This window comes from Loxodonta africana, chromosome 12, assembly GCF_030014295.1.
Source record: "Loxodonta africana isolate mLoxAfr1 chromosome 12, mLoxAfr1.hap2, whole genome shotgun sequence".
NCBI lineage: Eukaryota > Metazoa > Chordata > Mammalia > Proboscidea > Elephantidae > Loxodonta > Loxodonta africana.
In genome coordinates this window covers 22,887,182-23,031,360 of record NC_087353.1, presented here as the reverse complement: position 1 = coordinate 23,031,360, position 144,179 = coordinate 22,887,182, and the positions used below count along the sequence as shown (strand labels likewise).

General features: G+C 40.1%; 1 long non-coding RNA gene across 2 annotated transcripts; it reads right to left on the bottom strand.

Moving 5' to 3' along the window:
* Positions 1 to 58,031: 58,031 nt before the first annotated feature.
* LOC111751181 (uncharacterized) lies at positions 58,032 to 108,357 on the bottom strand. Of its 2 annotated transcripts, XR_002786279.2 has the most exons (3): positions 108,170 to 108,357; positions 72,609 to 72,790; positions 58,032 to 59,656 (listed from the first exon to the last, which is right to left on the bottom strand). It is a non-coding gene; the product is annotated as an uncharacterized LOC111751181 (long non-coding RNA). The 2 variants fall into 2 exon arrangements; XR_010323553.1 differs by lacking the exon at positions 58,032 to 59,656 and having other exon boundaries at positions 70,707 to 72,790.
* Positions 108,358 to 144,179: the final 35,822 nt, after the last annotated feature.

The window sequence follows — 144,179 nt, the reverse complement described above, 5'->3', positions numbered from 1 at the left end:
TCCACTGGACACTCCCCATCCCCTGGGCTACAGATGAAATCCAACAGGTGTGCTTCCTCCTTTCAGTTATTCCTCACATGTGTATAACCCCACCTCGTTACTTAGAGTGTGGCTTAGAAACCGGCAACACGGATCATCTGGGAAACTTTTAAGAAATGCCAACTCTCAGGCCTCACCCCCAAACCTACTGAATTAGAATCTGTATTTAAAAGACTCCTGGATAATTCAAAGGAAGGGTCAAGTTTGAAAACCCTTGGCCCAAAGCACCGGTTCATATATTTGGCTGCACAGTGGTATCCTCTGGAGAGTTCTAAAAGGTAAAGGTGCCTGCGGCTCTCACCTCCAAGAGTCTGATGGAATTAGTGTGGGTGAAGCCAGGATATCAGAAGTTTTAAAGCTTCCCAGATGATTCTACTATGTAGCTACACTTGAGAACTCTCTTGGACACAGGGTTCAGCTATCTCTTTAGCCCAAAAGCCGCCAGCAAGGTTGAGAGATGCCTGACATTGTTCCAGCATAGACAAAGGTAGGAGGAAGAAAGAGATAGCAGGAGCAGAGCAACTGAGAAGGAAGCTGTCATCTGGACACAGAGACAAGGGACTCCAGACAGTCTCTACTGTAATGCCCTCACTTTACAATACACTGAGGTCCAGAATGGGTTAGTGACTTACCCATAATCATAAAACAGGTGAAAATCGAAATAGAAAGTGGTCCATGCAGTAGTATGTGGCACTGCAACCAGCAAGCACTTCGGGCCTCCTAAACTGTTGACCTCTATGCTGCTGTCCAGGAGCCCTGGTGGCGCAGTGGTTAAGAGATCAGCTGCTAACCAAAGGATTGGCAGTTTAAATCCACCAGCTGCTTCTTGGAAACTCTATAGGGCAGATCTACTCTGTCCTAAAGGGTCACTATGAGTCAGAATCAACTCGAAGGCAACTGATTTAGGTTTTTTCTTTTCTTTTCTTTTAATGCTGTCGTCCACAATTTCTCACTCATATTTGCGTTATACTTGGCCCAAATGTGTTGCAGAGGCTTTAGCTTGAGGCAGGAACATTTTAAGAGATTTTGTTTGTTTGTTCATTTGTTTTTATTAAGCTTGCTTTATTTGAGACAGGGATCCATTTTGAATCTTTTAAATATAATTTCAACCATCATGAAGATAGCAAAGAACCAAGCAACATTTTGTTCTGAGCTGACTAGACGACGACTAACAGCACAAATGTTGTTCTCCTCCCCATCCTCTCTCTTTGGTCCTGGTCAACATCCACAGGTGCCTCTAATCTGTTAGGTGCACTCATTCCACATGCCATCTCCTTTGTGCAAGTCATAAAGGCCTTCACAGTTCCTCCAGCTCAGCTGTATATTCGGCTTTGAGCTTCCTAATGGTCGGTCCAAAAAGGAAGATAAAAAAAAAAATTTTTTTTTTTTCTTAGAGTCAGTCTTATTGCCAAAAAGGGAAAATTGTCCCAACTCCTCAGAGGTCACAAAAATTTTCCTGACCCTAATTTTCACAGAAAAGTTTTTTGTCCCAGGCTTCCAATAGAAGGAACTGGATGACCTAATACATAGTACCTCAAAGACATCCTTACAGTAATAGTTTTCATAAAGCCATTACTTATAATATCCCTGGATGCAAGCCAAGGAAATAACATTAAAATGCATGAAAATCCTGCTGGGGACTAAGAACATATGGTCCAAGTGCACAGCTTGATGCAGGAATAAAAATTAGCACAACTAGAGGAATGGATAAATAGCATGCCCTTCAAGCAAGGCTTCATAAATATCACTTCCTTTAGCCAGGCTTTTGATAAGGCAGTACAGGAGTAAGGTTTAATTCACTGGCATACTTCTGAGGTCCATTACTCTGTGTCATGGATTGAAAGAACAGCCCAAAAGGGCAAGTTGTAAGGTTACTATCCATTTATGAAAACGCATAAATCTATCCAAGACTTTTGGGAGAATAGAGGGTCACACATTTTTGTGCAAATTTGAGCCATGAGTATATCCAAAGGCCAATTCAGGAGTTTTCTCAAGAAAGAGTTTATGTCCCTTAGGGTACGTGAATATATGAATGATTGATCAAGCCCTGAAATTCTGAACAACATACCTGTCCATGGTCCCTACTCTGAAATGCCAGGGCAGTCCTAGAGCAATACCCTGTCAGAGGGCTTAGGGTGGAGAGACTCAGCTCATAGAAAGCTCATCACTCAAGGGCTCAAGCTAGAAACCTTCATCTTGACTTTCTTCTCTTTTCCCTTCACATTTTATTGGGCATCATATCAATTCCACCTTTGGAATTCTTGTGGAGTTAATGGAATTTGGAATAAACTTTGAAAGGTGAGAAAGAGATCAATAAGTCAAATTGGGGGAGAACAATTTAGAATGAAGAAAATAGCTGAAGAACAACTTTGGCTTCAGAGATGAGCACGGCTGGACTGTTAGAGGGGCAGCAAGAGCTGGCCTGGCACCATGTCTGGCTCATGAACATGCCTACCAGTTTAGGGGAGTCTCGCAAAGTGCAGGTCAGTTCCCTTCACTCACATAACCATTCCTCTCACGTTTAAGAACTCAGCTTATAGAAGGATTATCACTCGGTGGCTCAAGCTAGAAACCTGGGCTTCATCTTGACTTCCTTCTCTTTACCCTTCACATTTTAATGGGCACCATGTCAACTCTACCTTGGGAATATCTTTTGAATCTGTTCCTTCCAACCACTCCTCCTGTCATTTTCTCAGTTCAGACCTTATCATCTCTCACCTGGTCCATTTAAAAAGCCACCTAACTCATTTCCTGTCTGTACCTCTTTCTGCTCTAGGCTGTCCTTCCCACTGTGGTCTTCCTAAATATCTCAGACGTCTTTTGCTTTAAGAAACATTCCAGCTGGCTGGAATAAAAAGAGGTCTTTTAAAAGATATATTAAGCAACGTCAGGGACGCAGGAGCAAAAGGATAACAGGCCATTCAGGAACAGAAGCAGGGAAAAGCCAGAATCTGGTACTGTTTCTGACATTAGGAGTCTTTATTTAAAACAAACAAACAAACAGTTGCTGTCAAGTTGATTCTGATTCATGGTGACACCATATGTTTCAGAGTAGAACTGCAATTCTTAGGGTTTTCAGTGGCTAAGATATTTCAGAAACAGATTGCCAGGACTTTCTTCTGAGGCATCTCTGAATGGATTCAAACCATCAAACTTTTCATTAGTAGCCAAGCACTTAAATGTTTATGCCAACCAGGGACTCGATAGTCTCTACCATGTCTGTTTTTTTCTTCCTTCTCTCTCCTCTGTCTTGACTAACTTCCTGTGCTTGCAATGGCCCCAAATGACTCCCACTCAAGGCTGTAGGACATTACAGATCCAGCACTCATCATCAACTAACTGGAGTCTCTGTATCTCTTAGGTTAAATTCATGAGAGAGAGAATCTGATTAGTGAATAATCAGCCAATGAATTGGCTAGGCTTGGTCCAGGTGACCATTCCTAATTCAGAGGCCAAAGTCACATGCTGTAAACCATACCATCAAAGTTTGGTTATCGGCAAGGTGTCTGAGCAAGACATCCATTCCATAAATATTTATTAAAGCACCTACTGAGTATCAAGCGGAAACCCTGGTGGTGTAGTGGCTAAGAGCTGCTAACCAAAAGATCGGCAGTTAAAATCTACCAAACGCTCCTTGGAAACTTTGTGGAGCAGTTCTACTTTGTCCGATAGGTTTGCTATGAGTGGGAATCAACTGGATGGCAACAGGTTTGTTTTGGGTTAGAATAGCAAGCATTATACTGGGAATTGGGAATAAACTGTTGAAAAAAATAAAAACACTTGTGCATGTTGTGACAAGTGCTATCAAGGAAAGAAGGAGACACTGCAAAACAGATTGGTAGGACAGGGAAGTAGAGTTAGGAGGGCCTTTATAAGGAGATGACATATGTGTTGAAGTCTGACAGGTAAAAAGAGTGAGTCATCAAGGCAAGACCATGGGAAGAGCATGCCTGTCAGAGAGGAGAGCACACATGAATGTCCTAAGGTGGGGAAGGACTTGTCAGATTCAAGAACTGAGAGGAGGACAAATACAGGCAATGGGAGGAGGCTGGGATGGGAGGCAATAAGCCTGGAGCAGTCAGGGTGATGACCACTTCTAGATCATGTAAGACCCTATAGGCCACAGGAAGGTACTTAAAAGCTACTTAACAAGAAGCTACAAAAGTGTTTTTGGCAACAAGATCAGACTTACATTTTTAGAGATATCTCTGACTGATATGTGAAAAGAGAAAGCTGAGAGGGAAGAGGAAAACCCATTGAGAGGCTGTTGTGGTGGAAATTTAGGCAAGAGATATGGGTGTCTCCAATGAGGAAGTGGCAGTGGTGATTGAAAGAATAGATGGATGTGGGTATATTAGGAGATAGAAGGGACAGGACTTTGGGATGAGTTGGGTGAAAGAGAGTGGGGAAGACAGAATTCAAATGATCTCCAGCTTTCTGGTTGGGCATTTGGGAGATGGTGCCCAGAGAGTAGGGCTATGGAAGGAGGAAAGGAAACAGGCCCACTCCAGTAAAACAGGTAAACAGGTATGAGTATTCTTTGCCGAAACATCATCATTACCTCGTTCTTATTTCATGACAATGCCCAAAGCTCAATGCTTGAGTTCCTTCACCATCTAGTACCAGGTGACCTCCTAGAACCTCCTACTACTGTCTCATCACTAGTGACTATAAACTCCAGGTGTATGTTGGGTGCCATCACCCTCCTGTGCCCTTGTGCAAGCCTTTCCTGTTGCCTGAACTGTCCCTTTCTTTTCCTCCGCACCTGGTAAATCCCTACTCGTCCTTCTAGGCCTAGATCGAATGTCATTTCCACTGAGATGTCTTCCAGACTACACCTGAGAAAACCAGTGCTCCTTCCTCTGTCTCCACGGCACTTCATACATAACTCCATTATAAGATGCATCACTTTGTACTATGATTATTTGATGATCTGTGAACACCTCAAGGCAGATAGTGCACAGTGTCTCCTGATAGATTTTTGGCACCAAAAAAAAAAGAGGTTGCTGAAGTGAATTGAATATGGAAAGAGCGTAGAAACATTTCAGTGTAGTCTCTTCCCAACCACTTTCTTTCCCCCTAAGCTCTAGGCCTGATGCACGTGGTTAAGCAATCAGCTGAAAACTGAAAGGTTGGTGGTTTGAATCCACCCAGAAGTGCTTCAGAAGACAGGCCTGGTGATCTACTTGCGAAAGGTCACAGCCACTGAAAACCATATGGGGCACAGTTCTACTCTAACACAGGTGGGACCCAACATACTCCTGGAGTTTATAGGCCTTTGTTGAATCTAATCCTTCCCCTTTCTCATTATGCCCTGTCCCTTCATGTCTTTTGGATTCAGATCCAACACCTCTTCCTTAGAAGGTGACTGAGTAAGAAGGCCGATTCCTTTTTCTCTCTTATCTATGCAGTATATTTTTAGCAATTTAGAATGCAATTAGATGTTTCCAAGGTAGCTACAACTTTACTGACCCTACATATAACAGTAGGTGGTTAGCTCCTCCACGGAGAAGTCTGGTTTTAATGTGTGTTGTGTGTTTCTAAAAGTCAGTGCCCTTTATAACTATAGTTGATGAGTTGTGTGACCTCGGTATCCCCATGTATAAATAAGGAGATCATGGTTGGTGATCCCCATGGGCTTTCCAACTATAACTTTTCCGATTCTTCGATGGCTAATGGAATTGAAGAAGATGAGGTGACATATCTGCATGCTCTCCAGAGTGAAAACTGGGCATTGGTCATGGTAGCCACAGGAAATTCATCATATCACGAGCAGAATTTATGCATATTTTAAATCCTTAGAGAATGCATGCAAGGAGGAAAAAATAATAATAGATAATATTTGTTAACTGTATATACACACCAGGGTCTGTCTCAAACATTTAAAAGAGGAACTTGGGGGGCAATTGCCAAAAAGCACAATGATCTTTGTTGCCTTGGGTGATCTAGAAAATGCAGTAAAAGAGCTGATGTGATGTGTGTAACTTGTGGGGGTGTCCTATCCCAATGGGAGGCCTGGGGAGGCTGATTCCTGCATTTCAGGTTTATTTATGCAATTTTGCTGATTTTACAGCTCAAATAACTCAGACTCAAATAGCACTAGGACTTGGTGATTTTTTTTTTTTTTAATTAGAGGAAGAAGCTTCCAAAATAGAATCATAACTGAAGATGGTAAAGGTAATTATCATTTCTTAAGTCATCTGTGAATCCAGAGAAGAGGAACAATCTTTTTTTTAACTTTCTGAAAGTCTATTTATTAGAAAAATAACAAGCAGACACAAATGGAGAGACTGAGCTAGGCTCTAAGGGGTCAGATGAAGAAGCCAGGTCCATAACTGGGAAAAGGCATTTCTGAAGTAGCATCAGCAAGACCAGGTAAGCAATTAGATGTGGCTTAGTGAGAGACAAAAAAGGGTTTGCAATGACATTCATGTTTCTGCCTCATTTCCTGAATAGGGAATGAGGAGAAAGAATTTACGGAGAAGATAATGAGTTTGGTTTTGACATCTGAGAGTCCCGTAGAAAATGCAAGCGAAAAATCCAGTGGGCAAAAACTAGACTAGAATTTTGAAAGCAGGAGACATGGATGTGTAGGTGGAAATGGAAGCCACGGGAGTGAAGAGAAGTTAACTAGACTCATTAATGTCTTGGATTCCAGGGTGCTGCCCAATGTCTGGGCACAGTGCTTCCCACTGTCCAGTAGATGTGTGGTGGTCAGGAGCTTCAGTGTACAAGGACACTTTGACTAAGAGAAAGAAAACCAGACCGAGAACTAGTAAAACTTCCACCATTCCTCTTTCCAATATCATCAATGTGTCCTTGAAGAACCATAACTTCTCACTGAAGCTCAGTTTCCTCATCTGTGAAAGCAGGCAAAGAGCCCTCCTGGCCAAGACATTCCAGGACTACACAGAGCATAGTATATGTGATTGGAGTTTGAGAAAATATATTACAAAAAAATGATCAATCTCAGACCCCCATTGTAAGCTAGAACTATGTTGTTTGCATTCACTCATTTGATGTACAGTTATTAAGAGCCTACTTGATGACTAGGCCAGGGAGCTGTTGTGACTGAGAATGTTGCATCCAGTAGTGTACAGTCTACCAGGGGAGTACAGAGTCAACATTAACTAAGTGCTCCAACAAAGGTGTAAACCAATTGCTGAGAACATTCAGAGGGGCATTGACTCCTGGCTGAGGTTGTTATGAAGGCTTCCAGGAGCAGGGCATCTTTGATATAGGCCCTTAAGCGTGAACACCAGAAGTCTTAGTAGTGGCCATAGTGTAGATGTAAGAAAATGCAGGCCCTGTTTGGGGTGCATTGAAAAGTTCTACATAATCGAATCTTAAAATATAGGAGGTGATCCATGGGGCCAGTAGTGCAGGTGATGACTGGACTGTGGAGGTTTTGAATGTCACAATAAGAGCTTGGGTTTTATCCAGTTGGAAGCAAGCAAAGCATCATGACCTTATTTGATTCCCTAATTCCCTCCAAGGGATGGGAGGGTATTATTTTCTTTTTATGAAGAGTATCTCCTCCAGGGCACCCCTTTGCCTTGTGTGTGGTTTATTCTTATCATGCCCTAGGGCATAGTTTTCAATCCTGGCTGCTCATTATTTATAATACCTGGGGAGCTTGAGGGGAAAAAAAAATGATGGCTGGGTCACACTCCAGACCAATTATATACAAATATTTTGAGGAGGGCCCAGTCCCCAGTGTTTTTCTTTAAAATTCTCCAGGTAATTATAAGATGCAACCAGGGCATAGAAGCAGTAAGATTCAAATCTTACGTCAACAGTGCAAATGGCCATCAGTTAGATCCGTCCTTCTATCAGGTCATCTCCATAAGATTCTTAAAGGTCAAAGAGCCAAAACAATTTTATTGTGCAAGAAACATATTTGAGAAACATTAGGGTGAACCTAAAGTACTTGATTTTTATGTGTCTCTCCGCCTCAGTGACTCCCACAGCTTGATTTATACTCACAATCCCCTTAGCTTTTATTCAAACAAAGCAAATACAAGCAGTAATCCACATAGCTGAACCTCCTTGACCTCCCTGGCTGAATAAATGCCCTGGATCACCCACCTGTATCCCTGTGCCCATCCCAGAAAATTCAGATGCACCAGCCCCTCCTGACACGTGACCAACTGAGACCTTGGCCTCCAACTTGTGATCGACAAATGAAATGTTTTAGAGGATAGAATTGTTTGGACACTTTTGCTTATGATACTTATAAAAATTGCAATTAGATGTGCCCATACCTTGTGAAAAGCTTCAATATGGGTTGAGGCTTTTACTTTTCCTGTCCCAGAAGTAACTTGTAGCACTTTTGAGACATACTCATTAAATACAATAAACAATTCATTGTTATTAAAATAGGATATGCATATCCATGGAATGTATTAGTAAATATGACTTTTTGGTTTGGATAATGTCTTAGTTATCTAGTGCTGCTATAATACAAACACCACAAGTGGATGGCTTTAATAACGAGAATTTTATTCTCTCACAATCCAGTAGGTTAGAAGTCCGAATTCAGGGCATCAGCTACAGGGGAAAGCTTTCTCTCTGTTTTCTCTGGAGGAAGGTCCTTGCATCCATCTTCTCTGGTTGAGGAGCTTCTCGGCACAGGGAGCCAGGGTCCAAAGGACACACTATTCTCCTGGCTCTTGTTGCTTGGTGATATGAGGTCCCTCCATCTCTCTGCTGACTTCCTTTTTTTATATCTCAAAAGAGATTGATTTAAGACAAAGCCTAACCTTGTAGATTGAGTCCTGCATCATTAACATAACTGCCTCTAATCCTGCCTCATTAACGCCATAGAGGTAGGATTTACAACACATAGGAAAATCACATCAGATAGCAAAATGGTGGACAATCACGCAATACCGGGAATTACAGACTAGCCAAGTTGACACATATTTTGGGCGGACACAACTCAATCTGTGACTGATTAAGTTCTTCAACAAAAGCCCAGAAGAACAGGTGACTCAAAGCACTGAGGCAGAGCAGGGGCACTTCTCTTGGGTGGGAACCCTAGGAAAGGAGTCGTGAGACCTAGATTCTAGCACCTGCCCTAAGCTGACATACTGAGTGACCTTGCACAAGTCACTTCCTTTTTCCAGGCACTCAGTTTCCTTATTGGTATAATGGGGAGTTGGATTAGATATTGTCAAAAATCCTTTCCAATTCTAAATTACATTTTTACCAATGAGCAACTTTTGATTATGATGAAAAATATTTTACTTGGTTCAAATCACAGATGTTACTTATTATTTGTGTGATGTTAAGTAAGTCACAACCTCTTGTGCCCCAGTTTCCTTTTCTGTAAAAATAGAGACATAAACATTTACTGAGCAGAGCTCACCTGTAAAGCAGAATATCTAAAACTTCTAGGAGCTGAATAAAGCTAAAAATGAAAAAAATCATTTATTGAGTGCTACTATGTACCAATGGAACCAATGGAAACTCTTAGTCACCTGACTGCTAACTGCAAGATTGGTGGTTCAAATCTACCCGGAGGTGTTTCAGAAGAAAAGGCTGGCTATCTGCTTCCAAAATGTCACAATCTTGAAAACCCTATGGAGCAATTCTACTCTTCACATATGGGGTCATCGTGAGTTGAAATTGACTCAACCCCAATTGTTTGTTTTTTTTGTTTTTTTCTTATGTACCAACAACTTACACTTCTCTGGAACAAGCTGGGGTTACAAATAATTCAGCCTATTTTTGTTCATTCTCACAAAACTGCCATTTTGCAGAGAAGAAAAAGAGATTGGGGAGGATTTATGAATTTCCGACAATAAACCAGGTAGGCAGAGGTCGACCCAGACCTTGAACAAGAGTCTCCCTGAGCCCCAAGCCCAGTTTGTCATCAGGCCTTTCCAAGTCTGGTTGGCACCTCCCTTCATCACTTTAAGATAGTCACTGAGTCCTCATGAGCCTCCCCAACACCCTTCCATCTGGGACATAATGGTTCTGTCACTGCTTTCTCACAGAGCTTTGGTGAAGAATAAATTAGTTGACAACTGGGAAAGCACCTTTTAAACTGTGCAGCACACACACAAAAAAATGAACAGTTACTGATATTATAATGACTTCTCACATGTTGGAAAATAAATTATCATAAAGACTCTCATTTAACCTTCAATACATAAGAATCCCTTCTAATCCAGAATTGAATCCAACTTCCTTTTAGACCCACTTGAAAGAGTGGAAGAAGGAGGGGGAACGAGAAGGGTTATAGCTGCTGAGACCCCACCATGACCCACAACCTGTGCTGGGCACTTTATCTTACTGAGTCCTCACCACCGCGTTATGGAGAAGGCATTCTTATTCATCTTACAGATTACAAAGCAAAGACATAAAATAGTTAAGAAAATTGTCTCAAACTGCACAAGTACTATGTGGCAGAATTGGGTCCTAAACCAAGTTCTGTTTGACACTTGTCGTTATGTAATGGAGTCTCTAAACCTTCCTAAAATAGCCACTGGATTTAGTCAATACAAGATGTTCCAAAATATTCTCTTCTCTTGACTTTTTTTTTTTTTTTTTTTTTTTGAGAGGACAAAATCTTAACATATCGAAATGTCTGGCCAATAGATCAATTAGGATGTGATCTTAGTGCTTACTTTCAGCAAAAACCAGGAAGTTGTTATGCTATCCCCTCCAAGATAGAGTCCTCCTCTCTGATATCCAGCCTCCCGTGGTCCTGTTCCTGCATCTTGGATCCTGGAAGCCCTTCCCAAGAGGTTAGTGAGTGACACGGCTATTGTGGGTATTGCTTAGGGACTCTGGGTTCTCAGCACCATGACTGCAGTGAATGGCTGTGGTAATTTTTCCCCATTAGGAAAAAGACCAAGCTCTACTAAACGGCCTCAGTCTACTAAATGGCCTTGGGTCCATTAAGAAGAATCTAGGTCATCTTTGATTTCAACAGAAGGTGTGATCCTTGGTGGTGAAAGAGCAAAAATGACCACTTCAGAGAAATGTAGTCCCAGCCTCACCATACCAAAACTAAATGACCGGCTGAGACTGATCTTTGCTCCTTCTAAGCTTCAGTGTGAAAACTTTTGACGCCTATTCTGTTAGTTGCTATTCTAGGCACTGTGAGGGGAGCAAAGGTGCATAAACTTACTCCCTACCCTGGATGAGCTCCCTGCTTCAAGGAATGAGTGGATATAGGACACAATGTAGTACTTCCTTGTGGATGTAGCATGAAGGGCAGGGTGGGAGCAGGAGTGGGGGGGACCGATAACTAGGAGCCGACCATGAGAAACTTTCTGGTTGATAACAAGGGCCCCACCTTTATCCTGAAGGCATATTATGGAGCTACTGAAAGTTTTTATGTAGAGACATCAAATGGGAATATCTGTTATATCCTCAAATATGTATAAATTATATATCTGAGTCCTGTGTGTTTCTATCTGGGTTCATGATTTATCAAATCCTTAATGAATTCCACGTATTTTTTTATAGGGTCACAAGGGAGCCCTGGTGGCCAGAGGTTAAGAGCTCAGCTGCTAACCAAAAGGTTGGCAGTTCGAATCCACCAGCCCTCCCTGGATATCCTTTGGGGCAGTTCCACTCTGTCTTACAGGGTCACTATGAGTCAGAATTGATTCAACAGCAATGGATTTGTGGGTGCACCTGACACATAAAGTGAAGGCTCTCGTAGGCAACTGTGACTAGCAAATCCCTTAGGAGGGACATAGGTCCCTGCCCATCTGTCACCCAACTGTATCTTCGGAACTTCAAAGAGTTTCTTTCTTGCCTAAACCAAGGCTCAGCTTGGGCTTGGTTGGACTTGAAAGTGAATCTTTTCTAGAGACAATTGGTCAGATGAAAAATCCTAGAATCTGAGAATCTAGACTTTAAGAAGTCTGGTGGCCACCTAGTCTTTCAGTCTCCTTTTATAGGGTGCTGCTTGGTTCCACCTGTAATTTCTTCCATAAGGTCCAGCTATACCATTAACAAACATACAGCTTGTGCTTGCTTCCATCTTGTGGGAAGGGAACCTGAAATAGGGGTGGAAAACCTCAACTGTTGGAAAGTTGTTGTTAATACTGAGCTGAAGTTCATCTGCTGGTAACTTGCCTCCATTGGTCTTAGTTTTAACCTTTAGGGTCATATAGAGGTTGCCAATTTCCTCTGCAATGTGGAATATTTATTTATTTAATTCTCCCTGAAACTGTAAGGTCCTTAAGAGTGGGGATGATGTCTCATTCATCTTGAAATCTCCGGAAACTAGCACAATGCCTGATACAAAACAAGTGCTCAGTAGATGTCAGCTGGATTAATGGATGTACAAATAATCCATAAGAATGACAAATGCATAACTAATAAAGATGACAAATGAATGCATAAACGATATGCGTAAGCAGCGTTCATGTCTTAAAGTTTCTCATATTGCTCTCCTCTCTAGAGTAGTAATTGGCTATAGGTCCTTAAATTCTTGAAAATATATATATTTTTAAAGTCTTTGAACCAAGGTCTTCAATTCAGAGCAAAATATTCCATTTGAGAAGGAAAACCATGTTACTCTCTGAGCCCATTTTCATTTCTAACGTGGGCCAGTGTCTCACATCAGCCCTCTCTCACCTGGGGAGAAAACTAGACTCTGAGAAAGTGGAATAGAGGGCAAATTCATTTGGCTAATGTAGATGGAGGTGAGGGAAGTCCACAGAACGTGACACTCAGTCATTACCTCCTTTGTCAAGCCTTCTCTGTGCTCCCAGGGAGTGACATACTCCCTCATCTGTATCTCTCATCTACTTCCTCCCAACGCTGCACCTCTTATGCTGCATGGTAATAATCTGCTTATAAGTCTGTCTTCCGCAGCAGAGGACTAAGCCCTTTAAACACAGATACTCTGTGTGTCTGATTTATCTTTATGTTCTTAGCCCAGCACAGGGCTGGGCATACTAAATAGCAAACTGAATTCTCCCAGTGCATGAACTTAGAATTAATTCATGCCCTGCCAAATACAAACAACCACCGATGTGTTCCTGCCCTTGAGAAGTGGGGCTATGTCACCAGGTGCCTCTGAGGGAAGATTTCTCTTCTCTTGGTAATTATTTCCACAAATGAAGAATATTCTTATAATAATGCATCCCAATATCCTGTCAGACTTTGTTTCGTTCTTTGTCTTTTCGAAATTGTACATCTACTGCTTGCCTTGCAACGTCTGGAAGATATTAATTAGCCCAGCCACTTGTGCATACAAAGCAAAGCAGTTCACATCACATTGTATCACTTTGCTGGCTCGACCCTGGCACTGGCAATAGCATGCAAACTCCTTTATGGGGTCTATAAGATCCAGTGTGATCTGGCCTCTATATCCTCCTTGGTGTCAACTCCTACCAGCCCTTCCTCCTGCCACTATGCTCAAAGCACATTGGTCCTCTGTTCAATCCTAGAACATTGTGTCAAGTTTTGTCCTGCTGCAAAGCCTTTATGCTTACTGGTCCCTCAGCCAGGAATCTCTTCCCTTGGCATTTCCAATGGTTAACTCCTTTTCACCTGTCAAATGATAGTTTAAATGTCACCTTTCCAGAGAGGTCTTCCCTGGCCATTCTTTCTAACGTAGAATCTATCCTGTTATTCTCTCTCATAGCATTGTGCTTATTTGTTTTGTAGTGCTAAGTTCAATAGTAATTATTTTGTTTAGTCACTTCCTTCTTAGTTGTTGCTCCTTGATGGTGCAGACCATGTCTGCCTTGTAGTCTGTTGTGTCTCCAGCACTGCACATCCTAGCAAATATACAGAAATATAAGATAACGTTTCCTGAGCACTAACCCTGGGTTGGAATCCTGGTGGCTCAGTGTTTAAGAGCTTGGCTGCTACCAAGTCAGCAGTTCAATTCCACCAGCCACTCCCTGGGAACCCTATGGAGCAGTTCTACTCTGTCCTATGGGTCAGAATCAACTTGACAACGATGGGCTAATCATGGGTCAGGCACTGTTCTGTGTACTCTATAGGCATTGCTTCTTTTAGGTTTCACTACAGCACTAGTGATAATCACTATCCCTCTTTTACAAATGAAAAAAATGGGGTTTAAACAACTTGCCGAAGATCATACAGTGAGCGACATAAACATGATTTGAACCCATACTGTCTGACTTTAGAATTCATGGCCATATGATTCTAACCATAGAGCTATACAGCATTAAATATGTTGTGAATAAATAAATATTAAAAGCAACAACCACAGGCCTCATAATCTCCATGATTGTACATTTCTAGAAGATTGGAACTATGGTATGTAGCCTTTTGGTGTTTCTCAACACCCATCACAATGCTGGGGATAGAGTAACTGAACTGATGTTTGCAGAAATCTTAAAATATAGACAGACTCTCAGAATATAGAACAAATGAAGCATTTAGAGTTTATTTGCACAACTTCTCTCTTCTGTCTCGGAAGAAGTACAGCCAAAATTCTCCTTAAAAGCAAGGATGGCGAGGGGGGCGGAGCCAAGATGGCGGACTAGGCAGATGTTACCTCGGATCCCTCTTACAACAAAGACACGGAAAAACAAGTGAATCGATCACATACATAACAATCTACGAACCCTGAACAACAAACACGGATTTAGAGACGGAGAACGAACTAATACGGGGAAGCAGCGATAGTTTCCAGAGCCTGGAGCCAGCGTACCAGTCAGGTACGGCACAAGCACAGAGACCTGCTCCACCCCCCTGAACTAACCCCGGGAGGGGGACCAGCCGGTTCCACGGGCGGCGTGGGACGCAGCCGGTAGGAGAAGTCCCCGGGAGGCAGCGACTGGTATTGGAGTGGGGAGAATAGCGTTCCAGCCGGGACACTTGGTCGCGGCACAAGCACGGGGAGCTACTCCACCCATCTGAACTAACCCCGGGAGGGGGCCCACCTGGTTCACGGAGGCGGCACGGCCACGCGGCTGGAGGGACGAGAAGTCCCCGGGAGGCAGCGACTGATTTTGGAGTTGAGAGTGCACCGTCCCAGTAGGGGAGCCTTGACGCTGGGCGTGGGGCTGGAAGCGGAGGATCTGACCGTGACTCCAGCGGGCCAGACCCCCTGGGGGCAATCTCCACACAGCCAGCACACATAGGCGACGCGCCCGCGGGAATCTCAGATATAACAGTCATTCCAAGCAAGACAAGCAACTCTGGCTATATTCTGAGGTGCTACTCTCCTATCTCTCTGTTCCCTCCCCCACCCTCCCCAGGCGGCTTCATTAACATCTGAATAGCCTGAGCCAGAGGGAGAACTCTGATAGGGATCTGACTGCAGTTTTTTTTTAGCGGATTTTCTGGAAAAACTAGTTTCCCAGTGATGGCTCGGAGACAACAATCCATATCAAACCACTTAAAGAAGCAGACCGTGACAGCTTCTCCAACCCCCCAAACAAAAGAATCAAAATCTTTCCCAAATGAAGATACAATTTTGGAATTATCAGATACAGAATATAAAAAACTAATTTACAGAATGCTTAATGATATCACAAATGAAATTAGGATATCTGCAGAAAAAGCCAAGGAACACACTGATAAAACTGTTGAAGAACTCAAAAAGATTATTCAAGAACATACTGGAAAAATTAATAAGTTGCAAGAATCCATAGAGAGACAACATGTAGAAATCCAAAAGATTAACAATAAAATAACAGAATTAGACAACACACTAGGAAGTCAGAGGAGCAGACTCGAGCAATTAGAATGCAGACTGGGACATCTGGAGGACCAGGGAATCAACACCAACATAGCTGAAAAAAAATCAGATAAAAGAATTTAAAAAAATGAAGAAACCCTAAGAATTATGTGGGACTCTATCAAGAAGGATAACCTGCGGGTGATTGGAGTCCCAGAACAGGGAGGGGGGACAGAAAACACAGAGAAAATAGTTGAAGAACTTCTGACAGAAAACTTCCCTGACATCATGAAAGACGAAAGGATAGCTATCCAAGATGCTCATCGAACCCCATTTAAGATTGATCCAAAAAGAAAAACACCAAGACATATTATCATCAAACTCACCAAAACCAAAGATAAACAGAAAATTTTAAAAGCAGCCAGGGAGAAAAGAAAGGTTTCCTTCAAGGGAGAATCAATAAGAATATATTCTGACTACTCAGCAGAAACCATGCAGGCAAGAAGGGAATGGGACGACATATACAGAACACTGAAGGAGAAAAACTGCCAACCAAGGATCATATATCCAGCAAAACTCTCTCTGAAATATGAAGGCGAAATTAAGATATTTACAGACAAACACAAGTTTAGAGAATTTGCAAAAACCAAACCAAAGCTACAAGAAATACTAAAGGATATTGTTTGGTCACAGAACCAATAATATCAGATATCAGCACAACACAAGGTCACAAAACAGAACGTCCTGATATCAACTCAAATAGGGAAATCACAAAAACAAACAAATTAAGATGAATTAAAAAAAAAAAACACATAACAGGGAATTATGGAAGTCAATAGGTAAAAGATCACAATAATCAAAAAGAGGGACTAAATACAGGAGGCATTGAACTGCCATATGGAGAGTGATACAAGGCGATATAGAACAATACAAGTTAGGTTTTTACTTAGAAAAATAGGGGTATATAATGAGGTAACCACAAAAAGGCATAACAACTCTATAACTCAAGACAAAAACCAAGAAAAACGTAACGACTCAACTAACATAAAGTCAAACACTATGAAAATGAGGATCTCACAATTAACTAAGAAAAACGCCTCAGCACAAAAAAGTGTGTGGAAAAATGAAATTGTCAACAACACACATAAAAAGGCATCAAAATGACAGCACTAAAAACTTATTTATCTATAATTACCCTGAATGTAAATGGACTAAATGCACCAATAAAGAGACAGAGAGTCACAGACTGGATAAAGAAACACGATCCATCTATATGCTGCCTACAAGAGACACACCTTAGACTTAGAGACACAAACAAACTAAAACTCAAAGGATGGAAAAAAGTATATCAAGCAAACAATAAGCAAAAAAGAAGAGGAGTAGCAATATTAATTTCTGACAAAATAGACTTTAGACTTAAATCCACCACAAAGGATAAAGAAGGACACTATATAATGATAAAAGGGACAATTGATCAGGAAGACATAACCATATTAAATATTTACGCACCCAATGACAGGGCTGCAAGATACATAAATCAAATTTTAACAGAACTGAAAAGCGAGATAGATACCTCCACAATTATAGTGGGAGACTTCAACACACCACTTTCGGAGAAGGACAGGACATCCAGTAAGAAGCTAAACAGAGACACGGAAGATCTAATTACAACAATCAACCAACTTGACCTCATTGACTTATACAGAACTCTCCACCCAACTGCTGCAAAATATACTTTTTTTTCCAGCGCACATGGGACATTCTCTAGAATAGACCACATATTAGGTCATAAAACAAACCTTTGCAGAGTCCAAAACATCGAAATATTACAAAGCATCTTCTCAGACCACAAGGCAATAAAACTAGAGATCAATAACAGAAAAACGAGGGAAAAGAAATCAAATACTTGGAAAATGAACAATACCCTCCTGAAAAAAGACTGGGTTATAGAAGACATCAAGGAGGGAATAAGGAAATTCACAGAAAGCAACGAGAATGAAAATACTTCCTATCAAAACCTCTGGGACACAGCAAAAGCAGTGCTCAGAGGCCAATTTATATCAATAAATGCACACATACAAAAAGAAGAAAGAGCCAAAATCAGAGAACTGTCCCTACAACTTGAACAAATAGAAAGTGAGCAACAAAAGAATCCATCAGGCTCCAGAAGAAAACAAATAATAAAAATTAGAGCTGAACTAAATGAATTAGAGAACAGAAAAACAATCGAAAGAATTAACAAAGCCAAAAGCTGGTTCTTTGAAAAAATTAACAAAATTGATAAACCATTGGCTAGACTGACTAAAGAAAAACAGGAAAGGAAACAAATAACCCGAATAAGAAATGAGAAGGACCACATCACAACAGAACCAAATGAAATTAAAAGAATCATTTCAGATTATTATGAAAAATTGTACTCTAACAAATTTGAAAACCTAGAAGAAATGGATGAATTCCTGGAAAAACACTACCTACCTAAACTAACACATTCAGAAGTAGAACAACTAAATAGACCCATAACAAAAAAAGAGATTGAAACGGTAATCAAAAAACTCCCAACAAAAAAAAGTCCTGGCCCGGACGGCTTCACTGCAGAGTTCTACCAAATTTTCAGAGAAGAGTTAACACCACTACTACTAAAGGTATTCCAAAGCATAGAAAATGACGGAATACTACCCAACTCATTCTATGAAGCCACCATCTCCCTGATACCAAAACCAGGTAAAGACATTACAAAAAAAGAAAATTATAGACCTATATCCCTCATGAACATTGATGCAAAAATCCTCAACAAAATTCTAGCCAATAGAATCCAACGACACATCAAAAAAATAATTCACCCTGATCAAGTGGGATTTATACCAGGTATGCAAGGCTGGTTTAAGATCAGAAAAACCATTAATGTAATCCATCACATAAATAAAACAAAAGACAAAAACCACATGATCTTATCAATTGATGCAGAAAAGGCATTTGACAAAGTCCAACACCCATTCATGATAAAAACTCTTACCAAAATAGGAATTGAAGGAAAATTCCTCAACATAATAAAGGGCATCTATGCAAAGCCAACAGCCAATATCACTCTAAATGGAGAGAACCTGAAAGCATTTCCCTTGAGAACGGGAACCAGACAAGGATGCCCTTTATCACCACTCTTATTCAACATCGTGTTGGAAGTCTTAGCCAGGGCAATCAGGCTAGACAAAGAAATAAAAGGTATCCGGATTGGCAAGGAAGAAGTAAAGTTATCACTATTTGCAGATGACATGATTATATACACAGAAAACCCTAAGGAATCCTCCAGAAAACTACTGAAACTAATAGAAGAGTTTGGCAGAGTCTCAGGTTATAAAATAAACATACAAAAATCACTTGGATTCCTCTACATCAACAAAAAGAACACCGAAGAGGAAATCACCAAATCAATACCATTCACAGTAGCCCCCAAGAAGATAAGATACTTAGGAATAAATCTTACCAAGGATGTAAAAGACCTATACAAAGAAAACTACAAAGCTCTACTACAAGAAATTCAAAAGGACATACTTAAGTGGAAAAACATACCTTGCTCATGGATAGGAAGACTTAACATAGTAAAAATGTCTATTCTACCAAAAGCCATCTATACATTTAATGCACTTCCGATCCAAATTCCAATGTCATATTTTAAGGGGATAGAGAAACAAATCACCAATTTCATATGGAAGGGAAAGAAGCCCCGGATAAGCAAAGCACTACTGAAAAAGAAGAAGAAAGTGGGAGGCCTCACCTTACCTGACTTCAGAACCTATTATACAGCCACAGTAGTCAAAACAGCCTGGTATTGGTACAACAACAGACACATAGACCAATGGAACAGAATTGAGAACCCAGACATAGATCCATCCACGTATGAGCAGCTGATATTTGACAAAGGACCAGTGTCAATTAACTGGGGAAAAGACAGCCTTTTTAACAAATGGTGCTGGCATAACTGGATATCCATTTGCAAAAAAATGAAACAGGACCCATACCTCACACCATGCACAAAAACTAACTCCAAGTGGATCAAAGACCTAAACATAAAGACTAAAACGATAAAGATCATGGAAGAAAAAATTGGGACAACCCTAGGAGCCCTAATACAAGGTATAAACAGAATACAAAACATTACCAAAAATGATGAAGAGAAACCCGATAACTGGGAGCTCCTAAAAATCAAACACCTATGCTCATCTAAAGACTTCACCAAAAGAGTAAAAAGACCACCTACAGATTGGGAAAGAATTTTCAGCTATGACATCTCCGACCAGCGCCTGATCTCTAAAATCTACATGATTCTGTCAAAACTCAACCACAAAAAGACAAACAACCCAATCAAGAAGTGGGCAAAGGATATGAACACACATTTCTCTAAAGAAGATATTCAGGCAGCCAACAGATACATGAGAAAATGCTCTCGATCATTAGCCATTAGAGAAATGCAAATTAAAACTACGATGAGATTCCATCTCACACCAGCAAGGCTGGCATTAATCCAAAAAACACAAAATAATAAATGGTGGAGAGGCTGCGGAGAGATTGGAACTCTCATACACTGCTGGTGGGAATGTAAAATGGTACAACCACTTTGGAAATCTATCTGGCGTTATCTTAAACAGTTAGAAATAGAACTACCATACAACCCAGAAATCCCACTCCTAGGAATATACCCTAGAGATACAAGAGCCTTCATACAAACAGATATATGCACACCCATGTTTATTGCAGCTCTGTTTACAATAGCAAAAAGTTGGAAGCAACCAAGGTGTCCATCAACAGATGAATGGGTAAATAAATTGTGGTATATTCACACAATGGAATACTATGCATCGATAAAGAACAGTGACGAATCTCTGAAACATTTCATAACATGGAGGAACCTGGAAGGCATTATGCTGAGCGAAATTAGTCAGAGGCAAAAGGACAAATATTGTATAAGACCACTATTATAAGATCTTGAGAAACAGTAAACCTGAGAAGAACACATACTTTTGTGGTTACGAGGGGGGGAGGGAGGGAGGGTGGGAGAGGGTTTTTTATTGATTAATCAGTAGATAAGAACTGCTTTAGGTGAAGGGAAAGACAACACTCAATACATGGAAGGTCAGCTCAATTGGACTGGACCAAAAGCAAAGAAGTTTCCGGGATAAAATGAATGCTTCAAAGGTCAGCGGAGCAAGCGCGGGGGTCTGGGGAGCATGGTTTGCGGGGACTTCTAAGTCAATTGGCAAAATAATTCTATTATGAAATCATTCTGCATCCCACTTTGAAATGTGGCGTCTGGGGTCTTAAATGCTAACAAGCAGCCATCTAAGATGCAGCAATTGGTCTCAACCCACCTGGAGCAAAGAAAAATGAAGAACACCAAGCCCACATGACAACTAAGAGCCCAAGAGACAGAAAGGGCCGCATGAACCAGAGACCTACATCATCCTGAGACCAGAAGAACTAGTTGGTGCCCGGCCACAATTGATGACTGCCCTGACAGGGAGCTCAGCAGAGGACCCCTGAGGGAGCAGGAGATCAGTGGGATGCAGACCCCAAATTCTCATAAGAAGACCAAACTTAATGGTCTGACTGAGACTGGAGGAATCCCGGCGGCCATGCTCCCCAGACCTTCAGTTGACACAGGACAGGAACCACCCCCGAAGACAACTCATCAGAAATGAAAGGGACTGGTCAGCGGGTGGGAGAGAGATGCTGATGAAGAGTGAGCTAATTATATCAGGTGGACACTTGAGATTGTGTTGGCAACTCTTGTCTGGAGGGGGGATGGGAGGATAGAGAGAGAGGGAAGCCGGCAAAATTGTCAAGAAAGGAGAGACTGAAAGGGCTGACTCAAGACGGGGAGAGTAAGTGGGAGTAGGGAGTGTGATGTATGTAAACTTATATGTGACAGACTGATTGGATTTGTAAACGTTCACTTGAAGCTTAATAAAAGTTATTATAAAAAAAAAAAAAAAAGCAAGGATGGCAAGACTTCCTCACACACAATTTGGTCATGTTATCAGGAGGGACCAGTCCCTGCAGAAGGACATCATGCTTGGTAAAGTAGAGGATCAGTGAAAAAAAGGAAGACCCAAAAGGAGATGGATTGACACAGTGGCTGCAACAATGGGCTTAAGCATAATAATGATTGTGAGGATGGTGCAGAACCAGGCAGTGTTTTGTTCTGTTGTACATAGGGTCACTATGAGTCAGAACTGACTCAACTGCACCTAACGACAACTCTCTGTACAGACTATCATTGGCTCCCAAGCCCATGATCTTTAGCCTGACACTCATCGCTCTCCATGACCTGCCCTTGCTTCATCTCTAACCTCATCCTTCTCCCCTTATTTCCCCCCACATCTTCCTCGTCAACCTCCTGGCAAGATCTTGTAGTGCCTGGCCTGTCAAGATGATTGAGTTTTACCTTGAAAATGGGGGAACCACTGAAGAGTTTTATTCAAGGAAGTGACATGGCTAAATGGATGAATTGAGGTAGAACACCAGCAGACAATACTGAAACTTGTGGCATGAACCCCACTTGGGAGTGCACAGTGCTTACACCCAATGGGTACTCAATAAATAACTGTGAAAAGAAGAGAGAGAAGGAGGAAGGAAATTTACCTTCAAATAATTAAGCTGAGTGATGATGAGGGATAAGTTAAAGAACACAGTCCTTATATTTTGTTTACAAATATAAGAACATACTAAACATAAAAAAAAAATTTTTTTTTTTTTTTTTGTGGTTGAAAATAGTATTTTGGAGGGAGTCCTTCAGGTTTTGCAATCCTTCCATCATTTTTCAGGAAGTTAACAGACAAAAACAGAGATGAGTAAGACAGTTTCCAATATCAAGGAATTCATAAGACAGAGCTGACCGTCTTAGTTATCTAATGCTGCTATAACAGAAATACCACAAGTGGATGGTTTTAACAAACAGAAGTTTGTTCTCTCACAGTCTAGTAGGCTAGAAGTCTGAATTCAGGGTGCCAGCTCCAGGGGAAGGCTTTCTTTCTCTGTCAGCTCTGGAGGAAGGTCCTTGTCGCCAAAATTCCCATGGTCTAGGAGTGTCTCTGCACAGGAATCCCAGGTCCAAAGGACGTCCTCTGCTTCCAGTGCTGCATTCTTGGTGGTATGAGGTCCCCCTGTTTTTCTGCTCACTTCTCTTTTTTATATCTCAAAAGAGACTGGCTTAAGACACAGCCTAATCTTATAAATTGAATCCTGTCTCATTAACATAACTGCCACTAACCGCACCTCATTAACATCATAGAGGTAGGATTTACACTTAGAAAAATCACATCAGATGGCAAAATGCTGGAAAATCACACAATACTGGAAATCATGGACTAGCCAAGGTGCCACACATTTTGGGGGGACACAATTCAATCCATAACACTGACCTAAAAAAATCTGTGGTCCTACTGGAAGGAAATGAGATGGTGAAATGCACATTACCCTAGATTGGTGCCACAGGGACCTGAGTTCTAGTCCTACTTCTGAGTAGGTTAGTAGCCTACCGAGGGTCAGCTAGCTAGCGAGTAACAAGGCCAAGTGAGCCCGAATCTTGGGCAATAAACCTTGTGCTCCTTAGTCATAGGAATGAATCAGCTTATCACAGGGCTGTTGTGAGAAAAAAAGTCAGGCAAAATCACGCACTAAAGAGTAGCACATGTGAAGCAGTTATTGTTAATAATTATTATAGTGCATGACCTCAAGGCTTGGAAACAAATAGCCTGCAGCTCCTGAAATAGAACCCTTAGGCAGCTTCACATTTTCTTTCTCATGAGCTATCATTATTAAATCAAGCCATGTGGACGCTTGTATAGCAAATGTGTTGTTATTCTGTATGCTCAGAGACTACAGTGTGGAAACCTCCACCATCCTCTCTCCCTCCCTGTCTTTCTCCCTTACCCTTTCCTTTTCCTCCTCTTTCTATTTGTGCAAACCACCTATGATGATTTCTGCTCTTAATATAAATATCATGTTAGAAAATATTTATTTATTGAGATTCACTTACTGCATAGAAAGTGATGGAAAAATCCCCTCTTTCACTATCTCTTTTCCCCTTGGGTCTGTGGTTCACAAACTGTAGAACATAAATCGTAGAGCTAACCATGCTGGAATATCAATAAACCCACATCGACCCAAGGCAGGAACTCAGTTTGCAGTACAGGCTTTTGTTTTTTTTTTAGACTTTGGTTGGCAGCCAGGTTGATGAAAAGAGAAACCAAAGAGAGTAACAGCCTTGCTGCAGCAACAAAAAAAAAAAGGAGTTAGGATTCAGGAAATTTTATCCATGAGTCTTTCCGTAAATTCATGGGGAATGAAGTAATGAAGTATGTGTTGGAGGAGGAAGGACAGGGTATTATAAATAATGAAAGTTCCAATATCATTCCAGAGGTCACCCAATCCCAGTTCTGTTTGTCTCCTAAATGCCAGAAAAGGGAAGAGATATCTGATATCTTCTTTTGAAGGGGTCCATATTTTCAAATCTCAAATGGATTCTTTACTGAAAGCCACCTACTCCACCCCACCCCACCACTCTATGCCACTTTTCAAATAATTTTGTCTACCTGGAAAAGTATATGTATAAAATAATAATTAATTTGTATTATCTTTCTATATTAATCAAAGACCAAAATAAAATAACTGCCATCAGAACATCTGCTTAGAAGAAGAGCAAGTGTGACTACCTTGAAATCATACTGTTCCACCTAAAGACAGACACGTGAGACTGACTTAGTTTAGGTAGATTCCCATGAATAAGAGCACCATTTATTTCCACCATGCTTTTAGAAATTTGGGAAATAATTCATGAAATGCCCACCCCACCTCCATATGAGCTTTATGGACACCAAAGATGGAATTAAGAATCTAGGTCTGGCAGGAGAGGCAAGATGGTGACATTAGCAGCTGCACAATCTTGTCTTCCCATAACAAAGCTAAAAAAAAAAAAAAAATCAGAAACTGATGTAATCAATGACCTCACAACACTAGGAACCAGTCAGAGTTACAGCACCTAAGCGAACACTGAATCAAGTAAAAGACAACTTTCAAATGGTAGGAAAACTTTTCTTTCTACTGTGGATGTATTTTCTCCTCCCCACCTTTGTGGTAATGGGACTGTGGCAGTGGTGGTGGTGGTGGTGGACCTCAAACTATGCTCCCAGAGAGGGGCCTACTTTTCATCTCTGAAGTATGAGGAACACACCAGGTTGCTTTTGCTGGTGGACTGGTATGTATGTCTTTTCATATCTGTCTGGGGCTACCTGCAGGATTGAGGAGGTGCAATCCTCCCAGTTTGGCCAGCCTCCACAGCTCCCCATGGTAGTAAAGGAGGGAAGCAATGAGCAGCGTCCACACACAATGCAGTCTTCAATCACCTGAGATTAATTTCTGTGATTGAAAAATACAATAGGCTTCTAAGGGCTGAAAGAGAAAGGGTATTGTGATAGTTTCTGGCAGAAATAGAATTAATCAAGAAGATGCAACATCAGAGTCTCTAAATACTTGCAGCAAATGCTGATAGAAATGAAAGGAGAATTAGATAGTTCTACAGTAATCATTGGAGACTCTCGATATACCAATTTCAATGATGGACAGAAAATCCAGGAAAAGATTAATATGAAAATAGAGGATCTGAACAATATTGTAAGCCAACAGCACCAAATACCTTCTTCTACAATGTACATGAATCATTCTTCAGGATAGAACATATGCAAGAGTCAACAAATTAAAAACATTAAAATGATATAAAGTACTTCTTTGACCACAATGGAATAAAACTAGAAATTAATAATAGAAGGAAAACTGGAGAATACACAAACATGTGGAAATTAAACAATCAATAGGTCAAGGAAGAAACCAAGAGAGAAATCAGAAAAGGATTAGGATCTAATGAAAATAAAAACACAACTTACCAAAACTAATGGGAAGCAGGAAAGGCAGTGCCCAGAGATGAAGTAAATTAATAGCAGTAAACATCTACACTAAAAAAGAAGAAAAACCCCAAATAAATAACCTAACTTTACAACTTGAGGAACTACAAACAGAAGAGCAAACTAAGCTCAAAGCTAACAGAAGGGAGAAAAAAACAAATACCAGAACCAAGATAAATAAAATAAACAATAGAAAAACAATACAGAAAATCAACAAAACCAGAAGTTGGTTCTTTGATAAGATCAATATAACCTTTAGTCAAATTGGCAAAGAAAAAAATGAGAGAAGTAAATATCTAAAATCTGAAATGAAAGCGGGGCATTACAATGGACTTTACAGAAGTAAAAAGAATCATAAGAGAATACTATGAACAATTGCCAACAAATTAGATAACTTCAATGAAATGGACAAATTCCTGGAAACAATAGCTACCTAAATTGACTCAAGAGGAAATAGAAAATCTCAATAGATCCATAACAAGTGAAGAGATTGAATTAAAAACTTCCCAACAAAGAGGGTCTTGGAACAAATGGCTTCACTGGGGAATTCTACCAAACATTTTAAGAAGAATTGACACCAATCCTTGTTAAAATCTTCCAAAATTAGAAAGACAAAGGAATACTGCCTAACTTGCTCTTTGAGGCCAGCATTACTCTGATGCCAGAGCTTTACAGAGACATCACAAAGTTACAGATCAGTATCTTTTATGAATATAGATGTAAGAATCCTCCACAAAACACTCGCAAACGGACTCCAATGCCATATTAAAGGGATTATTAACTATGCCCAAGTGCGATTTATTTGAAGAATCCAAGGGTGGTTCAACATTAGAAAAACAATCAACATAGCACACCACATTAATAGAACAAAAGAAAAAAAACACATGATCTACTCAATTATGAAGAAAAGGCATATGACAAAATCCAACACCATTTGTTGATTAAAGAACTCAACAAAATAGGAATAAATGAGAAATTCATCAACACAATAAAGGGAATTTATGAAAAACCCACAACTAACATCATATACAATGGGAAAGATTGAGAGCTTCTCCTTAAAATCAGGAACAAAACAAGAATGTGCACTCTCACCACTGCTATTCAATATAGTACTGAAAGTCCTAGCCAGAGCAACAAGGCAAGAAAAAGATATAAAAGGCATCCAAATTGGGAAAAATGAAGTAAAATTACTCCTACTAAGAAATGACATGATCTTATATGTATAGAAAATTCCAAAGAATTCATAAGAAAGCTACTAGAGCTAATAAATGAATTTACAAAGTTGCAGGGTACAAGGTCAACACACAAAAGTCAGTTGACTTTTTATATACCAGTAATCAGTAATCTCAAAAGTAAATTAAGAAAACAATTCCATTTACAATAACATTTCAAAGAAGAAAACACCTAGGAGTAAATTTAACCAGGAAAGTGAAAGACTTGTACAATGAAAACTATAAAACATTACTGAAAGAAATTAAAGAGATCTAAGTAAATGGAAAAGACATTTAGTGTTCTTGGATTGGAAGACTTAATATCGTTAACATGTCAGTATTACCTAAAGTGTTCTATAGATGCACTGCCGTCCTTATCAGAATTCCAATAGCCTTCTTTGTAGAAATGGAAAAGCCAATCCTCAATTTTATTTGGAATTGCAAGAGGCCTAGAACAGCCAAAGCAGCCTTGAAAAAGAACAAAGTCGGAAGACTCACACTCAATTTTAAAACATACAATAAAGCTACAGTAATCTAAACAGTCTAATACTGGTATAATAATAGACACAGACCAATGGCATAGAATTGAGAATCCAGAAAGGAACCCATTCATCTGTGGCCAACTGATTTTTTAAAATAATGCTAAGTCCAATGAATGGAAAAAGGATAGTCTTTTAATAAATGGTGTTGGAAAAAGTTTGTCTCCAACATGCAAAAGAATGAAGTTGGACCCCTACCTCACACCACATATGAAAATTAAATCAAATTGGGTTAAAGACTTAAAAACTCTAAGAACAGAATATAGAAGCAATCCTTTGCAACTTAGTTTCAACAATGGAGTTTTAGAAAGGACACCAAAAGTATGAGCAACAAAAGGCAAATTAGATAGAGACTTCTTCAAAATTAAAAATGATTGTGTATCAAAGGACCTTATCAGCCAAGTTAGGGGACAAGCTACAGAATAGGAGAAAATATTTGGGAGCCATATATCTCCTAACGGTTTCATATCCAGAATATATAAAGAACTCCTGCAACTGAACAACAAAAAGACAAACAACCTAATTTTAAAAATAGGTAAAGGACTTGAATTGACATTTTACCAGAAAGAGAAATACGAGTGCCCAAAAAGCACATGAAAAGATGCATAATGTTATTAGTCATTACAAAAATCAAAACCACAATACCATAGCACCTCACCCTCCCACACACACAAAAAAATTGTTGTCAAGGATGTGGAGAGATTGGAGCCCTCATCCATTGTAGAAGGATTATAAAATAGTGCAACTGCTTTAGAAAACAGAATGGTGGTTTCTTAAAAAGGAAAACATAGAACTACCATATGATCCAGCAATTCCACTCCTACATATACACCCAAAAGAATTTAAAATAGGGAGTTATATAGATCCTTGTATGTCAGTGTTCCTTGCAGCATTATTCACAATATCCAAAAGGTGGAAAGGACCCAAGTGCCCATCAGTGGATAAATACAATGTGGTATATACATACACTGGAATATTATTGAGCCATAAAAAGGAATGAAGTTCTGTTACATGCTATGACATGAATGAACCTTGAAAACATTCCAAACCAAACCCACTGCCATCGAGTCGATTCCAACTCATAGCAACCCTATATGAGTTGAAAACATTACCCTGAGTGAAATAAGTCAGACACGAAAGGAAAAATTTTATATGAGCCCACTTCTATGAAATATCCAGAATAGGCAATGCACAGAGACTAAAGTTTATTAGTGATTACCAGGTACAGGTAGGAGCGGGAAATGGGGAGGTATTGCTTAACGGATACTGTGTTTCCCTTAAGGGGGATGATAAAATTTGGGAAAAGATAGTGGTGACGTTTGTACCACATGGTAGATTTATTGTCCCTGTATTGTACATGTAATAACGGTTGAAATTACAAATATTTTTGAAATATATATTTCACCACAATAGAAAGTAAAAAAAAATATCTAGGTCTGGGTTCGTCAAGGGCTGATGGCAGACATGTGTAGAATTAAATGTCGGGTGTTTTCATGAGCCACTGGCACCATTCCCACACTCTGCCCAAGAACACCAATTCCTTCCCCTTTTTTTTGATAGATGAGAAAACTAAGGTTCTTCCATTCAGCCAAAGTTTCAACAAACATTTATGAAATTTATACTGTGTGCTCAGGATGTACCAGACACCAGATGCTTGGGTAAGATACAATGTTTTCCCTAAGAAGTCCCCGGCGTTGCGAAAGACTCGGGCATTAAAACAGGTCGTTAGTATGCTATGTTGTGTGGTAAGTGAATACCAAGAAAGGGCTTCTAATCAGAGTCAGCAAGCCCTTCTGAGATGTGACTTCTAAGCAAAGTCTTAACAGGAGTTAGCCAGGCAAAGGAGAGGCAGAGAGAACAGCATGAGCAAAGGCGCAATGTCTGGGAAGGCACGGTGTGCGTGTGTGTGTGCGCGCGCGCGAGCACTAATGTGAGCACCAAGAAGGGGTGTGAGTAGATGCAGGCCAGAGACAATGATGATAGACTACAAACAGTTTAAGTTACAGGTGAAGGAAGTGTGATGTAGAGACCATCAAGAGCTGAAACTAGACCTGAGGCAGAGTCCAGAGTATGGAGGACATTTAGGTCCAGGCTATATGGCTGCTTAGTAGCCCAGATGAGACTTAGGTCTTCTTTCCCTCAATTCAGTGCTAATTCCAATAAGTGATAGTAATGGGTAACATGCATTAAGTAGCTATAAGATATTCTGTACATTGATTCATTTAGTCTTTACAACATTCCAATAAAATACTAATTATTATTAACCCCACATTTCAGATGAAAACACATAGGAATGGGTAGTTTAAGTGTTGCTCAAAGTCACACAGGTAGTGAGCTAGCAAGTGATTGACAGCTTTCTTAACTATTATTTCATAGTTCCTGCATATTGTCTTCTGTGGCATGAGTATGCACAGAAAAAAGGCCAGCTTATAAGGTGTATTGGAGACAGGGGAAAAAGATATGCAAGCAATTTTATAAGATGTGAGGCTATTTTTACTAAGGAGAAGAGTATCATTTCATCCTTTTAATTCCTCTTGTCATGAGAACTTACACCAATTTCAGGGAGGCTTAACATTTGTCTTCAGTGGAAAGAGCTAAACAGAACCCCAAATTATCTCTCTCTTGTTTTAGCTTTCCAAGTCCCACAGGTATGGTGAACATTGCAGCCAGATGTGGTTTATATGCTGGATCAGATATATCTGTTGTGAGACCATATGTAAAAGAACTCTTTTAAGAAGGAAAAGCAACCTTCAAATCCTTTCTAGATTGATAAGCATTACTTGTCAGAAAAGTTAGTGTTGGGCAAGAAGATTAAAATTAATGCTACCATAGCTCTAACTCCCTGTGGTGCTCTATTAATATTTAGTGGGGTGTATGAATACAAAAAAATAAATAAAAATACAATCCATCTACCATCATTTTTAACACATGCTGAATGTGTATGTGTTTCACACTTGATGCCTTTAGACAAAGACACAGGACAGTACACTACCTTATTAATGCAGGGTCATGTCAAGGAAGGTAAAAATTGGAAGGATGAGTGTGATGGTTAATATTGCATGTCAGCTGGGCTAGGCCATGATTCTCAGTGTTTATATGTGATCACTCCCACGATGGAATCTGCTGTGAGTAGCCAATCAGTTGAAAGGAAGTTTCTTTGGGGGTGTGGCCTGTATCCAAATATAAGCAGACGTTCTGGCTTTTTGCTCACTCTGGATCCTACAGCTGCTTCCTATTCATTTGACCTTCAGCTCTTAGGACTTGAGCTATCAGCTTATCTGCAGATCTTGGGATTCATTGACCTTCACAGCAGATGATACTTGGAGAACAACAACCTCCATCTTACATAGTTGGTTATAATTCCTACATTCTTTTTAGAGGCAGACTTAAGGGAGGTCACTACTGATTTGGGAGGGCATTGGTGGGTAGAATTCTTCCACAAGGGAGAACCACCCAATCTTGGGTTCGCCAACCCATCTGTGGTTACATGACCCAAGAGAAGCCTCTATCCTGACCCACAGACTTGGGACATTCCAGCCTCTACAAATGAGTGAGCCATTTCCTTAATATAAATCTCTCTAAACATATATTTATATGCTTTACTGCTTTTGCTTCTCTAGAAAACCCAGCCTAAGACAATGAGTAAAATATTGAACAGGCAAAGACAAGGCAGAGATTGAGCAGAGGAATCTAGGAGTAAAAGCTGGGATCTAAAGACAAGGGAGCCCAAAATGCAAAGGAATGACAGAGCAGAGAATTGTTTCTGGAAGAATAATCTGGCATTGGTACTTAAGGTGCTTTTTTGAGTGAGTTCTACTAGGCAGAGCTTGGAACATGGGGAAGAATTAAGAGGCAAGAGTAGTCACCTAGGGGTGAGAGATAGAGTCAACCAGGGCAGGTGCTGGAGGTTAATAAAGGCAAGGACTAGCTCAGTCTGGAGAGAGCCTGGAACGTCTCAGAAGGAGCCAGTGTATCCTCAGAGCTGAAGCAGAGGCTGCAGTCAAGCTGCCTGTGTTCAGATCCATGAACCACCACTTAATGTTGGGACTTGTGCAATTATGTCACCTCTGTTGGCTTTAGCTTCCTTATCTGTACATTTATGATAAATAATAGTCCTGATCTGATAGACATTTGTGAGCAGTAAATGAGATAATTTCTGTAAACCACTTAGCACCACCCCTGGCACAAAGTTAATACTCAGTAATAGCTATTATCTATGATTATTACTATTTGAAGAGTTGACATTTGAGTAGGGCTGGGAAAGATGGAGAGTATTTTGCTGGGTGGAAAGGGTGGAGGAGGATATTCCAAGGAGAAAGATTAACATAGAAAGTGATTTTCCAGGCCAAGAAGAAAAATACCTCTTTTGTGAAAAGTTCCCTTTTAGCTTGACGGTTGGAAAAAGCCAGCCAAGAATATCACATGGGAAATGGGATCTGAAACTCCACCTTTCATTCTGAAATTCAGGAGATAAAAAGTTTGCATTTTATCATTCCCAGTAGGTTAGTCTTTTCTTTTTCTTAACCTCCACTGCCCTTCCCCACCCCTTCCAAAAGTGCTTTACTAAAGTATTTTGATCTGAGGCCAAGAAATGAATAAATTATTTGAGAGCGTAAAGAGTTGATACAGGGATACTCGTAAGTGAAAACATAGAAGCTGTTCAGGTTGATAAGCCCTTTATTCTTTTGTTTGTCAGACATGTATTGGGTTTCCACTCTGCACCAGCATTACAGTGGTGCAGAGGACGTATGGTACCTCCATCACCTGTACTCCTTCAGGGGCTCTGACTAGCGAGACCAAGGGCAGGTATCCAGACAATTACAATTTTTGGTGCTAAGTCAAAGGACAAAGGGAAGAAGCCAGTTGCCTGACAACAATGAGAAGGGTCACTTAGTCCAGCCTGGAGGGCCAAGGGAAAAGTCACATGACATCTAAAATCAATACTGTTATTGTTAGCTGCCTGCCGTAGAGTCAGCCTCTGACTCATGGGGTCCCCGTGCACAACAGAACAAAACACTGCCCAGCCATCCCTGTGGTCAGTTCACATCAGAACACTGTGATCCGTAGGGTTTTCCCTGGTTGATTTTTTGGAAATAGATTGTCAGGCCTTTCTTCCTACCCCATCTTAGTCTCCCACTGACAGACAGGTAGTGGCTGGGTATGAGGTACATTGGCTGGGAATTGAACCTGGCTCTCCCTAGTGGAAGAATTCTACCACCAATGCCCTCCCAAATCAATATTAACCTCCCTTAAGTCTGCCTCTAAAAAGAATGTTGGAATTATAACCAACTGTGTAAGATGGGGAAACCCCAGTGGCATAGTGCTTAAGTGCTACAGCTGCTAACCAAAGGGTTGGTAGTTCAAATTCGCCAGGCACTCCTTGGAAACTCTATGGGGCAGTTCTACTCTGGCCTATAGGGTCGCTAGGAGTCGGAATTGACTCGACTGCACTGGGTTTGGTTTGGTTTTTATGTAAGATGGAGGTTGTTGTTCTCCAAGTATCATCTGGTGTGTATCATGAAATACAAAATACTCTCCCCTACATATAAGCTGCAGAAAGCTTCCTTCCAACTGATAACCACATTTGTGAGGGAACCTTTCCCTCCCACCTCTGCTTCACACATTCAATTTCCTCCTTCTGAAAGAAAAAGTTTAATCAGGGCTGAATTAAATTAGAAATGTTAATGCTGGGATAATTACCATGGCTTTCCAAAGAATTATCTTTAATAACACATTTCATTTATCAGCCCTAAATGCAGTCTTGAACCTGTGTCTCCAGAGGTGGCAGAAGCAGTCCAGAGCTAGATTTCCATACTGAATTGAAGCTTTCAGGCATTCATCACACACTGAGGGTTAGCATCAGGCATGGAAGGCAGTATCCAGTAACTGCTCATCTGAGTGTTCGAATTCAATGTACAGTCACACAGATGTTCAGGGGTTCTTTGAATTTAATGAAGATGACTTACAGTCCTGGGGAATAGGAAGCACAGACCCAGAGGCTGCTGGTAGTTGAAAGAATCAGGGGAAGCAAGTTTAATCTGGCCTCTCAGGCTGCCCCCATGGAGGCAAGTCATATGAGATGATATTTTCCTGCTCCAGTTCTACTGACTCTTTTTCACCAGTGAAGTTGGGATGTGGTAAGCACAAGCGCAGGATTCAGAATCAGACACCCCCACCCAGCCACCCACCGGTTTTGACATTTTCTAGATGTATATTGCTTAAATTCTCTAAAGCCATGGTCTTCTTCCCTGTAAAACTGGATTAAGAAAACCTACACTATAGGGTTGTCAAGTCATCAGGAAAGACCAATTGCTAGAAAAAGACATCGTGTTTGGTAAAGCAGATGGTCAACAAAAGCAAAGGAAGCTCTCAATATGATGGATTGACACAATAGATGCAGCAGTGGACTCAGCATACCAGCGACCGTGAAGATGGTGCAGGACCAGGCAGAGCTCTGTTTTCTTATGCGTAAGGTTGCCATAAGTCGGTGCTAACCAACGATAACTAACAACAACAGGGTTGTCATATGATAATATAGAGAAAGAAATACCTCCCTGATTGTAAAGTAAAAACTTAAAAGATAAACAGAGGCCTTGCAAATGTAGTTACTATTTATTATTCCCATGATAAATTGAGGGCAGGATCCATACCTCACATTTTGGTACAGTCCATGTTCTAATACAGCAGGAGCTTGGTGAATATCTGTTGAATTGTTGTATTGTGGGGATATCTACTCAGGAGGCCTGAGTATACAAATCTATGGCCTCAGTACAACTTTTTTGACTACCAGCACCATAGAATTCACTTTCTAAACTCTTTAAGGAAACTGACATCTGAGAAAGGCGAGGAATGCAACTGGAAGTTTACAGACCTGGAGCCAGGCGCTCCAAATCTGCGAGTCATTTCACCTAATTGGGCTTGACTTCCCTTTATACAGTGGGAGGTTTGAACTTATGGATATAGTAGATAGCTCTCAGCTTGACCTTCATAAGGAAGAAACGAAACCAATATTGATTGAATACCTACTATGTGCCAAAGCCTGCAGTAAGCATTTATACATGTTACTTCATTTAGTATGTTTCAAAAGTACTTTGTTTTGGAAATTGTTATAATATTTTTTATAGGTGAAAGAAGACAATGGCTAAGAGTATACTTGAGTCAGAGATTGTTTTCATTGCAAGAGAAAGAAACCTATTCACACTAATTTAAGCAAAATTCTGGGTTTATTATCAGGGTCACAGAGAGATCTCACAAAATCCAGGAGGAAAGCAAGGCCATCTAAAGACATCACAGCTGGAGTCAATGGGCCTATATCCCAGGGCTCTGCTGCTGGAATGACTCAACCACACACTCATTTGCTTCTTTATCCTGAGAAATCTGGTGACTTCCCTCTGAGTCCTCCATTTCAAGTTCCCACCAAAGAGAGAAACTGATAGATTCAGCTTAGATTCTTGACCAGCTCTTCATGAGTAGGAACCCTGGTAGCACAGTGGTTAAGAGCTCACCTGCTAACCAAAAGGTTGGCAGTTTGAATCCACTCTTTGGAAACCCTATGGGGAAGTTTTACTCTGTCCTGTAGGGTTGCTATGAGTTGGAACCTACTCAACAGCAAGGGGTTTGGTCTTCATGGGTATGGTGGGGCACCCTGATCTAATCAGCTATTGTCAGGGAGGCCAGGCTCCTGGTACATCATATTGCCCATGCAGGGGGTATGAGTGATCAGAATGAACCGTCTAGTGGGGTACAGCCTCATGGAAGGGGAATAGAAGCCTAAATGGGGGTAAGGAGGAGCCTATCATGTTGGAGAGGGGTCGGCGACAGGTAGCATGGTATATCATAGCCCAAACAGGGTTATGGAAGTGGAGTGAGAATGAGATATTTAGGTTGCTTCAAAAGGCTTCGCCAATAAAAATTTCTTGATTACAAAAGCAAAAAGAAGAAATTTTCAGTAGAGAAGCTGGGCAGATACTACCTTAACCAAGCGCTCATTAGTAACAGTACAAATTGAAATTATGTGACACCCAGAGCTTCACCCAGCCTTACCCTCTAGATCCCTAACCAGTGGCCACTGGGTATCCGCCCATTACAGGGTCCTGAGTGCAGGTGCAAGGAGGGTCAGGGTTGGGTACACACCCTGTGGTATCATGGAAAGGGGCATGCAGGCAACTCAGTGAGGGCAAGCATCTTATCTACCCCTCATCCAGGTACCTGGCACATCTCATTGTGGTCACCCTTGGAGTTGGCCCATCCACTGTGGATTGGGGTATCGGGCTGGTGGGAAGGGGAGATGCCTGGTTCAGCCTCCCTTCCCCCAGCACAGATATCTGGTGGCTGGTAGGAGGTGTGCAAGAGCCCTAATCTGCTGGGTGAGGCCACCAGAGGCCAGTGCATGTTTGTACTTTCTCAAGTATCCCTAGCCTGAGAGAGTGTAACATTAAATCACAAGTAAAAAGCACCATAATATTTGGTAACAAATAGTGGAGAAAGGAACAAGATTTGTATTTTAGTACCTTTCATGACATTATTTTTTTCCTCATTTTTGAACAACTGCCCTCCCATAAGCATTTTGCAGCAGACCCTGCAAATTACATAGCCATTTCTGCCTGCCAAAGTCACATAACCTGATTCTAATCATGACGAAACATCAATGAACCCAAATTGAGAGTCAGTCAATCAAATAATTTTCCTGTAATCTTTAAAGTGTCAAGGTTTCAGAAATCCGGGAAAATCTTAAGAATTGCTTCAGATTGAAGAAAACCAACTGCCGTCAAGTCGATTCTGACTCATAGCAACTCTATAGGACAGAGTAGAACTGCCCCATAGGGTTTCCAAGGCTATAAATCTTTATGGAACCAAACGGCCACAGCTTTCTCCCTCGGAGTGGCTGGTGGGTTTGAACAATCAAACTTTTGGTTAGCAGCCAAGCACTTTAACCACTGAGCCACCAGAATTCCTAGATTAAAGAATACATGACAACTAAGCACAACATGTAATTCTCAACTGGATTTTTTTGCTATAAAAGACATTTTTAAGATAATTGGCAAAACTTGAATGGTGTCAAAAGACTAGATAGTAGTAATGCATCACTGCTATTTTTTTTTTTTTATGTTGTATTTTGCTTATATAGAAGATTGTTCTTGTTTGCAAGAAATACTAGAATAGTCAAGAGGTATTGGGGCAGCATGTAGGCAATTCATTTTCAAATATTTTAGGAAAAAAATCTAAAAAAATAAAGCAACATTTGGTATCATACCTGAAATTTTTCTGTACCTTTGAGATTGTTCCACCCTAAAAAAGAAAGACAGAGGAGGAGAGAAAGAGGGAGGGAGGGAGGGAGGGAGAAATAAAGAAAAGAAGGAAAGGAAGAAGCGAGGAAGAAAGAAAAGAAGAAAGGAAGGGAGGGAGGGAGGAAGGAGAGGAAGAAGGGAGGAAGAAAGAAAAGAAGAAGGAAGGAAGAGAGAGAGAAAATGGAGTCATTAAAATGCAGTGTTAGAGTGACAGGCAAACTGAAACATTGAAAGGTGTCCAGTTCAGAAAGGCTAAGTGCTCTGCCTGGGATCATGTTAGTCCAATGTGGAGCTAGGATTTCAGCGCAGGCATCTGTATTTGAAGCCATAGTTTTTCCATTCCTCATGCCCTCATTCACAGGATGCACCCCATGCACTCTCCAAACTCCTGGACTTGGCAGGTGAATTAGAAGTTGTTTTTGTATTTACAGACCTTGTGTGACTCTCCAGGCAGCATTTTCAATTTCCTTTTCATTTTGGAAATCAGGTTTAAATGTATCAGGGCCTTGGGAATCAAATTTTGATCAGTTAACCGCATGATCCAATATAGTCCTTATCATTCATTTTGGAGAAGAAATGAAGAAATGGTAACAGAGAATCCAATACACTTGGCCAAGGGTAATATGCTCAAAAGCAAAATAAGACAAATAAAATAAAAATTTTAAAGATTCCTGAATTATGGTGTTGACGGAAAATATTAAATATACCTTGAACTTTCAGAAGAACCAACAAGTCTGTCTTGGAAGTACAGCCCTAGTTCTCCTTGGAAGCAAGGATGATAAGACTTTGTCACCCATACTTTGGACATGTTATCAGGAGGGACCTATCCCTGGAGAAGAACATCATGCTTGCTAAGGTAGAGGGCCATCAGAAAAAAAAGAAGACTCTCAATGAGGTGGATTGACGCAGTGGCTGTTACAATGTGCTTAAATGTAGAAATAATTGTGAAGGTGGTATAGGACTGGGCAGTGTTTTATTCTGTTTTGTATAGGGTTGCTACGAGTCAGAACCAACTTGACAGCACCTAACAACACCAACATAAAATTAATTGATAAAATGGATATGAACTGCAATTAATTAGTAAATACCCAACAGACTTTAACAATTCTTGCTAACATTATCATTGATAACAATTTGTCCACAAACTAAATTCATTAAAATGAAAAGCAATATTGGCTCATTGGCAAAATCTTATACACTGTCTTCCATTGTCAGAATAGCTTACATGAAGGATCGATGTTCGGTCTTTTAAACCCTAAGGAACACCTTTTTTTCATCCTTATGATACTGAGCAGGAATATAGACATGATAAAAGTAAATCAGACCAATGGGTTGAGCATAGAGGCATAGTAGACATACATAAGAATACTTGTTTTATTAAAGTGAATCCTTCATGTCATAGCAAGTGGCACATAATCTATCCTATCCACTGCAAGTGCTCTACAAATTCTTGCCAAATGAATAAGTGAAAAAAGTAAACAAAGAAGTAAGTGCATGAATGAGGAAATAAATGAGTAACTCTTTTCTTTTTGGTCAGGTTCTCAAACCAAACAAATCATTCAGTATGAAACCTACATCCATCTTCAATTTCAAATTCACCAGCACATACTAAATCCTGTCATGTGCCCAGGACTGGACTTCCATGTACATTTTCTTTGTTCACTGTCTTAGTTATCTAGTGCTGCTATAACAGAAATATCACAACTGGATGGCTTTAACAAAGAGAAGTTTATTCTCTCACTGTTTAGGAGGCTAGATGTCTGAATTCAGGGTGACAGCTCCAGGGGAAGGCTTTCTCTCTCTGTTGGTTCTGAGGGAAGGTCTTGGTCATCAATACTCCTTGTCTGGGAGTTTCTCAGCACAGGGACACTGGGTCCAAAGGACAGACTCTGCTACTGATTCTGTTTTCTTGGTGGTAGGAGGTCCCCCTGTCTCTCTGCTCGCTTCTGTCTTTTATATCTCAAAAGAGATTGACTCAAGACACAACCTAATCTTATACACTGAGTCCTGACTCATTAACATAACTGCCTGTAATCCTGCCTCAATGACATCATATAGGTCAGATTTACAATACATAGGAAAATCACATCAGATGACAAAATGGTGGACTATCACACAATACTGAGAAACGTGGCTATCCAAACTGATACATACTTTTGGGGAACACAATTCAATCCGTAACACTCACCTTTTCAACAACACTGGTTAAGGATGGTGTTGCTCCATTTTATGAGTTTGAAAACAGAAGTCCTGAAAGGTGAAGCATCTTATCCAAGAATTGCACCATTGTTTGGACAGAATTTGAAGCTAGTTACTGCATTCTCTGTTTAGTGATGCAGCTCTTCTGAGAGCTGTGAACTCAAAGCCTTTTCACCAAAATGTGCCCATCTTTCTATGTTCCTTTTCTCAGCTACGGCTCCACTATCTATCCATTATCTATTCTAGAAACCAGGGAGTCAACTGAAACTCCACATCTTTCCCACTGCCTTTATTTTCAGTGAATTACCAAGATCTTAAGACACCTCCCTCCTAAAAATCTCAAATTTTATGCTCCTCCATTTCCATCCTCAATGCCACTCTCCTAGTTCAGTCCACAGTCTTTTTTCTCTTTGTCTAATTTAGTAGTCTTCTAACTGTTGTTGAGTCCTCTAGCCTCTGCCACCTCAAATCCATCCTCCATATGGCAGTGACAGTGGTCTTTATGGAACACAGAATAATCAGCTTACTTTCCTGCTTCCCAATTTTCAATCATTCATTTCTCATAAAGTACGCCTGACATATGAAGCCCATCATCATGGCCTGATCCCTCCCAATTTTTCCATCCTCATCTCCTGCTAGTTCCCTGCCCCCTCTGCCACAAAGTGCTACTATGTGTCACTACTGTGTGTCAAGCACTATTATAAGTGCTTTACATCAGTTAACACCTCATAACAAAATTATGAGGTAAGTATTATATTAGACTATGAAATATGTGAGAGAAGAAACCGTGTAAATTTTTTTCATTCAACTATTTATCCCCAATGTCTAGCATGAGACCTGGCTCATTGTATACTTAGTAAACATTTGTTAAATATATGAATGGATGGTTGGATGGATGGACGGACGGACGGACGGGCTGGCGGGTGGAAGGGTGGATGGATGGGTGGATAGATAGAAGTATATAATATGGAATAAAAGTGTCTAATCTTAATACCCACTGTCTGTCAGTTTGTTTTACTGTTGTGGCTTGAGTGGTCCTGTGATGCTGGAAGCTATTATCAGTATTTCAGATACCAGCAGGAATATCTATTTCAGTGAAGCTTTCAGACTAAGACAGACTAGAAAGATCTACTTATGAAGTAATAGACAATCTGCTTCTGAGAATTAGCCAATGAAAACCTCATGGATCAAAGCAAAGCACTATCCTACTCACTTGCTTTGGACACATCATCAGAAAGGATCAATCACTGGAGGAGGACATCATGTTTGGTGAAAGAGGGACAGTGAAGGCAAGGGGGAACCTCAGTGAGATGGATTAGCACAGTAGCCAAAAATGGACTCAAACATGTTGGCAATTGCGAGGATGATGCAGGACTGGGCAACATTTTGTTCTGTTGTACATAATGTCACCATGAGTCAGAGTCAACTCAATGGCAGCTATCTATCTATCTATCTATCTGTCTGTCTGTCTGTCTGTCTGTCTATCATCTATCATCTATCTATCTATCTATCTAATCCTGATGCTGAAAATAATCTAAAATTAGATGCTGCAGCAACACAGGGCCCAGCTAATCAGATCCATTCTCTTCTCTCAGTTTGAAAGCTCCAAAGTCAATCTTATTTTCAGCATGCATACTACAGGTACATGAAAACTCCAGAAGAGAAAAATGATAAATTAGTGCTAAGTGCATGAGGGATATTACTTGTGTTCCCTTTTCCCCAAAACCTTGTGAAGCCCTGCCAGCAACCCAACGAGAAGACCACAGTCACTCACAAAGTCTGTGTAGCCAACCATTTGCATTAGGCCAAAGCTGCAAAAAGTTGACTTGCCATAAAGAATTGCTGTTTCTGGAATCTTTCAGCCATTGAGCTGATTTGCGTTTTCCCTTCAACATGAACTGATTTTAAGTAGGAGAGAAATCATCTTCTGTTTTGCACTCTAATGGAAGGGTAAAAGTTATACAACCATGAATTCTACTGATTAGAGATTCCTGCTCATTTTCTGCTGCCTGTTAGCCATTTGGTAGCATTTTAATTTAACTTTCCACTTACATATTCTCCATTAATATTTATGAAATGATTACTAGCTGCGGCTCAGTCTTTAAAAGCTGGGTTTGAAGAATTCGGCAAAATACATTTGCTAGTAGTTGTGAACAAATAATGCTATAACAAGCTGTTAGGAGGCTTTCATTTTTTAATGCTTTTTTTTTTTTTTTTCCTGAAGCTAAGATAATTAAAAAGCAGTGTGGGCCTGATTAGCAGGTAGAAATTTCAATAATTACACTAAACATTGTATATTACAAAAACCCTTAAACCTAGTCCAATTCCTGACTTTGATCAGAATTTGTGGAGACTCAAATGCCCATTAGATAAAGACAAAGCTTTATTCCCGGGGCCTGTACTAACAACATAATAGTAACTAGGATATGCAACGTCTTAAGAGTTGAAGTTCTTTTTCACATATGTTTTTATTTTATTCTCATAACAACTCCATGAGATGAGTGTTATACCTGTTTTACAAATTAGAGTTTTTAGGCTAAGAAAAGTTAAGTAATATTCATTTTTAAGAGCTCAACCACTGACCAAAAGGTAGGGAGTTCAAATCCACCAGCCGCTCCTTAGAAACCTTATGGGGCAGTTCTACTGTGTACTATAAGGTTGCTATGAGTCAGAATCGACTCAATGGCAACGGCTTTGGGTTTTTTATCATTCATTTAATAAACCCTTCCCGAATGATAGCCCCATAGCAGACTTTGTGTCCAGTTCTTGAGATCTGAAGGGTATACACTACAATTTGCAGGTCCAAGAGCACACGTTTTCCTCAGAAAGGCACTCATGTAAACAATAATTGCAATACAGTGAGGGGGTAGACTGACAACAGTGGAGGTCTGGGCAAGGTACAGTGTAAAACCTGTGAGGAACTGATCAAAATGGTGATGGGGACCAAAAAGGGGGTACTGAAAAGCTAGGGTTCAGTGGTAGAATTCTTGCCCTCCATGTGGAAGACCTGGGTACAATTTCCAGCCAATGTACCTCATGCGTAGCCGCCATCCATCTGTCTTTGGAGGCTTGTGTGTTTCTATGATGCTGAACAGGTTTCAGCGAAGCTTCCAGACTAAGATGAACTAGTAAGAAAGACCCAGTGATCAAACTTCTGAAAATCAACCAATGAAAACTATGGATCACAATGATCTCACCTGCAATGGATCATGGGGATGATGCAGGACCAAGCAGCATTTCATTCTGTTGTGCATGAGGTTGCCATGAATCAGGGGTCACCTTGATGGCAGCTAACAACAACTGGAAAGTCCAGAAAATGTTCAGACACATAAAGGAAATATTGGAGCTGAATCTTAAGGATGAACAAGCAACTAAAGCATAAATCATCATAACTTAGAGAGTTGCATAAGGCCTGATATGCTACAGCAAAGAGCTGGAAGAAAGAACTGCTTTGAAAAGAGACATGGACTATATCACAAAGAGTCTTCTGCCAGATTCAAGTTTTACTCTTTAGATGAGGGGGAAACTTTTAAAAAAAAATTAAGCAGGGCAGGGAAATAATAAGTTACGTGGATTAGATAGGCTTTTAAGCAACAATGGACTGCCTAAATACGAGGGTAAGTGACATAGCAAGGAGACCAGGTAGAAGTCCAGGAGAAGAGTGAAAATAGCATGAACTTGGCCACAGGGCAGTGGCCATGCAAATGAAGATCTCACAGCCAGAAAGCAATAGCACCACTTATTGAACTAGATCCTGTGGCTCCAAACCCCATACTCTGTATATCACGCCACACTGTCTTTATGAGACAGGCTACAGAAACCTTCTCTTACAGGCACAAAGACACCAAGAAGACAGTGGTAATGGATAATGAGGCCATCACTCAGTATAAAAGCTGAACCTACATCTTACTACAGTATAAGGTAGACTTACATGATCAGGCATGGTCTCAGTAGTCTTCTATGTGCAGAGAAGTGTGAGCACTTTGGCCTTCTTCTTGCCCCCTTTCTTCTTGTCTGAATGATAAAAATTTTCACTATAGCATCTTAAAATGTAATCTCACTCAAGGATACTGTCATGAAGAGCACTTGAGGACTCGTCCAGGAGAATTCATCTTTGATGGTGGAAATTCAGAAGGTATGAGAGATATTGGGGAGATTTTTGGCAAAACTAGGAGACTTGATGGTGCACCGTTTCTTCCCGTTTGTGTTAATCTCCACTTTTATGGGACAAAATGAGAGCTGCCAGACAGGCTCCCCTTTCTCCCATTAGTAGGGTCCTTCATCCTGGTGGCCAGGGCCCATCAGACAATAGTATCTTTGTGTTTCAGCTTCTAGAAGTTTGCAGGTAAAATATGATTCTCCTTGAAGGGCAAATTGAAGTAGTCACTATTCACTATTTTTAGACAGTAATGATTAAATTGAAGGATCCCTGGTGGAGCAGTGGTTAAAGTGGTTGGCTACTAACCAAAAAGTCAGTGGTTCAAACCCACCAGCTGCTCCAAGGGAAAAAGATGTTGCTGTCTGCTTCGGTAAAGATTTATAGCCTCAGAAGCCCTATAGCGTCGCTATAAGCTGGAATCCACTCAATGGATTAATGATTAAACTGCTTTGTAAGAGGATAGTTGGCTGAAAGGAAATAGAACACTGGACCAGTCAGCTTTATTGATGGTGAAGGGACAAGAACTTATGGAAAGAAGGAGTTTACTGGGAAAGTTTTCAAGCATTGTTAAAGCGACACTGTCTGAGAAAGGGTATAATGTTTAACACCCACGTGTGCACACACACACACACCTCATCGCGAGTAGAAAGGAACTGAATGACTCACTCATCTTCCTATCACAAAGATATAGTTCCCCTCTGGTGACCACATTTTTCAAACCAAAATCAAACTCAAAATCAAAACTCATGTTCTAAAAAAAATGACTTTTCACTTCTATTTTTCTTTAGCAAAAAGAAGTATGTTTAATAAAGTTAAAGAGATCATCTTGGTCTAGTTCACCTGATGTCCAGGTGAGCAGTAATTTTTGTCATTCCGAGTCCCATGCTTCTTACCTTAACGGGACTTGCCACCCATTCAACTGAGATGATTATAGTTCTTTGGTGCAAACTTCTAGCCTCTACTCCTCTTCGAAGTAGTTGTTTTTAGTCTGTCTTGTCTTTAATAGAAAAAACTGCCTGGGCTCAGGAGTCTGACAGAATAAGATTAACTCCCAGTCCTGACAATTACAAAATCTGTGACCTGGGATCGGTTCTTTCACGCTTTTGAGCCTTGGTTTTGTCATCTGTGAAATGTGGATATCACTGTTTCCATGATCATGAAGCTTATTAAGTGCTTAGCAAATATCTGATTCCATTCCCTCCCTTTCTCCTTCAATTTTACAAGACAAACAACCTCTATTTCCAATTTCAGCATCATCCCTATACCTGCTGTAGCCTTTTCTGCTGCTTTTTCATCAATGACATTTACTGAACACACTTCAAGATCCAATTCCAACAGTTCTGTGCAAGATGTCACGTACTTTTCTCTTTTTCATATGAGCAAACATAATGTTGGTATTCTATGTACTATTTCAAATTAAAATCTACCATTTCACAGGAGGCAAGAGTTTATTTTGTTTGGTTGGTGTTCTTAGATATCTTACTGTTCCTGTATTTTTTCAGTTTCTCTGAAATCAATAAAGCAAAACCTATTATTTTCAATGCATATTTTGGAGCTTATTAAAGAGAATCAAGCATATTCCTGCTGGAACTTAAAATATTCACAGTATAGAAATACACAACAAGTATTTTTCATTTATGCATTTTGAACCAGTGGGTCTGAGTGGTAATATATTTATGAGCTGCTTTGAGAATGAACACAATTATTAACTGGGCAGCATGAAAGAGAATTGATTAACTGAAGAGCTCTTTTTTGTACCTGAGATGTCACACACCACCGTGCAAACACTTACAAAAATACATTTTGCCTTAAAGGCAGCTAGATTCAGTTCCACTGATGTTGAGATAAACTAGCACAAGAGGCTTTGTTACTGGAATAAGGTTCTTGCCTCTCACTGGTCAAGAATGAGCAGAGGAGGCACGTAGTTTTTCACACGAGCAAAGCTTTATTGAAGTGGCTTGCAAGCGGAGACAAGGAGGGGCTAGAGCAACGCTTACCCTCATCTCACAGAACAAAAGACAGGCCTGAGTTTTTAAAAGTTCTTGGATGGGAAACGACTCAGGTTTAGTCATAAGCACAGGAAGGGATATGTTAACTAAGGTGCGTGCAGTAGCTTTCCAAGATGGCTCCTGTCCCGGAGGCCTCTGGGATTCATAGCAGGACTTATTATGGGGTGTTGCGTCTGTGCAGTCTCTCGCTCCCTAGGTTTGATTCCCCAGCTGGGGCTGTAGCCCCTCACTGCCCCTGGTGGAAGGTCACACAGCGGTCACAGGTGGATGTTCTGTCCATGTCCCTCGGGCTGATTTTCTCCAACTGCTTCTGAAAGGCAACTTTAAAGAAGTTTGAGGCCTATTTTTAGAGACCCCACCCCATTGTTCCGGGGAATGGCTTTGTTTCTGTGCCCTGGCCCATTTCTTGTTACTTTGCAGATTTGGGGGCCCCTCTGTTCTCTGTCTTACTAAGTCTCTAGGTTCCTCATTCAACCCCCTATTACCTTCCTGATACCAAAAACCCAGTGCCGTTGAGTCGATTCCGACTTAAAGTGACCCTATAGGACAGAGTAGAACTGCCCCACAGAGTTTCCAAGCAGTGCCTGGTGGATTTGAACTGCCGACCCTTTGGTTAGCAGCCATAGCTCTTAACCACTACACCACCAGGGTTTCCAACCTCCCTGATAGTATAGTCTATTTCTCTTTTACTTGCTTCTCCTTTAACCACACCAGTCTTTTCGCTATTTCTCAAATAGGCACCCTCCGATCTCAGGGCCTTTGCTTCCTGTCTTAACTTTGCATGCTGTTAATTAGAAAAAACTATGTGTTCCTTTCTTCTTCCCTCCTTCCCTGAGCAAACTCTTGTTTATTATTACTCAAGACCTAGTTCAGATGTCTCGCTGTCTTCTCCTCCAAGAATCGTCAGCTGATCTTTGAAGCTGTGTTAGATGCTGCTTCTCTCTGATCCAGGGTCTTCTAAAGTGGCCATCATCGCAGCACTCACAACACTGTATTGTAGTCCTCTATTTTGTCATTCATCACCCCCAGTAATTGTGAATTCCTTGAGGATATTATTGATGTTGTTGGTGCATGCTGATGAGTTGATTTCACCTTGACTTATAGTGGTCCTATAAAACAGAGTAGAGCTTCCCCATAGGGTTTCCAAGGCTGTAATCTTTCCAGGAGCAGACTTCCACATCGTTCTCTCCAGAGTCGGCTGATAGGTTCAAACCACCAACATTTTGGATAGCAGCCGAACGCTTAACCATTGGGCCACCATGGCTTCCTTGAGAATAGGGACCATTTATTTTATCCCTGAATTCACAGCACCTAGCACAGTATCTAGCCCACACAGGCATTCATTAAGTGTCAAACAAATAGGTAATTGGTTGAGTCAATAAATGCATCAAAGAATGAGTGGAAGTGTCAAATTAATCAAGTATTTTATTTGAAGGCATTTATTTGACCAGTGGCAGTGAACAGACAAGTGGCTAGGAAATAATACTGAACTACAGAGAGTTTAGAAACCTTACTAAGATTGTTTTCGGTACTATATGCCAGTCTCCATGTTTCCATTAGCACCTACTACACTGTGCTTGTTGAAGTTTTTAAAAAATCGTATTTTTAAAGAAAAGATTGAAGTATCTTTTGGTAATTATAGTAATGATAATAATAATAATACCATACTGTAATAATCCTTACATTTGTCCAAAGCTGTATGTGAACAAGTCACTTTCAAATATGTCATTGCCTGTAATGGTCTCTGTTTTACAGAGCTCTGAGAGGTTATGGAATCTTCACTGAGAACTATTCCTGTAGCCATACTTCCCAGGCCTTGTTAAGACTCTGATGTCTGCAGTGGTCTAGCAGCCCTTTGGAGGTTGACCATGCTGGGGGTCAGTATTATGAACTAAATTCTATGATAAGACAGACATGTTTTTCTCAAAGCTGATGATAATTAAAGAGTAGATTTGTCAAAAATAAATTGACCAAAATGACAAATATTTTTGTACACAATGGACCAGTATTCAAACTTTCTATGAATCTTCCAGTCACTCGAATCTATTTCTCCAAAATATTTTGCTTTTTCAGTAGTCTTTTGTATCTTTTCTATTCTTATAGCATTTATTCTCAGTTTTTACACTTTCGATATTTTACTTCAAATTTACCTTCAGTCGATTTTGCTAATTTCTCCTTCTCTAAAAATTTTATGTCTTTTCTAATGGTCATCGAAAAGAAAAATTTTCCAAAAGTAAATGCTGAGAAACACAACTTCAAATGTGAATAATTTCTCGGCACTCCACATTAATTTTTTTTTTTTTTACCTATTTTAATTTGTCGGTTTTCTGAGTTCTGTTACTATTTATTTGAATTTTAAATCTATTTCAGATTTATTTCAGATAGCTCTTCCTATTTTACTCCATTTGATTTTGTTTCCCCACCTTAGACTGTAGATTTATTTTAGTTTAAGCTATTTTTACGTAACATAAAAATGCCTAATGTAGCATGATTTTTGCTACTTCGTGACTTTATGTTGCAACCATTTGATAGAGCTTCCGAGGTCAGAACTAAAGCTGTAGTGAAATAGTGGGTGATGTGGAATTTAGCACAAAAGTTTCACCTTAAACTTAGAAAAATAAACCAAAATCAATGCTCTCCAAAGATACACAAATGATTAAAAAGAATATGTGCAATTTACCAAATACTTGAGAACAGGCAAACTTGACAAAATTACTCCATGATGCACCGAACTACCAGTACATAAAAACATTTATGTTTGCTTAATTTGCCCTTTCAAATTCATATAGCAGGCTTGTTTCTGGAACACCTGAATTCATAACAGAATGAATGAGCCCAAGACACTGTGATTTCAGTGACAGACTATTAGTCAATTCTTACTCTGACAGGTTGCTTTTATTTGTTCATTTTTGACAAGGTAGGGTTTCCTCCCCAAAAGATGTATCAGTAATCCTGGGCCAGGAAGTGGGACAGGCTTTAGAGTTAAAGAGCAAAGGACTTCCTCATTCTCCGCCTAGACAAAGAGGTTATGGGGAGGGTTGTGTGTAAAAAGGCTGGAACTCCTCCTTATTCAGCCACATTTGCATTGTGTGTGTGCCCTCAGCACCATGATCATGTGTCAGTGTGTGAATTGGAAGAGCTGTGTAGCTAAAGAGCTGAGACTCTGAGAATCCAGGTCCAGACAGGAGCAGCTGTGGCTCAGCATGTCATCAGGAAGCAGTGATGTTGTCTTCTTCCCCTGAACCCTCTGCTAAACCACTGAGGGTGACCTGTGCCTCCACCATTAAAGTACTCGGTGTTTACGCAGGGGACCAGGCTAATGGTCTACTGGATTTGTGTGAAGGCGCGTGTCTAAAAGTCAACAATATCCTGGCAGTGGACAAGGACTGCGTTGGACTATCAGACCACAGCAACAATTAAAGACAATGAGGATGCTTGAAGGACTGAAGGGGTTTTTCTATCTTCTCTCTTGGAGGCAAAATGAGCCAAGACAGAGTCTGTAGATTGCACAAGTATGTCTGGGATGTGTGGGATGGAATTATCATGAAGAGGAGAAAGGGATAGTGGTACACGGGGCCAGGAGAAAGATATTCAAGATAGGCAGGATGGAAGCTCAGAGTTATTTAATTTTTATATTAAAATAAATGTGCCCTCATTTTGCAACCTGTGCTAGTGAAACAAGATACATTTTTACATTTATTCACCTTTATCTACTTTTTTTTGTGTGTGCTGTATGCTAGAGACACAAGAATGAGCAACACAACTTCCCCAATTTGCTTATCCATGAACTAGTTATAATAAAATTAATTTTGTCCCAGGTGATTAAAAGAGAATAGTTATGAAAGAGCTTTTAAACCTTTTGTCATTGTTAGATAATGGATATTCTTAATAAATTTATTTCAGCAAACACTTATTCAATATAAAGAACTGTGGGTAACACAGGACAGTATGATGCATAGAGACATGAATAAAATGTATTTTATATCTAAATAGTAATAATAACGGTAGATGCTATAATTATCTCCATTTCACAGATGGTGACTTCAGTCCAATGATTGACATACAGGTCATGATAACATAAAACAGAATAAAATAAGTACTAAAAAGAGATACAAATAACTAGAAAAGAAGAAAGAACAATTCTTGCAGAAAAGGACAAATCCAAGGTTACATAATAGAAAAAGTGATATTACAGCTGGGACTCAAAGAATGAGAAAAAAAATTACCAGATATAAATAGCTAAATATAAAACCATATTGCAATAATAGTGCCAATATTAATTGAATTCTAGTATCAGATAATCAACAAAGACTTGTTAACTTGAACTGAGCAAGCTTCTCCTGTGGGCTGGGTGTACTCCAGCAGGGACAACACATAATAAGACAATTTCTCATTCAGCACGTGGTTTTTGTCTAACCGGTACTCGCACTTTATGTTTCCATTTCTGCTAGATTCTGTGCATATGAGTGCACAGAGAACAGAAGACAGAGAGCAGGTTCTTTTGAGCTCCATTGCTAGTATTACCCTTGGAGGAAGTGTCAAGGTATGGGATCCTGGAAGCTCAGCTGAACTGGGAAGGTGGCTTCCCAAAAGAGCTGAGGAAAACCAAGTCATAGTTAATAAGAATGGTGAATAAGGGACAGATGTTCTAGCAGTGTCAGTGCCAAACATCAGCCCTGAAGGTAAGACCTAATAAGAGAAAATGTATCACGAGAACAAAGCCGAAGGAAGTCAAGACATGGGGAAAAAAGATATGGATACAAAAACTATGAAAAACACAAAGACGGAGGCTCTTGTTTATGTGGGGGATTTATGAGTGTTGGGTCTTACCTTTCCACTGATCTGACTGAGATGAAGGGGGGCAGGGAGGCAATGGCAGGATATAGCTTCTTCATAGCTGTGGACAAGGCATGGGGGCATAAGCTGAGGGACTTTCAGAATTAGAGCCTCGTCTAAACACAGAACAAATTAAAAACTGATTGATTTAGTCTGGAATCTAGGTCACCTAGTTCATATAAGGTAAATCCAAAAATAGATTCAAGTTCAGACAAATAAAAACATAAGGGAGACAAGGACGGTAGAGCTCAGGTCCAGAGTATTGATCAGGCTGAGCGCTGACGTGTTGCATCTGGGTAATTAGACCCTGTAGCTTTGGGAGTTTGAGGAGTTTGGAAATGGCTACATTCCAGATGCTTGTGGTACCATGGGGTACAGGTACCAACTCTTCAAGAAGCCATACACCAGGCCCAGTGGTTTTCTTGAAGGGCTAACGATTTAGTGCCAGTATTTTTTATCACATGCGCACATCTGCTCTCGGTATACAGCCATTTATAATCTCCCACACATAATCGTTGCTGGCATCTCCTTTGATTTGAAACACACTTGGGAGACAGAGTCAGTATGTTTAGTCCCATGTACCAGATATGATCATGCCAGGCTTTTTGAAATACTCCAATCAGTAACCTTCTTTGCATTTTTTTTCTTTTCTTTCTCAATGCAAAAGCCTTCCATTGCAAACAAGAGCAGATATTTCAGTCAGCTATGTGTTCTCCCCCACACTAGGTAATATCGAATTTTCAAAATAGAATTATTGATTCATTTTCTGCTTCTTACCCACCGGAAGAATGATTCTGTCTGTGTCACCTGAACAGGCAGCAAGGTATTGGAACACTCTTTCAGAATGCTAGTATTCTTTCTCTACTTGCTCCTCCAATCCTATTTTTTCCCTTTCTGAAAGCTCCTGGCTTTGTGAACTCACAGCAGCAAACCATGAATGATAGATGAGAAGAATAATTTTATCCTTTCCAACTATTAAACTGTGAGAGTCCAGACAATGCTTCCAATCTCTTACACAGCCAAATAATTTGCAGGAGTTGCAATAATACAAAGAACAAAAATGCTACTCAGAAAAAAAAAATTGTTTTAACCTGGGTGAAGGAAGGATATAAAGAGGAAAAAGAAATAGAAAGAGGGGTAAATCATTTATACTGTGAAAGGATAATTCTTTTTTTTTTTTTTCCGTGTTTCAACCTTTTTGTTTATAACAAGGCAATCTGAGAATAAAAATTATTGAGATACACACATACACGCACACCACTTGCCCTGTTCCAATTTACCATCCTTACCTGCTGGATGGTTTTTGAAAAACTGATCTATTTTATTTTCCCTTGTGGTCGTTTCAAGTCAAGGCAATATCATGATTGGATGGTGACTATTTCCTAGTTGAAGAAACAACACAATTATCTGGGCCCACAGTGCTGACCTCCTGAGACTGCTGCCAACTCGTGCAGCATTCAACTTCTTGGGTCACTTTCGTCCTTAGCTTGCTATTAGGTGTGAAAGTGGTAGGACTGTGGAAACCCTGGTGGTGCAGTGGTTAAGAGCTCAGCTGCTAACCAAAAGGCAGGCAGCTCAAATCCACCAGCCATTCTTTGGAAACCCTATGGGACAATTGTAATCTGTTCTATAGGTTCACTACGTGTCAGAATCGACTCTAAGGCGACATGTCTGTTTTTTTGTGGTTTTTTTTTTTTGTGAGGCAAGGGGGCTATAAGGAAGCTAGGCTGATGGACAGCTTCTCCCCTCCAAAAGAAATACTTCAGAGTTTTATTTTAACTCCTGTTTTGTCATTTGCCAGCTTTATGATCAGAGGCAAATTGCTTAAATTCTATGAAACTTTTTTTTTAACCAAAACATTGCAAGAAATAATGACAGCGTAAAGTTTCATATTAAGGGTTAGCTACAATATATGCCAAACTTATAGTATCTGAAAGATATTAGGTATGAAATAAATATTAGATATTAAATCAGGGCTTTTTAATATTAAAAATTAGAGATTTAATAAACTTGATTAAGAATATTAGTTACTGTTTCAGTCATTCCTGTAAGTACATTTTCTTAGTTATTATACTTTTTTTCTTATGGAATGAATGCTATAATTTCAGTATCTGAAAATGAAGTAATAAGTCAGCCGTTGGTAAATATATGTGTAGAGAGAGAGAGAGAGAATATCTCTTATTTCATTTCTGATTAATATTACCAATAAAATTATACATTTACTGGAAAATAAATTTATAAAAATCAGCTGGTATCTTATGAAAGGGTTCTAGCACAAAGGAAAGAGTACAGAACTTGGAACCAGCCCGGACCTGACTTTGAAATTCCTCAAGGAGGCGGAAATTCTTTGACTGTTCTCTACAAGAATTTTTATTTTTTGTTTTGTTTTGTTTTTTTCTACTTCTTCGTGATTACTGGTTTACTCGTTATCTCCCTACATCAGTTACCTGCTGATCCTCCCACCTGAATTCCTGTACCTCCCCTTACCCCTCCAGGTCATTGCCATTGTCCTGGTTCAGACCTTCATCATCTCTCACCTGGACAATTGCAACAGCTTGCTAACATCCCCTTCCATCAGCCTGGTCACCTATCCATCCCAAATCCCCACTCCCCCATCTATGCTCCTACCACTGTTATCCTTCTACAAGATGTCTCTCTCTTATCACTCTTATGTTTAAAATTTCCAAGACAATAAAATTCAAACCCTGGAGCACAAGACTTTTTATAATCTAGCTCCTGACTTTATCTCCTGTCCACTATTTCGAGCCACAAATTATATTCTGCAGCCTGACAAAATTGCTCAGCCTTCCCCAAACACATCATATTCTTCTTTTTCCTTAAGTTTTATGCCTCCCTATCTTTTTTTTTTTTTTTATCTCCACTTGATAAGTGCCTATGCATCCTCAAAACCCTGGGACTTCTATGGCACTAACCCTCTACCACCTATGGGAAGTTAGAGGTACTTTCATTTTTAACGCCATCTTCCTCTTATAGCTCTAATTATATCTCATGTGGTTATCAACCCCCTTTTTCTGTTTCCTCTAAGTATGTGGAGTTCAGGTGGAGCTGTCAATCATGGTTCAAGACCTCTCAGCTCAGGGTCGGGCACATGACCCAGGTGAACCAATGAAAATGCTCCATCCTCTGACAATCAAGAATTCCATGGGCATGAGTAGTCCATGATAGGGACATGTTGGAAGGAAAGCCAATCAGTTCCTTCCCTGGGATTGGTATACAAATGTTGGGAGAGAGATTTTTTTTTTTTATTTTTTGGCTAGTATATTAAGAAGCCCTGGTGGCCCAGTGGTTAAAAGCTAGGCTACTACGCAAAAGGTCGGCAGTTCGAATCCACCAGCTGCTCTTTGGAAACCCTGTGGCTCAGTTCCACTCTGTCCTGTAGGGTCACTATGAGTTAGAACCCACTTGAAGGTAACGAGTTTATATTAAGATGACAGATATGAGTCTAAAGACCCTGATGGTCATCTGACCTGCCTGTTTATAGAATGAAGCCAGAGACATGCTGAGCTGAGAGATGGAGGGACACAAAGCCCTGAGAACACCTGGCACAGAAATCCACACTCAGAAGATCCTTCGAAAGTGTTTATTCAATAGTAAATAGTTGGATGTGTAGATTCATGGACAAATAGAATAGTGAATGGATGGACAGACAGAACTGATGAGGAGGTATACACCTGTGCTGTGCATAGGTTAATTAGGGCCAGATGAAGACAGTGGAAGAATTTTGCAATGCATGGAGTTCCCCTTTCTTCTTTGTGCGTGTTATACAATATTCTGAACAGCTAGGCATCTTCCTGTTTGTTTTGTGAAATCACATTGTATACCACGTCTTCTCTGGCTGAATGCTGCTGGGATTCTTTGTGATTTTCCTACTGCTGCCATTGTTTAATCAGATGAAAGATTTTCAAAGCTTCTTGTCTCTGCATGTCTCTATGAGCATTCTATGATTCATCATTGACCATCTCAAACTCACTCTGCATCACTCTAATTGACATAATATTCAGATTTATCTCCATGGCTGATTTTACACTTTTAATTGTATTATCATCTGAAGTGGAAAATATTAGAGCTTGAGCAGAATTACATTAAGTTAAAAAATCTGCAGCAAAAGATTTCAAAGACTGATAATACTCAGTATCATTACGATGGTATAGAGAAAGGAAATCACACACTGTGCTGGTGGAAGTCATACATTGGTATAACTTTCCTGGAGGACAATTGGGAATGTGTATCAAAATCTGCAATGCTCCAGCAATTTCATTTAGGGGAAATTTTGCCTAAGGGAGTAACTGAACAAATGCTCAAATATGTAGGTAAAGAATATTTGCTACATCATTATTTTTAAGAGTGAAAAACTAGGAACATTCAAAATGTATTTCAATAAGGGATTAGTTAAATGCCATGTAATAGGCAATGTAATATTATATATACATTATAAAGATAAAATATAGACATAGGCACACACATATAAAGGAGTGGATATGAATATGAAGGTGGAGGTATAACTATAGAAGCACACAGGTACCAGCCAGTTAATTCCGACTCACAGTGACTCCATGTGACCTAGGCTGAAATCTATACAGGAGCAGATCACCCGGTCTTTCTCCTGTGGAGCTGCTGGGTGAGTTAAAACCACCAAGCTTTCAGTTACCAGCCAAACGCTTAACAGTTCTGCCACCAGGATTCCTTATATGGATATATAGACAGATACATTAACAGACATGGGACCATCTTCCTGATAGGTTGTTAAATTTAAAAATTAGGTCACAGACTAATGTGCATAACCTCATTTCTATTGGAAATAATACATATATTTACATATATGTGTATATACAGTTATCAAAAAGTCTAAAAGCTGTAAATATTTGCCAAACAGTTAACAGCAGATTTCTCAGGGGAAATAAATCATCAAAGAGAGCTTTCATTTTATTTTTTATACATTTCTGTATCATTTAACTTTTAATCATTAATAGGTGTACTTTAATAATAAGATAAATAGTAAAGATATTTCTATTTGGGAAATAAACAGATTCCATGTGTTATTCCTTATTCTTTGGGGTATATACCAATTATAATTCTGTCTATATTTTGCAAAATGTATTCACGTCAATGTGAGGATATTTGAGTGCATGTTAGCAATCCATCAGGTTGTTTAGGATCATGTAAGTATTTCATATATTAGGATTTGTTCTGATGTTTGGTTTGGAACTGATACAAATATAAACCGTTGTTGTGAGATGCTGTCAAGTCGATTCTGATGCATAGCAACCCTATATGTACAACACAACGAAACACTGCCTGGTCCTGCACCATTCTCAAAATTGTTGTTATGCTTGAGCCCATTGTTACAGCCACTATGTTAATCCACTTTGTTGATGGTCTTCCTCTTTTTCACTGACCCTCTACTTTAGCAAGCATGATGTCCTTCTCCAGGGACTGGTCCCTCCTGATAACATGTCCAAAGTATGTGAGACAAATCTCTCCATCCTTACTCCTAAGAAGAATTCTGGCTGTACTTCTTCTAAAATAGATTTGTTCATTCTTCTGGTACTCCATGGTATATTCGGTACTCTTCTCCAACACCACACTACAAAGGCATCAATTCTTCTTCAGTCTTCCTTATTCATTGTCCAGCTTTCACATGCATGTGAGGTGATTGAAAACACCATGGCTTGGGTCAGGCACACCTTAGTCCTTAAAGTAACATCTTTGCTTTTGAACACTTAAGGAAGTCTTTTTCAATAGGTTTGCTCAATGCAATGCATAGTTTGATTTCTTGATGGCTGCTTCCATGGGCAGTGATTGTGGAACCAAGTAAAATGAAATCCTTGACAATTTCCATCTTTTCTCCACTTATCATGATGTCGCTTATTGGTCCAGTTGTGAGGATTTTTGTTTTCTTTATGTTGAGGTGTAATCCATACTGAAGGCTGTGGTCTTTGATCTTCATCAGTAAGTGCTTCAAGTCTTCTTCACTTTCAGTAAGCAAAGTTGTGTGATCTGCATATTGCAGGTTGTTAATGAGTTCTCCTCCAATCTTGATGCCCCGTTCTTCTTCATATAGTCTAACTTCTCAGATTATTTGCTCAGCATACAGATAGAATAAGTATGGTGAAAGGATGCAACCCTGTTGCACACTTTTCTTGACTTTAAACCACACGGTATCCCTTTGTTTTGTTCCAACAGCTGCATCTTGATTTTTGTACAGGTTCCTCATGAGCACAATTACATGTTCTGAAATTTCCATTCTTCACAATGTTATTCATAATTTGTTATGACCCACACAGTCAAATGCCTTTGCATAGTAAATACATAAACTGTTAGAAAGCCTAACTAAATTCATTTCCAAATACATTCATCCCATGACTTTGTAAAGATAAAACCAACTGGATTCTAAAATCAATATGAAAATGTATGTTAAGCTTAAACCCAGGAATCAGAAGTGTGTATGTCTGGCACTGTGAGAGAGAAATCGCTGGGGGCAGGCTAGAGAAAGCTGAGGGGGGCCGGCCAGAGTGTATAAGTTTCTAACACTACAGCTCATTTAGACAATTGCATTTTTTGTTTCTGTTTAGCTTCTTCTTCTTTTTTTTTTTTATTGATTAAAATAGATCATTTAATTTTTGTCATCATTTCCCTCAAAATCTCCAGACAGGCCACCCTGGTCTCTAGGTCTCAGGGATAAAATAATCTCATTATTCAAGTCCAAGTACAAAGGGTAAAGGACTTAGAGAGAGACCTCGGTTCCCATCTTACCTCCACACCTTACTCGCTGAATGTGCACAGGCAAGTAAGTATAGTTTATATCCTCATCTGGAAAGTGAGAATCTAATCCCAAGTCACAACATAGTTATACAGCTCAAATAAGACGACAGATAGAAAAGAGTTTGATAAACTTTAAAATATACAAATGTTAGCTGTCATTACTAGAATTGTTACAGATTGAATAATGTCCCTTGCAAATATGTGTTAGAATCCTAAGCCTTATATCTGTGGATGAAATGTAATGTAATCAGTTTTCATAATGTTATGTTACTAAGACAATACCAGTGTAGGCTATGTCTTAAATGTAGTCACTTCTGAGTTAAAAAAAAAGAGCAGATTAACACAGAGACAAGAACATACTCGGGAAGATAGATGCAACATGAAGACCATGAAGAACAAACAAAGGAGTCAACGTGGCCAAGACCCTGATTTAGACTTTTAGCCTCCAGAACTGTGAGAAAATAAATGTCTATTTAAAGCCACCCATTGTGGTATTTGTGTTACAGCAGTACTAGTAAACTAAGACAAGCATTGGTATTGACAATATATAAAAGTTAATGATTATTTTAATATTATGCACTGGGTAATATAAATTGGAGCCCTGGTGGCATAGAGGTTAAGAGCTCAGCTGCTAACCAAAAGGTTGGCAGTTCCAATCCATCAACTGCTCCTTGGAAGCCCTATGGGGCAGTTCTACTTTTTCCTATAGGGTCGCTTTGAGTCAGAACCGACCCAACAACAACAACAATATAAGTTAATACTGTTCATAAGTGACGTTATATACAACGATAATGGAACTTAGAATCATAGCACCCACAACCTTCAAAGCTTCAGATTCAAGGTTCTCAGAAAATATGTTTTGATTTTTTCAAAACATTTATTGTTATTTGAACCTTTACTAGGTGTCTTTGATGGTTCAAGTTTTACTAGGAAATGCAATGCTTTAGAAGGCTGTATATACCAACCCAAACCCAGTGCCATCGAGTGGATTTCAACTCATAACAATCCTATAGGACAGGGTAGAACTGCCTCATAGTTTTGCAAAGCCATAAATCTTTACAGAAGCAAATTACCACATCTTTCTACCATGGAACTGCTGACCTTTCTGTTAGCAGCAGAGCTCTTAATCACTGTGCCAACAGGATTCCTTAGACCACGTATACAGGAAAGATAAGTGCTCTCTTGGTTGGAGTGTTTTGACAGGCATAGAAAAGACCACTCAGCCTGACATTTCTTTCTCCCTACTGGAATCCCCCACTACTAGGACCTCTGACAGAAAACCAAAGCAGGGCCTCCCACTTTGGACCAAAAGGCACCAGCTTAGAATAGGCAGAGGCAGGAGGCTAGTCTCCAACGTATCTGAGGTCAAAAGTTCTGTTCACCTTTTTATGTCTTATTCCTTTTTCTTATTTTTGAAGAAACAAGGAGTCTAATAAAATAAAATTATGTACATGGAAGGGCTTTGTAATTCATAAAAAGATCATAATGATGTTGCTTTTTCTTCACCATTATTGATTTCCTCACTTATGTAAAAAAATTATATTGGGGATAGACTGACGCTACAATCGGAAAGAACATGGAGTATATGACTCACATTGATCATTTGAGTTCCGGGTCATTTCTCATGCTATACTGGGAAGAATTTTTTAACTGGGGCATTAGCAGCAACAAAGCAAGCAACTGGGTCCCTTATCATCGTTATGTGACCTTGGCATCATCCTTTTGCCCAAAACCCACCACCATCGAGTTGATTCCGATTCACAGCGACCCTGTAGGGCAGCGTAGAACTGCCCCAGAGGGTTTCCAAGGCTGTAAATCTTTACAGAAGCAGACTATCACATCTTTCTCCTTTGGAGCAGCTGGTAGGTTCAAAAAGCCGAACTTCCAGTTAGCAGACAAGCGCTTTAACCACTGTGCCACCAGGGTTCTTTTTGCCCAAAATGCCTGCCTAAAAGAATGTGGCAGGAATCAATGGTGAAAAGTAGGGCTATAGCTTAGCCTGTCACTCACTTTGCTCAAATTAAGTCTATTTGCATTTCTAAAATGTATTAGTTCTATTCAAAGCCTGCCATAGAAATGGAAATGGTCTTAGGGGAACAGCCCGTTCCTAATCAGTGATCCTGGAGAATGAAACAGTCACTGACTTTGAAACCTAACCCAGAATTCTCTGCAGAGACCCCAGAAGCAAGTTTCCAAAGTCAATGGTATGTAAATGCCACTTGCCTTCTCAGTCTGACTCATCCCCAGGGCCCTGGCACACAGAGCTGTCAGGGCTGGTTAGACAGCCAAAGGAGAGAACTTCCTTCAAAGGATACAAAACAAAAGTTACAAAACGGTAACTGTAAACCAAAAAGCCATTCTTAAATCTTCACTCAACTCATTTTGAGTAGGACGGGCAGAAGAAAAGCCCTGATCAAGAGCAGAAAGTGTTCTAAAACTCTAGTGCCATAAAGGAAAAGAACAATGAATATTTAAACCCAGGAAAATCACCAGTAGGGAAAAAGTAAAAGTATTTAAAAAGCGAACCACTAAAAATTGTTACTGGGAAGTATCTCTGCACCCTTGATTTCTCGCAAACCAGCAATGATCCATGAACATGCTCATCCATCCCGGTATACCAGCCTATGGACAGTGCTAAACCGGCCACTACCCCAAACATCATCATCACCCTAGGATCAGCCAAGGGCCCCACTTGATGTGCTGATGCTTGGAGGAGCCCCAAAGTTTGACCCACGCTTCTCAAAGCCAAGTTATTCCGGAGCAAAAACTAGACTCAGGAAGATAATTACAGACATGGGTTCATGATTTAACGTTCAAGATTTCCGCTATTCCCAAAAAAGTCCAAAGATCCATAATCATATTCATTTGCACTCCGCTGAGATATCATCTGGACTTGTGAACTCACCGAGGTGTTTGTATAGGTTGGAATCACCAGTGTCATGAGTGGGCCACATGTCACCTGTCAGTGGAGCTTTGTGGTTCTCCATCCATCACTGTAAATAGCATCCTTCTGTGTGAAAAAAATGTAGCATTAGTATAGTTTTAAAGGTTTGTGGTACAAACATATGCACAGCAAATACGTGTCACTTTTTCACTGAAATGTGACTTAGGATAAAGTCAGTAATCTATTCTATCAATTTCTTTTTCATGAATTTAGAGATTTAAGAAAGTGGGTTTGACCCACTAGAATGTTAAGGACATGCTATATTTTCTGGCTCAGTTTCCACCTGCTGTATTAGAAGTTTCAAGTCCTTTTCAAAGTTTCTCTTAAGTATTTCCAGAAGTCCACAGAAGATCCAACATATGTCTATTCAACAACTAATTATTGTGCACCTACTATACAGGGTCAGCGGAAAAGAGGAAGACCCTCAACAAAGTGGATTGACACAGTGGCTGCAACAATGAGCTCAAGCATAACAATGATTGTGAGGATGGCGCAGGACCGGGCAATGTTTCATTCTGTTGTGCATGGGGTCGCTGTGAGTCGGAACCGACTCGACGGCACCTAACAACAACAACAACACCACTAAGTGCTAGATACGCTCTGAGAGGAAATGAGAATACAACGGTAAACAAAACAGAAGTGGTCTCGGCTTTCATGGGATGCTCACGTGGCATCTGCTGTCTTACCAGTGTCTTCATTTTTCTCTCCTCCTCCAGCTGCCACTGGGGCTGGGCATCTGATTCCTTGGAAAGTGGAGATGTTGCAGACGCCTATCAAAAATGCCACCATTGCTGCCTTTGCTAAGGCTGCTGACAAATGCTACTGTGATCTCTAGCATATGGGATAAAAGTACCATTTTCTGTCAATGGAAAAAATGTTTCCACAATCAGTTCATTTACTGTTCCTGCAAATATTTTTAAGCACATATTAGGTGTTATCAAACAATGTCATTAATGGCACACGCAAGTAATATTTTGCTGAAGATCATTCAAAAGCGGCTGCAGCAGTATATTGACAGGGAACTGTCAGAAATTCATGCCGGATTCAGAACAGGATGCAGAACCAGGGATATCGTTGCTGATGTCAGATGGATCTTGGCTGAAAGCCGGGACTACCAGAAAGATGTTTGCCCATGTTTTATTGACTATGCAAAGGCGTTCAACTGTGTGGGTCATAACAAATTATGGATATCATTGTGAAGAATGGGAATTCCAGAACACTTTATTGTGCTCATGAGGAGCCTGTACATGGATCAAGATGCAGTCGCTCCAACAGAACAAGTGGATTCTGAGTGGTTTAAAGTCAGGAAAGGTGTGTGTCAGGGTTGCATCCTTTCACCATACTTATTCAATTTGTATGCTGAGCAAATAATCCAAGAAGCTGAACTATATGAAGAACAACAGGACATCAGGATTGGAGGAAGACTCATTAACAACCTGCATTATGCAGATGACACAACATTGCTAACTGAAAGTGAAGAGGACTTGAAGCACTTACTGATGAAGATCAAAGACCACAGCCTTCAGTATGGACTACACCTCAATAAGCAGCATCAGGATAAATGGAGAAGGCTGAAGATGTCAAGGATTTCATTGTACTTGGATCCACAATCAACAGCCATGGAAGCAGCAGTCAAGAAATCAAAAGACTCATTGCATTGGGCAAATCTTCTGCAAAAGACCTCTTTAAAGAGTTGAAAAGTAAAGATGTCACCTTGAAGATTAGGGTTGGCCTGACCCAAGCCATAGTGTTTTCAATTGCTTCCCATGCATGTGAAAGCTGGATGATGAATAAAGAAGATCAGAGAAGAATTGATACCTTTGTAGGGTGGTGTTGGAGAAGAATATTGAATATACCATGGGCTGCCAAAAGACCAAATAAATCTGTCTTGAAAGAGGTGAAACCAGAATGCTCCTTAGAAGCAAGGATGGCGAGACATACTTTGAACATGTTGTCAATAGGGATCAGTTCCTGGAGAAGGACATCCTACTTGGTAAAGTAGAAGGTCAGTGAAAAAGATGAAGACCTCCAATGAGATGGATTGACACAGTGGCTGCAACAATGGGATCAAGCATAACAACGATTGTGAGGATGACGCAGGACCAGGCAGTGTTTCGTTCTGTTGTGCGTAGGGTCACTATGAGTCAGAACCAACTCAGTAGCACCTAACAGCAATGTAACATGTGCCAGCATTATCCTTGGAGCTGGGCTTAGTGGTGAACAAGCAAGATAATGTTCCTGCCCTCAAGAGTCTGTATTTCTCATTTGAGTAGACTGGCAGTAATCAAACAAAAATTGAACAATGTAATTTAAATATTGACAAAGCAAAATGATGTTATAGAGTATGACTGGGGAGATAGTGGCCATGGAAGCCCTCTCTGAGGAGATGGTGTTGAAGTTGAGACCTAGATGATGTGAGAAATTATAGACATGGAGGGAGCCAGGGAAAAAGCACTCCAGGCAGAGGGAAAAACTAACACAAAGACCCGGGGGTAGGAATGAACTTCCCACGTTCAGGAAGATCAGGAGGTTAGAGGACAAGAAGGTTAAGGGAAGAGTGGAGCAAAGTGAAGGTTAGCAATGCAGGTTGGGAACAGATCACATAAAGCCTCTGTAGGCTGTGGTATAGAAATTTGTTTCTGTCCTAATGGCAATGAGATGCCGAAAAAGAGTTAAAAGAGAAGGGGGACCCAATCTAACTTGATAAAAGAACTCTCTGGCTGCTGTGTGGAGAATAAACTGTTTGAGTGCAAAAGTGGAAGCATGCATCTGAGTTTCAATATAAATCCAATCGTAAATGCAAGAGATAATGAGAGTTTGATATTTGGCATGAAAATGGAAGCTATGGGTGGATCTAGGATATGTTTTGGAAGTAGATTTAATAAATCCTACTGGTGAATGAAGATGTAAAAAAAGACTCAAGGATGCTACTTGGTTTTTGCCTCGAGCAAGTGAATGGTTGGTGGTGCCATTCAGTGAGTGAGAATGGAAAGACAGAAAGAGAAAGAGATTGCAAAGATTGAGAGAGGGGGCAGTGGACATCCAGTTTCATTTCCAATAAATTTGATGCCTGTTAGACTTCTAAGAGGAGACTCAAATCAACATTTGAGTCTGGAGCATAGAGGAACAATTAGGGAGAGGAATATAAACAGAGAGGCATCAGAGTTACAGAAACATGTGCAGTGTGAATACCCTGCTGGCACCACCAATGTGGAAAGTTCTTTCAGGCCTGCATGCTGCAAAGACAGATTGACTTTGAGAAAGAAGAGAAAAACATTTGAGCATTGTGAGGCTTCCATGGCCTAAAAACCATTGAACCGAACTCAGCCTGAATGAGATGTCTCTGGCCCATCCAAAGGTACTAATGTAATGGGGACTGATTGCCAGAAAAGGAACCAACAGAAAATAGTTTAAAAGTTTACCCAGCAACCAAGTTGTGTTTGACCCAGACCATTGTTCAAAATATTTTATTTGCCAACATTTTAAATTTTTGGATTTTTTTTTTCTACTTTAAAATTCCAAAATGCATGGCATCGCATAGCCCACGTTCCCACTTGGCAACCGTCAGCTGCAGCTGAGACATCCATTCTCAAGTCACCACAGGGCTCTCTCAGAGCAGCGCAATAACCCCTGTATCTTAAAGAAACAAAAACCAAGACTGTGCAGAGTGAGAAAGTATCATTTCTCTTTCCATCAGGCCAATAGAATCACTCACCAAGGGTCACCACTCTAATGCCTTGTTTTATTCCACTAAGCAAAAGAATAAGACTCACTTGCTATGAAAGACCAGACCTCCACGAGGGAGTTTGCTCACCCACTCACTGAGATTTAGTGGCATAGGCTTGAAATAGAAGAAAAGTCATCTGTCATTTCCACAATTTTCCAGTTCAAAAAAAAAATTATATATATATATATATATATTTTCAGAAACGTTGCTGGGTTGCAGTTGCTGGTGCACCGTCTCCCAATTCCCAAAAACAAACAAAAAATCACCTGCAAAGACGGAAAAAAAAAAAAGGTGAAAACTCAGAGCACACTGAAAAATAAGCTGAACAGACAGCTGAATGCCACAATCTGTTTGGAATTTCCTCTTTGTTGGAGTTAATTTTAAGAGAAAAAATTAGCCGAGCTTCAGCAACGGTAAACCCCATTTCTCTAAATGAAAATGTAGTGGTCTCAAAGCTATGAAGCCATTTATAAATCTCCAGTATCACCTACTGGCCCAGAGAGCACAGACCTATACTAACCATGTATAGTTATCTAGTATCTTAATCCCCCAGGTACTGACCTCTTCCTTCAGTCAAGGTTGTCACCATCTTTATTCTCCCATATCAAAAATAGAAAGTGAAAAAAAATCTGAATAAGGAGGTTATATCTAGTAGCACTGGTACATGTTGTCTTAGAGGCATAGTTCCATCAAAGATAACCCAGACATCAGTTGTAAGTCCCTTGGATTTTGGATGCCTGATTAAAATTGATTCAATCTCATATTCCATTGCCTGAGAATACCAAAGGCCTTCCCACTATTTCTGTGCACTCATGTGGTGCCAGCATTCTTTAGATCATTCTTTTTCCCCTGACTCAGCACACACTGCTCAACAGTGCATCGACCCATATCCAAAATGCACCGCCTTTCTTGATTCATTAATAAAAATTACTCAAAGAAAGCATTTGTTGAGAAGAACAAAATTGGTTAGAGAATTGTCAGATCACAGGCTTTGGAAACAAAGGAGAGTTTATATAATAGATTAAGCTGTATCAATCAGGTGAGGCTAAATTATCAAATGACCCTAAACTCTTAGTGACTTCCAGTAATGAAGTTTTGCTATCTATTCACACTACATGTCCATCACGGATTAGATATGGCTCTGTTCCCCTCTCTATCTTCATGGACCCAGGCTGACAAAGCATTCTCTATCTGGAACACAGCCAGTCTTCATAGAAGAGGGAATCATGCATTGGTTTTTAAAACTTTTGCCTGGAAAAGCAAGTCATATGGCCAAGTCTGAGTTCTAATGAGGTGGTGGTGTGTAATCCTCCCACATGGAGTGACACAGAATATACGTGAAGAGCAATACAATCTATCAAAGCAGCATTTTAAAATGCAGTAGTGGGCATCACCATTTTTAAATGCTTTGCCCACACACAAACAGTTCAGTTGCCCTCAACCTCCCTATTGCCCCTTCTCACCACTCTCCAGAGCAGTGTAACAATTCCTCTCCTTGCCTCACGCAGTGCTAATTAAACCGTAATTCTAGTTAATGCACAAATTCTCTACACCAAGCACTTGCCAACATATTTCTTTCAAACAATGGAGTACTGGTGTCAACTGATAAAATAGTAACATTTTCTCTTCCTGATTATATAAGAAATCCGTATAAGTAAGAGTGGAGAAGATCAGAACCCAAATGCTGAAAATGACAATTTTGCATCATAATTTGCAAGAGTTCCAAGTACCAGAGAACCACATATAGGTTTAAAAAGAAGTTACCATCCCAGCAGAGCAGAGAAGTGTCAGGTGGAAATCTTCTAGAAGCTGGAAATTGGGTTGGGACCTATGCATCCTACCTACTCTTCAGCTGTATCTCTGGCTCAAGAAGAGTTTCAATTATAATGCTCGTGTACAGAAAGCAAGCCCTAGCGCTGTTTGTTGGAAAATCCTATTCAGGACATAACATCATCTCATTACCTTCACATCGTCTTTGTTTTATTTTTTGAGGTTGATTAAAGGAAAAAGCGTCTTTTCATGTGTTTATTGACTACTTGCATACTTTCTTTTGGGAAGCTTTCAAATGATTTGCTCCATTTTTATTGGGTTGTTCATCTTATTATTAAGCTATAAGAGTTTCTTACATATTCTGGATGCAAGGCCTTTGTCTGATATATGTTTTACAAATATTTTCTCCACTCTGTGGCTTGTTTTTTCACTTTCTTCGTGGTATCTTCCAAAAGGCAAAGGATTTCAATTTTGATAAAAATCAAACTTATCAATGTTTTCACTTACAATTTGTGCTATTTGTAATGTATCTCAGGAATCTTTGCTCTTCTCAAAGCTGCAAATGTTTTCTCCTGTGTTTTCTTCTACAAGATTTTTACTATTCACTTTCACCTTAGGCCTGTAGTCCATTTGGAGTTAAGTTTTTAATGCGGTGGGAGGTAAGAGTTGATTTTTTTTATTTCTTCTGGCTATCCAGTTGCCCCAGCATCACTTGTTTAAAGAATTTCCTTTTTTCTCGAATTACCTTGCTCCTTCAAAAATCAATGAATTAGATGTGTGGATCTATTTGTGTACTCTCTATTCTGCACCACGGTTTATTATATCTATCATTTTGCCAATACAACTCTGTCTTGGTTACCCTGGCTTGCTTTATAGTAACTCTTAAAAACGGGTAGTTTAAATCCACCAACTTCCTTCTTCTTTGAATGAAGAACATCAGAATGGGCAGTAGTAGTAGATAATCTTTCACAACATAACCAATGGGATTTCTTGTTAGTAAACTCAATAGATGCATTTCAGTTCTCATGCTTGACCCCTAAGATTGTTAAGTACCACTATCAAATCTCTAAGGCTTGTGTACTTTACATTTACATTGCTTCCTTCTCTCTCAATCTCATTTGTAGGGCTTATTCCTGGGTCAGCATCTCAGCTATTACTGTTCTTTGGCCTTATGTTTAGAACCTCTCCCTCACCCCCACTTTAAATCCCTACGTGATCTCATTTACTACCTAGGCTCCAGTTGCCACATTTTAGACTGCTTACTCCCAAATCTATTATTTCCAGTCCGGGTCTCTCTTCTGAGCTCCAGATCTATTTATCCAATCGCATATTTTCAATATCTACAGTAGACATTCTACATGACTTAGTCCCTAGGTTAACTGATACTATCCATTCCGTATAACTTGTCTATTGATGCCACAGCATGTTGAACAGTCCCAGCCATGGCTAACTAGCTATTTTCCAATAATCCTCTGTACTTTTGCTCCAACCAGCTGAGTTGTGTGTGTGCCAAGAGTCAGTTGCGTTTGTTCCAGAACGTTAGATGTCAATTTTACTTAATATGATAAATATAGAATTTGGTTAAATGATCTCTAGGCCAATGAAATAAGTTGAATTGTCAATTAAGTGCTGGTGAGAAGAGTAAATCCTGAACTTAAGACTAAGTAAATGCAAACTGTACTTGATCACATGTAAGGAAAAGAATTGAGGTGGAGGGGGACAATGTAGAAATGTTCTTCAGAATCGTGCCTTGGATCTGGACCAGTTGCAAAAGTAAAGAAACCTATTCATGAATCTGATAGATGGCACACAGCAGCAATAACAACATACTTAACTAAAATATTAGCTCTTATCAACATACAACCCATTCTACAACAACCACTTGTCAAAGTACTTCTTTCAAACTAAGGAATGCTGGTGTCAGCTGTTAAAATAATAACATTTTCTCTGACTGATTACACAAGAAATCTCAGTGAAGATCACACCTGATCATTTAATGTGCACAAATGAAAAGGGAGGTTGAGGGAAAATGGAATCCACCTGTTTGTAAATGTAGACAACATAGACCAGCACTACTGTAACTGATTAACTCTTCTGTTACACCACAAAAAATATATTATTGTTTTTATATAAGTGGAAACTTCGCATATTCATGTTTAAATCTCAGCTTTATACTCAGCACAGGGATTTGTTTTATTATTGCTTGGTTGTCTCTGCTAAGGTCAGTATTGCCTTCCAATGGTGATTTGGAATATGTGGGGGCATATGCAATTAAAATGATTGGGAAATGCTATTGGCATTTAATTTTTTGGAGCCAGATGCTAACAGTCCTGCAGTGTGAGGGACAGTCCCACTCTATGGAGTCTGCATTGAGAGACATTGGTTGAATTGGCTTGGTAGTTTTGGTGAGCTCTCAAATATTCTATCTACTTCAAGTCTCCGTGAACACAAGTATCGCTGGGGGAACTTATTAAAATGTAGATCCCAGAGCCCCATGACCAGCAAATATGATTCAGCAGGCTTGGGGTGGAGTTAAGGAATCAATATTTTTCATAACGAATGTTTTGGGTAATTCTCATGATTAATGAGGTTGGAAGGTACTATTGTTAACCAGATAAGAAGTGAAGCAGAGAAAGGTTCCACATTTTAAATTAAGTACCAGTTTTCCTCCATTAATTATGGTAAATATGTACATTATTTGGTTTAATCTTAAAATCTAAGCTTATGAATTAAGTTCATAAACTCAATTTTGCAAATCAGGAAACTGAAATTGAAAGATGTTAAGTGACTTACCCAAAGTTATAAATTAGTTAGCTGTAGACCTGGGTTTCAAACCAAGATTTATCTGACTACAGACAAATTTTACTACATTGTATGATCTGTCAACTATTCTATCTCAAAGGATTAGCTATTTTTCTCATTATAGTAAAGCAGTAACTATCTCAAAGTTTGCCTGCCTGGTTCATTATGACTTAGGATCATAATAAATGTGATTAGACCATAGGATCTATACTACTAACTGATAATACAACATGAAGGCTTAGATGTTTCCCCACCTCTTCAAACAAACCAAGAGCCCAAAAGAAAGGGAACAAATCTTTGTTATTTTGGTCTACCAGTGCCAGGGCCAGATAGAGACATGTAGGCTCCTGGTAAAGCAAGAATTTGACATACTTCAAACTGATACTTATTTAAATAAATATTGTATTGAAAAATGTACCTTACACGCAAAAAAAAAAAAATGCCACTTGAAGAAAAGTGCTAAAGAAACCTCTGGGTAGTAATGGGGTAGACTGAATATTAAGAAGTGGAGGCTGTTTCCCCATCCCTTGAATCTAGACTGGCCTTTTCCCATTTTTGTCATATGGGGTATGTGGAGCCCTGGTGGTGCAGTGGTTAAGAGCTTGGCTGCTAACCAAAAGGTTGGCAATTCAAATACACCAGCTGCCCCTTGGAAACCCTATGGGACAGTTCTCCTCTATCCTATAGGGTCACTGTGAGTCGGAATCGACTTGACAGCAAAGAGTGTGGTTTCATTTTGGTTTGGTGGGTATGTAGTGATACCTCATTGTGGTTTCCCTAATTACTAACAAGGGTAGGCATCTTTTCATATGTTTGTGAATTATTTATGTTTCTACTTTTGTGGAATAGTTATTTTTGGTATTTTGACTATTTTTCTATTCTTTGTCTTTTTCTTAGTGATTATATGATTTCTCTATATATTCTAACACTAATCTTTTCATATGCATTGCATATTTTCTTCTATTGCATGTTTTTTCTTCACTTTCCTTATGGTTTCTTTTGATAAATATAAAATTCTTAATTTTAATGTGGCAGGATTTATCATTTTTAATAGGTAGTGTTTCAGTCATATTTTAAAAATTATTTTCTAGTCAATGTCCTAAGACAGAGCACTAGTGGTGCAGTGGTTAAGAGCTATGGCTGCTAACCAAAAGGTCGGCAGTTTGAATCCACCAGTTGTTCCTTGGAAACACCATGGGGCAGTTCTTCTCTGTCCTGTAGGGTGGCTGAGTCAGAATAGACTAGATGGCAACGGGTTTGGTTTTTTTGCTCATAAAGACAGTCTATTTTCTTTTAAAATGTTTATGGTTTTAAATCTAATATTCAAAAGTTTAATCCAAATAGAACTAAAGTTTTTGTAGGGCATGAGGTAGGAATTCATTGTCATTTCATCCACGTGAAGAACCAAATATCCAGCACTACTTTTGAGTAGTCCACTCTTTATCCAATAATTTGTAATTCCAGCTGTTTCATAAATAAAGTGTCATTAATTCATGCATATTAGTCAGTTTTTACTGGACTATGAAAGAGAAACTACTCCAAAATCTCATTGGCTTTCAACAACAGCAATGCATTTCTTTTTACTTATCACATGAGGGTCAGCTGAGGCACTGTTCCATGTCTTCTTCATTTTGGGACCCAGTCGAAGGGTCATCTTGTATGTGGGGTATGCAGGCTTTGTCACAAAGGAAAAAGAACAATCGAGAAACAAAGTTACGGAACTTCGACTTTCGCTTCTACTCACATTCGGTGGTCAAATCAAGTCACATGTCCAAACCAGATGTCAGTGAGGTAAAAAAGTACAATGTTCCCATGGGTAGGGTAAATAATTGAGATCAATAACACAATCTACTCACATCACCTTAATTAATGTCATTTTAAAGTTTTAATTTCCAGCAAAACATGCCCTCTGCCCCACCCCCCTTTTTTAAGGAGTTTCTTAACTACTTTTGGCCTTTTGCTCTTCAGTGAACACTTTAGAAAGAGCTTGTGAATTTCCATTAGAACACTTACAATAGTAGTTGGAATTGCAATAAATCCATAGATCACTTTGGGGTTAATTTACATCATAATCATGCCCAGTCTTTCTATACGAAGATATAGTATATTAAAAAAAAAAAAATTTTTTTTTTTTTAGCTCCAGTTATTTAAGTCTTCTTTAATATATTGCAATGGAATTTTTAAAATTTTCTCTCTAAAGGCCTCAAAAGCTATTTTTAAAACTATTCTTAGTTACCTTTTATATTTGTTACTATTGGTAAACAGTACCGTGGTACATCTTTTTCCGTCTTTGACTATCAATCTTATTGTGACACTTTGTTTTTGTTTTAGGTGCATCTCTTTTAAAAACCAAAGAATTGGACTTTGCTTTTTCCTTAATCCAGTGTCAAGATCTTTGTCTATTAACTAAATATTAACTAAAGAGTCTATTGTATTTACATTGATTGTGATTAATGATATATTTGGATGTATTTCTTCTATTTTCTATTTATTTCCTCTTTTCATACCTTTTTTTAATTGATTAAATTTTTTTTGTTTTGTTTTTTCTCTTTTTGTCATGCCTTTATTTTGCCTCTGCTTATTTGGAGACTGTGTTCATTTTTTAATGAATACGCCAGCCATTTTAACTAGTAATCAAAATAATAACTAAAGTTAGTCTAATGCAAGTATGAAATTATTTTAAATGAAAAGGTAAAACTAAAAACTCAAGTTAATTTATTATTTAACATCTATCTAAACAGTGAAAGAAAGTTAAAAGATTTTAACACTGATTGTTCTGTTCCCAATTTAAGTGCTTATCTGGCAATTTCGTTTTACTTATTACCCTCTTTTTTTTTTTTTTTATAATATATATATATTATTGTTACTGGAAAAAAAGGCAAAATACTGATATGAAGAGGATATTTCTACTTTTGATTGTATTTACTTTTGTTCTAAGCTTACAGCAAAAACTAATATTTTCTTTAATTTTAGAGCAAAAAAGCAGTAAAATCAAAAATAGAAGTAAAGAAAATCAACAAAGACAAAAGGTGAATCTTTGAAAAGATCAATAGAATGTATAAATCCCTAGCAACACTGATCAGAAAAAAGAGAAAACACAAAATACTAAAATCAAGAAAGAAAATTGAATATCATCACACACCTACAGAACCTATGAATTAATAAAAAGATAAGATATTAAGGTGACTTTATGCCAATAAAATTGAAAAAAAAAAATTTTAAAAATGGATAAAGTCTCTCAAAAATTCCATTTACCAAAACTGACTTAAGAATAAGAAGAAGTAGAAAATATGAATGACACTATATACAGAAGCTTTATCTACAATTAAAATTCTTGGCCCAAAGAAAATTCCGGCCTAAATGACTTCAACGGTGAATTCGTCTAGATATTTAAGAAAAAAAAAATGAGTATTAATCTTACACAATATATTTAATACGACAGAGAAACAGGCAGTTCTTGCTCACTCATAGGCCAACAAAACACTGATATAAAAACTTGAAAGTAATGTTACATGAGAAGAAAATCACAGAACAAATCTCTTGTGAACATACACATAAAAATTATAAATAAGAAATAAAACACAATTCAGCAATACATACAAAAAATAATGAACTATAACAGAAGAATTTATTCCAGAAATTCAAGGTTGGCTTAACAGAATAGAATAAAGGAGAAAAAAACATATGATTATCTTAGTGGATAATTCAAGAACATTTGGTAGCATTTAGTAATAATTTGGGATTATAAAAACTATGAAAAAATGCAACCTCTTTAATCTGATTATGTTTCTAAAGTACCCTATAGCTATCTAACTATTTGGAGCCCTGGTGGCATACTGGTTAAGCATTCAGCTGCTAACCAAAAGGTTGGCAGTGTGAATCCACCAGCCACTCCTTGGAAACTCTATGGGGCAGTTCTACTCTGTCCTATAGGGTTGCTATCAGTCAGAATCCACTCAATGGCCATGGGTTTATAACAAACTACTTAATGATTAAGTATTGAATACATTTCTACTGATGTGAGAAAAAGGTAACAATGTCTACTATCCCCTTTTCTACTCTTCATTGTACAGGAAATCATAGATCCATGCAATGAGATATGGAAAAGAAAAGGTACAAAGACTGGAAAGAATGAAATAAAAGTGGCTTTATATACAGATGCTGTATTAAACACAAGAATTATTTTTTAAAAAAACTACTAACAAACTATTAAAATTACTAAATGGATTTAGCAAGTTTGCTGGAATCAGTATATAAGTTTATTATATATGTCACAAACATTTGAAAAATAAAATTAAAAAAATACCATCAACAATAGCATAAATATCAAATACCTAATAAGTTTAATAAAAATATGAAAGCTCTCTACACTGAAAAATTTAAAAACAAAAACAATGCGTACCTGAATAAAACTTAAAATATTAATATACATGGGTAAATATACCATGTTCATGGGATGTTGTTGTTGCTTTTAGGTGGACTGAAGCTGGCTCCGACTCATAACAACCCTATGTATAACAGAATGAAATGTTGCCTGGCCCTGCGCCATTCTCACAATTGTTGCTATGTTTGAGCCCATTGTTGCAGCCAAGGTGTCAATCCATCTCACTGAAGGTCTTCCTTTTTTTGCTGACCCTCTACTTTACCAAGCATGATGTCCTTCTCCAGGAATTGGTCCCTCCTGACAATGTGTCTTAAGTATCTGAAATGAAGTCTCACCATCCTCACTTCTAAGGAGCATTCTGGCTGTACTTCCTTCCACAAGGATTTGTTTCACTCTTCTGGCAATCCATTGTATATTTAATGCTGTTCACCAAGACCATAATTCAAATGTATCAATACTTCTTCAGTCTTCCTTTTACATCGAGAGATGGAATACACAGGAATCAAATTGACTACACCTGTGGAAAGACAATGGAAAAGCTCAATATCATCAGTCAGGACAAGACTAAGGGCCAACTGTGAAAAGACCATCAATTGCTCACTTCAAAGTTCAAGCTGAAGCTGAAGAAAAAATAAGTCCATGAGAGCCAAAGTACAAACTTGAATATATCCTACCTGAATTTAGAGACCATCTCAAGAACATATTTGACACACTAAACACTAATAACTGAAGACCAGAAAAGATGCTCATGGATTAGAAGATTCAATATTTTCACATGTAAATTTTCCTTAAATTGATTTTGGTCTGCAATCCCAATCAAAATTCTAAAAGGTTTTTTTTTTTTTTAATTTATTGTGCATTAAGCAAAAGATTACAAATCAAGTCAGTCTTTCCTGCAAAAACTTATACATACCTTGTTATGTACTCCTAGCTGCTCTCCCCCTAATGAGACAGCTCACTCCTCCTCTCTACTCTGCATTCCCGTGTCTATTCAATCAGCTCCTGTCCCCCTCTGCCTTCTCGTCTTGCCTCCAGACAGGAGCTGCCCACATTGTCTCATGTGTCTACTAGAACCAAGAAGCTCACGCCTCACCAGTGTCATTTTCTATCTTAAAGTCCAGTCCAATCCCTGCCTGAAGAGTTGACTTTGGGAATGGTTCCAATCTTGGGCTAAGAGAGGGTCCAGGGACCATAACCTCCGGGGTCCCTCTAGTCTCAGTCAGACCTTTAAGTCTGATCATTTTATGAGAATTTGAGGTCTGCATCCCACTGTTCTCTGCTCCATCAATCTAAGACGGCTTTTGAGAAAATTAGCTTGTTAATCCTAAAACTTACATGGAAATGCAAAGGACTTAGAATAGCCAAGACAATCTTGATAAAGAACAAATTTGAATAACTTTCAGTACCAGAATTCAAAAGTTACTATAAGTTACTGTGGTTAAAACAGTTTGATACTCGTTTGACAAATTAAGAAACAGAATACAGAGTCTTAAAAGAGTTTCACACACCTAAAGTGGCTTTACATGGCATCATTACAATCCCTTGGGGAATAGATTGCAGTTTCAATGAACAGTATTCTGACAACTGAATACACATATGAACAAATTTGAACTTTAATCTATTTCCTCTGACATCATACACAAATTTATTTGCTTTGGATTATAGACCTACATGAAAGACGTAAACCTTAAAGTTCCTAGAAGAAAAAAATAATATCTCCATGACTTATGGTAAGTAAAAATTATTTAAATAGCAAGTAAAAAGCAAAATTCATAAAATATTTTTTAAAATGATAAATGAGACTGTTAAAATTAAGAACATCTGTTCATCAAAAGATACCATTATGAAATTAAAAACACAAATCACAGGCTGAGAAAAGATATAACCAACAAAGAATATATCCAGAATTTTAGAATATATGAAGAACATCTACAAATCAATAAGAAAGAGTTAAGGGGGAAAAAAAACTCTCTTAACAAAAGACTTGAAAAGACACTTCACAAAAATGGATGCCCTATGGCTTATTCACAAATGTAAAGATATCAGCGTTCATCTAAGAAAATAACTTAAAAAAAAAACACTTGGGGTGAGGATGTGAAGCAACTGGAAATCTCAAATATTACTGGCGTGAGTTTCTATTGATGTAACCTCATTGGAAAACTATTTAGTGGTAACTGCTAATCCTAAGCATACACCTACTCTATGATCCACCAGTGCCGCTTATAGCTTTCTACCCAAGAGAAATGGATTCATCTTTCTACTGAGAAATATGGACAAAATTGTTTCTAGCAGATTTATTCACAGTCACAAAATCTGGAAACAACTCAAATGACCATCCACAGAAGAATTGATACATAACTTGTGACATAGTCAAGTAATGGAGTACTACATAGCGATAAAAAATAACCAACCACTGATACACACTTAACAGGAATGACTCTAAAAGGTATTAATGTGACCAAAAGACGATAGATATGAAAAATTGCATACTGTATGGTTACATTTATTAATGGCAATAAAAATCAGAAGTGCAATTACATCTAGGGAGGAGAATTGATGATGACGGAGAGAAAATAACCTTCAGAGGTCCTGGAAATACTGTCTTAATATGGTGGTTACATAGATGTATATAAAATTTTCTCAAGTAGTTAAGATTACCATACTTTGCTGCATGTGTACTATACATCATTTTTTTTTAATTAAAGTGTTTTCTTATTATTTCCCCCAAGAGAATGGAAACACTGCCAACTTCCATAAGAAAATTAATGTCTCTTCTCAAAAATAATCTTAAAGTTGGAAAGATTAAAAAAATAAAGATTTGGGGTCCGTCTTGAAAGACTGATAAGAATTGGCCAGATGAACAAGGAAAGCAAATTTCAAAGACAGAGGAGCAAGAGTGAATAAGAAGCATAAAAAGAGTTACAAGAAGTGTGGATGCAGCACAAGGTATGTGTGAAAAAAACCTCGACGATAAACATCTTTGGAAACATGCTCTAGGGTTTGCAGAAAATGGGAATCATTAAGAAAATGAGAAGTTATCTAACAGACCTGTTTAATGATTCATTTACTTGAATTAGTATTTTACTCTGGAAAGATAAACAAAGGCACTGGTGCTCTGTTATTTCCAAATATGTAATCCAGCAGTTTCCAAAGGGAACCGGAGCAATCTGGCTTGAATTTCAGCATCTGTGCCCTCGTCCCAGATGCACAGGCAGCGGATTAATAAAAACACACTTCGGATTGTTTTCTCTGTAACCATTAGCAGCATTCTTTGGCTTTCATTATTATCATTCTTCTTGACCTCCTCAATTGTCCCTGGGCAGAATACCTCTGGGATATAGACCAGTGATTAAAAATGTCCTATTCATTACCATGAATGTCAGCCTTTCAGTTGAGACCGAGAAACCCTGAAATATGCAGGGGACAGGCAGAGCACAGGCATTCCTCAGCTAATAGCAAGTTATTGTTTCGAGTGGTTCCAGCAGCACCTTGACTTCCTGAGCAGTGATTGACAGAGGCAGGGTTGGGAATGTTTATCTCATGAGAACAGACTAGATGCTATCAGGTCCTGCTTGATAGCATCTCTGTGTGCCATCTCTCTTCTTTGGGTGGCCAGAGAAACTAGGGCAGTGGGGAGGGCCTGGGAGACCACAGAGGCAGAACTGGAGCAGTGCTTCGCATGCACCATTGAATCATCTTGAGGACACCAATATTTTCCCCTCTCTCTGGTGGGCCCCTTTCCCATCACTGATTATAATGTGGAGAGCTACTTTGTGGTTTTAATCTAAATTAGGAAGGAAAGATTCATCACTTCAACTGCCTGCTTGATTTAAAGATATCACGGGTCTTCACCTCCCAGCTGCAAAAAACCTGCTAAGAATGCAGAGGTGATGTGTGAATTTGTAGCTGATTTTAGGAATTTGTGAACTAAACAAATATATATAATATATATGTAATAGAGAGAGACAAAAATTATTAATCTCACTGCTATTGTTTATCTCTTTGGCTTTTGCTGAGAAAAATCTCATTACGCCACCATTTTCAAATGAGGTAAAGGAATTTGCACAGGGTCACATAGCTGTTAATTGTCAGATTAATGGAAACTGAGTCTAAACCTGTGTTATATTTCTGCATTTTTCATGGGATTTTCTTATCATAATATTTGGATGATTATGCAAGACAGACTAGTCCTCCTGAGTTCAATTCCTGGCTTTGCCTCTTCCTAGCTTTGGGAAAATCACTTAACTTCTCTGTGCATCGGTTTCCTTATCTGTAAAACTGAGATAATAATGGGGCTCTCCACAAAGGGTTGTGATGAGAATGAACTGAGTTAATATTAGTAAAGACCTTAGGTAAGATTCTGGAATCAGTAAGCTCCCTGTTACTGTTAGGTATTACCATGACTATAATCATGATTATGATATAATCCACTTTCTTCAGAAGTGGAGATCAAGACCCGGAAATCAGTAGTCCACTATCAACTAAGCCAAATTCTTATTTCCTTATTTATTTGCACCCATATTTACTACAAAAAATATTTCAAGGTCTTACAAAAAACAATGTACAACATGTTTAAAAGGAAGGAAATCAAGGATAGAAAATAAAAGTAAGACTTGAAATGGCCTTCGTCCAGTAAAATCATTGAATTACAAACTTTCCAGCAGGCAGTGCAAAGAGGGTAATGTGATCAAACACAAAATCTAAAAGATAAAAAAGGAAATGCTCAAAAGAGACTTAACTATCTTTATAATAAGTTCAGAGAAGACTTTTTCCCATTGCTTGTAATTTATTGAACAATGAACAATGTGCTCACAACATCTTTATGATAATTCCTGAAGGGCCCCCAATGTAGAACCCAGCCTGATGAACAGGTGTCAATCTCTTTAAAGGCCACTGACTCAACAGATTCCATAATAAGTAGCCGTGAATAGTTCATGATAGATCAACAGCATTGTGGTAAGAATGTTTCTATTTCTACCAGAGATCTAGGTCCTCTTTGCCCCAAAAGAAGGTGCTTCTTTCACTTCTGAATTCCTTTAGTTTAGGGGTTTGGCTGTAAAAAATAACTATGTCAACCATGGTACCAGGCTTCAGGCACCAGCTGTGTAGGATCAGATGTCCTCAGGGCTTCTCTAAGGCCATCAGTATGTTTCCTTCGCTGTCCTTGAGAGGCCTAAGGGATGGAAGAATGAGCAGATTTTTACTGGAACTAATAGAAGAGTTTGGCAAAGTGTCAGGGTACAAGATCAACACACAAAACTCAGTTGGGTTCCTCTACACTAACAAGAACTCTGAAAAGGAAATCAAGAAAATAATACCATTTACAATAGCTGCCCAAATGATAAAATACCTAGGAACAAACCCAATCAGAGATATAAAAGTCTGACACAAGGAAAACTATAAAACACTATTGCAAAAGACTAAAATAGAACTATATAAATGGAAAAATGTTCCATGCTCATGGATTGGAAGATTTAACATTATCAAAATGTCAATACTACCCAAAGCAATCTATAGATATAATGCAATCCCAATCCAAATCCCACCAACATTCTTTAATAAAATGGAAAAACTAATCTCCAACTTCATATGGAAAGAAAAGAGGCCCCAAACAGATAAAGCAATATTGAAGAAAAAGAACAAAGTAGGAGGCTTCACACTTACAAATCTCAAAACTTACTATATAGCCACAGTAATCAAAACGACCTGGTACTGGTTCAATGATGGACTCACAGGTAGGTGGAACAGAATCGAGAGCCCAGAAGTAAACCTCTTCATCCATGGGTAACTGACCTTTAACAAAGCGTCAGAGTCGAAAGAGTCTCTTTAACAAATGGCACTGGCAAAATTGAATCCATTTGCAGAAAAATGAAACAGGTTCCATGCTATCATGCCATATACAAAAACTAACTAAAATGGATCAAAGCCCTAATTTTTAAAGCTAAAACTATAAAGTTCCTGGAAGATAACATAGAAACAAAACTAGGGGGCCTGATTTTTGGCATAAATAATCTATCAAACACAACATCTAAAAATCCACGAACAACAGAAGATAAATTAGATAACTGGAGCCTCCTAAAAATTAAATACTTATGCTCATCAAAAGACCTTACCAAAAGAGCAAGAAGAGAACTTATAGACTGGGAAAAAAATCTTTGGCAATGACATATCTGGTAAGGTTCTGATCTCTAAAACATAGAAAATTTCACAACTCAACAACCAAAAGACAAACGATCCATTAAAAAAAAAAATGAGCAGAGGATTTGAATAGATGCTTCACCAAAGAGGACATTCAGCTGGCTAACAAACACATGAAAAGATGCAATGATTAGCCGTTAGAGAGATGCAAATCAAAAGGAAAATGAAATATTATCTCACCTCTGCAAAAATGGCACCGATCAAAAAAAAAAAATGCTGATGAGGTTGGGGAGAAATTGGAACTCTTATACACTGCTGTTGGGATTGTAAAATGGTACAGCCACTATGGAAATGGTATGGAACTGCCTCAAAAAGCTAGAAATAGAAATACCTTATGATCCCGCAATTCCACTCATAGGTATATATCATAGAGATATAAGAGCAGTGACAGGAGTAGACATATGTTCATTGCACCATTATTCACAATAGCAAAAAGATGGGTTCAACCTAAGTGCCCATTAGTGGATGAATGAAAAAAAAAATTTGTAGTATATACATATAATGGAATACTACACAACTCTAAAGAGCAATGAAGAATCCATAAAATGTAACATGAATGGATCTGGATGACATTATGCTGAGTGAAATACATCAATCACAAAAGGACAAATATTGTATCATCTCACTTGAGAGTTAAGAACAGTTATTCATACAGAAAGCAACTTTCCTTGATGGTTACTAGGGATGTGAGGAAGAAGAAGGAGGGATTGCTTTCTAAATAGTAGACATTCATCATTTTTGGTGATGGGAAAGGCAATACCCAGCATGAGTGAAGTCTGAACAGCTTGACCAAGGCAAATGAAGACACTAAGAAGTATACAAGAATAAGGGACATTTTGGTAAATGTGCACAATTTCGTAACTAGAGTAATAATAACCAAAAAAAAAAACAAGTGGGGTTACATAGGTATATATGTATGCATACAGGTGTATAGGAAGGCATATGAGAGTACACGCATACGCATGTATAGGTGTATCTGTAGGCATATGTATGTATATGTTTGTGCTGCATATATATTCATATATATAAGTGTAGGTGGCAGTTATGGAGCCTTCCTAGACATATTCAAATACCTCAAGGGATTGGTTTACCAGTTTGAAGGGCTTAGGACCAGAGTCTCTTGGGACAACTCAGTTAATTGGCATTTGAAAATATGAAGTAGGATATAATTTTGTTAGTAATTACATAATTCTACATCCTACTTTAGTGAGTAGCATCTGGAGTCTTAAAAGTTTACAAGGAGCCATCTAAGATACAACTATTGGTCTCTACTCATCTGGAGCAAAAGAGATTGAAGCTAATCAAAGACTCAGGGAAGAAACTAGTCCCCAGGATTAACAGCCCACATGAACCAGTCTGAGACCAGAAGAACTAGATGGTACCCAGCTACCACTACCAACTGTTCTGACCAGGGACACAATAGAAGGTCCCACATTGAATGGGAGAACAATGGGGAACAAAATTCAAATTCCTAAAAACAGTCAGACTTACTAGACCAAAAGAGACTGGAAGAACCCTGAGACTGTCACCCTAACATCTTTGAATTTGGAACTGAAGCCACTCTCAGAGATCACTTTTCAGTCAAATAATAGATTGGCTTATAAAATAAACAATATCACCCATGAGTAAAGTGGCCTCTTAGACAATCAACTATATGAGGTCAAACGGTCAACATTTACCCAAAAGCAAAGATAAAAGGGCAAGGAAGCTAGGTCAATGGAAACAGAACAAACAGAAAAGAAATAATGAGAATGCTGATACATTGTGAAAACTATAACAAACATCGTGGAACAATTTGTATAAAAATTGTTAAATGGGAACTAATTTGCTGTGTCATCTTCCACTTAAAACACAATAAAATAATAAAAAAAAAAGAAAAATCACCTATAGGAAACCAAATGATCAAAAATTACTCTAAAGCAAAGATGAGAAGGTAAGGGGGGCAGGGAAACAAGAGCCCTGGAAATGGTACATCCAGAATGGAATGAATGAAAATGATGACACACTGTAAAAAATGTAACCAATACTACTGAATACTTTATGTAGAAATTGTTAAATAAGAACCTAATTTCTGTGTAAACTTTCACCTTAAACATAGTAAAATATTAATTAGAAAGAAAAAAAAAGCTTACTTGGCAGTGAGACAGACGCCATCAGTCTGGACCTCCAGCATGTGTCAGGACCCCGGAGGGCAGATAGTTCTCACACTCACTGGGATGCCCCAGGGTCACTAAGCCCTCCCTACATAAACTTTTGAAATTTCTGAAAATGTTGGATCCATCAGATGAGTCACCTCAGATGGCTAGGACATCCTTCATTTCTCTCAAAGTCATGGTCCTCTTTGTGCCCAAATCTAGTTGGTGTTTCTTGAGACATCAACCCTTCCTTTTTTCCCAGGGTCATCCCTCTTGGGGCTCTATCTCCTCAGCTCTACCTTTACCAAAAGGCAGTCTTCCCCAAATAACCCACACGCTTCTTTCCCACCTCCCATACTGGTAACAGCAGTTTATACAACTCTGTCTAATCCCTGAAAGGATTTAAGTAGCTGATGATGAAGACACTGGTTTTTAAAAGATCATAAAACCTTTAAAACAAAACCTTTCATATTTCTACAATAAACACAATCTCTCCCATCTCTGAGCTCCTCAAGTATCTTAACTCTTTCATGTTACGTATCACATTTTGCCTGGCTTAGTAGTTATTCAGATTCATAGCTTATCTTCTCCTTTTAGACTACGACCTTCTTGATGCAAAAATCATATAAGATCTATGCAAATGCTCCCTAAATATCTGAAGAATAAATAACTAAATATATAGAAGAGATATTTGGGGGGAATTGACTCGAAGGAACTGGGTGTGTGGTGTGTGAGGACACTGGGAGGGGGACAATGTTCTGAAGTACGTCCTCATATAATGGATACTATAGATACATAAGCATAATTGTAATTCAAATTTTAAACACAATAATAGACCAAGCTAAGTTCCTAGAAGTGATGCCTAAGACAACTCAGACAAATGAATTAATTAAAGCAAGTATACTACTAAAGGAACATGGGCAAGCAATGAAAGGAGACTAATGGGAGGCACTGATGATTAGCATAACATGTGGTATTGATCATCCCAGCAGCCAAGTTAAAAAAGAAAATAGAGTGGCTTCTATAGCCCTGAATGTCTAATAAAATCAAACACATGGTTTACAGGGAACACAAACTTTTCTCCTTATTTTATCTGACTTCTGAAAATACTTTATCTAAGAGGGCGCTGAGCTACATAATCAGGACCATAACTAAAATGATAAGTTGTAGAAATGATAAATCCAACAGTATATCGTTGATCCCTCTGAGGAAGGCTTATCTCCATGAGAAATAGAAGAAATAAAAAGCTGGTGAGGACACAGAGAAACTGTATATTCATACATTGCTGGTGGGAACATAAACTGGTACAGCTACTCTTGAAAACAGTTTGATAGTTTCTTAAAAAAAAAAAAAATCAAGCATGCAACTACCATACGGCCCAGCAATTGCGGTCCTGGGCATTTATCCCAGAGAAATGAAGACTTATGTTCACACAAAAACCTGTACATGAACATTTACAGCAGCTTTATTTATAATAGCCAAAAACCAGAAACAAGCTCGATGCCCTTCCTGGGTGAGTGCTTAAACAAACTGTGGTACCTCCACACCATGGAATACCAAACTGTGGTACCTACACACCATGGAATACCACTCATTAATAAAAGGGAGCAAACTACTGATACACATGACAGCTTGGACGAATCTCCAGATAACTGTGTGAGAGGAAAAAAGACAATCCCAATAGGTTACATACAGTATGATTTCATTTATATAACATTCCTGAAATAACAAAACAAAGAAATGAAGGGCCTCAGGAGGTGGAGGGAGGTAGGTCGGGCTATAAAAGGGCAGCATGAGAGATCCTTGTGGGGATGGAACAGTTCTGCGCCTTGACTGTGACATCAGTATCCTGGTCATGGTACTATACTACAGTTTTGTGAGATGTTACCATCAGGGGAAATTGAATAAAGGTGATCTGGGTGTCTCTCTCTCTCTCTTTTTTTTTTTAATTGTGCCTTAGGTGAAAGTTTATAGCTCAAGTTAATTTGTCATACAAAAGTTTATACACACACTGTTTTGTGACATTAGTTGCAATCGCCACAATGCAACAGCACACCCCCCTTGCCACTCAAGGTTCCCTGTGTCCATTCAGCCAATTCCTGTCCCTTCTTGCCTTTTCATCCTGCCCATGACAGGTGCTGCTATTCGGTCTTGTGTGTCTGGTTGAACTAAGAAGCATATCCTCACGTGTATTATTTTTTGTTTTATTCCATTGCTGCCGAGTTGATTCCAATTCATAAAAAAAAAAAAAACGATTCATAGCGACCCTATGAACAGAGTAGAAGTGCCCCATAGGGTTTCCAAGGAGCAGCTAGTGGATTTGAACTGCCAACATTTTGGTTAGCTGAGCTCTTAACCACTTCACCAGCAGGGCTCCTCTTTTTTTTTTTTTTTTTTTAATAGTCCTGTCTAATCTTTGTCTGAAGAGTGGGCTTCAGGAATGGTTTCATTCCTGGCTTAACAGAGAGCCCGGGGGGCTCCAGTTCTCTTTGTATTATTTCTTACAACTGCATGTAAATTTAGGAGCCCTGGTGGCACAGTGGTTAAAGGCTCTGCTGCTAACCAAAAAGTCGGCAGTTCAAATCCACCACCCGCTCCTTGGGAACCCTATGGGACAGTATTAGTCTATCCGATAGGGTTGCTGTGAGTCAGAATCAACTCAATGGCAACAGGTGTGGTTTGGTTTAGGGGCACATAAATTTATGCTTTTCTCAAAATAAAAGTTTAATCTTTAAAAAGAAGTGAATCTTGAAAATGGTACAGCCATTTTGAAAAATAGTTTGGCAGTCTCATAAAATTAAGTATACACTTTAAGCGTACACTTACCATGAGTCCCAGCAATTTGATTCCGAGGTATTTACCCAAGAGAAACAAAAACGTTGTTGTTGCTGTTCATTGCCACAGAGTAGGGTCCTGCTCTTGACAACCTTATGTTGTTGTTGCTGTAAGGTGCCGTCGAGTCTGTTCCAACTCATAGAGGCCCTAAGCACCACAGAATGAAACATTGCCCGGTCCTGAGCCAACCTTACAATCATTGTTATGCTTGAGCTCATTGTTGCAGCCACTGTGTCAATCCACCTTGTTGAGGGTCTTCCTCTTTTCCGCTGACCCTGTACTCTGCCAAGCATCATGTCCTTCTCCAGGGACTCATCCCTCCTGACAGTATGTACAAAGTATGTAAGATGCAGTCTCGCCATCTTTGCTTCTAAGGAGCATTCTGGTTGTACTTCTTCTAAGGCAGACTTGTTCGTTCATTTGGCAGTCCATGGTATATTCAGTATTCTTCGCCAACACCACAATTCAAAGGCATCAATTCTTCTTTGGTTTCCTTATTCCTTGTCCAGCTTTCACATGCATATGATGTGATTGAAAATACTATGGCTTGGGTCAGGCTCACCTTAGTCTTCAAGGTGACATCTTTGCTCTTCAACACTTTAAATTAGAGGTCCTTTGCAGCAGATTTACCCAATGCAAAGCGTCTTTTGATTTCTTGACTGCTGCTTCCATGGCTGTTGATTGTGGATCCAAGTAAAATGAAATTCTGGACAACTTCAATCTTTTCTCCATTTATCATGATGTTGCTCATTGGTCCAGTTGTGAGGATTTTTGTTTTCTTTATGTTGAGGTGCAATCCATACTGAAGGCTGTGGTCTTTGATCTTCCTTAGTAAGTGCTTCAAGTCCTCTTCACTTTCAGCAAGCAAGGTTGTGTCATCTGCATAACGCAGGTTGTTAATGAGCCTTCCTCCAATCCTGATGCCTCATTCTTCATCATATAGTCCAGCTTCTCAGATTATTTGCTCAGCATACAGATTGAACAGGTATGATGAAAGAATACAACGCTGACACACACCATTCCTGACTTTAAACTAATCAGTATCCCCTCGTTCTATCTGAACAACTGCCTCTTGATCTATGTAAAGGTTCCTCATGAGCACAATTAAGTGTTCTGGAATTCCCATTCTTCGCAGTGTTATCCATAGTTTGTTATGATCCACACAGTCGAATGCCTTTGCATAGTCAATAAAACACAGGTAAACATCCTTCTGGTATTCTCTGCTTTCAGCCAGGATCCATCTGACATCAGCAATGATATCCCTGGTTCCATGTCCTCTTCTGAGACTGGCCTGAATTTCTGGCAGTTCTTTTTGATATACTGCTGCAGCCGTTTTTGAATGATCTTCAGCAGAATTTTGTTTGCATGTGATATTTATGATATTGCTCTATAATTTTCACATTCGGTTGGATCACTTTTCTTGGGAATAGGCATAAATATGGATCTCTTCCAGTCAGTTGGCCCAGAAGCTGTCTTCCATATTTCTTGGCATAGACAGGTGAGCACCTCCAGCGCCGCATCTGTTTGTTGAAACATCTCAATTGATATTCCATCAATTCCTGGAGACTTATTTTTTGCCAATGCCTTAAGAGTGGCTTGGACTTCTTCTTTCAATACCATCGGTTCCTGATCATACACCACCTCTTGAACTGGTTGAACATCGACTAATTCTTTTTGGTATAATGACTCTGTGTAGTCCTTCCATATTCTTTTGATGCTTCCTGCATCATTTATTATTTTCCCCATAGAATCTCTCACTATTGCAACTCTAGGCTTGAATTTTTTCTTCAGTTCTTTCAGCTTGAGAAACGCTGAGAGTGTTCTTCCCTTTTGGTTTTCCACCTCCAGCTCTTTGCATGTGTCATAATAATACTTTATTTAGTCTTCTCAAGACACCCTTTGAAATCTTCTGTTCAGTTCTTTTCCTTCATCAATTCTTCCTTTTGCTTTAGTTGCTCGACATTTGAGAGCAAGTTTCAGAGTCTCCTCTGACATCCACCTTGGTCTTTTCTTTCTTTCCTGTCTTTTCAATGACCTCTTGCTTTCTTCATGGTTAATGTCCTTGATGTCATTTCACAACTCGTCTGGTCTTTGGTCACTAGTGTTCAATGCGTCAAATCTATTCATCAGATGGTCTCTAAATTCAGGTGGAATATACTCAAGGTCATATTTTGGCCCTCATGGACTTGCTCTGATTTTCTTCCGTTTCAGCTTGAACTTGCATATAAGCAGTTGATGGTCTGTTCCACAGTTGGCCCCTGGCCTTGTTCTGACTGATGATATTGAGCTTTTCCATTGTCTCTTTCCACAGATGCAGTCAATTCGATTTCTGTGTGTTCCATCTGGTGAGGTCCATGAGTATAGTTGCCGTTTATGTTGGTGAAAGAAGGTATTTGCAATGAAGTTGTTGGTCTTGCAAAATTCTATCATTCGATCTCTGACATTGTTTCTATCACCAAGGCCATAGTTTCCAACTACTGATCCTTCTTCTTTGTTTCCAACTTTTGTATTCCAATTGCCAGTAATTATCAACGCATCTTGATTGCATGTTTGATCAATTTCAGACTGCAGCAGCTGGTAAAAATCTTCTGTTTCTTCATCTTCGGCCCTAGTGGTTGGTGCATAAATTTGAATAATAGTTGTATTAACTGGTCTTCCTTGTAGGTGTATGGATATTATCCTATCACTGACAGCATTGTACTTCAGGATAAATCTTGAAACGTTCTTTTTGATGATGAATGCAACACCATTCCTCTTCCAGTTGTCTTTCCTAGCATGGTAGACTATATGATTGTCCGATTCAAAATGGCCAATACCAGTCCATTTCAGTTCACTAATGTCTAGGATATCGATGTTTATGTGTTCCATTTTATCTTTGATGATTTCCAATTTTCCTAGATTCATACTTCGTACATTCCAGGTTCTGATTATTAATGGATGTTTGCAGCTGTTTCTTCTCATTTTGAGTCGTTCACATTAGTGAATGAAGGTCCCGAAAGCTTACTCCATCCACGTCATTGAGGTTGACTCTACTTTGAGGAGGCAGCTCTTCCCCAGTCATCTTTTGAGTGCCTTCCAACCTGGGGGGCTCATCTTCCAGCACTATATCAGACAATGTTCCACTGCTATTCATAAGGTTTTCACCGGCTAATGCTTTTCAGAAGTAGACTTCCGGGTCCTTCTTCCTAGTGTGTTTTAGTCTGGAAGCTCAGCAGAAACCTGTCCTCCACGGGTGACCCTGCTGGTATCTGAATACTGGTGGCATAGCTTCCAGCATCACAGCAAAACGCAAGCCCCCGCAGTACAACAAACTGACAGAAATGTGGGGCAGATCTCTTTTCCCCTCCCATATGATCTTTTTGTGTTTAAAAGATCTTTGTATCTTTTATGTACAAAAGAATAAAACATTGTCTGGTCCTGTGCCATCTTCATGATTATCGTTAAGTTTGAACCCATTGTTTTAGCTATTGTGTCAATGCATCTCATTGAAGGTTTCCCTCATTTTTGCTGACTCTCTACTATTCTAAAAATGATGTACTTTTCTAGCAGTTGGTTTTTCTAGATGGTGTGTCCAGAGTAGGCAAGAAGAAGTCATATCATCCTTGCTTCTAAAGAGTGTTGGAGCTGCATTTTTTCTAGCACCAATCTGTCTTTCTTCTGAAATCCACAGTATATTCAATATTCTTCGCCAACACCACAGTTTGAATGTATCAGCTCTTCTTCTGTCTTCGTTTTTCATCATACTAATTTAACATGCATATGAGACAATATACCCTCACAAAAGCCTGTATGAAAATATTTGTAGCAACTTTATTTGCAATTTCCAAAAACTGGAACCAACCCAAATGTTGATCGGCTAGTAAATGGATAAACAGTGGTGTGCCTGTACAGTGGAATAATTCCCAGCAATAAAGAGAAACTCTTGACATATGCTACAACGTGGATGGCTCTCAAATGCATTACACTATGTGAAAGAAGCCCAACTGAAAGTATAACACACTACATAATTTCATTTATATTACATCCTGGAAAATGCAAAACTATAGAGATAGAAAACAAATCCATGATTTCCAGGGGCTGAGGGTAGGGGAAGGTACTGGCTATGAAGGAACACAATGAACATTTAGAGATGATGAAAGCTTCTGTATTCTGACTGTGGTGATGGTTAAAAGACTGTTCACAGTTTCAAAGTTCATAGAACTGTACATCTAAAAGGAGAGAAATTGACCTATGTAATTTATGTCTTAAGAAACCTGACTTTAAAAGATAAGATATTAAACTTTCTGTTGTCACTAAGCTGGAGTTCGGACAACACAGAGGACCACACATGCCTGTTTCCTCATCAGGTGTGGAATATACACCAAACACAATGAAAAGCATGTCACTTGCTGTCTATGTAACAGCTACGCCTGCATGGTGATTTTAAGAGATCCATATGAGACCTCACAATTAGTAAGTGGCGGAGCTAGAATTCAAACCCAGATTCCCAGGCTGAAAAACAGTATTCTTTCCTTGAAAGGGCACTGTATGATGTGTCTGGTGAGGAACTGGAGGGTAGGAAATTTAAATTACCAACTCAGAAAACAATTGTTGGATTGGTGGTGATATGTGCATTTAGTTGAGAAAATCAAAAAACCTAACTTGGACTTGGAATTCTGACATGGGCCTTTCACCTCTGTTCATAGGCAAATGATCCATGGGCCTAAAAGCTGGGCCTGGATCTGTCTGTGAAAGGGACTTCAGATCACTTTTAGTGCAGAAAGGGAGACAATCACAATTTCAAATCCAGCAGGCCTGGGGCCCAGCCAAGCTCCTGAATTGATGGAGTACTTGGGCAGCCAGGATTGCACACTGAACTAACAAGAACACAGGCTACGTTCTGCTGCAGACTAAAGATGCTGGCAGGAGGAGAAAAGAGATCTGGCCCAGCAGAATCACTTCCTGTTAGCTTATGGCCATGGTATGTAAAGCCAAACCAAACCTATTGCCATCAAGTCAATTCCAACTTATAGTGACCATGTAGGACAGAGTAGAACTGCCCCACAGGGTTTCCAAGGAACAGCTGGTGGATTTGAACTGCCGACCTTTTGGTTATCAGCTGTAGTACTTAACGACTATACCACCAGGGCTCCACGGTATATATGCTGCAGGAAAAAACCCTGAAGATCAATCATCTCATCTGCAGCACATATAGCATGCAACTGGCTACAAAAGGATACAACTGGGAGGCCAATGAGCAGTGATATTGGCTCAAAATAGCCTAGCAACGCTGATTCTGGCATCCTGGAAGAATGTCATTTCCAGCATCCATTCATTCAACAAAAGTTCATAGAAGGTCTGGAATACCCAGTTGTGAAATCAAGCACCTCATAGATCATTATTGGAGCTGACAGTCCAATTGCTCCTAAGCTAAGAAGATTCTCTGCTTTAGATGCAATAAATTAAGGAAAAGCCTCCCTCCCCCCATCCAGCTTCCCCACTGTACCCTAAGAGTTACGCCAGGCTCCTGTTCTTCCTCACTCCTCATGTCCCAACTTCTACCATGTCTTGTTGAAGCTGTTCCCAACCATCTCTGGAATTCCATCACTTCCTCTCCACCTACGCTTTCCTGCCTAAATTCAGACCTTCCTCATATCTCAGATGGAATTTAAAATAGGTTCTTGGTTGATCTCCCTGACACCAACACCCCACCCCCCCAAATTCATTCTCTGACAGTAATTCTCAAATGTCTTTACCAATTTTCCAGCAGGATTAAGTTCAAACACCTTGAGAAGGCATTCAAAGTCTTCTGCTCTTTGGTCCCTACAGATGCCTCAGTTCTCACCTCCCACCCCGCCCCATGAGCTCCCTATGTTCCAACTATTCTGAACTACAGACTGGTCCCTGAGCCTACTGGTGTCTCTCAGGCCTCTGTCCTTCAACACTTACTGCTCCCCTTTCCTGAACTGCCACTGTTATAATTCTCCACATAACTCCTTCAAGGCAAATGCCCAAGCTTCTAAGAAATCTTCTCTAGCTCATACTTCTCTGCTACCTCCATCAAACCAGAGTTCCTGACTCCTTCCTTTATGTCCCTTCCACTGACTGTGAACTTCCCTGGAGCCAAGACCACGTCTTCCTTATCACATAACCTTCACTCCAGTGCTTGTTATATTATAGGATTTTAACATATAATTTTGAATGAAAGAAGAAATGAAAGCAGGAAGAAAGGAGGAAAGGGCCAGACTAATTAGGGAAAAACCAGAAAAATTCATTGCCGCGAGTCAATTTCGACTCATAGCGACCCCATAGGACACAGTAGAACTGTCCCATAGAATTTCCTGTGCCATCAGGGCTCCTAATCAGGGAAAATGAAGTTAACTGCTTGAAAAATTAGGACTAGGGGGCCACAATGAAATGACACTCTCTTAGATGACTATAGAACTTTCAAAGGTACATTGACTACTGAGGAGTGGTCCACAAACCACTCAGAAGCAGTAATACTTCCAGGTGTTATTATTCATTTATTCAATAAATATCTACTGAGAGCCCACTCTGCACCAAGCAAAAGTACGTGCATTACCCCATTTAATCAACAAAAATAAATAAGTAAACAAATTAATATGAATAATTATATTCTTGTTATTGATGGGGAAACTAAGACTAAAGTAAAAAAAAAAAAAAAAAGGTAGGTTAAGTAAATTACCCAGCTTCACACAGCTGGTAAGTACAGAATCAGGGTTTGCATTCAAATCTCAGGCTTCAACCTGTGCTTGTTCTATTACGTCACTCTTCTCCTCCCTCCCCTTTCACTCCTTTACCTTTCTCTTTCCTTTCCATGTTCTGTCTCCTCAAAAATAAATCTCAGGACGCAGCACTTTAAATACAGAACAGAACAGATCCCCCTTATTTCTGAATGGCACGCCACCTTAATTGAAACAAGACAATCCAAATATTTGCTTCACTTAATGTTTATAAATTCCATTTGGTTGACTCATATTTTCACAAATAACTGTCATGTCAAAGTTTTTTTTTACAGAAGTTAAGAAAACATAAAGAAAGGAAGTTTTAGAACAAAATTACTTATGGCATATTTTAGTTCTATCCTCTGGGTGTTGCAAGGAAAATTTAGAGGTTTCCCAGTCAAAATGTTTAGGCCTTTTAAGCAACATTCCTCCATGGCACCCTTGACAATGGGCACAGACACTCAGACACTCTGAGTCTCAAACCTGTGCTTGTTTTGACTCAGAGGCAAGCATTCTCTGACAGTTGTGCCCCTGCAGCCGTGTTTCTCTCTTTCAAAATCACTTTCCTTACCTCCAACCCAGAAATAATTTGCTAGCAGGGTCCTCCTTGAAAAATTAGATATAGAAATAAAGGCAGAGAGCTCCCACATTTATCTGGGTCACAGTAACAGAAAAGATGCTTTCAGTCGAAATGACCAAAGTCAGCTCTGCTTCTCTTGTGGAAATAAGTTCTAGTACATATTAAATATGGAAACAAGGGTCCCTCAATTTACTTCTCTGGACGTTTTATAGAGAACAAGGGTGGTAATAATACCCACTCTAACCTACACATTTGTATAAACATGTGACCCCTACTTATTTTTCCAAACTAATGAATGCCCCAGTGTTCTCTGATCTTTGGATATTCAGAGGAAAATGGTGTCATGAAAAACTAAAGGCTCTGGAATCAAGATAACTGGGTTCAAGTGCAAGTTCTATCAGTCCCTTGGATTTAATTATTTAAAGTTGAGTTTCTTCTTCTATAACATAAGTGTAATTCCATCTACCTCTCCAATCTAATGAGTTTTGCTGAGACTTGATTGTGACCAAGTGCATGAGAGCCTTTGGTTTGCAATAGCTATGAAGGCTATTACCAGTGTCCTACCTACAGGTTTGCTCATGGCACTATTCAGTCCCATCACGTCCCCTCCTCTTTCTTCCAGCTAGCATCCAAATCAATCCACATGTTCTCTAAAGTCCAGTTCATTCCCACCTTCTCCAGGCAGACTTCTTGGGCCACCCACTGAAAGATAAGTAATATTGTCAGTGCATGGAAAGCTGTCAGTTTAATGATCATTTGCTCTAATGTGATCGATAACACAAATGTAAACCCAGACACCAAATTCCTGCAGCAGGACTATTTTAAGGCAATCATCCATTCAATCTAGACTATGTTTTATGTATTTTTTTAGATTAGCATCAAATGAAAAGAGACATTTTTAAAATTGTCATCCAATTCACACATTGGACAGCTGGGTATCTGTACATCCCAGGGTGAGAAATATTTGACTAGTCCTTGTCCACTGCCCATCTGTCAGTTTGTTGCACTGTGGTGATTTACACGTTGCTATGATACTGAAGAAGTCCTGAAGTCCTGATGGCATAATGGTTAAGAAAGTGCTCAGCTGCTAACCAAAAGGTCAGCAGTTCAAATCCACCAGCCACTCCCTGGAAACTCTATGGGGTAATTCTACTCTGTCCTATAGGGTCACTATGAGTCAGAATTGACTCGATGGTAACTTTTTTTCTTTGTTTGTTTGTTTAACGATACCAAAAGCTATACCACTGTATTTCAAATACTAACAGGGTCACATTTAGCTATTGTGTGCTGTGGAATTGATTCAGACTCATGGCAACCCTACAGGACAGAGTAGAACTGCACCATAGGATTTCCTAGGCTATAACCTTTATGGGAGCAGGTTGCCAGATCTTTTCTACCATGGAGCAGCTGGTGGGTTCGAACTGCTGACCTTTCAGTTAGCAGCTAAGCTCTTTAACCATTGTGCCACTGAGGCACCTAAATTCATGTCCATCTAGGACCTCAGAATCTGACCTTATTTGGAAATAAGGAATTGCAAATTTAATAATTTAGAATTTATGCCTATTCCAAAGAAAGGTGATCCAACAAATACAGTGATCTGACCGAATCTTGAGATAAAATCATCCTAGATTTAAGATTGGCCCTAAATCAAATGAGTGACATCTCAAAGAAAGAAAGGAAAAGGAGATTTGGACACCCACAGAAGCACATGGAAGATGGCTATGTGAAGACAGAGGCAGAAATTGGAATTATGCTGGCAAGGAGTGCCAACAGCCACCAGAAGCTAGAAGAGGCAAGGAAGGATTCTTCCCTGGAGCCTTCAGAGGGACCCCCTGTCTTGCTGACATCTTGATTTCAAACTCCTAGTTTCCAAAACTATGAGAGAACAAATTTTTGTTATTTTAAGCCATCCAGATTACGGTAATTTGTTGTAGCAGTGCTAGGAAACTAATACAGTGATACATATAAGATATGAAAAGAAAGGTATCCAGTGAACAAAATCAAATTGTTCGTGTGGACTGAATGTGGAGTTGATAGCTCAAAGATCAGGACAGGTTTAATTTACTCTGTCATTGTTTGAGGAGGGAAGCTTTGCATAACTCTTTTATAGGCAGCAAATCTCTTAATTAAACTTGGATGAGGAAAGGAGTCACTGTGTTTGGTCTAATGGTGAAGATCTCCCTCGAATTAATGAATCAAGGGCAGGCAGTGGTCCCAGACATTATTCCTGAAATTTCTAAGAAGGAAAGAGACTTCATCCTTGAAATGTAAATACAGTACTTTTCACTTCATTCTTTTTTAAACACAACTTGGCACTGAAAGTTGCTGTCTATTGAAAGGAAAGCTTGCCTCAGCCAAAATGTCAGAATTGTGCAACTGAAAATACATTTGACAAACAGCTTTTATTTCCTATTTATGCAAACACTTTTTTTCTGAATTCAAAAAACCTTGAAAACCTTCAGGAATTAGGCAGTGTCAATTTATTTCGGAGTCCCTGGGTGGCGCAAAAGTTTAAGTGCTCAACTACTTGCTGAAAGGTTGGCAGTTTGAATTCACCCAGAGACACCAGAAGACAGGCCTGGTGATCTGCTTCCGAAAGGTCACAGCCTTTAAAACACTATGGTGCACGTTTCTAGTCTTCACACATGGGGTCACCACAGGTTGGAATCAACTTGACAGTAACTAACACCAACAGCAATTTATTTTAAAGGGACTATCAGTGGGAATAAAGAGGTGCTTATGCTCAAATGAGAGTCCCTGGGTGGTACAAACACACTTAGCTATTAACCGAAAGGTTGGAAGTTCTAGTCTACCCGGAGGCATCTCAGAGAAAAGGCCTGGCAATCTACTTCCAAAATATCAGCTATTGACAACCCTATGGAGCACAGTTTTATTCTGACACGCATGAGGTTGCCAAGAGTCAGAATCAACTTGACAGAAATGGTGGTCAATTTTTAAAATGGCACAATTTCATGAAATCCCCTTTTCTTAAGAAACTTGTCTTAATTTTTTAATTTCAAATTAAGAAATCTCAAAAAGAATTTTTTTGTGATTTGGTAGTTATAAAAAAAAAAAAAAAGAATGGAACTGAGCTTCCAAACTCCAAATGTTCAGAGACAGGCTGAGAATTGTGGGATTCACATTAAAAATGAACTGGGAGTCACGAATTCTCTAGTCTAGTCCAAGTTCTGCCACCTTGGGCGGGTCATATCTCCCCTCTGGGTCATTGCTTACCCAACTGTAACATGAGGAGAATGACCACTTAACAAGTCTGTGATTCTACATGATTCTACCAGTTCTTTGCACCAAGACTAAAGAACTGAAATATATTCTATAACCCTGGACATGTATTTAATCGCAGGAATGAACGATGTCCTTCACCTTCCAAAATACACACTTTCTTTTGAAAAATAAATCTCTCCTAAGAAAGTATGGAAGACATTCTCTAGGACTTTTTAAAGTTATTGCACTAAGTGTTTCCACGTGCACCCAGCATGGACTTGACCACTTAATCAAGATGTGATTAGCTGGCTCAGAATTTAGCCAGCTTATATGTTTTAAAGAAATGAAGAGCTGAACCATGTGGTTAGTGGTGAGGAATCACAGGTCTCCAGAGAATTCCCTACTCAAAGTCTTTATTGGCAGTGAAAGTTCAAAAGGTAATTAGTTTTCAAGGACAAATTCACTGTGCCCATGATTAGAAAGGACTTCCAGCACAAACCCTCACCGCCTGTGGTCCCCTGTTCAGCAAGTCCTTGTGGATTCTATCTCCAAATATCTCTTGGGCCTATCTCCTGAGAATCCCCATGTCATTGCCCTGGTTCAGGTCCCTTTTTCTCCCATTTCCTCATTAATGTCCCATGTTCCATGGGGCCAGATTTATAGTTCTAAAACAGAAATCTGACTATATCACTTCTTGGTTTACAACCCTCCTGTGGTGTTATGAAATGAAATGTGTCCCCCTTCCCCTCCAAAATACATGTTGTAAATTCTAGCCTGTATACGTGTGGATGTAATCCCATTTGGGAATAGGGTGCTCTTTGTTATGTTAATGAAGTCCTATCCATGTGAGGTGTGTCTTAAACCAATCACCTTTGAGATCTGAAAAGAGCCTACAGCTGGTGCCGTTAATTTGGACTTTCCACCTCCTAAACTGTGAGAAAATAAATTTCTATTTGTTAAAGCCACCCACCAGGGTTATTTTTGTTATAGCGGTGCTGAGAGACTAGGACACATGGCCACTCCGCAAGATTAAGATCTAAACTCTCTAGCCTGACTTTCAAAAGCCTTCATAATGCGGTCTCATCTGCTTTTACTCTAGTCTAGGGTTTCCAGATTTAGCAAATGAAAACACAGGACTCCCAGTTAAATTTGAATTTTGGACATACACTGACTAATACTTGAAAATAAGATTGTCACATGCAATACTGGAGAATACCCATGCTAAAAAATTATTGGTTGTCTATCTGAAATTCAGATCTAACTGGGGGCTGTGTATTTTATCTGGCAACCCTACTGTAGTTAAACTAGTCTAATCACTATTTCCAAGCCGGGCATTCACCTGCCCTTGTGAAATTATTTCATGCCATTTTCACTACCTAAAATGTACTTCCTCCTTCTCAACCAGTAAATTCCTACTCATCCCTTAAAACCCAGCGCATGTTCTATGAAGATTCCCAGACAGCCAGTAGCATAATTAATCACTCCCTCCTCTGCTCTCCTTTAATTATTTCCCCTTCTACACTCACCATAAAAAAAATAATTTTTTTTTTTTTATAGCGTATTGTAATTACTTAGGAATTTGTAGACCCTAGATCAAGACGAGTGCAGGGTAGGTGCTCAGTAAAATGCATTGAGTGACCAAAGAGTAAACAACTGTGTAAATAATGGGTATCATTTCAAACACACATTTTCCCACTCTCCATCATGGCGTAATTTTGAGAAGAGAAAAATATATGTATATTTAAATTATTTAAATCCTCTTTATCAAGAAACAATATGGAAGTAGGCCCTGGAAAAAATCACTAAACCAAACTACCTCCTTCCCAAAGTATTTTCACCCTTTGCCCTTAATTACACTTCATGCTTAGTCTAGCAATGACTGCATTACATTGAAAGTCCCCATTAGTAAGTATGATCACAATATCCCTTAGTTCTCTGCAGATATTAATCATGCTAACCCCATTCCTATATGTGAATGCAGGAATGTATTTGTCCTGAGTAACCTATGATTTGTCTTGATTGCCCAGACCAGCTCTGCTCTGCCCGCCTCCACTCTCCCACAGCACTTTGCCAGCCTCTCCACAGTAGCACTTAGTCCTACTTCATTCTATTTTAGACTGTTCAAGGCAGCAGGGGTCCATCTCTGTGCCTCCATGTTCTGCACAGTGAGGAGAGGCCCCAACTCACTTGATTTCTCCACAGACTTTTCTTTGAACTGTTTGCCTCAAGGCATTATGTGGTGTGTCTGCTTCCCTCTGCCTGACATCCTTGTCTCCTGACCCAGTCTCTTCTCCTCAATGATGCCTGCACACCCCTTGTATCTCTCTGCATAAATAGCATGCTTGCTTTGAGATCCGTGGAGCAGTACACTATTTTACCCACCTGTATAATTCCTCTGGTTTATTCACAGGATATTTTTCTTGAATGAACAAAATGAGTGAATGAATAAATCCTGTTCAGTCAAGAACCATTCATTGAGTATGCAACGTTAACCTGATCCTCGGTATCTGGTAATGACTGTAACACAATTATTGACCACGCGGAGTTTCAAATCCAAGGTATCAATATCAACATGCTCTACCTTTTCTAGGCATATGTTCAACTTCAAAGGAAACTTGTTAATCCACAGGGAACATCCAATTGGTGAAGTGAAAAAAGAACAGCTTTTAAGAAAGAACTTCTTGATTGGTTGCTACATTCTCCCAAAATATAAGCAAGTCACTTTGAGGACCAAAGTGCACCTGACTCAAGCCATGATATTTTCAATTGCCCCATATGCATGCAACAGATAGGCAATGAATAAGGAAGATTGAGAAGAATTGATGCCTTTTAATTATGGTGTTGGTGAAGAATATTGAATATACCATGGATTGCCAGAAGAACAAAAAAATATGTCTTGGAAGAAATACAGCCAGAGTGATCCTTGGAAGCGAGGGTGGCAAGACTTCATCTCACATACTTTGGACATGTTATAAGGAGGGAGCAGTCCCTGGAGAAGGATATCATGCTTGATAAGGTAGATGGTCAGCAAAAAAGAAGATCCTCAAAGAGATGGATTGACAGAGTGGCTGCAATAATTGGCTTACACATATCAATGATCATGAAGATGGCGCAGGACCAGGCAGTGTTTTGTTCTCCTGTGCACAGGGTCACTGTAAGTTGGAACAGACTCAATGGTACCTAGCAATAACAACAATTCTGAGTCTTAAATTGCTTACATGCACTTCCACTTCCACACCCTGGTGAATTTCTCTGTGACTCCACGCAGGTAAGTAAGAGTAAGGGGCAACTAAAGTCAAATGGCCAGTGAAGAGCAAACAAACACAGACTGAGAATCCTTTGACTCAGAGAGGGAGCTCAACTCTGTTAACAAGGCTTGAAATGTTATCCTTCTAAAACAGGTCAAAAGAAATGATGGAAAATCTTGGTACCCAGTACGTGGAGTAGGGAACTCGAAAATTCTCATATGTAGTATAGTTATTTCCTGATTAGAATAACTAAATGAGCCAGGATGGTATTTTATTTTATTTATGTATTTGTGTCTCAAAACATTAAAATATCACTCATCAAAGGTGTGGTTCCAAGTGTAAAAAAGTTTTTGAAAGATTTTAACTCTGATAAGTTTCTGAAGATAAGTGCGGCTGTGAGAGCAATGGAAAGAACCTTGAATTGTTGAGCATCTTCTATGTAGTAAGCAATACGCTGACCATTGGCTCATATTATCTCATTTACATTTCAGATCTGCTCTGAAAACAGGCATTATTATCCTCCTTGTTCAGAGGAAACTGCAGCTCAGGGAACATGTGCCTTATCTGAAATCACATAGCTAATAAAGGTTTTAGTGTAACTTGAAACTGAACTCCTGGGGAGTGGAGCAAGATAGCAAAGTGAATGGATGCTCCCATTTACACCCCCCAGCAACTAACCCACTGAACAATGAATAAAAACAAGCACAGACTGAGATCTCAGAATTCCAGATGGCAGCTGAGGTATTGGAGAGTTGGGGTGAGTCTAGAAGCAGGGGAGAGGAGGAGCAAGGACGGCACAGAAGCTGAGAGAGCCTACCCACTAACGTCGCAAGCATTTGCTCATCTCAGCTATTTTGGGACGAGGCTGGGCAACACCCCAAACAGGTAACACAGAAAGTAAGCTATCTGAGGAAGCTATAGCCAGATTTTTTAAGGCAGGGTAGAATGGCTGGGGGAGTTCATGGGCCACACAATTGAGAGGGAGTGAAGGGAGATGTGACATTGCACGACAGTGCTACTGAATCTCCTTGAGTCCTGAGGCAGATGGGCGCTAGGACCAGGAGGAACTGCCAAGGCAGCAGCACAAGGGAATGCTTCAGACAGACAGTGACACAGAGGGAAACAGCGACCTCCTTACCCACAGAGGGACACAGTGGGAGAGCCTGTGAAGGGGCACCCATGAGGGAAAGACATAGAGGGTCCCCACCTTCGCCACAGGAAAGTCAAGCCCTACTACTTACATCGGAGTCTGTGACTAGCTAACCTCACCCTTTCCCACACATGTGCATTGAACTCCAGAGATCAAGCATTCAGAACTGAATCAGCACTGAAAAAAACCTAAGGATAATAATGCCCTCTAGTGGTCCTTGGGAAAAGGTACCAAACCCGTTCTCGCTGGGTCAATTCTGACTCATAGCACCCCTGTGGGGCACAGTGGAGCTGCCCTGTGGGGTTTCCAAGGCTGTGAGTCTGTGGAGGTGGGCTACCACATCTTTCTTCCACAGAGTGGTTGTGTCTTTCGATTAGCAGCTGAGCACTTGGCCTCTGCACCACCAGGACACCCATTCAGAAAATTTTCCCACAAAAAGCAGAATAGCAAATTTAAAGTTAAAAAAAAAGACAACAAAATGGCCCAAGTGCAACAAAAAAAAAAAATAGTAAAACACAAAATCACAAGAGAAGGACCGTTCAAAAGTAAAATATGAAGAAGAGGAAATTCCTCCTACGGAAAAAGAAAAGGGCAGACTAATGCAAAGAATTGATAATTTTCAGACTATGGTCTTAAATATGTTTAAAGAAAGCAAAATACACAGATCAGGAAAAAAATAGAGGAACAAAATGAGAAACTAAACAAGGAAATTGAAACATAAAAAAAAAGAGAGAACTGAAAAATAAAGCAACTGAATTAGAAAAAGCAATAGAAACACTCAACGATACGATCGAACAGACAAAAGATAGAATAAATGAACTAGAAGACACAATAACTGAATTTATCAAGTCTCAAGAGAAACAAGAGGAAACAAACAAAAAAAGTGAACAAACCCAGAAGGAAATAGGGATTCAGTTAAAAAATCTAACATCAGACTATTGGAATCCCAGAGCACCAGGACAACAATAAAGGCATTGTGTTGTTAGGTACCGTCAAAGCAGTTCCGACTCATTGCAACCCTATGTACAACAGAATGAAACACTGCCTGGTCACAATCATTGCTGTTTTAGTCCATCGTTGCAGCCACTGTGTCAACCCATCTCATTAAAGATTTCTCATTTTCACTGACCCTCTACTTTACCACAATAAAGGCACAGAAATGACTTCCAAAGAGATAATCTGAGAGAATTTCCCAGATCTGAACACAGAACCAAGTCTGTAAATACAGGAAACTACACAAAGCCCAATTCGAAGAGACACACAAAGATCAATTCCACATCATATCCCAATAAAATTCTTGAAAACCAAAGCCAAGAGAGAATTCTGAAAGCAGCAAGAGAAAAATGCAAAATGACATACCAAGAGTCTTTCATAAGAATCATTGAGGATTTCTCCCCAGAAACTCTCAAGTCAAGAAGGCAAAGGAGCGACATATATATAATACTGAACCAAAACAATTGCTTATGAACAATTCTTTACTGGGCAAAGTCATCACTCAAAAATGAGGGGGAAATCAAGACATTTCCAAACAAACAGAAGCTCTAGGAATTTGCCACTAGTTTTTTTTTACTAGACCAGCTTTACAAGTATTACTCAAGGGAGTACTCCAAATGGAAAGGTAAGAGCATTAAATAAATACTCATATGTATACATGGAGAAAAAAATAAACAAAAAATAAAATCGAGAGAGAGATTTCAAAAAATGCAACAACACAGGCAATCATAAGGACCAAGTATATGATATTTTCAGGGAATAAACTCAATAATAAAATACTGCAAACAATACATCAAGTTTGTAAGAAGTACAAAGTAAACTGATCAAACATAGGTTGTACATTGATGTTAATGGAGACACACGCAGAAATGGGGGAGGAAGGAGCATATCAGGAATAGATTTATTATATTAAGGTCGTATGTTAACTGTTGTTCATATGTTAAACACGTGGTAAGCACTAAGAAATTGCCAATAAAAAACATTCAGAAGAAGGAAGATAGCAAAAAGGCTCATCACAAGAAAGCAGCCAAACAAAAACAGAAAAATCGGAACAAAAAAACAAAGAATATACAAAACATTCAGAAAACAAATGCAAAATGAGTGAGGTAGACATTTCATTTTCAGCACTAACCTTAAATATAAACAGCTTTAAATGCCCTATGCAAAAGGCAGAGAATGGCAGAATGAATTAAAAAAAAAAAAATCCATCCTTTTGCTGTCTACAAGAAACACCTTAGACATAAGGACACAAACAGAGTGAAAATGAAGGATGGAGAAAAATATTTCATGCAACCAGTAAACAAAAAAGAGCAGGGGTGGCCATACTGATATCAGATAAAATAGACTTTAAATCAAAATATATTACAAGAGATAAGGAAAGACATTACATAACACCAAAAGGGTCAATCCGCAAGAAGGCATAACAATTATAAATAAATACGCACCTAACAGCAATGCAGCAAAATACATGAAACAAATACTGACTAATATGAAAGGAGAAACAGACAACTCCACAGTAATAGTAGGGGACTTCAGCACATCACTTTCAATTACAGGCTGAATTTCTAAAAAAAAATCATTAAGGACATTGAGAACTTAAACAAAACCATAGTCACTTGGACATAATGGATACATATAGAACAGCCCACCTATCATCAGGACAATACGTATTCTTCTCCAGCACACATGGATCATTTTGCAAAATAGACTATATACTAGGACACAGAACAAGTCTCAACAAATTTTAAAAGATTGAAATCATACAAAACATCTTCTCTGACCATACAATATGAAGTCAGAAATCAACAAGAAAAAATAAGTAAATACATGGAAATTTAATACACTAGCAAAAAACTGTTGGGTCATAGAAGAAATGAAAAGTGAAATCTATAAAATTCCTAGAATCAAAGGAAAATGAAAACACAGCATATGAAAACCTTTGGGACACAGCAAAAGCAGTTGTTGTCATTAGGTTCATTGGTGGTTACAGGGAGAGGAGGAAGGAAGGGAAAGTAAACCTTAGATTATAAAAAAAGGAAAGTAAACCTTAGATTATGAAAAAAAAAGGTTTAGATTATAGGGACTTGTTATTTTGTTGGTAGGAAAAGTGGCACCGAATGTGGGTGCAGTGAGCACAGCACAACCAAAGCAAAAACGAGTTTTTGAGCACCTATGGATGGGTATAGACATATTAGTGTATGGGTAGGTACAGACGTGTACATAGGTGAGAAGAGAGAAGTATCTATAACCCATTGCCATCAAGTTGATTCTGACTGGATTCAAACTGCCAACCTTTTGGTTAGCAGCCTAGCTCTTAACCACGGTGCCACCAGGGCTCCTGAAGTATCTACACAAAAAAAAAAAACCTTTGCCATCAAGTCAATTCAGACTCATAGCAACCCTATAGGACAGAGTAGAACTGCCCCATAGGGTTTCTGAGGCTGTAAATCTTTACAGAAGCAAACTCCACATCTTTCTCCTGCAGGGGGGCTGGTGGGTTCGAACTGCCGACCTTTTCATTAGCAGCCAAGTGCTTTAACCACTGCACCACTATGGCTTCTTATATGCAGGTGAGTAGCCAAAAATGTGTAATAAAGTCCTGAGGGAGTATCTCAGAATCCTGAGCTAAGTCTCAGCACCTACACCAGCAAACCACGTGGCCTTGGGCGAATCCCCTACCCAGCCCTGTTACTTTCCTAATATGTACAACAGCAACGCCTCACTACTATCTCATAGAGTAGGCATGAACACTGGATGAACCAGTGTGTGAGAAACTGTGTTTGTAAAATATCAACAAATTTGTTTTTTCAACAAGTCTTAAGGCAAATGTTGAATTACTGAATTCACTTGAGTAACTACTGGAGGTTTTCTAGAGCAGGAAGTAGAGTGGGAACGCACAGGCGCAGGGACCCTGTGCTGTCAAGGGTCCTCATCCTCTCAGCGGGGCTGCTGCGGCACACAAAAGGAAGCTGAGTCACCCCTGCTCAGCAAGGCCTCTGCGGTGCTGAGGCCATTAATTGAGTCTTCCTGTGAGAAAGCGGAAACCCAAATCCTGCTGTCCCCCCAGTGTCTTCTGAATGTTGGCCTCCTGTGGTTGGCCAGGGTTGGCTTTCGAGATGTGTGGTTCCCTTCTGTGGCTTGGCTGACAAAAACAGCCAGCATGGTATATGACTCATCAACCCACACGCCTCTTAGGGTCTCTGGTAAAGGAGTCAAAGACAATGATATGAACTGAGAGAGACATCAGAGACTTATCTTTGGCTCTTACCTACTAAATAAATTCTCTCTGAGAGGGCATGTGTGTAAGGTCACTACTCTGATTTTTCTTCTAGTTGGATGCCATTGGAAACTCAGGACACCATTTACGATGGAAGTCTTTCATAGATGGCAGTGGAGAGCTAATTCTAAGAGGGGTTCTGGAAGGTGAATCTTCTAATTACTTTGAAAACCAATGAATCTCCTGCAATCTTGAAGAGCAGAATTGGCCCTATGGAGAACACAAACACAATATCCCAGAGCCCCTACATAGGTACTAGATGGTTCAAAGCCCAGAGAGCTATAGACAAGTTCTGGAACAGAGGAACAACTGTCCTTTCAGCTGGCTTATCTTTGTCTCATCTATCCCTGTCTTTTGGCCTGAAAAGCAAGAGGACAGAAAGATTAGAGGGAGGAAGGTCATTTCAGAGGATGATTTATTCAGTATCAGTAGGAACTGGGATCAAAACCCAAAGAAACGTGGTGAACTCAGACTTGATTTGGACTGGTTCAGATTGCTATAGGGGTGGTCCGGTGTCAATGCTCAGGGTCAGGGATAGAGTAGATGCTGGAAAGCAGCAACAAGCTCCAGTCCTTTGAGTGGGTGCCAGGGTCCCATTTAGCAGGCTGGAGCCACAACAGGGCTCAGGAACAGCATAGCAACCTTCTGACAGGCTTACAAGCTTGATATCTGCAACAGAGCCTCAGAAGTTAGGGCTGGCTCTCTGTTTAAAGTATCCCTTTCCATAGCCTTCCCTGCTCAGGTGAGTACCCCAAGAAACCCCTAGCTTTTTGCATGTCCATCACAGCCCCCTGCAGGAACAGACCTTCTTGCAAATCGCATAAATGCATTAGCTTCCTTGCATGAGAATTCAGTTCAGCAAATGTTCACTGAACTAAGTGTAGAGGATAATACAAGCAGATAAATTTTTGGTGTTGTTAGTTGCCACTGAGTTGATTCCAACTCAAGGAGACCCCAAGTGTGCAGAGTAGAACAGCTCCACAGGGCTTTCAGGCTGTGACCTCTTCTTGCAAGGCATCTCTGGGGGGGTTCAAATCACCAACTTTTGGGCTAGTAATCGAGCACTTAACCATTTACACTACCAAGGCACTCCAACAGATGGACTGTTAAAATCCTTTATGAAAGGCTTAATGATAGATGTATGTTTAGGAGCAAATACAACCAATACTGCAGGGGATACGGGTTCAAGGAAGGCTTCTTAGAAAGTGTGAGTTAAATCATTCTTCTAAAGTACAATTTATATAATTTGGGTCCTATAAATTCTGAATATAATCATTATCTTCAAGGCCAAAAGCGACCTTTCACAGTGTTGAAGAAAGGAGGTGCTCAACCAATGAAAAGAGCGAATAGAATTGGAGAAGTGGAAACTAAAACCATAAAATAATTTAAGGAAAATATTCAAAGAACTCTGGCCACTGATGAATTAAATGATTCATCTGCTTGTTAAAGCATGAAAAATCATTACAGCTGTGTGTTCAAAATGATTAGAACTACGCCTTTAAAACATTCTGAAGTTAGTTCCTTTTTACTGATTCAGACTGATGTCCCCCCTTGCTGCAGTTTGGCTGAATTGTCTGTAGTTCAGGCTCCTCTGAGTGGCTATTCCAGGAAGCCTCTCAAGTCTCGTTCAGACAAGCCTCTTCTGTGCTCCCCAAGCCCAATGTTTTCCTCTTCCATAGCACCCAGCCCCAGCCCAGTGCACTGTGATCATCAGTTTTGAGCCAAGCACCCACAAGGGAAGGGAGCTGTTTGCTTCAGCAGTTGGTCGTACTGATCACTGAATCCCTGCAGCCCAGCATAGGTCCTGGCACACAGCACTGTTCAATAAATGCTTGTTGAGGGGATTTTAAAAGAGCAGCCATCTCAGAATGGTCCACATCACCATTTCCCACGGGAATCCATAATTCCTTGGGATCTCAAGGCCATATTCAGATTTGAGAAACACGTGTCCAGACAATAATGTGGACTTGCTCGTTGTAGGATTACATGAACTTAGATATTTGTCTCACCACCTCTGTGTTGTAGAGAGTCAGCGAAAAAGAGGAAGACCCTTAATGAGATGAATTGACACGGTGGCTACAACAATGGGCCCAAGCATAACAATGATTCTGAGGATGGTGCAGGACCAGGCAGTGTTTCATTCTGCTATACATAGGGTTGCTATGAGTCAACCAACTCAACAGCACCTAACAGAAACAACAACCTGTCACTTTGTTGTACCGCGGTGGCTTGTGTGTTGCTATGATGCTGGAAGCTATGCCAATGGTATTTCAAATACCAGCAGGGTCACCCATGGTTGCTTAATACATGCTACAACATGGATGAACCTTGAAAGCATCATGCTGAGTGAAATAAGTAGATCACAAAAGGACAAATATTGCAGGATCTGGCTTATATGAAATATCAGAACAGGCAAGTTTATACAGACCTAACATTAGTAGTCGTTATCAGGGGTAGGCGGGGGGAGGGGGAAAGGTAGACTCGTTGCTTAGGAGACACTGTGCTTCTGTTAGGTGTGATGGAAAAGTCTGGAAATGGATAACGGTGATGGTTGCACAACACGATGATCACAACTAACATTTCTAAATTGTACATAGGAAGAATATTGAAACGGCAAATGTTTTCCTATGCATATATTTACCATAATTTTAAAAAAGCTAGTTTGGCCTAAAAACTGAAAAATTTTGCTTGAATGTCTTCCTTACCTAAGGAATACACTAATATTCCTTTATACTAATCAGTCATGTATTCATTCTACAAATATTTATTGAGCACCTACTATGTGCTAGGCACTATTCTAGGTCCCATGGACACCCAGAAGCCACTGCCATTGAGTCGATTCCAACTCATTGCAATCCCATAGGATTTCCAATGCTATAGATCTCTACAGAAATAGACTGCCACATCTTTCTCCTGTAGAGCTGCTGGTGGTTTCAAACCACTGACCTTTCAGTTAGCGGTCAATCGCTTTAACCACTACACCACTAGGGCTCCGCACCAGTGGGTGAAACAGTCAAAAGTCACTGCCATTACAGGGCTTGTCTCCTAGTAAGGGGAGATTGGCATTAAGCTAACCAATGAGATAAATATGTACACATGTACATACATAAAGACATGATCAAATAAGTAGGTGTAAAATTCTGTACAGAAAATCAAGGCAGGGAAGGAGAATAGGGGATACTGGAAGCAGGGAGGAGTGCGTGATTAATGCTTGCATCAGCTTCCTTTTATCTCTCCTCATTTTTTCTGTTCTGTGGGATACTTTCCCAGACCACTGTGTTGTTTACTCATTCAAGCACGTTCAACACATAATTATTTAGCAGCTACTGTGTGTCAGATGGAGCCCTGGTGGCACAGTGGTTAAGAGTTTGGCTGCTAACCAAAAGGTCAATAGTTCAAATCCACCAGCCATTTCATGGAAACCCTATGGGGCAGTTCTACTCTTTCTTATAGGGTCACTATGAGTTGGAATCAACTCAACGGCAACAGATTAACAGGTGTGTCAGACACCACAACCCTCCTTTGACTGTTTATCTCCTCCCACACCATTCCCTCCACTGAAAGTTTCTTCCCCCATCCCCAGCTGAGTGTGTTGTCAATCTTTCACCCTCTTGCTCAGTCTGATGAGGGAAGGAATTTCAGTTCCATTAAGCACTAATTCAGGAAATATTTAATGAGCTCCTGATAACTCTAAATAGCTTCCGTACCACATTTATTGTTTATCAGGTAATTCCACAACCATGATCTTACATGGTTGTCCAACAGTTCCATAACGAAGGACGAATAGGAATTACTTCATTTCATTTTGTTTATATTGCACTGCTTTTGAATAGGATTTAAGAAAGTTTACAAAAAGTGAGGACCAGTAGGATTATTAGAACTATTTCATAGAAGCACAGATTTAAAAAGTCTATGGAACTTGCCTGACACTATACAGTTAGTAAACAATAAAACTGGAATCAAAACTCAGTTCTCTGTCTACTCTACCACACATGCCAGATTCCTCATACACCCAGAAGGGGTTCTGGACTCCCTACACTTCTACTCCAGCAAAGGCCATAAGCCAGGACTACAACATCAGTAACAGGAGACAGACAATGATGTTTTGAGAGAGACTTAGGAAGAAGTTTGGAGGAGCATGAGATCATAGACAACTTTGGCTGTGAATGTCATATAAAAAACATTTGGTGGAGGAAGTGGTAGGACATGGACTGTTTACAGCAAAAGCAAAAATAAAACATTCAAGGTTGAAGGAGCATTAATTGGCCCAAGTGTGAGAAAATGCTGGACTATGCCAAACACATCATCATGATATGCGTTCCTCTCTCTCCTGTTGCCATAAATTACTTGACTTTCCCAAACTACCATAAGCCAGAAATGTATCAGGGAATGCTGTTCTGGTTCTCTTTCCCACCTGGACCAGAACAGGCTTCCAGGTAGAGGAAAGGGGATGGGACGAAACAGCCATTTGTTGAGCACCTAATATACGCCAGACACTGTTGAGTGCCCAACAAAAATTAGAGCACTTCATCTTCTCAATAGCCCTGACAGTAAATATTATTCCCCACTTTATAGATGAAAAAACTGAAGCTCAAAGACCAAGTGTTATGGATTGAATTCTATCCTCCAAAAAGAAATATGAAAGTCCTAACCTCTATACCCATAAATACAATACTGTTGAAAACAGTTTTATTTTATGTTAATGAGGCCATACCAGAATAGGATGGATCTTAAACCTAATCACTCACTTCTCAGAGGTGTTTTATAAAAAGACAAGAATAAGCAAAGAGACACACACACAGAGGGGAGACACCATGTGAAGATACACATGGCAGATGCCTCTAGAAGCCCAGGAATGCCAAGGACTGCTGGCAGCTACTAGAAGCTGAAACAGTCAAAGGACCTTCCCCTAAAGCCACACCCTGAATTCGGACTTCTGGCCTCCAGAACTGTAAGAAAATTAATTTCTGTTCTTTAAAGCCACCTACTTGTGGTAGCTTTTGTTATGGCAGCACTAAGTAACTAAGACCGGGTTCACAAGCTCAAAGTCAACAACTACCAAGAAGATGAAGCGATTTGACCCCAGAACTGTTGTAAGCCAAAGCCAGATCTCTTTCTATGACTCCACACTTTGTATTACACAGCCAAAGATCAAGAAGTATCTGTTCTGTGAGTGGTTGTGAAGCGGTGAGCAAATAATTCAACATCAGGTGGAGAATCAGCAAGTCAAGTAGGTGGAAATTAGATCACAAAGATGTGGTAAAAAGAAGGAAAAATACAGAACTTAATAATCTGAGCATGAATTTTTCCAGCATAACTATTCCAATGAGATTTTCCTATGTAGTAGAAATGTTTCTTTAATCAACACATTTTTTTTTTTCCTAAATTCAAAGAGGGAAGCGTATAAGCAATGGTGGGTCTTGTTTAAATTTATGTCTATCAGATCACACAGAAGCAATTACGATAGCCCGTTGACTCATGAACACAAATGTGGACTTCGTTAAATATTTACATAAACACATTGATTACTTACATTTATAAGCCTTTGGGGAAACACCAGGCTGGTCTTTAACACAATGTTGGATAAAATAAGGTTCTTTGCAAATACAGTAATCAGCCCATATTCACTACTCATTAGACTGGCTCTTGAAATAATCTTCAGTTTGTTTGCAAAGAGGATTCGCATCTGCACCGACACATCTGTGGCAGAGGCAGAGCGCATGTGTGTAGAGAGAGCTGTGCTTTGGGCTACCAACCGGAAGTGGCTGTTAGCATTTATGGGCTTGGGCACCACCCCAGAGCAGCAGCAGCAACAACAAACAACAACAGCAACAGCAGCAGAACTGGTTTCCAGCAGATACACTCTGACTCTGGCGATTCTTAAGCCTAGGCTAAATAGGAGTGTCGCTAGACATTTTTGCAGATGATAGGGACCTATATTAGCAATTGTGGCAAAAGATATGAAACTAGTTCTTTTTTCACCTTTATTTCCGCCTTTATTTTGTTTGGATCCTGATGATGGAATACATTAAAAACCATAAGATTTCCAGGGGATAATTAGTACAACTGTGAATTCAAGGCTAATAGGTAAGCCCAGCATTTAATTTAATTGCAGCCATTTGTATTTCAAAGTCTTAAAGCAGCATAAACAGTTTGTGTTTGTTTACTGATGTCAGTCTGAAGGTTCTAGAATTCAGGAAACATCTCTGTGAGCGAGGACACAGGAAAAATGGAGAGAGGAAATTTAGAAGGGAAGGTGAGTTGGAATCCTTGCAAGGTGTGTTGTTATTAGTCCACAATCATCTGGATTTACTTTTCCCCTGCGTTACAGAAAAAGGGTTTGCAAACTTTGCCTGACCTTCCTCCCATCTCTTTCCACTCTCCTAAGCCAAATTAAAAGGAAGGGAAATATTCTAGTGGCAATCCAAAAGTCAACACGAAATTTACCCAGAAGTATGAATAGGAAGGACCACACTCTTCTTCCACAGTTGGTGTTTGTCAATTGATGAAGTTCATGTAAGAGTGTGTGTGTGCGTGTGTGTGTGTGTGTGTCGGGGGGGAAGAGGAAAGGGGAGCACCTAAGGATTCAGTTCAAGTGGGAAAACATGGGTTTACTTTAGGAAGTTGACTGCTTTTGAAGCTGTGCATGACAGGTATCATGGCTGCCAAACTGGAACCACGAATAAAATGTTCAGTTCTGAAAAGGCAAATCATTAGAAATTGTTTCTAAAAATAGGTTAAGGACATAACAGAAGAAAGCTAAGGTACCTGCTAGTGGCAGGTAACATGCTAAAAACCATCCGTCCTAGACTGAGTTCCCTAGAATTAGGTTCCTGAGATGGGAGAGTTGTGTTGTTGGAGGATGCTCATGGAAAATGCTCCTGGAAGGAAATGAGAAAGGCAAGTTTGAACAGAAGGAGAAACTGAGCCACGTGCAGTTGTAACATAGCCCTCAGTGGATTCTACAGGGGGCTCTGGAACTGGGGTGGCCCTTCATAGTTGTCCCCAGTTGAGGAGCCTGCACCTTTGTGCGCCTGCATCAGTCAGTCATGGGCAAGTGCTACCCTTTGGGAGGGGATGAAACTTGATTAAGGCCATTCCCTCCCTGCAGCGAAGGGCAAATCCTGGTGAGGTGAGTGGCTGAGAGCCGTCAATAGTGTCAGCCTTGGAGAGGGGATCCTGGCTGAGCACCACAGTATCCTTTATAATCCCCTCTTGCAGCATCCAGGTCCACCTGCTTCTTCTTATAAGTTTTCCCCATCAGAAACAGCTTCTCTGGGATTCTGATTAGTCCTGTTCCCTGGGACAAACAACTTACAAGGGAAGGTTAATGGCATGAGTTAGAATTTCCACTTCTAGCTGGTCTCTTGGTCATACTGATATTCATCTTCCCTTTCCTCCAATATTCACTCTAGTTTCCTCTCATGCTTAGCTAGCACCTCTGCTAATCTGGATGGCTTACCTGTTAGGTGACTCAGACCCCCATCCCTGAGCAATCTGTGCCCTTAGACACCTGGTTACCATGTTCTTCTCAGGTGTGACTGCTGGTCTTGTCAATTTCACATTATAGTAGGCCATGAGTACACCAAGAGATTCTCCAAGGCATCACGGATGCCAAATATATTCTTCCTTAACCCCACTGTATAGCAACAGCCTGGACAGGGTCAATTACCCCTGTGAGTATTGTCATTTCTTTCCTGCCTCCTATGTTCTTCGTGCAAGTTGTCTCAAGTGGCCGGGTGACCACCATAGCCTAAAGTTCACTGGAAATCTTACTGTGTCCTCTGGAGAAGGCATTTCATTTTTGGCAATCAGGTTTCCTAGGCCTACGGTGCTTAGAGATGTGGAGATGAAAAGCAAAAATTCCAGAAAGTGTTGAGTTAGGTCACTCCCAATTCTACACCTTTGTTCCCAGACCCATGTATTCGACCTATCGGAGGCATCTCATCATATAATGGTTCCTGAATTAGGGTTTATACATCTTCAAGAGGCTATTTCACCATTCAGTCAGATTAGTGGTTTCTGGACAATGTGGCATGTGATAGGACCATTGGATCCTATGATCCTATGATCATATACCACATCTCCTTTGATATAAAGTGGGTACTTTGTTGTAAGTCAATGTTGTACAAAATCCCCTATCAGGAGATCAAACTCTGTATAACTCCTCAGTTAGTAGTGCTGGCTAAGACCCTGTGAGGCCACCCTATATCCAGAGCATGTGTCAAGTCCAGCCAAGAGGAATTTCTGCTCTTTCCAGGATAGAAGAGTTCAGCATATTCAACTTGCCAATAAGTGGCTGCTTCCTTTCCTCAAAGGATGGTATTGTATGGGGGCTTAGCACTGGTCTCTGGCAGGTTAGACATTCGACAGTGATAGTAGCTAAATCAATCTTGGTGAATGGAGTCAATGTTGTTGAGCCTCCACATAGCCTCTGTCTCTCCCATTCATGGCTCTTCCAATCATGAGCCCATTGTGCCAGCACAGGGTATCTGATGACAAAGGCTGGCTTTTGTCAAGTAGAGGAATAAATCTGTCCACATAGTTGTTTTGTGTCTCTTTCATGCTGGATGCTCTCTGGGGGCTTTTAATATACTATGCAAAGATTTTCATACTTTGTGTCCACTCACGTATGTCCATTCACATGCTTCTTCCCCAGACCTTCTTGCTTCTACCCTTTCAGTCTTCCAGACCCCAAGCCATTCACCACTGCTCAATGTCCATGCATATTCTTACTTTGTGCCATTTCTTTTCCACACAAAATGGGTGGCCTGGCCATCTTGCCTGGAGTTCTGTCTACTAGGAGAACCTTCACTGACCTGGAAAGGGTGGTCTTTCAGGGCCAGCTTTGAGTAGGGATGAAGGACAGCAGTGGTCTATTTTTGCCTTGCACTGACATACCAAGCTGACTCACCCATGAATCAACCTTCACCTGCAACCTTGAATGTGAGATGCAGACAAGATATTGGTGCCACAGTTATGGGTGATAAGTGTCTATTAGCTACCTATTTGTGTAGTTTACCTGTACCCTCTGTATGTACCATTTCCATCTTACAATGGATTGCTTCTGGGCCAGTTTGATCTGCAACTTTGTAGGTATGACAGAACCCAGATCATGATGGGCAGCTCTAGAAGCAGGACATTTGATGTCTTATATTCAGATACTTGTCTTTACCAGCATCCAGTAGATGCCAGGAGCATTTTTCAAAGGGTGTTTGGTTTTCTTTCTTTCTTTCTTTTTCCCTGTAACAGGGCTCTGTTCTAGAATCCTAAGGGTTTACAATATGATTTTTTTTTTTTTATCAGTACGTGCCAAAATTTGACACAGTATATTTTCCCACTGCAGATACTTCAAGTATACTAAGATCTACTGGGTTGTATGGCTCAAGTGGCAGGGAGGCTTGCCTTTTGGTATGTGGGTGCAAGGTAAAATGCACCATAGCTCTTCTGCATCCCTACTCAAGGGTAAGCCTGAGACAGTGATGAGTTAACCAATAAGAAAGGTACACATGGTCTTAATTGTGCTTACTTCCTAACTTGTAGTGCACAATTTCACCGGTTTTACCTTGCTTATTATAAGCCGGTGCATTCCTAACTGGTTAGTCCAGCCCTGCAGGGACAATCCTTTCTAGCTAAGTGGAGATTCTCCCAGTGGGCAGGTAGTGTACCCTGTCATCTATTTAGTGTGGAAAAAGATACTGTCCAATGTATGGCACCACAGCCTGGACCCAAACAGAGCCCCTTCCTGCTCCGGGCCCCAATCAATGCTGTCAGCTTTCTATGTCCCTTGGCAAATGAGTCTGAATAGTATCCCCAAGTGTGGAATATTCTGCCTCCAGAATCTGAAGAGGCCCACCATATGTTGTACTTCCTTCTTAGTGATGGGTGCTATAAGATACGATAGTTTGTTCTTACATTAGGAAGGATGTCCTGGCATGCCACAGACCACTGAACTCTTAAAAATTTTATTGATGTGGCAGACCACTAGATTTTTGTAGGATTTATTTCCCATCCTCCAGACTTCATGTGTCCTACCAAGGCCTTCAATGAACTTGCCAATTCTTGCCCATTCAAATTAATATGATGTCTTCAAATAGATATATTTGGAGCAATGTGATATTCTGTCCAAATGGTAAAGGACCGTTCAGATTATATTATGACAGTGGGAGACTTTATATATAAGAGCTCAGCTGCTAACCAAAATGTCGGTGGTTCAAATCCACGAGGCGCTCCTTAGAAACCCTTTGGGGCAGTTCTACTCTGTCCTGTAGAATCACTATGAGTCAGAATCAACTCAATGGCAATGGGTTTAGTTGTTTTTTTGTTTGTCTGTTTGTTTTGGGGGGGGGAGGTTATTGTCCATAACAGTAAAATGCAAACTCCTTCTAATCTTCCTTTCTGATGTTGTTGTTGTTAGGTGCCGTTGAGTTGGTTCTGATTCATAACAACCCTACGTACAACAGAACAAAACACTGCCCAGTCCTGCATTGTTATGCTTGAGCCCATTGTTGCAGCCACTGTGTCAACCCATCTCATTGAGGGTCTTCTTCTTTTTCACTGACCCTCTCCTTTACCAAGCATGATGCCCTTCTCCAGGGACTGCTCGATCCTGATAACATGCTCAAAGTGTGTGAGATGTAGTCTCACCATCCTTGCTTCTAAGGAGCATTCTGGTTGTACTTCTTCCAAGACAGATTTGTTCATTCTTTTGGCAGTCCATGGTATATTCAATATTCTCCAACACCACAATTCAAAGGCATCAGTTCTTCTTTGGTCTTCTTTATTCATCATCCAGCTTTTGCATGCAAATGAGGTGATTGAAAATACCATGGCTTGGGTCAGGCACGCCTTAGTCTTCAAGGTGACAGCTTTCCTTTTCAATACTTTAAAGAGGTCTTTAGTAGCAGATTTGCCCAATGCAATGTGTCTTTTGATTTTTTGGTTGCTCCTTCCATGGGTATTGATTGTTGATTCAAGTAAAATGAAATCCTTGACAACTTCAATTTTTCTCCCTTTAGCATGATATTGCTTATTGGTCCAGTTGTGAGGATTTTCATTTTCTTTATGTTGAGGTATAATCCATACTGAAGGCCATGGTCTCTGATGTTCATCCGTAAGTGCTTTAAGTCCTCTTCACTTTCAGCAACCGAGGTTGTGTTATGTGCATAACACAGGTTGTTAATGAGCCTTCCTTCAATCCTGATGTCAAATTCTTCTTCATATAGTCCAGCCTCTAGGATTATTTGTTCGAAATACAGATTAAGTATGGTGAAAGGAAACAACCCTGACACACACCTTTCTTGACTTTAAACCACACAGTATCCCTTTGTTCTGTTCCAACGACTGTATCTTGATCTGTGTACAGGTTCCTCGTGAGCACAATTAAGTGTTCTGGAATTCCCATTCTTCTCAATGTTATCCATAATTTGTTACGATCTACACAGTCAAATGCCTTTGCATAGTCAATAAAACACAGGTAAACAACTTTCGGGTATTCTCTGCTTTCAGCCAGGATCCATCTGACATCAGCATCCTGTCAGCGTTCTAATAAAAAAAAATAGGAATGGAAAAATGCTTTCGTGAGATCAATGGCCACATACCATGTACCATAGGCTGTGTTAACGTGCTCTAGCAAAGGTACCAAATTTCTTAGATCTGGTTCTCTGGAAATAGTCTCAGAAATAGGGAGTTGCATTCAGAAGGTTTACTGGGGAGTACTGTCAGGATATAGAGCCTTAAGGAAAGGAGGAAGGCAGAACTGGGCAGAGGGATAATAGAAGTAGTATGGAGCTCTAGAACAATGATGGAGCATTCAGAGTTGTAATAATTTAAAGCAAGAATGCCAGGAATTGTAGCCCCACATCAGCCAATCATTGGCCACGTGCTGTCCCCTAGTACAGCTCATAACCCTGGGGCCAAGTGCAATTTCTGCTGAGGACAGCTGTAAACTGTCAACTGATATTCTCAGCAGTTGAGAGATGGGTACATCTGCCCTAAAGACAAGATCTTGAAGGAGTGCTACAGTGCTACCCTGTCTATGCTCTGATGACTCCAGATTTACATCTTCACACTGGACTTTCCTCCTGTGCTCCTTGCTTGGATATCTGTCTACCCAACATCTTTTTTTGGATGCATAGTGGTATTCTCAAACCCAATCTTCAAAACTGTACTCCTGATCTCCACAGTCCAGCAAACTTGTCCCTCCCCAGTCTTCCCCATCTCAGACAATGCAGCCCCATCCTTCCAATTCCTTAGGCCAAAAATCTTAGAGAGATTCTTAACTCCTCTATTTCTATCATATATCCTATTCAGCAACACATGAGCAAATCCTGCCAGTTTTAGCCTCAAATTATATTCAAAATCCCACCTTTCTTACTATTTTTACCATTGCCACTATAAACAGAGCTTCCTGTCTGGTATCCCTGATTCCCCTCTTGTTTCCCGGTACCCCATGCCCACCACCCATAGACTGTTCTCCACCAACCAGGCAAATTATCCTATTTAAAATATGAATCTTATCATGTAAATATTTTGCCCAAAGACTGTTAAATTGCTTCCCAAAGCACTCACAGTAAACACCAAAATTCTTAAAAAAGCCTTTTGCCATCAAGTTGATTACAACTTATAGCTACCCTATAGGATAGTATAGAATTGCCCCATAGGGTTTCCAAGGACAGACTGGTGGATCCAAACTGCCAACCTTTGGGTTAGCGGCCAAGCTCTTAACCACTGCACCAACAGGGCTCCAAAGTTCTTAAAAGCCCTCTGTAATGTACACTACACACTTCCCACTTCTCTGACTTTCTGGTATCTTCTCCCACTCACTCTATTGAAGTCATGCTGCCTCTTTGCCTTCCCTCAAACAAGCCAATCACACCCCAGCCTCACAGCCTGTGCACGGGCTCTTCCTTATGTCTGAACCCCGCTTATTCCAGGAGTACACACGCTTTTCTCCCTTACTTCTTTCAGGTATCAACTCAATTACTACCTTAACCATGAAACCTTCCCTGCACACCCTGAAAAAAATAAGAAAACATTCTAGACCCCAACATTCTCTATCTCACTTTGTTTTATCTTTCTCCATTACATTTATCATCATTTGACACTATATGTTACCTTGCTTATTGCCTGTCTTCCCCCAGTGGTACAAACAGGTAAGCACTTGGCTACTAACTGGAAGGCTGGCAGTTTGAATCCACACAGAGGTGCCTCAGAAGAAAGACCTGGTAATCTGCTTCTAAAAGATCACAGCCATTGAAACCCCTATGGAGCACAGCTCCACTCTGAAACGCATGAGGTCACCATGAGTTGAAATCAACTCAACAGCAACTGGTTTGGTTTTCCTTACTACCTATTACAAGGTCAGATACATAATGGGTGCTCAGAAAATATTTTTTTGAGTGAATGTTTGTTTTTTTTCATACGTTATCGATTTTAATCTTTGCATTTAACCTCACAAAGCTCTGTGAAATACTGAAAGGTATGGTCTCATTTAATCCTTGAATGATTCACTGAGATAGCGTACTATGTTTCATCATATTTTGCAGATGAAGAAATTGGGGTCTAGAGTGGTTATGCAGCCTGGCTGAAGTCACACAGCTAGTGAGTGTCAGAGATGAAAATAGAACTCAGTTCAGCCTATTCCAAAGTCCTATTCACTCTACTGCACCATATCTCCCAATAGTAAAAGGTCCATTTGAAAACACCAGCACTTACACTGTGATATAAGATACTAACAAGTTGACTAGATGTCAGAAGACATGCCTGTTTTTGGACTAAAAGTAAATAAGGGTTCATTTTAGTGAAGGAGAAGAGAGAACTTAGCATCCAACAGAGAAACGCGACCTGATCCAAAACAGAAATCCCCAACAGGGAATAACAAATGCTCTAGCACCATCATTTACATAGAACCCCTGGTGGTGCACAGATTAAGTGCTCAGTTACTAACTGACAGGTTGACTTTTCTAACCTGCCAGCTGCTCCACAAGAGGAAGATGTGACAGTCTGCTCGCATAAAGATTACAGCCTTGAAAACTATGGGGCTTCTGACCAACTCATAGTAAGTCAGGATCGACTTGATGGCAACAGGTTTATCATTTACATAAATGGCCCCAGGCTTCTGAGGAGGTAGGCTGGGAGGTGGAGACATGGAGTCACAGGGTGATGCTGCCTGATGTAGTAGAAACAACAGGACTGTCCTGGATCTAGCCCTCGTCCTGGCAATTACTAGAGGTGTGACCTTTCATAAGTTACTTAACCTCATTTAGTTTCTGTATGTGTAAAATGGAGATCTGGCACTTACCTTGCATAAATATTATAAGGATTCTTGTTGCTGTTGTTGTTAGGAGCCATTGAGTCAGTTCTGACTCACAGAATGAAACGCTGCCCAGTCCTGTGCCATCCTCACAAAAGCAGGTATGTTTGAGCCCATTGTTGTAGCCACTGTGTCAGTCCATCTCATTGAGGGTCTTCTTCTTTTTTGCTGAGCCTCCACTTTACTAAGCATGACATCCTTCTCCAGAGATTGGTCTCTCCTGATAACATGTCCAAAGTACATGAGACGAAGTCTCACCATCCTTGTTTCTAAGGAGCATTCTGGCTGTATTTTTTCTAAAACATATCTGTTTGTTATTCTGGCAGTCCATTGTATATTCAATATTCTTTGACCAATGCCTTAATTCAAAGGCATCAATTCGTCAGTCTTCCCCAGCTTTCACATGCATATAAAGCAACTGGAAATACCACCGCTTGGGTCAGGTGCACCTTAGTCACCAAAGTGACATCTTTGCTTTTCAAAACTTTAAAGAGGTCCTTTGCAACAGATTTGCCCAATGCAATGTGTCGTTTGATTTCTTGGTGCTGCTTTCATGGGTGTTGATTTTGGATCCAAGTAAAATGAAATCTTTGACAACTTCAATCTTTTCTCCTTTTATCATGCTGTAGCTTATTGGCCCAGTTGTGAGGATTTTTCTTTTCTTCATGTTGAGGTGTAATCTGATGGCTGTGGTCTTTGATCTTCATCAGTAAGTGCTTCAAGTCCTCTTCACTTTCAGCAAGCAAGGTTGTGTCATCTGCATATCACAGGTTGTTAATGAGCCTTCCTCCAATCCTGATGCCCCGTTCTTCTTCATATAGCCCAGCTTCTTGGGTTATTTGCTCAACACACAGATTGAATAGGTATGGTGAAAGTACATAACCCTGACGCACAACTTTCCTGACTTTAAACCACACAGTATCCCCTTGTTTTAATGGAATGACTGCCTTTTAGCCTATGTACAGGTTCCACATGAGCACAATTAAGTGTTCTGGAATTCCCGTTCTTCACAATGCTATCCATGATTTGTTATGATCCAGACAGTTGAATGCCTTTGAAAAGTCAAAAAAGCACAGGAAAACATCTCTCTGGTATTCTCTGCTTTAGTCCAAGATCCATCTGACATCAGTAATGATATCCCTTGTTCCATGCCCTCTTCTGAATCCGTCTTGAATTTCTGACAGTTTCCTGCAGATATACTTCTGTAGCCATTTTTTAATTATCTTCAGCAAAATTTTAAGTATCTGACACATAGAAAACTCTCCATTACTAGAGCTTTTAGTGCCATTGGGCCCAGATAGTAGGTTTTCTGGCTTCTGTGTACTTGATCAAAGTTTGCTTAAGTGCGATCTTGGCTGACACCAGGAAGGCAGGTGGCCAAGGCAGGGGACTCAGGCTCCACCAATGTTCCTGTAGGTGTTGACCTCACTAGTAGCAGCCTTGTGGCTGTAAGACCAAGGTTTCAGTGCCGTCTGGAAGAGAAGCCAGGGGGGCTTCCTCTGGTCTTTGACTACAGATTGCAGAATGAGCTGTAAAGCATATGTGTGGGTTAGAAGACAGTGAAAAGATGGCTCAGCGCAAACTTAGTCCACTCCTGGGAAACTTCTCAAAGTGGTTATCTGTTCAGTGTACAGATATTGCATTAGTAGGCTCTCTCCAAACACCTGTGTTGTACCAGTGTCTCCTGTGCTGGGAGGTGGGATCTCAACAAGCCACACGTCATTCTGGCCTTTTGATGAACACATGGTCTAGGGGAGTAGAAAGGTAGGTAAACAACTCAGTGTGGTACAGTGTTCCAAAAACTCTGCCCAAGTCTATGTCGGGTGCAGAGAGCATGTAAAGGAAGAGTGGTCAGTGCTCCCTGGGGTATCAGGCAAGATGTAACAGAGAAGGCAACACGAATAGAGGTGGAACAGCTTAGTAACAGAACCAGGGGCATAAAGTGGGCAGTGTAGGTGGAGATACTGCAGGTTCCTACGTCCACCTGCCTGTCTGGCCTCTCCCACTAGACAACCCACAGGCACCTCAGACCCACTGTGCCCTGCGATAACTTACTTCTCGCCCTGTTTTCTCTGTCCGCATTAATGGTGATACCACCCAGCAGCAGTCACCCAAACCAGAAACCAAGGAGTCATTCTAGACTTTATTTCCTGTCTTCACCCCTGACGTCGAAACACTTTATCAAGTCCTGCTGGATTTTTCTACTACCTAGTTCTCAAGTCACTTTTTGCCTTTCATTCCTACTACCTACCACCATTGTAACCAGAACCACAAGGAAAGAGGGAAGGTCAGTTTCCCCAGACAAAGGAGGCGGCTGTCACCGAAAGATGAGGAAAGGTATGCCAAAAATCGAAAATCAGCAGATGTCCACAGCACTAATGATAGTTAAAGCACCAAGTTTTAAAATGTTACTTTTTTCATAAATTACACACATTAGAGCATATTAAAGGTTATTCTTCACATAACGTCACTCTAACTTGCATTTTAATACATGTTCTAAAGTGAGAGAGGTGGGAGTGGAATAAAAGCTAACATCCTGAGCATGGGAACTGGAAACACAACGTTCAGCCGATGTTTACTAAGCCCCACGTCTTGGCCCCTGGGATGCAACAAAGAACAAGAGGCATGCCCAAGACCTGCCCTGCCCATTCTCTGTGCAGAAGCAGGAGTGAAAACTCCCAAACCTGGGCAGGTGCTGCTGGGATGGGAGGAGCCCCAGACACCAGATCTTGACCATTCCAGAAAGAGAATCTTCTAACTCCATTCTGAAAAACCACTGTTTGATTTTGCTTTCACCCTTGCTGACTTCCAGGTCAGGAAAAGGCCTTTGGTTCAGCTAAATTGCTAGCCTAGTCACTCAGTCCCACACCTATAACAAGGGCCAGTTTCAAACCCTCACCAAGGCTGCTGACATTTCCAGTTTCCGCTTGGGGATTGTGGGCATTTTTTTTTTCCATGGTCTTGATGGGAAAAATATATAAATAATTTGGTGGTGTTGCAACTGCTGTTGTTTTGAAATGTTTCGGTTTTATTTTGAGACTAGTATTTTCTAAGTGTCTGTTTCTACATTTGGAGGCTCATGGAATATGCATGGTTTCTTTATGAGATGTGATATGCATTTGTGCAGACTGGATTCTCTGCCAGAGTTTGTTGAGAAAATATATCTCAGTTACACCTGACCAGAAAAACCATCTGCCTTTGCCTCCTGGACGCACGGCCAATCCCAGGACTGGCATGGGAAACCCCCATTATTATTCCAGCATCTCTCAGCTGGAAGAGGCCTCCGAAGACAAATGGCAGATTGATGGCAGTTGAGAAATACTTAGCATTTGAAATAAATATTTATTTTTAATGATTTTTTTCTTGGAAAAATGACAGGCAGTGAAAGGTTTTAAGATAGAAAACAATATCCAATTTCTGACTGAAAGGTTGGCCTTTCTGAATCGTATGGAGCGTAAACACAGGAGCAGAAGCATGAAGACATAGCCTGAAATAGAACCAACCAGACAAAAAAAAAACAAACCCAGTGCCATCAAGTCGATTCCGAATCTAGAAACCCTATAAGACAAAGTAGAGCTGCCCGCATAGGGCTTCAAAGGAGTGGCTGATGGATTCGAACTGCCGACCTTTTGGTTAGCAGCTAAGCACTTAACCACTGCACCATCAGGGCTCCATGAAAATTAAAAAGTAGCAAAAGGTATTACTAGTGTTGTTATTGTTATTCCTCACTTCATGTCTTTGTTGCCTACCACAGTGCCTGGCACACACCAAATACTCCATAAATGGCAGCTGTCATTACTCCACCACCCTTCTATGGTGGCTTGCACATTGCTATGATGCTAGAAGCTATGTTGCAGATATTTCAAATACCAGCAGGGTCACCCATGATGGATAGGTTTCAGTGGCATTTCCAGACTAAGACACACTAGAAAGAAAGGCCTGGCAATCTACTTCCAAATATTAGCCAATGAATAGCCTATGGATCACAACAGAATGTGATATAGTGCTGGACCAGGCAATGTTTCTTTCCTTCTGTTGTACATGAGGTCACCTGGAGTCAGAGTTGGCTCAACAGCAACAAACAACCACAATATCTTTACTCTTATTAATACCACCTTTGAATCTTCAATACTTAGGACAAAGTGGGCACTTAGTAAATGTCTGCCAAATGCACGAATGAATATCAGGAGGACCCATTGTTTGACTGCTAACTTCGGCAGATTATGGCCTTCATAGTCTGTCTCCACCCACCTGCAAAGTATCCAGGTGGTGGGCAATGGGAACACCTCTCCCTGGAGAATATGAGTCCACCAACCCTGAAGAATTCCAGAGCCCTGGCTTAAGTCTCCGTTGTAAACACTGTATCTAGCTGGCAGTAGAATGAAGATTTCCAACGAGTCCCCTCAAGCCCTTGAATTCACTTCCTGCCAAGGACTGAGCAAGCTTGGCAGGAAGCTGCAGGCTGCTTCTCAATTCGTATGAGATGCTGATTGAAGACCTCAGTTGAGAAAACATTTTGCAAATGCAGAGCACACCCATACAGACTTTAATGACAGTCCAAAGGAAAAGGAACTTGTTATTTTGTTTTGTTGCTCTGAACCCATTCCCACATCCTCTCTGGACCACAGTCTTGCAACAAAGCCAAGAGGGAGAAGCCGAAACGCTCGGGGGCGGCTTGTCCTTTCATTCATGCAAATGAGAGGAGAAAATAGATTCTTCTTTGCTTCTTTTTATCTTGATTTTTTTCTCTCTCCTATTCCCTCTGCATCTTTCTCTCCCTTCTGGAGCCCTCAGTGGATGTGACTCCATAGATGAAAGAACCCTAAGAAGATCATCGTAAAAAATATAAAATTGGTAACTACCGTTTCATGAGTACCCAGAAGGGCTAGATGAATTCTTTACATTCATCCCAATCTCCACAACAATACTGCAAGGTAGGTTTTATTATCTCCATTTTAGTTGAAGAAACTGAGTTTAAAGAAGTAACTTTTTCCTACAACCCTAGTGAATGATGTTGCCACTCAAATATGAAACCAATCTATCTGACTCCAAAGTCCAGGTTTCCCCATACGCCATTACTTCCAGTGGTGGGATGGAAGCTGAGACCTCCCATATATTACCAGCAAGAACTAGGCTGCTCTCTGGTTTAAAGCACTTGGATATATGCTTACGAAATGGCAGGATTTGATGTTCCCCACTTTTTCATCTCCCCATCCAACAATCCATTTGCCTGATTCTTTGACCCCAGTTAACTGGACATTTTAACCAACCTCCATTGCAGGTCTTTGGCTTTCCCTCCTCCTTGCTCCTGGAATTCCCTCTCCCATCTATAAACAAACCCAGTGCCCTCGAGTGGATTCCAACTCATAGTGACCATCTATAGACTAGAGCAAATAACTCAAGGATAAAAACAAAGAATGTTAGTTCAGTCCTTGCCCCCAGCACTTATAAGCTGTATGACCCTGGAAGAAAAGTATATCACTTCTACAGTCCATGGGTTTCCTTTTCTGTTAACCAAGTATTAAGTTCTTCTATTACTTTACAGAGATTCTGTGTAAATTTCATGACCTCATAACCTATGAACTTCAGGATCTGAAGACACAGTCCTGTAAATTCAGCCCTGGCCAGTTCCTAAGAAGATCCTGAACAAGACGTTTGCTTTCACTGCCTAAGAGATGGAGCTTTGACGTTTATCTCTCTGTTATCACCACAGATAACACCTTTGCCCCCAACACCTCACTGTAAGCCCTGTTCTTTTGCCTGGCATTTACTGCAAGACCCGGTTAAGTTAGAGAGCCATATTGGGAGTAAACCTGCCAGGGATTCCTGACTGCTTCTCCCTGGAACCCCAAGCTTCTCAAGCAGCCGTGTTGTAAGATCGATTCTGCCTACTAGGTCTTCCCTCATGCCTCAGGTCCATCGAAGGATGATGGCCACCTGACTCAAGCCCAACTCTCTCACAACCCTTCAGACAGTGCGATATAGACTATTGGCCCTGTGCAGGGATGGGCATTAAAGCCTGCTCAATTCTCTTGGCACCACTCCTTGTCCTAGCAGCAGAATATAAAAGAGCATGAGCTTTGGGGATTATTAAAACTTAAGCTTAAATTCTGACCCTGTTACTCTCTAACTATGGAATCTTGGGCAAATTATTTACTGTTATTGAACTTCAGTTCCCTCATCTTGAAGGGGAGTATGATGATACTCTTCTTAAAAGATGATTTTAATGGCTGAATTTATACCTATATAAAGCAGTTGGTACGTAGTAAGTGCTCAGTAGATATGATTTGTGTTCCATCATGTTCCTTTACGTTTCTCAGCAGATCATTGTGTAAGGTCCAGCATTTTTTATGGCTGAATTCATCCAAATTAAGACAATATTAGATGAGATAATAAAATTTGAAAATGTTTGGCATATAATAGGATATCGAAAAGCATCATTTCCTGCTACTATTATTATATCATTATTATTATTATCATCATCATCTTAGTTACCTAGTGCTGCTATAAAACAAATACCACAGAGGATGGCTTTGAAGAAAAGCTTATTTTCTCAGTTTAGGAGGCTGAAAGTCCAAATTTAGGGATTTAGCTATAGGGGACAGCTCTCTCTGTTAGGTCCGGGGAAAGATCCTTTTGTCAGCTTTCCTTGGTTCTGTAGCCCTGTATCCCTTGGATTCTTGGTGATCTTCACATGGCATCTATCTTCCCCCCTTTGTGTTTCCTTCTGTGTCTAATCTTCTCCTTTTTTTACTCAGAATTGATTACATTTAGGACCCACCCTACAATGCTATGACCTCAATAACATGCCAAAGAAACCCCCATTCCCAAATGGGATTAAATCCACAGGTATAAGGGTTAGGATTCAGACACATACTTGGGGAGACACAATTCAATCCATAACAAACATCCTCATCATCTGCTATTTGTGGAGCCTCATCTATGCACTAACATCCATTCTAGGCTCTTGATAAGTACTACTTCTAATCGCTGTACCCTTACAAGGTAGACATTATTATCTCCTTTTCTGACAGATGAAAAAAATTGAGATTCAAGAAGCAAAGTAATTGACTCCAAGCCACACAGCTCGTAAGTGGACAAACCAGGATTATCTCATCAGATCTAACCAATTTATTATCCTCCTCTAAGATTCAAGTGAAAGAGAAACTGAGGAAAAGTAAATAGAGGGTGTGGTCCTTACTCTCTCACAAAAGCACTGGGAGAAACAGGAAAGTACAATATCCAGTGGCTACAATTATGAACTCAAGCATAACAACGATTGTGAGAATGTGCAGGATTGGGCAGCGTTTGGTTTTGTTGTACATAGAGTGGCTATGAGTCGGGACCAACTCGATGGCACCTAAGAACAACAACAGGACTGTAAAGAATTGAGAACTGAGTTGTACTGAAGAGAGGGAAATGAGGGCACCCTGGAGAAATTAAGGGAACCTCATGGACATTGAATGGGCTTGGGTTGGAGGACATGGAGGCATGGAGGACAAAGCAGGACTGACAGGTGCTTGGGTGGGAGGGGAGGGAGGTGAGGCTGAGGTAGAGTGGGGATGTATGAGGACCAACAACCAGTATTTATGGAGCATCTACTGTGTTCCAGCCGTGTAGTCGGTACATATATTAGCTCATTTAATCCTAATAGAGCAATCAGGAAAGTCGTTTTAATCTCCATCTCATAAGTGAAAAAGCAAAGTCATACAACTAATAAGTAGTGAAAACAAGTAAGGGTGGTAACCAGCATAGTGCACTTAGGAAATTGTTTTACTTCAACACATCACCTGGAAATTTATTTTTACCAAGGGCTTATCAAGCTGAGATGACCAAGTCATTCACACCCCAAGTGCATAATACAATCTCAGGATTTCATTGTATTCTCAACAGTTGCAGATTCAGGCTAGGTGGTGGACTTCACACATATTTAGAACAAGTGTGTCCTTTCTTTATGGACTTGATTCAATATTGTAGATCTTTATATGAATTCATTCATTTCCTCACTCAACCAACATTCCTGGAGCTTCTACTTTGTGCCTCTTGTCATAGATACTGAGACACAAAGATCAATTGACAACACAGACTCTGACTTCAAAACTGCTCTGATATGGCTCCTGAATTCATGTGAAATACTGTATTACTTTTACCAAACAGTGTAATGAAGAGTGTGTTGAATATTAGTTATAACATGGAGTAAATTCAGCTAAGCTATTCTTCACTGTCCAACTTCCTTCATTGTCCAATCTATAGCCCGCCAACTAGCTATAAATAGTTATAATTATTTTCTTTCACCAAGCTCGAAACCATTCATTAGAGTAATTACTGCAAAGTACAGTTAACACAAATCAAGCTAGCATGAAGCAAATCATACCCTGTTTCCCCATTTTTGGCTTTCCTCTCAGTTCATTAGTCTTGGTTTGGTTTCTTAGGCCAGAATTCATCCAAATTTATTAAAATGTTTAAATTATCTTACTAGGCCACACCCTCCTTTCCTCTCTGACATTGGGCAAGGTAAATGTTGAAAATGTGTGAATATTTTCATAGATTCGTATCTGGCTGGTCATTTGGTAATAATTGCCAAGTCTCCTACAACCAACTGTGCTCTCTGAGTCCTGCTCACTCTTCTCATCCGGGTTAATTTTATGGCCTGTATCCCACACCTCCCCCACGTGTATGTCAGTTTGTTGTACTGTGGGGGCTTGTGTGTTGCTGTGATGCCGGAAGCTATGCCACTGGTATTCAGATACCAGCAGGGTCACCCATGGAGGACAGGTTTCAGCTGAGCTTCCAGACTAAGGCAGACTAGGAAGAAGGACCTGGAAGTCTACTTCTGAAAAGCGTTAACCAGTGAAAACCTTATGAAAAGCAGCAGAGCATTGTCTGATATAGTGCTGGAAGATGAGCCCCCCCCAGATTAGAAGGCACTCAAAAGATGACTGGGGAAGGGCTACCTCCTCAAACTAGAATCGACCTTAATGATGTGGATGGAGTAAAGTTTTTGGGACCTGCATTTGATGATGTGGCACAACTCAAAATGAAAAGAAACAGCTACAAACATCCATTAATAATCAGAACCTGGAATGTATGAAGTATGAATCTAGGAAAACTGGAAATTGGCAAAAATGAAATGAAACGCATAAACATCGATATCCTAGGCATTAGTGAACTAAAATGGACTGGTACTGGCCATTTTGAATCAGACAATCGTATAGTCTACTATGCTGGGAATGACAACTCAAAGAGGTACGGTGTTGCATTCATCATCAAAAAGAACGCTTCAAGATCTATCCTGAAGTACAATGCTGTCAGTGATAGGATAATATCCATACACCTACAAGGAAGACCAGTTAATACGACTATTATTCAAATTTATGCACCAACCACTAGGGCCAAAGATGAAGAAATAGAAGATTTTTACCAGCTGCTGCAGTCTGAAATTGGTCGAACATGCAATCAAGATGCATTGATAATTACTGGCGATTGGAATGCCAAAGTTGGAAACAAAGAAGAAGGATCAGTGGTTGGAAAATATGGCGTTGGTGATAGAAACAATGCTGGAGATTGAATGACAGAATTTTGCAAGACCAATGACTTCTTCATTGCAAATACCTTCTTCCACCAGCATAAAAGGCGACTATACACAAGGACCTCCCCAGATGGAAGACACAGAAATCGAATTGACTACATCTGTGGAAAGAGACAATGGAAAAGCTCAATATCATCAGTCTGAACAAGGCCAGGGGCCAACTGTGGAAGAGACCATCAATTGCTCATATGCCCGTTCAAGCTGAAACTGAAAAAAAACAGAGCAAGTCCACAAGGGCCAAAATATGACTTTGAGTATATCCCACCTGAATTTAGAGACCATCTGAAGAATAGATTTGACACATTGAACACTAGTGACCAAAGACCAGACGAGTTGTGGAATGACATCAAGGACATCATCCATGAAGAAAGCAAGAGGTCACTGAAAAGACAGGAAAGAAAGAAAAGACCAAAGTGGATGTCAGAGGAGACTGAAACTTGCTCTCAAATGTCGAGCAACTAAAGCAAAAGGAAGAATTGATGAAGGAAAAGAACTGAACAGAAGATTTCAAAGGGCAGCTCGAGAAGACAAAGTAAAGTATTGTAATGACATGTGCAAAGAGCTAGAGATGGAAAACCAAAAGGGAAGAACACTCTCGGCGTTTCTCAAGCTGAAAGAGCTGAAGAAAAAATTCAAGCCTCAAGTTGCAATAGTGAAGGATTCTACGGGGGAAAATAATAAACGATGCAGGAAATATCAAAAGAAGATAGAAGGAATACACAGAGTCATTATACCAAAAAGAATTAGTTGATATTCAACCATTTCAAGAGGTGGCATATGATCAGGAACCAATGGTACTGAAGGAAGAAGTCCAAGCTGCTCTGAAGGCATTGGCGGAAAACAAGGCTCCAGGAATTGATGGAATATCAATTGAGATGTTTCAACAAACAGATGCAGTGCTGGAGGTGCTCACTCATCTATGCCAAGAAATATGGAAGACAGCTTCCTGGCCAACTGACTGGAAGAGATCTATCTTTATACCTACTCCCAAGAAAGGTGATCCAACCAAATGTGGAAATTATAGAACAATATCATTAATATCACACGCTAGCAAAATTTTGCTGAAGATCATTCAAAAATGGCTGCAGCAGTATATCGACAGGGAACTGCCAGAAATTCAGGCCGGTTTCAGAAGAGGACGTGGAACCAGGGATATCATTGCTGATGTCAGATGGATCCTGGCTGAAAGCAGAGAATACCAGAAGGATGTTTACCTGTGTTTTATTGACTATGCAAAGGCATTCGACTGTGTGGATCATAACAAACTATGGATAACACTGCGAAGAATGGGAATTCCAGAACACTTAATTGTGCTCATGAGGAACCTTTACATAGATCAAGAGGCAGTTGTTCAGACAGAACAAGGGGATACTGATTGGTTTAAAGTCAGGAAAGGTGTGCGTCAGGGTTGCATTCTTTCACCATACCTATTTAATCTGTATGCTGAACAAATAGTACGAGTAGCTGGGCTATATGAAGAAGAACGGGGCATCAGGATTGGAGGAAGACTCATTAACAACGTGCGTTACGCCGATGACACAACCTTGCTTGCTGAAAGTGAAGAGGACTTGAAGATCAAAGACCACAGCCTTCAGTATGGATTGCACCGGAACATAAAGAAAACAAAAATCCTCACAACTGGACCAATGAGCAACATCATGGTAAATGGAGAAAAGATTGAAGTTGTCAAGGATTTCATTTTACTTGGATCCAGAATCAACAGCCATGGAAGCAGCAGTCAAGAAATTAAAAGACTCATTGCATTGGGCAAATCTGCTGCAAAGGACCTCTTCAAAGTGTTGAAGAGCAAAGATGTCACCCTGAAGACTAAGGTGCGCCTGACCCAAGCCATGGTATTTTCAATCACATTATATGCATGTGAAAGCTGGACAATGAATAAGCAAGACCGAAGGAGAGTTGACGCCTTTGAATTGTGGTGTTGGTGAAGAATATTGAATGTACCTTGGACTGCCAAAAGAATGAACAAATCTGTCTTGGAAGAAGTGCAGCCAGAATGCTCCTTGGAGGCAAGGATGGCGAGACCGCGTCTTACATACTTTGGACATGTTGTCAGGAGGGATCAGTCCCTGGAGAAGGACATGATGCTTGGCAGAGTACAGGGTCAGCGGAAAAGAGGAAGACCTTCCACAAGGTGGATTGACACAGTGGCTGCAACAATGAGCTCAAGCATAACAACGATTGTCAGGATGGCACAGGACCGGGCAGTGTTTCGTTCTGTTGTGCATAGGGTTGCTATGGATTGGAACTGACTCGACGACACCTAACAACAACATCCCACGCCTGAAAGCTTGAATGTCTGCTTCCTTGTCATGATAGTCCTGTAAGTTCGAAGATCTGTGTTTTAAAGCCTTTGCCCCGTCATGCAAAGAGAAATGGCTTTGGTGTAGTAAAAAGACCTTGGGGCCAAGAGACCAGGATTTGGTACATGGCCCCTCTGGCACTCGCTAGCTGAGAAGCGCAGACAGGCCATTTCAACCTACTGAGCCCTGGGTTCCTCAGTGCACAGGTGAATACTAACACCTATTTCATAGGATGATTGGGATAATGGGCACAAAAGTACTTTGTCAGCTATAAGCACTCTTCAGATGAAACTGATTCTTTTTACTTGGTAAAGCTCTGACTATATTGTGATAAAGAAAAGAGGTGGTAGAATCCATAATGAGAAAAACGTACCCCATATTGGATACTCTTATTTCCAGCTCATTGGTGTTTTGATGGTTTTGTTTTGTTTTGTTTATGACAGATTTACTCTTCCAAGAAGTCAGACTGACTCTTCAGTCATCTTCTGCTCATGTCCTAAGCCAGGTCTACACAGATAAGTCTTGGAGAATCTACTCTCAGTTATGGCACCGACCATTCGCCCTAGATAACACTCATTGGATACCGGCTGCTCTGAGCACTCCAGGAGCTCCCAAAGAGCAGGAACTGTCTGCTTCCTCTCTACCCCAGTGCCAGCATAGCAATGGCCACACAGTAGCTACCAACTCAGAAGCAGGTTTACCATGAAGCTAATGAAGCTTAAATATCAGGACCCCTCACTTGCACAGGTTCCTTCCAAAACCCTGAACCTAGCTTTGTGTTCATAATTTTGTATTCTCCTTTAAAAGTTCACCCAAAATATAAGAATATCCAAACCAAAGCCAAATCCACTACCATCGAGTGGATTCTTACTCACAGCAACCCCACATGACAGAGTAGAGCTGCCCCATATGGTTTCCAAGGCTGTAAATCTTTACAGGAGCAGACTGCCACAACCTTCTCCCATGTGAAAGTATCATGCCCCGTAAAATTCGATCCGCCCCTGGTCGTGGTGTAAGTAAATGATTGGATAACACTTAATTGGCTTTTCAGTGCATAGTCAGAAATGGAATGTGGAGGAAGGGTGATGGTGAGGGAGAAAATGAGTACAGAGGCTTCACCAAGGGAAGAGAGAAGGGAGAAGTGATCTTGAAGCAAAGATATAATTCACAGGTTCTCGATGTGGTAGAATCATTCTTGAAGTCTGTATCAGGCACTTCCCTCTGCCAGCTCCTAGTCAATTTCAGAAAAGTATATAATTCAATCACACATGTGATAATGCCCAATGCCTGGGGCTATGCTGCCAATATGAGTTCTCTTTGCCTGGGCCTCTGGAAAGGTAGAGCCAGAAATGGGCTCAGATCAAAGCGACAATGGCAGACTGTCTATAGCATCAAGCTCACAGGGCAAAGGACTGCAAATAAGATTCTGATTTAGGGAAGCTACAGGCTATTTAGCTTCTCAAGTTATCTAGTGATCACCGAGATAACAGAGAAGCAGATGGCAGTATCTTCCCAGGAACTTTAAAACAGAAAGCAGAGGGTGGAGCTTAAAAACATGTATTATTTACTTCTCAGAAGAAAAAAATATATTCCAAAGAATAATAAGGATAACCTGGTGGTTTAGTGGTTAAGTGCTATGGCTGCTAACCAAAAGGTCAGCAGTTCGAATCCACCAGGCGCTCCTTGGAAACTCTATGGGGCAGTTCTACCCTGTTCTATAGGGTCTCTATGAGTCAGAATCGACTCGACACAACGGGTTAATGGGTTAAAGTATAATGACAGCTAATGTTTGTGTGACACAGTGTGCAAAATCCTTTCTCCTGTACCGTTCATACCAAACTGAAAAAATCATGACCTTGTTGTTATCTCCTTTTAGGAGATGAGGAAATTGAGGAGTAAGTTTACATTCAGAACATAGTTAAATCTCCATTGTTTGAATCCAAACTCCTTTATTTAGCATCATAGCAAATATGTAGCCCCTCCGATACGCGGCTGTGAAATACTTTGCACTTACTATTTTTACTTAAAAAACCTAAAATAATTCTTTTAATCGAAGCATTTCTAAGGGTGTGTATTTCCTAATGAAGTCCCTGAGTCATGCAAATTGTTAACATGCTCAGCTGTTAAAAGAAAGGTTGGAGTTTCAAGTCAGCCCTGAAGCTACTCGGAAGAAAGGCCTGGTGATCTACTTCTGAAAAATCAGCAATTGAAAAACCGATGGAGCACAGTTTTACTCTGACAGGCATGGGTTTGCCATGAATCAGAATCAACTCAAGAGCAACTGTCTATACATATAGGTAGGTAGATAGATAGACAGATATAGATATAGATAGATATATTTTTATAGATGATACAGATACAGATATCCTACTATTCAAGCTGGAGCTCTGGTGGCACAGTGATTAATACCTACAGCGTGCTATGGTTGCTAACCAAAAAGGTCAGGAGTTCAAATCCACCAGCTACTCCATGGAAACCCTATGGAGCAGTTCCACTCCGCCCTATAAGGTCACTAGGAGTCGGAATCAACTCGACGGCAACAGATAATATTCAAGCTATGGCTGACCCTTGGCCTTTCCCTTGACCTCAGCTTCTCTTTCAAACCCACAGAGCTGGAATCCTCCCAGGTAGATGGAGACTGTCCTACTCACCTCTGCATCCCACACCAAGCACAGACTCTGGCACAACAAAGGTGTCCTAAATATTTGCTGAGCCCCACTCTCCCACCTTGAGACTTGCCAAGCCTCAGACCTGAACCTCAACTTTAATTCCTACTTCCCTCCCTACGAACTGACCTGCTGTAGATGTCTGCTCCCTTCCCAAACCCGTGGCCTGGCTTGGTCCCCCAACCAGGCATCGAGAGCCCTGCAGCCTGATCAGGCCACTGCAGATGACAACCTCTCCTGACTTCACTCCTGTAGTATCCAATCCACCTCATCCGAATCCTTCCATTGCTTTTGCAAACCCTGTAGACTCTAGTATCTATATCATGACTAAGCTGATCACCCACCTGTGGTGCTCTCAAACAAGCCCTACCCCTGCCTAAAAATAAGAACAAAAATAACTGACATTTACTGAGCCCTTATTAGGAGACAGGTACTGTGGAGAGTGTATCATATCTGTAATATTGTTTAATCCCCAACAAATCCCTGGCATGTTACATATAATAACCCCGGGGTCATGTATTATAACCCGCATTTTACACATGAAGAAACTGAGGCATAGGAAAGTTAAGAAAGCTGGCTTGGGGTCAGGTAGCCAGGAGCAAAAATAATCCCATATACCCCCTGATCTTCCCCTGCATCGCATTTACAGATGAAGAAACTGAGACAGAGGCATTCATAGATTGACCAAAGTTTCACATTTAGTCCTGAGAAGACCTAGGGCTCTAATCCCAGGCTATTGGAGTCCAAAGATGATGCTCTTCACAGCAGGTTCTACTGCCTCATTACACGAACAGGGCCTTGGGTGAAGTTGCAGGCTTTGGTGAGGTTACAGCTCCTGGGAAGTAACAAGGATAAATTGAGTCTGGGGCTCTCCTCAAATCATTCAGCTCCACCCAAAATCCAAGAGGCCAAAGCATAGTCTGGCAGCTGGATCAGCCACAGGGGCTAGTCCTAGGAGAAGTCACATGACAAAGAAAGGAAGGAGGAAACCTGGTCAGAACCAGAGCTGTAGAAGGGAAGAGGAGCTGGGCATCCCAGACATGGGCAGAGACGGGGACAGAGTACCTCTGATGAGTTTCCCCAGGTGCAAACATGTTGCTCTCAATTTAACAGCTCGATTAGACATGGAATAACTCTCCCTGAGGAGCCGTGATGGAAGAGTGGTTAAGAACTCAGGCTGCTAACCAAAAGGTCAGCAGTTCAAATCCACCAACCGTTCCTTGGAAACCCTGTGGGGCAGTTCTACTCTGTCCTATAGGGTGGCTATGAGTCGGGATCCACTCGAAGGCAGTGGGTTTGGTTTTTCATTGGGAACCCTCCCTGAAGTAGTCCCTGGGTGGTGTAAGCACTCAGCAGCTGATCAAAAAGTTGGTGGTTGAGTCCATACAGAGGAATCTCAGAAGAAAGGCAGCAATGTACTTCCAAAAAATCAGGCACTGAAAACACTATGGAGCACAGTTCTACTCTGACGTACATGGAGTCACCATGAGTTGGAATCTACTCAATGGCAACTGGACTGACCCTCCCTGAGTCTCATCCTACAGGATCCACAGAGTTCTAAGATCTCCTTTGCCCCAAATACCTGGGGTAGCCTAAGATTCAACAGACCTCACTTCTAAGTATTGAGACACTATTAAAATTAAAAAGAAAAAAACTGTTTAATTGGCCATAGACCTTATGAATGGGAAGTTTGGCTTGAAAGAATAGGAAGATTGTGTCTCCCGCGTCTTGCCCAAGGGAAACCTGGAAAAGCCAAGACAAGGACCCATGGAAGAGGAAATGCCAAAGTAAGTCAGTCCTGCTTGGCACTTGCAAACTAGGACAAAATAAGGGTGAATCATACCTTTCTTCCCAGATGTTGACACTGAAATTCTGCCAAGGTCTGTTTCAGTTTTTTTATTGATGGGGTTACATGGCCACACTCCAGGGGCCTGGCTCACTCATTGATTGAGCCAAGTTTTGGGAAAATGTTTTATGTTTGCAAATCTTTGAGCTTGATGAACTGTGACAATGTTTGCCCCTTGCAGCCTATCCTGTGTGCTTGGGGTTTGGGCACTGCTCACACACCAGTGGTGTTTCAGCATATTTAACACCCCCAATGAACATAAGATAGCATCTGCCCCGAAAGGTTCAAGAGTTGTGTTATTGTTGTTATCATGGTGGCTTGTGGTTTTCTTTTGTTTTACAAGGCCTGTGAAATTATTGTTATGCTTTTCTAACAACAATACTCTGTAGTTAGAAAATATTGAGCTGGGATTCTGAAGCCCTAGGTACAAGGCCTAGCATCTACTAGCTTTGTCATCAGTAGGGTATCAATAAACTCCTCTAAGTCTCAGTTTTCCCATCTGTAAAATGGTCATGGACTGAACGCATGTCCTGGATGTTATAAGGTCAAAAAATCAAAACACTCATGAAAGTACAATGTAAATTGCAAATCACTTTATAAATGTAACATATGCCACTTTCTCAAATTTGAACTCAATGAGAGTATATACACTGGACCAGGTGACACATGCCTGAAAGGAAGTTATAGTCACATTGATAAATTGGATACATCAGAAGAAAATTAACCAGTGGCTCTACCTATAAGGCTTTAAGAACTAAATTATTGACTCCCTTCAATACCCCAGTTACTACTATCCACTGAGAATAAAGTAAGAGGTAGTATAGTTCCTACTCCATGGAGGGATTCACAATCCAATCTTAAAATGACTAACTAGAACGCAAAATAGTAAATGCTATAGTAGTGAAATCCTCCACCCATCTGTCAGTTTGTCATACTGTGGTGGCTTGATGTTGTGATAATGATGGAAGCTATGCCACTGGTATTTCAAATACCAGCAGGGTCACCCATGGAGACAGGTTTCAGCATAGCTTCCAGACCAAGGCAGACTAGGAAGAAAAGCCTGGCAATTTACTTCCAAAAATTAGCCAATGGAAACCCTTATGGATGAAGGTGGCACAGGACTGGGCAACATTGTGTTCTGTTGAGCCAACTCAATGGAAACTAACCACAGCAGAGTAGAGAAATAGGTCACGGGCTCTGAGAAATGGGGAGAGCTTCTCAAAGGAAGGGACAACTGAGATGGATGTTGAAACATGGGTCGAAATTTGCCAATAGAGCAAGCAAGCCTCTGTAAAAAATACAAAGAAAGAAACTGATCAATGCCCATCAGAGAAGGATGCTGTAACCATAAAAGATGTAAACTTCTTTGCATGTTTAGTGCTGGATGAGGGGGCAAGACCAAACATCATGATGTGTAACAGGCAACCCAGCTTCCCTGACCATCCCAGCCATCTCACCCTTTTGGATGAGAGAGGGGATAGAAAGAAGGTGAGAGATTTGAGGAGACGTGGTAAGACACGGTAGTGGCTGGGAGTCTGACTGTAGAAAGGGGATGATAAACGATCATGTAGTCAGGAAAGGCTCTCACTCCTTCCTAAGTGAAGGACAGAGTTGGTGCAACCTTATTCTTTGGTATTTCCCATTTTAACCTAAATCCTCCACAAACGACAAGTCGCTAAGTTTCTCTGAGCCTCCATTTTCTCAAATGACAATGCAGAGCAAGCTGTCAAGAATTATCCAAATTTTACCACCATCATTACGAGTAGTGGGTCTCCAGTAAACTCATGATTGACAATATAGTTGAGAGGCCTTAGTTAATATTCCCAAACGTGACATCATCCAAAAGAAAGTTCAAGTTACAATGTTGCAGGGTAATTTTATCGTTCAATTTTTGCATCCTAATTGGTGGCTTTAGAAGCATCTTCTTTTAGCTCTCGTTGTCTCTGGCTGCAGAGCAAACTTTGGCAGGAGAATGGGCAGCTCAGGCACATTCACTGGGCCTCATTCCCTCTGGTGGGTGAAGTGTCTTATCCTGCCTTATCCTCAAACCAGAACCATCTGTGTAAAATGACTGGGAGGCAGAAAATGTGCCGGAACCACAAAATTCCAGCTCTGGTTTTGGCTTCTGGCAACAAAAGAATAAAAACTCAGCTCTTATTTCTCCAAATATTTCCTTCTCCACAGTCTACTCTGCTCTGACTTCAGCTCTCCGTTAGGAAGCCCTGGTGTGTTTGTACCCCAGTGTTTCTACTGCCTTTGGAGGTATTGCTGGAATGCACAGTTAGGTCAGGCTATTGGGGAGGAATAGAATTTAAAAAAAAGAAAAGGAAAACTTCATAAATCCTGGCTCAATCTACACAGGTGTATAGAAGAAACAGAAGAATTTTTTTTTCCTATGTTCGGGTCATGCCAAGATCCAGATATGAAAAACAATTTTTTCCACAGAAGGTGTTTGTTAAGTCTGTTGAAGTGAACCCAGAGAAAGGTATGTCACGAGCTATGAAAATATCTTGCCCAGTATCTGCTGAGAATGGTCAGCTCCTCACAGCATGAATGGAGGGTCCTCACAGTGCAACTGCCTGGGTTATTATGGCCGGGGGCTGCCATGTGCATCACCTGATGAAGACCGCCATTGGGGCTGACTGAGATGGGGTGGGGCCAAGATACTTACAGAGATCAGTCAGGGATGTTGGAAAATTCACTCTCTTCCACACCACAGGAAGGTTTAAAGATCCAAACCAAACCAGAGCTTGTTCAAGTGTCAGGAGATATAAAATAATGTGGTTTGAGTGCTCAAACGTTTTTTAGCTATAAAGACTCTTTAGATTGTTCTCATGCATTGAGCCAAAACCTAAATGCTGTGAGGTTTCAACCAACCGAATGGTTCCTTAAATAAACACAATGCAAGGACAAAAATTACCAAGATGAAATTGAAAGAAAAGAGACTGACTCTAAATGGATGGTCAGACTAAGGAGAGAAAACATGCCCAGCCCTTAAATAGCAGTGTTAGCTGGGGATCTTCAATAAGCTCGCCACGGGACAGGCTCATTCAGATCCATCATGATATTAAATCTTCCCCAGAAACCTATGAGGAAGATATTAGTGCTCTGAATTTTTAAAATGAGGGAACCAAAAGTTCAAGACAGATTAAGAAACCACCTCATGATGTGAAGTCAAATCTGTCTGCCTCCAAAGCCCACAGTCTTTCCTGGGGACATGCTGCGCCTATTATACGCCTCCGTTTCTCCATCAGTGTGTGGCCTCCTTGAGGGCAACACCAGTGAACCATCTGCTGTGGAGTAGACACGACTCATGGTGACCCCGTGTATATTAGAGGAGGACTGCATAGGGCTCCCAGTGGCTGGTTTTTCAGAAGTAGATCACCAGGGCTTTCCTCCAAGGTGCCTCAGGGTGGACTCAAGCCTCCAACCTTTTGGTTAGGACCCGAGCACATTCATCTTTTGCACCACCCAGGGACTCCTCAAGGGCAAGGGTGGTGTCCTATTCATTTATGAATCCTCAGTACTAGGAGGTGTTTGGTACATGGAAGGTAATTAGCACATACTTACTGAATGAATCAAAGACCAAATGGATCCTTCCAGGACTTCTGATGCAATCCAGCCCTCAGGGAACCTCCTTTTAGCTGTCTGTCCAGACACACTGAGGTCCCTGGGTGGTGCAAACAGTTTGCGCTCAGCTGGTAACTAGAACCTTGCTGGTTCGAACCATTCAGCAGCACCACAGAAGGAAAGACCTGGAAACCTGCTTCAGGTAAGGTACAGCCAAGAAAACTCTAGGCAGCACAGTTCTACTCTGTAACACATGGGTTCTCCATGATTTGGAATTGACTCGACAGCATAAGACAACAATTAAACACATTGGGTCCCTGAGTACTGCCTTCCTCTCCCAGCCTGAAGAAACCAGTCAGAGTTGCCAAAGCTTCCACCATGATGGGGACCTGCTGTGTCCTGAGGGAGTGAAAGAAAAACATTTCCGATACAGTATCACCACCCTATTCCCTTTTCTTCCCAGTAAACCCAGTGCCTTTTTACAACTCCACAATGGAGGTGGGAAGTTCTGGATGTCATTTAAGCAGAAAGAACAAGAACACTAACCTAAGAGGACACTCCTTGACCCATGAGTCAGAGCACCAGGAATAATGCTCGTTACCATGAAAACAACTCAGCGGGAGAGAAAGCAGTCCCTCTTCACATTTTTTAAATGCACCAATTAACCAATGGCATCGCAAAGAAATACTAGCTTAGGCTTCTACTCCTCTGGCTGTAAAATCTCTTATTTTATTATTTTTTTCCCAAGAATTTGATTATATTTAGAAACACATACACAGTTTACATCAGGCCTCCAAGATAGCTCTCAATGGAGATGTCACTGCCCAAGAAGTCGATGTTGACACAAAATGTGTGAAAAGTGGTAACTAAAACCCAAATTAAGGAAACTGCAGAGAGTAGTTAGGAAAATGTAAGCCCATACAGGCACAAGCATTTGCATATACTGTTAAATATAATTTCCTCCAGGTGCACACAGCACATGAGTAATTATAGATTAGAAAAAAAAAATGAAGTGATGATATTTTTCAGCATGGACACCACCCCCTCTGACTATGTGGCAGTGCTTTGAAGAGTTAAATGCCCTCTACAAATGCCAGGTGGTAGCGTTATTTTTCCCTTCACTTCCCCGTCACAGCTAAGGCTGCACATGAAGCAATTACGTGGGGGATATTTTTCCCTCCATCTTCTTTCATCTCCCTGGAAATACATGGTTCATTTAAGCCTGTGGCGCTCAAAGTGTGATCCAAAGAACCCGGAGTTCTAACACTAAAATCAGAGAATGGTTGTCTTTTCTCAATTTTCTGGGAGAAGAATAAGTAAATGGATAGAAATTTCTCGAAGTTAAGTTTTGTCCTATAATGGTATTCAGGAGTACTTGGAACGCTCTACCTCTGGCAGGCTAGAAAGTGCTAGAAATGATGAAGCAAATGAACGCGTTGTATCACCCTGTGTTCCCACGGCACCACGCACAGGCCAGCAGTCCACTTATTTCACCAGGTCAAAAGAGTGGTGATATGGGTTTGCATGTCCATTCCCCCCACTGATGTCTCTGATAACAACAACAAAAAATCAGTTGCCGTTGAGTTGACTTTGACTCGTGGTGACTCCTGTGTGTCAGAGCGGAACTGTGCTCCACAGGGTTTTCAATGGCTGATTTTTTGGAAGTAAACCATCAGGCCTTTCCTCCAAGGTACCTGAGTAGACTCAAACCTCCAACCTTTCAGTTAGCAGCAGAGAGCTTAACTGCTCCTACCACCCAACAAAACCTGTTGCCGTCGAGTCGATTCCGATTCACAGCGACCCTGTAGGATGGAGTAGAACTGCTCCATAGAGTTTCCAAGGAGCACCTGCTGGATTCGAACTGCTGAACTTTCAGTTAGCAGCCATAGCACTTAACAACTACACCACCAGGGTTTCCGATAGGGACCATTAAACTCTGTAGCACATGAGTTTAGCATAGGGTGTGGTATATAATGAGTTTGCAGTGAACGTTATGTCAGTATTTGACTGCATTCTTTAGTAAGCACCTGGCTTCCAGCAGCTCCATCACCTAATGAATTTTAGAAACTGAGAGCAAGAGTTTCTAGGGTATAACTTGTAGCAATTATGAGAATGTTAAAAAAAAAAAAAAAAGTAATTTTTTAAATGCAGAAATATAGAGAGAGGAAAAACTGGCTTAATAACTCTAGACTCAGATAATACCAATCAACCATATTTTAAAAAATAAAAATAATAGCTTGCATTTTGTTAGAATATCCAGCAATACACTGTTAGAAAATGAAAAGTAAAGCTTCCTTCCCTTCTAAGTCCTTCTCTCCAACCGAACTAAGCCAGTTGCCATCGAATCATGGTGACCCCACGTGTGTCAGACTAGAACTGTGCACCATAGGGTTTTCAATGACTGATTTTTCAGAAGTAGATCACCAGGCCTTTCTTCCAAGCTGCCTCTGGGCGAACTTAAACTTCCAACCTTTTTGTAGCAACTGATAGCATTAACTACCTCCCAGGGACTCTCTCAAAATGGAGCCACTATTAACAGTTTCTTAACATATCCTTAAAAAACAACAACTAATGTATGCTCAGACTAGTGTTATGTTAGTACATATGTTGTTGTGTGCCACTGAGTCATAGTGAGCCTATAGAACAGAGTAGAACTGCCCCATAGGGTTTTCTAGGCTGTAATCTTTACAGAAACAGATCGCCAGGTATTTTCTTCCACGGAGCTGCTGGTGAGTTTGAACCACCAACATTTTAGTTAGCGGCTGTCATGGATTGAATTGTGTCCCCCCAAAATATATGTCAGTTTGGCTGAGCCATGATTCCCAGTATTGTGTGGTTGTCCTCCATTTTGTGATTGATATAATCTTCCTTTGTGTTATAAATCTTAACCTCTGCCTGTGGTTAAGGAGGTAAGATTAGATTATGTTAAAGAGGATTCAGGCGGGATTGTAACACGCTTACTGAGGTCACATCCTTGATCCAGTGTAAAGAGAGTTTCTCTGGAGTGTGGCCTGCACCACTTTTTATCTTACAAGAGATAAAAGGAAAGGAAAGTGAGCAGAGACTAGGGGACCTCATACCACCAAGAAAACAGCACTGGGAGCAGACCACATCCTTTGGACCCAGGGTTCCTGCACAGAGAAGCTCCTAGTCCAGGGGAAGATTGATGACAAGAACCCTCCTCTGTAGCCAACAAAGCCTCCTCCTGGAGCTGATTCCTGATTTTGGACTTCTAGCCTAGTAGACTGTGAGGGAATAAACTTCTGTTTGTTAAAGCCATCCACTTGTGGTATTTCTGTTACAGCAGCACTGGATGACCAAGACACCAGCCAAAGCTCTTAACAATTTCAGTTAGCATATTTATATATATTTACAATTTTATTGTTTATATAAACTGGTTCATACACTGTACATTTTTTAATATGTAGCTTTTCACTTAAAAATATTCTTGGGGCTCTGTCCAGGATATGCAGAGCTCCCTGGTGACTCTTCACATTCTTGATGAAACATTCAGGCTGCTTCCAAGTTTGTTTTGTTTCCTTTTTCCTGTTGTTTCTTTTTTTTTTTTTTTTACTCTAGCAAGTATTTGCAGCAATAGAGTAAACAAACAAACAAACAAAAAACCCACTCTCTTCAACTCACAGCAATTCTATAGGACAGGGTAGAATTGCCCCCATAGGATTTCCAAGGAGCGGCAGATGGACTTGGACCGCCGACATTTTGGTTAGCAGTCAAACTCAACCACTGCACCACCAGGGTTCCCCATGGAATAAGTAGGTCAAAATATGAGCAACTGGTATTTTAATGGACATTGGCAAATATAATCTACGATGGTGGCAACAGCCTAAACTCTCATAATGGGTGAGAATGCCTGTTCCCCACACTGTCACCCCAGTCATTACCAGCACTTTGTATATTTGTGTTTTTAAGGAGAGGACATGTCATCTCATAATTTACTTGAATTTCCTTAACTAAGGGATATATTGAGCACCTTTTAACATATTTTACATTCGTTTTTCTTTTCCTTTAGACTACTTGTTCTTGTTTTTTCTGTTAGTTTATCCTTCTCTTATTGATTTTTATGACCTTTGTAAAGTTTAAGGAAATTAGCCTTTCATTCATCATAGGTATTATAGAAATGCTCCCCAGATTTATTTGTTTTAATTCTTCTGTCTCAAATATATATTCTTTTTTTTTAACGTAGTCATATGTGTTAGTCTTTTCCATTATGGCTTCTGGGTTTCCTGTCCTGCTTAGAAAGGCTTTCCCTTCTCTAAGTTAGAAAATAAACTCATTCAAACTCTCAGGAAGAACTGTTTTTGCTTTGTTTATGCATTAGTGTGCCAGAGACATTGCCTTGAATGGGATAAAATATAAGGGCAGTACATGGAAATGTAAAAATCAGCTATCAAAATGGCGGTGAATGACATTTACAGCCAGTTAATTTTTGACAAGGAGAAGACAATAAAATGGAAAAAGAATAATCTTTTGCCAAATGGTGCAGGGACAACTGGCTATTCACATGCAAAAGAATGAAATTGGAGTTCTACCTCCTATCATATAAAAATTAATTCAAATCAAATCATAGACCCAAATGTGACAGCTAAAACTACAGAACTCTTAAGAAAAAGACATAGAAATAAATCTTCATGGTCTTGGTTTAGCCAATGGTTTCTTAGATATGGCACCAAAACACGAACGAAAAAAGAAAAAATAGATAAATTGAGTGTCATCAAAATTAAAAACATTTGTGCCTCAAAGGCACCATCAAGAAAGTAAAAACACAACCCAATAAATGGGAGAAATTATTTGCAAATCATACGTTAATAAGAGAGTTGTATATAGAATATATATTTTTTAAAAAGCTCTTACAAAGCAATGATAAAAAGACAAATAACCCTATTTTTTAAAAAAGAAAAGAATTTGAATAGACATTTCTCCAAAGAAGATATACAAATGGCCAATAAGTACATGAATGTGAAACAATGCTCATCATCAGTCATCAGGGAAATGCAAATCAAAACCACAATGAGATATGCTTCACACCCACGTGGATGGCTAAAATTAATATGACAGAAAAAATACCAGTCAAAAAAAGCATTGAAAAGGAAAATGAATAATAACATGTTTGGGTGAGGGTGTGGAGAAATTAGAACCATCATTCATTGTTGGTGGGATTGTAAAATGGTGCAGCTACTTCGGAAAACAGTTTGGTAGTTCCTCAAAATATTAAACCCAGAGTTACCAAATTACCTAGTAATTCTACTTTCAGGTATATACCCAAGAAAAATGAAAACCTATGTCCACACAAAAATCCATACGTGAATGTTCACAGCAGCATTAAACATAAGAGTCAAAATGTGGAAACAACTCAAATGTCCATGAACAGATGAATGGACAAAAAAATAAATGTACCATATTCATACCATGGAATATTATTTGGCCATAAAAAGGAATGAAGTACTGATTTTGGCTACACCATGGATGAACCTTAAAAACATCATGCTAAATGAAAGAAGCCAGTCACAAAAGATGACATAGTGTTTGATTTTGTTTATATGAAATATCCAAAATAAGAAAATTCATACAAACAGAAAGTAGATAAGTGGTTGGCAGAGGCTAGTTATGAGAGGATTGGAGAGTGACTAATAATGAGCACAGTGCTTCTTTCTGGGGTGATGAAAATGTCCTGGAAGGACATTATGCTGACTGAAATAAGTCAATCAAAAAATGACAAATATTATATGACTCTGCTTTTATAAAAAGACAAAAATAGGTATACATACAAAAACCAGCATTCTTTGGTAGTGACCAGGGATAGGAGGGAGAGGGAGAAGGAATCACTCTCTAGACAGTAGACACTTGTTACTTTTGGTAATGGGAAAGGCAATGTGGCAATATCAAATGTGGGTGAAGTGTGCACAACTTCACCAAGGTTAATGATGACACTAAGAAGCACACAGGAATAAGGAATGTTATTGGTAAATGCTATAACATATTTAATTCCAAAATGACACCAGTAACAACCAAAAAATACATGGTTACATAGGTATATATATGTGTATATATATATATATGCATATGTATGTATAGAAAGGTATATGTGTATATATACGTGTGCACATATAGGTGAAAGGAGCCCTGGTGGCACAGTGGTTAAAGCATTCAACTGCTAACTGAAAGGTTGGTGGTACAAAACCACCAGGAGCTCCACAGGAGAAAGCTGTGGCCATCTGCTTCCGTGAAGATTCACAGCCTTGGAAACCTAGGGGGTTGATATGAGTCAGAATCTACTCAACGGCAGTGTCTTTTTTTTTTTTTTTTTTTAAAGTATAGGTGTATTCACAGGCATAGCCATATAGATATTAGTGTGTGCTGCATAAGTATCCATAAATATAATAAAGCACATAGAGGGCACAGTCACAAACACTTCCCAGACATAGCCAAACACCTCACAGTATTGCTTTAATGGATTTGAAGGCTCAGGACCATAGTCTTGTGACACAATTCAGTCAGTTGTCACAACTTAGTTCATAAAGTTTATGTTCTACATTCTAGTTTGGTAAGTAGCATCTTGGGTCTTAAAAGCTTGCAGGTGGCCATCTAAGATATAACTATTGGTCTCTACTCTTCTGGAGCAAAAGAGAAAGAAGGAAACCAAAGACTCAGAGAAGAAACTAGTCTACAAGACTAATTGCCTACACCAACCATGGCCTCATCTATCCTGAATCCAGAAGAAATAGATGGTGCCCAGATACCACTACTGACCATTCTGACTAGGGACTCAATCAGTGGTCCCAGATAAAATGGGAGAAAATTGTAGAACAAAACTCAAATTCTTAAGACCAGACTTACTGGACCAATAGAGACTAGAGGAATCCCCAAGACTGTTGCCCTGAGATACACTTTAACTTTGATCTGAAACCGCTCCTAGAGGTCACATTTCTGCTAAACAAACAATATCACACATGAGTACTGTGCTCTCAAAAAGAAAAAAAGAAATCATCTATATGAAACCAAAACAGTCAATGTTCACCCTAAAGCAAGGATAAGAAGTGGGGCCGGGGGCGGGGGGGCACTAGATTAATGGAAACAGAACAACCAGAATGGAAATAATGAGAATGTTGACACAATGTGGGAAATGTAACCAATGTCACTAACAATATGTGTAGAGATTGTTAAATAAGAGCTTAATTTGCTGTTTAAACTTGCACCAAAAACACAATAAAATATTTAA